At 35.7% G+C, this 144,179-nt stretch overlaps 2 long non-coding RNA genes across 5 annotated transcripts; one reads left to right on the forward strand and one right to left on the reverse strand.

Annotated features, from left to right (window-relative positions):
- Nucleotides 1–43,975: 43,975 nt before the first annotated feature.
- On the reverse strand, nt 43,976–55,352 carry LOC143652082 (uncharacterized). Of its 2 annotated transcripts, XR_013160398.1 has the most exons (4): nt 55,024–55,352; nt 47,992–48,055; nt 45,169–45,331; nt 43,976–44,428 (listed from the first exon to the last, which is right to left on the reverse strand). It is a non-coding gene; the product is annotated as an uncharacterized LOC143652082 (long non-coding RNA). The 2 variants fall into 2 exon arrangements; XR_013160399.1 differs by lacking the exon at nt 45,169–45,331.
- Nucleotides 55,353–55,387: 35 nt separating this feature from the next.
- LOC143651488 (uncharacterized) lies at nt 55,388–89,264 on the forward strand. 3 transcript variants are annotated; one of them, XR_013159972.1, is made up of 4 exons: nt 55,388–55,411; nt 71,198–71,923; nt 72,667–72,727; nt 89,015–89,264. It is a non-coding gene; the product is annotated as an uncharacterized LOC143651488 (long non-coding RNA). The 3 variants fall into 3 exon arrangements; XR_013159973.1 differs by lacking the exon at nt 89,015–89,264 and adding an exon at nt 74,727–74,815; XR_013159974.1 differs by lacking the exon at nt 71,198–71,923.
- Nucleotides 89,265–144,179: the final 54,915 nt, after the last annotated feature.

Raw genomic sequence — 144,179 nt, forward strand, 5'->3', positions numbered from 1 at the left:
GCACACTATATACTAATAAAAGGAACAATTAAATAAGAAGACATAACAATCATAAATATTTACGCACCGAACCAGAATGCCCCAAAATACATGAGGAATACACTGCAAACACTGAAAAGGGAAATAGACTCATATACCATAATAGTTGGAGACTTCAATTCACCACTCTCATCAATGGACAGAACATCTAGACAGAGGATCAATAAAGAAATAGAGAATCTGAATATTACTATAAATGAGCTAGACTTAACAGACATTTATAGGACATTACATCCCACAACAGCAGGATACACCTTTTTCTCAAGTGCTCATGGATCATTCTCAAAGATAGACCATATGCTGGGTCACAAAGCAAGTCTTAACAAATTTAAAAAGATTGAAATCATACACAACACTTTCTTGGATCATAAAGGAATGAAGTTGGAAATCAATAATAGGCGGAGTGCCAGAAAATTCACAAATACGTGAAGGCTCAACAACACACTCCTAAACAACGAGTGGGTCAAAGAAGAAATTGCTGGAGAAATTAGCAAATACCTCGAGGTGAATGAAAATGAAAACACAACATATCAAAACTTATGGGACGCAGCAAAGGCAGTGCTAAGAGGGAAATTTATTGCCCTAAATGCCTATATCAGAAAAGAAGAAAAGGCAAAAATGCAGGAATTAACTGTCCACTTGGAAGAACTGGAGAAGGAACAGCAAACTAATCCCAAAGCAAGCAAAAGGAAAGAAATAACAAAGATTAGAGCGGAAATAAATGAAATTGAAAACATGAAAACAATAGAGAAAATCAATAAGGCCAGAAGTTGGCTCTATGAGAAAATCAATAAGATTGATGGGCCCTTAGCAAGATTGACAAAAAGAAGAAGAGAGAGGATGCAAATAAATAAGATCAGAAATGGAAGAGGAGACATAACTACTGACCTCACAGAAATAAAGGAGGTAATAACAGGATACTATGAACAACTTTATGCTAATAAACACAACAATTTAGAGGAAATGGACGGGTTCCTGGAAAGACGTGAACAACCAACCCTGACTCAAGAAGACATAGATGACCTCAACAAACCAATCACAAGTAAAGAAATTGAATTAGTCATTCAAAAGCTTCCTAAAAAGAAAAGTTCAGGACCAGATGGCTTCACATGTGAATTCTATCAAACATTCCAGAAAGAATTAGTACCAACTCTCCTCAAACTCTTCAAAAAAATCGAAGCAGAGGGAAAACTACCTAATTCATTCTATGAAGCCAACATCACCCTCATACCAAAACCAGGCAAAGATATTACAAAAAACGAAAACTACAGGCCAATCTCTCTAATGAATATAGATGCAAAAATCCTCAGTAAAATTCTAGCAAATCATATCCAACAACACATTAAAAGAATTATACATCATGACCAAGTAGGATTCATCCCAGGTATGCAAGGATGGTTCAACATATGAAAATCAATTAATGTAATACACCATATCAACAAATCAAAGCAGAAAAATCACATGATCATCTCAATTGATGCAGAGAAGGGATTCGACAAGATTCAACATCCTTTCCTGTTGAAAACACTTCAAAGGATAGGAATACAAGGGAACTTCCTTAAAATGATAGAGGGAATATATGAAAAACCCACAGCTAATATCATCCTCGATGGGGAAAAATTGAAAACTTTCCCCCTAAGATCAGGAACAAGACAAGGATGTCCACTATCACCACTATTATTCAACATTGTGTTGGAGGTTCTAGCCAGAGCAATTAGACAAGAAAAAGAAATACAAGGCATCAAAATTGGAAAGGAAGAAGTAAAACTATCACTGTTTGCAGACAATATGATACTATACGTCGAAAACCCGGAAAAATCCACAACAAAACTATTAGAGCTAATAAATGAGTACAGCAAAGTAGCAGGTTACAAGATCAACATTCAAAAATCTGTAGCATTTCTATACACTAGCAATGAACAAGCGGAGGGGGAAATCAAGAAACGAATTCCATTTACAATTGCAACTAAAAAAATAAAATACCTAGGAATAAATTTAACTAAAGAGACAAAAAACCTATATAAAGAAAACTACAAAAAACTGCTAAAAGAAATCACAGAAGACCTAAATAGATGGAAGGGCATACCGTGTTCATGGATTGGAAGACTAAATATAGTTAAGATGTCAATCCTACCTAAATTGATTTACAGATTCAATGCAATACCAATCAAAATCCCAACAACTTATTTTTCAGAAATAGAAAAACCAATAAGCAAATTTATCTAGAAGGGCAGGGTGCCCTGAATTGCTAAAAACATCTTGAGGAAATAAAACAAAGCTGGAGGTCTTGCACTGCCTGACTTTAAGGCATATTATGAAGCCACAGTGGTCAAAACAGCATGGTATTGGCATAAAGATAGATATATCGACCAATGGAATCGAATAGAGTACTCAGATATAGACGCTCTCATCTATGGACATTTGATCTTTGATAAGGCAGTCAAGCCAACTCACCTGGGACAGAACAGTCTCTTCAATAAATGGTGCCTAGAGAACTGGATATCCATATGCAAAAGAATGAAAGAAGACTCATATCTCACACCCTACACAAAAGTTAACTCAAAATGGATCAAAGATCTAAACATTAGGTCTAAGACCATAAAACAGTTAGAGGAAAATGTAGGGAGATATCTTATGAATCTTACAATTGGAGGCAGTTTTATGGACCTTAAACCTAAAGCAAGAGCACTGAAGAAGGAAATAAATAAATGGGAACTCCTCAAAATTAAACACTTTTGTGCATCAAAGAACTTCATCAAGAAAGTAGAAAGACAGCCTACACAATGGGAGACAATATTTGGAAACGACATATCAGATAAAGGTCTAGTATCCAGACTTTATAAAGAGATTGTTGAACTCAACAACAAAAAGACAGTCAACCCAATTACAAAATGGGAAAAAGACTTGAATAGACACCTCTCAGAGGAGGAAATACAAATGGCCAAAAGGCACATGAAGAGATGCTCAATGTCCTTGGCCATTAGAGAAATGCAAATCAAAACCACAATGAGATATCATCTCACACCCACCAGAATGGCCATTATCAACAAAACAGAAAATGACAAGTGCTGGAGAGGATGCGGTGAAAGAGGCACACTTATCCACTGTTGGTGGGAATGTCAAATGGTGCAACCACTGTGGAAGGCAGTTTGGCGGTTCCTCAAAAAGCTGAATATAGAATTGCTGTATGACCCAGCAATACCATTGCTGGGAATCTACTCAAAGGACTTAAGGGCAAAGACACAAACGGACATTTGCACACCAATGTGTATAGCAGCATTATTTACAATTGCAAAGAGATGGAAACAGCCAAAATATCTATCAACAGACGAGTGGCTAACCAAACTGTGGTATATACATGCGATGGAATATTATGCAGCTTTAAGACAGGATAAACTTATGAAGCATGTAATAACATGGATGGACCTAGAGAACATTATGCTGAGTGAGTCTAGCCAAAAACTAAAAGACAAATACTGTATGGTCCCAATGATGTGAATCAACATTCGAGAATAAACTTGGAATATGTCATTGGTAACAGATTTCAGCAGGAGTTAGAAACAGGGTAAGATAATGGGTAATTTGAGCTGATGGGATACAGACTGTGCAACAGGACTAGATACAAAAACTCAAAAATGGACAGCACAATAATACCTAATTGTAAAGTAATCATGTTAAAACACTGAATGAAGCTGCATCTGAGCTATAGGTTTTTGTTTTGTTTTGTTTTGTTCTTACTATTATTACTTTTATTTTTTTTCTCTATATTAACATTCTATATCTTTTTCGGTTGTGTTGCTTGTTCTTCTAAACTGATGCAAATGTACTAAGAAACGATGATCATGCATCTATGTGATGATGTTAAGAATTACTGATTGCATATGTAAAATGGTATGATTTCTAAATGTTGGGTTAATTTCTTTTTTTCCATTTATTAATTAAAAAAAAAACTTGTTAAAAAATTCCTAAATGTTTAACTCTTGGCTATCATGAGTTGAAAGTTTCTAGAATCAACTCATCATTAATAAGAAAACCTGTGCTACACCAATAATTAGGTTTTAAAAAATAAACATTACTCATGCCAGGACTGAGATTAGTTAAACTGACCAGGAGCAGTTTAAAACTCCTAGTGATCATGGCTGAGTTTGAGGCACCAGAAAGTCTTTCAAAAATAATTAAACTTTTTGTTCCCTGTTTTTGATATCTTTGAAGGGAGAAAAGTGGGAACAAATTTGTGGTCACTTGAATAGTTACTTGGATGGTCATGTGTAATCACTGGGATTGTTCTTGTCAAAATGCATAACTCTAATAATTTGGTATGACAACCTGGTTTTAAGCATTAAGGAAGATCTTATCTGACTAAATGGATCTTCTACTGGAAAAATATATACAAATATAAAAATAAAAATTATATGCAAATTATATATAAATATTAAAGTTATATTTATCACCTCCTCTTCCACAACATACACACACATTCAAAAATTTGCTTAGGAAGCAGATGTTATCATTTCCTATAGTACTGACAAAATCCTCAACCCTTTGTCCTTGGGAATTGCAATGTTTACAGCAAAATCACTGTTACCTTTCTGGCAACACAACATATTCTCCAGTGAAAGCATGTTTAAGGGAGCTGTAATTAGACTGGACAGGAGTTTAATGTATTGAAGACCTGACATTGATTTAGTTTTATATTTGCATTGATGATATATGCTTATGCTTGATTTCTCTAACTGGGCTTGACATCTTTATTGGAATATTTGCAAAATAGAAGGGAATGGCTTACATGCAATATGACAGCATGGTTTGTACCAGATGGACTGTATCTGAACTAATGTGATAAGATACCAGAGGAGTTGGCTCTTGCTAGACTCAGTATAGCCATCAACTAAAAGGTGGTTCTTAAACATCAAGCCATATTTTCAATCACAATTTAGAGATTACCACTCAGACCTGAGCCATCCTTACTATACAAAGTATTCCTTTTACATCTCTTTCCAATGTGCTCATCTCTGTAACTGTTAGATCTATATACACATGGAATTATTTTTTTCTAGGCATAAGCTATTCTCCATGGAGGAAAGGAAAAAGGTATTCTAGGATGCCCATATGATGACTACAGGAACAGGAAAATTCAATAATATTGATAAACAAAACCAACAATTAAAAAATGGAAGTCTTGAAATTGCATAAGGAAGTCTAATATATATTTAATTTTATGTACATATACGTAAGTGTGTTATGATGTTTAATATGGATGGGTCTTGTAAAACAGACTTGAGAGTTATGTTCTTCTGTATTTTTAGATATTAACTACGTAATGATATCCATAGAAGAGAGGCTAAAGGTCCTTGAGGGATCCAGAAAAGTGATTGAAAGTGAGAATTAGAATGGGTGCTAGAGAATGGGGTGATACTATTTAGGATTTGGATATCTAAATTGGAAGACACAGGTGTTAATTTTTTTTAAATGTTAAAGAAGAGTTTCATGTATTTCAATATTTGTATGTTTAGAAAAGTTTTTTAAAGGCAGTTCTAAAACATGATCCCAATTTGAGTTTCCCATATGTTTCACTCCCATGTCCAGATATTCTCATGCTGTGGATTACTTTTGTGCCACATGATACTTTTATTTAAATGCTTCAAAAGATCTTATGGGGATGGTGCAAGAGTATTTGTGATATTTGTATATAGAAGGGCATTTTACATTATCATGTTAATCTGGTATTTTATTATATGCATTACCTCACTGGAGCTGTCATGCTGCTTTTATTTGTGGAAGAAAGCATCCTCTGAAGAAGAGCTTAAGCCCTTGCATTGGCATTTTCTCTTGACACTTAGATAGGATGACAGGCTTTTCCTAACCAAATAGAACTCGGGAATCTTTTGTGTAACTATTGTTTAAAATTCATATATTATAAGGCTATTAGTGAGAGAATGGAATTTAGGCACCTGGTACTATGCAAGAAAAATGGAGCACTATTATGGGTCCAACAACATGGAACACCCTGTTTTGGATTAAGTGTTTATTATCCAAAATAGAAGTTATGTTGGGTAAGACACTACTGGTGAGAGCACAAATAATTTATTAAAGAGAATCTCAAGACTCTCTCAACTACCTATATAAATTTTTCCTATTATTGTAGTTCGTAAGGGGTAGATAGAATCCACAGTAGAAGGAATAATTTAGATTCATGAAGACCTGAGTTAAAATCCTTATTCCTCTTCAGATGATCTGTAATATTTGGTTAATAATTGAAACCTTTTCTTATCTCTATTTCTCTTCTATGAATGAGAATAATCACAATTACATAGAAGACAAAGTTAAATGAGTTGTGGTATGTGACAGAGAAGAAGGTCATTCATAAATGAATGTCTTTTGATTTGGTAAATTACCTTATTTGATTTTCATATGTTGAAACAAACTTGCATTCCTGGAATAAAATTTTTTATCAAGTTGCATTATTCCTTTCATATCTTATTTGATTCAATTTGCTAACATTTTGTTAAGGTTTCTTGAATCTAGGTTCATAAAGAGTGTGAGGTTTACATGCCAACTTGGCTAGATTTTGGTATCCAGTCATTTGGTCAAAGAAGTAGGGACCTGATTTTACTGTGTTGATATTTTGTGGATTTAAGTCAGTTAGTTGATTGCATCTAATGGCTGATTACATTTACAAACAGTAAAGGAGATTGCCTTTAGCAATGAGAGCAGTTTCATCAAATTAGTTGTAGGCCCTAACAGGAGAATTGATGATTTTGGCAGTGTGAAAAGAATTTATCTCCCTCTATTTCAGTTGGCCATTTTCTCCTGGGAAATTCCCATTGAAGTCTTCATTGGATTTCCCAACTTGTGGCTGGCTGTAGGGAATCCAGCTTGCCAGTTCCCATAGTTTAATGAGCCAATTCCTACAATGAATCTATTTATCGGTGTTGGTTTGAATCTGTTATGTACCCCAGAAAAGACTATGTTCTTTTAATCCATTCTTGTGGGAGCAGACCTGCTGCTGGTGGTATCTTTTGATTAGGTTATTTCATAGATATGTGACCCACCCTATTTAAGGTGGGCCTTAATCCTTTACTGGAGTCCTTTGAGTGAGCTCACAGAGAGAGAGAGAGAGAGATAGCTCAGACAGAAATGCCTCAGGAGAATCAGGCAGGGACTCACAGAAGCCCAAAGACATTTTGGAGAGAAGGACCAGCAGAAGTTGTCATGTGACAGAGAAACTCCAAATGTCATCAGCCTTTCTTCAGTGAAAGACCTCTGCTTGGTGCCTTAATTTGGACATTTCTATGGCCTTAGGCTTGTAACTTATAACAATATATCCCCATTGTTAAAAGCCAACTCTTTTCTGGTATATTGCATTTTGGTAAATTTAGCAAACCAAAATACTGTCAAACTGTCTAATTTCTTTTGAGTTCTGTTTCTCTGGAGAACTCTTCTAATACAAAGGGCATTGGTCTGCAGTTTTATTTTCTATGTGTTGTCTTTCACTTGATTATCAGTGTGATGATTGGCCTCATGACTTGAATTGGGAAATAATTCTTCCATATATTTGTGAATGTTTGGTTGGGGCTAGCATCATTTCTTTCTAAATGTTAAATAGAATTCACCAGTGAAGCCATCTGGATCTACATTTGTCAAGGGAAAGGTTTTCAATAATATTATTTTTAATTATTTAATTAAAATAGTAGCACTGCAATATCTATTTCTTCTTGAGTACATATTGATAATTTACATCTATGAAGTTTGTTATTTTCATTTAGGTTGAATGATTTGGGGGAGGGCATGAAGTTGTCTATAATGTTCCCTTATAGTTTCAAGGTTTGTAGGCTCTGTACTAATGTCTCTCTTTTATTTGTAATATTGCTAATATGTACTTCACTTCTTTAATCTTGTACTAGCTAAAGATTTAGCTAGATAAAGATTGAGACTAGCTAATTCTTTTCAATTTTATTTCAATTTATTAATTTTATTCAATCTTTACAAGATTCAGCTTTCATGTTAGATGATTTTCTTTATTGTTAGTTTATTTCTAATTTGTTAATTTCTGCACAGATGTTTATTATATTCTTTATTCTTAGTTTGGGTTTAATTTGCTCTTCTTTTTCTATTTCTTAAAATGGAAGCTTGAATAAGTTATTTTGGACTTTTATTCATTCTAAGAAAAATATTTTAAGTTAAAAATTTCTTCATAAGCCTTGCTGTAGCTGCATGCCACAAATTTTTATTTGCTGTACTATTATTTTCTTTCAGTTCAAGATATTTTCTAAATTTAATTGTGAGGACTATACTGGTGATTTTTCCAAACACATTTGAAAGGATTATTTATTTTGCTCTTGTTTGTGGAGTGCTCTATAGATATAAAACAGGTGAAGATAATTGGTATTTTTGCTCAGTTCTTCTATATCCTTACTGATTATATCTTCTCCATCAAGAAATTATTGAGAACCAATCTCCTTCTATAATTATTGGTTTCCTTATTTCTTCATTTAGTTTGGAATGCTTTGCTTCAACTAGTTTGAAATGTTGTTATTAGGCACATATACATTTGTAATTGCTATGACTTTATTTTCTTTTGGTCTATGTATTTTTAGGAAATATCCCCCTTTCATGTTTAGTAATACTTCTTTAAGTCTATTTCATGTGATGCAAATACAGTGATTTTAGCTTTTTGTGCTTTTTTATTTGCATAAGACATCTCTTTCCAATTTTCTACTTTTAATCTCTTTACTTCTCTGAATTTAAAGTGTGTCTTTTTCTGCAGGAAAGAAATAACACAGCAGACTCTTTGCTCTTTAAAAGGGTGTTCTTGTGGAGGAACTTGCCCTTGGCTGGCACCTCAAAGCTAGTCTTTTTGAAAGTCTCCTATATTCTTATCTGACAAAAGCTCTTATATATCAGCTTTTCTAGACTGTTCAAGTAATATGATTTAAATTAACATTAATTTTCCTTCTGGTAACAAGAAATGGTTGGTAATTGTGGCTGGTCATGTAGGCAGAAAATGTCTATGTGACAAGCTTCCAATAAAATCCCTGTACCTAATCTCAAGTGAGTTTTTTGGCAAAAATGTGTGCACATGTTGCTTCATTTTATTACTGGAGGGAATGAGTGTGTTGCGTACAGTATTCCCCTCCTCCACCAGGAAGGAGAACTTTGGAGGCCTAAATTCCACCAGACTCTGCCTGATCCTGATTTGTCTTTTTTTCCTTGTTGATACTACTATGTATCTTTTCACTATAGTAAAATTGAGCTATGAATTTAACTGCCTCTGAGTCCCATGAGTCTTCCTAGCAAGTCACTAAGTATGACTGTTCTTTTTTTACCTTATACGATTAGATCTTGTTGTTTTTTTTTTTTCTTTTTAAAATCTAGTCTGACAGAATCTGCCTTCTGATTGGAGTATTTGATCTGTTCAAAATTAATGTAATTATTGCCCTGGTTGGATTTAGTTCTTTTATTTTATTATTTTCTATTTAGGTGATTTATATTTTGTTCCTCTTTTTCTCCTTTATTAACTCCTTTTGTGATAAATAAATATTTTAAGTATATAATCTTAATGCTTTATTCTTTTATTGACTTTTTGTTATATCTCTTTGCATTTTTAGTGATTTCTCAATTTATAACAATATATATAATAAACCTATCACAATCTACTTCTAATTATTATTGGCTTAGCTCAGGTAACTATAGAACTCTATTCTAGCAATCTCTACATCTCTTCTATTGTGCTATTATTTTTATATAATTTCATTTATATATGTTATGTCTAAGAGTACAGTAATATTATATTTTGCTTTATATAGTCACAGTCTTTTTTTTTTTGTATGCTGTTTAGTGGGGTCACGTTTCATTATTTTTCCATGTGAGTATCCCAATAGTACAGCACCATTTGTTGAATTTTCATTTGTCTGGTTTGCTTGTTTTTGTTTGTTTTTTGGGGGAAGTGCATGGACCAGGAATCCAACCTGGTCTCCCGCACGGCAGGTGAGAAATCTACCACTGAACTACTCTTGTACCTTCTTCAGTCATAGTCTCTTAAATAAATTAAGACAGGATTAAAAAATATATTTATGCTTGCAAACATTAGCCTTTATATTTATATCTTTACATTTATCCACATATTTATTTTTTTGGTGGCATTCATCTTTTTTCATAAGAATCCAAATCATCAACTTTTATCATTTGCTTTTAGCCTTGAGCATGCACTTTTTGGCATGCAGGACTTCTAGCAATAAATTATCTCAGTTTTTGCTTATCTAGAAATGTTTTTATTTTACCTTCGTTCACAAAAGTTTGTTTTTGTGGTTGGATATGTTTTGCTTTCATCTTCAATACTTTGAATAAGTTATTTCAGTACCCTTTTGGTCTCCATTGAATCTGAGGAGGTGTTAGCTATTAATAGAATCATTATTCTCCTGCATATATGTTTTGTTTTTCTTTTGCTAATTTGAAGACTTTCTGTTTTTAACTTTCAACAGTTTGATCATGATGTTTCTAGGTGTATTTTCTCTTGTTTTTATCCCACTTGGGGTTTGTTGAAATACCTGGATCTATAAGGTAAAGTTTATTTTCATTTTTTACCAAGTTTGGGAAGATTTTGGCCATGATGCCGTCAAATACTTTAAATGTCTTTCTCTCATGTATATCTGGAACTCCAGTTATGTGTATGACAGAAATTTTGATATTGTTCCTTACTCTCTGAGGCTCAGTTTTTTACTCTTCAAAAATTTTCCCTTTCTACTTCAAATTGGATAATTTCTTTTGACAAGTTGACAGATTATATTTTCTGTTATCTCAGTTGCTGTTGAACTCATCTAGTGAATGTTTCCTTTTAGTTATTGCATTTTTCAAAACTAGAATTTCTATTTTGTTCCTTTTTATTATTTTAATTTGTCTCTTTATATCCTTATTTCGTCATTCATTATAATGTTTTCGTCTAAATTTTGAATATATTTTTAATAGTTTCTTTGAAGTCATTGCCTGCTTTATTCAATATATAGACCTGTTTGGACCAGCTTTTAGTGACTCATTTCTTATTATGAGTCATATTTATCTGTTTCTTTGCTTATTTAGTAAGTTTTGGTTAAAAAAATGGACATTATATATAATACATTGTAGCGCCTCTTATTTCTGCTTTATTGTTCTGTGAGATTTTTTTTAAGTACGCAATTAATTTTCCTGATTGTAAATGTGAAGTCTCTGTCCCCTGTAACATTCAACCAGTGATGTTTCTGTGAACTTTTAATGTAATCTGTGTTTCTAGGTATCTACTTTGTGCCTAAGTCATCAAACTTTTTAGATAGAGATTGTTCTCAGAGACCAGAAACAGCAAGTCTTCAACCCTTTACTTTTTGAGCTCTGGATTTAGGAACACATTGAAATACACAGAAAACCTTTAAGTATCTCCAAACCTTTGTCATTGGGTCTCTGGTTGTCCTGTGTGCGTGCACAGTTTAAAAGTCCTCCAAAGATATGCAGAGTGCTTCTTATCTCAGCCTTTCTACAACTCTCTCTTTCTTCATTTTCTAGTTGCTGTGCTTTTTAGATCTTGAGTCATCTGTCACTTTTCACCAGGGAAGCTTTTTTTTTTTTTTTTGCCTCCTCCTGACTTGGGGAATAATACAGAGTGAAAGGCTACAAACTCCTATTATTTATTTATTGAAATAGAATTTTCATAAATAAATACTTCCTAAGTTGTTGCTTACCTTTGGTCATTTTTAAGTTCTTGAAATGATTATCTTGAATAATTTTCATCTGTTTTATACTTGTTTTCTGCTGAAGAGAATCACCTGATTTCTTCATAATACCATTGCCAGAAGTAAAGTCCTGGTTTATTGGGTCTAATTTTATACCATATTTAATGGGTCTAATTTTATACCATATTTAATTAGTTTAGGACCTCTAGCAACTATCTAAAATAGGGATTTAATAACACTAACTTTCTTCATTATATGAAGCATCGAATAAGAATATATGTTTAAAAACAAGGCAGCTTTCAGGTAAGCAATTAAGATACAGGGGCATTATCTCCACTTTAGAGATAAATAATGCAAAGCAGCCGTCTTAAAACCATTGCATTATGTCATAAGGAGACTGAAAAACAGTTGACTAGTATCTTCAAAATGATTGACAAAATTATTTGAAGAGGCATTATTGGGACAAAAGTTCTAGTCAAACATAATAGTTTAATATGTGCTACTCATTGACCAACTGTACAGAATTTTTAAAGTGGAGCTTAGTCAACTTCTTCAAAATAGTATATATTTTTTTCTGGGAATGAGTCTAAGTTAAATTTCAATAAATCTTCATATGTCTAAGCAAGCTTTAGGGAAGGCTTTATTTCAGAAGGTTCTGAGTCTGTAAGACATTTTGATTTACAGTTATGAAATATTAGTCAAGTAGACAACAAGCAAATTATAATCAGAGGGAACAAATGAGCTACCCAAAGGAGCTGAAGATCCTTAAAATAGAAATGTCATTTAAAGAAATATAACTTGGTTGCATAAATTGACAAAAGTTAATAAAAATTAAAAAAAGAAGAAATCTTCTATAATTGCTTGGAGTGGCTGCTGAGGGAAACCCTAATTACAAGAGTTCAGGGATTTTCTCAGTTTAAAAGTTTCTTTCTTCACAATCATTTGACCTTCAGAGCTTTTACAGTATTAGAGAGTGAAATCAATATACAACTGGACCTATATAATGGTTAAATTTCAGAATGATGTAAGAATTGGTTAAAGATCTCATTTTGAATAATTGATCCATACATGGCCATCTTATATCTTTTGGCCTGGCCATCTGTTTTTCTCTTGGATAGTGTTTACATCACTCTTGATATAGGGCTATTGGCCATTAAAATGTTTTTGTGCTCATCTTTTGCATGACTAACTTAATTTATTAGAAATCCCCACTTTAAATAAATTTTGAAATCAAGCTGACTAGTATTGAAGGAAGAGAGTGACTAACAAAGTGGCAGGAAACGAAAAGAAGTTAGTATTTTTTTTTAAAGATTTTTTCCTTTTAAAAGTTGTAATATAATCAAATTCCTTTCTATGAAAAGCGACATTTTATTTTTTAAAATTTTGTAATAGTGTAAATGGTAAGGAAAGATCAAGTGGATAGCATATTAAGAAAAACAACTGCCTCAATAATCTGATAATAATGCTATAATTAAGGAAATTCCTATCAACTTCACACAATTCTGATTATTGTATTTCTGGACTTGATCTCTACATAATTTTCCTACCACATTTTTAGTATAATTTCATGCATTTGCTATGTTGTTCTTAGTATGGTTTCTAATTAATATTTCTTGAGTGGCAAAATTATTGATGAGAAATTTTATAATTCAGTGAAATCTAAGGTTTATTGTTTTAGTTTTTCATCCTCATTTTCTCAATGCCAAATCAATGGTTTATTCTAACATCTGTGTATGTGTTGATCCAATTTAAGGCTGGAAATTTGAGAAAGAATTAACCTACATGGATTAATTCTTCAAAATGAAATTGGTTTGCTTAACTTTCTGTTTGTTCCACTCAAGAAGCAGGCAATAATTTCTGAAAGCAAAATAATGTGTATATATCCTGTCATTTAGTCTATTTGCTAAGAGGTTAATTTTTTGAAAAACAAATCATGAAACTAGTTTTAAGAAAACAAAATTCTGTATCAACATGAGGTTATACACGAATACCTCTTTTGAATATGGATGCAATTTTCTAGTGAGGAGCATGTTATAAACCTCAAGTAACAAAGGCAGATGCAGGAAAATAAAGAAAATGAGGAGCTCTTCATTTCTACTCATTTTCTGGCATTTTTTCAAGTGAAATCAGAATTCAGAAACATGAAAATAAGACAGAATATGTGTCTTGAATGTTTCAAGAACTATTTAAATTAGCCTCTTCTGCAGCTCTTATACTGAATGATTCATTGTTCTCACTTGAATCTGACATTTGAGGGTTACACAATTAGGAATCAGAAAATGGGCATTTTGAGGTGTAAGGTAATAGGGGTAAATAAGTGAGATAAAAATATGCTTTAGAATCTGAATAACTCGAACCCCAATCTCTTTTTTTTCCCCGAGCCCCAAACTTGAATATAAATAATTTTTATCCTATATGCACATCAAGGACCATCTTAAAATGTATCTTATCCATGCCAAAAATTTGCCTTTGGTGGAAAAATTACACTAATTAGATGCCATTACTTATATATTTAATTTGTCTGTTCCCTCACTATCTACTAAATGAAATTGAAATTATACTGGCCAATGTTGGCATATTAAATAAATATAGCTTTAAAACATTTACAATGTACCATGAGGGTCTTAAAATTTCTGGGTACTCACTTGGTCATTAAAATGTAAATCACGAACTCAATTAGAGTACCACTCAATGAAACATTTTCTGATGTACATTCTTAAGTGTTTGGGGGATAATTAAAATCATCAATTATATTTGTGTTCCAGTTTCTGGTGGCATGGAAAATACCTTGTAAATTCTGTCCCTTCTCCCCAACATCCCCTCTTTCTCCCAATCCTGTAAAAGCGAAACAAAGAGGGATAAATGTCAAAGATAAGATCAAATATTCATGGTGCTTAAGGTATAAAAATCAACAAGAACTATTGATGGCTTTGTCTGTAATATTCAGAGTGGGAATTCAATTAAGCAGTGTTATACTGTTTGATTAAAGTAGTAATGATCAAACTAAAATGGGTTGTATCTTTTTGTAAATTCCTCAATTTAGAATGATCTGTCAACTCTGACTCACTCAGGAAATGCTTTTAATTCCTGGCGTGAATTCAAATTCAGTTCTAGGAAATTTCTTATTTATTCTTGCTCCCTCGTCCCTACAAATTCCTAGTTCTTCACCAGCAATATTGACACTGGCTTCCTTGGGTTTGTTTGGGTACATTTCTATCCAATCTCACCCTGAGCTGGTCATCCTCACTCAGTAGAGTAGCAGAAATGTCTTAATTTCTTCTTTATGTTTCATGACAGTTAATAATAATTGAGCACTTACATGTGCCAGACACTGAACTAAGGACCACACAAGCTTTATTCCAGTTAATCTTCATCATTACTCCATGAGGTAGCTACTGTTACTACTGATGAGGAAAATGGGGATACTTGCTGGAAAATCATCCAAATGGGATTAGCCATGAACAAACAAAGTGAACAACATTTCACTTTGCTAATGTTGCCAGAATGTGATATGCCAGAAATGGAGCAGCTTTTACAAAGGTGATTTGTTAGGTTACAAATTTACAGTTCCAAGACTATGAAAATGTCCAGATTAAGGCATGGATAAAAGTGTGTTTTCACTCTAGAAAAGCTGATCAGTTCCAGGATTTTCTGTCACATGGAAAGACACATGGTGCCATCTGATGGTCTTTGGATCCTGGCATTCGTTGCTTTCAGTTCCTGGTTCCAGCGGCCTCTTCTCTGAACCTTCACTTAGCATCTGTGGAGCAAACTCTGGATTTCATCTCTTGGCTTAGCATTTCCAAATGTCTGTGTTTTGGCTTCTGCTCTCTGTGTCAGCTCTTTGAAAGACTCCAGTAAATTAACAAAAGACCACCTTGAATAGGCAAGGTCACATCTCCATCTAATCAAAGGATGCTAACCGCAATTGGGTGTGTCACATCTCCATAGAAGCAACCTAATCAGAACATCCTACCTTACAGTAGGGCTGTCCTACAAAACTGAATTAGAATTAAAAGAACATGGTTTATTCCTGCAAAGGAGAAACTAAGACTATTTATAAATATGCCTAAGAGTCATCCCCAGAGAACCTCTTTTGTTCCTGAAAGGGGGCTTCTTTCTATAAGCCAACTCCACAGGTAAACTCGCTGCCCTCCCCACAATATGGGACTTGACTCCCTGGGTGTAAATCTCCCTGGCAACATGGGACATGACTCCTGGGAGTGAGCCTGGTCCTGGCATCATGGAAATGGGAAAGCCTTCTTGACAAAAGGGGGAGGTGAAATGAAACAACATGAAGTTTCAGTGGCTGAGAGATTTCAAATAGAGTCAAGAGGTCATTCTGGAGGTTATTTTATGCAGTATTTAGATATCCCTTTTCAGTTTTTGGTGTATTGAGCAGCTAGAGGAAATACCTGAAACTGCTGAACTGTAATCCAGTAGCCTTGATTCTTAAGATGATTGAATAACTATAGTGCTTTTAAGGTGCGAACGTGTGAGTATGAAAACCTCGTGACTAACACTCCCTTCATCCGATGTATGGACAGATGAGTAAGAAAAAATAAGACAAATAAATAAATAAATAATAAGGGGTTATAGTGGATATGGGATGTTTTGGGCCTTCTGCTTTACTTTTATGTTTATGGCTTTTGGATTAATAAAAAGTTTCAAAATTTCTTGTAATGATGAATGCAAGGCTTTAAGATGACTGTGAACCACTGACTGCACATTTCAAATTATTATATCTCAGTTAAAAATTCATTGAAGAAGAATAAAAAAGAACATGGTTTTTCTGGGGTACATAGCAGTTTCAAACTAACACAAGCCTCCTGGCTTTCAATTAAATGCTCTATTATGACACACTGCTTATTTGTTTTATTTCCAATGATTTGAGACCATTTATCAATCCGTCTATTCATCCACCCATCCAACCTGTGATTCTATTTCATAACATGTTTATCAAGGATGTGCTCTGTGCAAGCTCATTTACTAGGAGCTTATGAACGATGTAAATAAGAATACAGCATATAACATTGTTTCGTGTTAATGACCTGGCAACTATATGGGATCCAAGAAATACACATACAAGTGACCATATTGAAGTTTTACTATATTAATTCACTGTGTAGTTCAATAAATAACTTCATTGATATGATAGGAAAATAAAGCACTTATTTGCATCATACATTTTTTATCTAAGCATCTAAGTTTGTTAGTCTGCTATCACACAGTGTGTTGCTTTAATAATTGGAATTTATTGTCTCACCATTTTGGAAGCTAGAAGTCCAAATCTGAGCATCTGCAAAACCATACTTTCTCCCAGTCTACTGGTCTGGTTTGGCTTGCTGCAATCCTTAGGTTCCTTGGCGTGCATCTCAGACTTCCATCACCTCTGGAAATCTCTCTGTTCTTGTGCCTGCTCTTCCAGTCTTCACTTATTTTTGGTTCTTTTCTCTGATATTTTCTGAATTCTCCCTATAAGACCTCAAGCAATACAGGTTAAGAATCACTCTGATTCAGTTGGGTGATACCACAAAAGGATCTTAGAAGCTACTATTTACAAATGAATCTATATCTTTACTGATAAAGATCTTTAAAAGGCCCTATTTACACAAGGGTTCATTACCACAAAAACTAAGAACTTGTCTTATTGGGGTACATAATTCAATCAAACACACTAAATAACTATTCACTATTCACCTTCAGTCTAGAGAAAGGGAAAGCTAGAGGAAAAATGACAGGGTCCTGGGAAAGAGACACAGAGTAAAGATTCTTGAGAGAGATTCCTCTAGTCAAAGTGCTTATTTGAGGAAGGGCCTGATTCTAGGCTAGCCATCAAGGACTTGAGAGAAGGTTGAATCCAGAAGAGTATAGCAGAGATTGGCAGAGTTGAGCCATTGCTTGGATAAGTCTTAAAATTTATTATTAATTCATTTAGAGGTCAGTGTAATTGAACCAATTGCTTAGGAAATAAATGTTTTTCTTTCATATACCATGCCATGGTTAGGAACTAAAATAGGAAAGGAAAAAAAAAAGATTAAAATAAACTAGAATATTCCTTGGGAGTAACTTCAACATAAGACAATTCAAGACTCCTTGGCACCATTGCTTTTAAGTAGATAATGGCAGAATTATTATTTATAAAGCTTTTTCAAATGTAGAATAAGAGCTGTTGTTTACTAAACACATTGGCATCCTATCAGTAGCAGTATGCTTATTAGAAACAGTTGAAATGGATTAGCACTGGATTTGAATAGGAACCTACAGGGATATGGGGGAGTATCAATTTTTTAATAGTTATACATTAAGATAATAATTTATTCTCACAGATTTAATTGAGGTCAAAACATGTTAAGTTTGAAGCAGTCAGTATTTCAGATATCATTTCTACTTGAAACTAAACTTTGGAGGGTGTGAGGAAATATCTGATTAGTTCAGTTAACTATTTTATGTATTTATGGTAGAAGATTAACTAAGATCACTTAGCCTCCTTTGAAGTTTGTCAGTTGTTATATATATGTGTGTGTATATATATGTATAAACATATATATATGTAGATAGATAGATAGATGCACACACACACTATTTCACATTCCTGCTCTCTAGACATTCTAGGTTACACCTAATATAGAAGTTCTTTTTTTTAATTTTTTACATGGACAGGCACCGGGAATCGAACCCTGGTCCTCTGGCATCGCAGGCAAGCATTCCTGCCTGCTGAGCCACCGTGGCCCAATCGAATATACAAGTTCTTGTTTGTGATTATGGAAACTTAAATCTGTGATAGAAGACCAAGGACTTCTTACTCCGTCAAAATAAATGGATGTAGAAAGCCATCCTCCCCCCAGACAAAACAGTATTCAAGACTCAAGGCCTCTAAATGGTTACTTGATTCCTGTTTAAAAACCTCTGTTAGTGCTTTTCAAAGAACCCTCCTACCCAGGACAAATAAATGGACACACCTATACTGAGTATTAGTTTGCCAAGCTGTGATGACAATGCCTTACAATGAATTGTCTTAATCAATATGTGTTGATGCACTGTTTCAGAAGCTAGATGTCAAAATCAAGATATCTGTAAGGCTTGTTTCCTCCCTGGAGATTGTGACGTTTTGTGGTTAGCTGCTGGTGGCACTTGTGGTTCCTTGGCTTTCCCACCACATGGCGATGTTCTCACCTTTATTTTCCAGGTTCTGGCCAAAATCTGGCTTCTGCTCTTTCCTGTGGCTTTTTCTTTATTAGGCCTGCAATAATCCAGATTAAGATCCACCTATATTCATTTAGGCCACACCTTCACTATAAAGAAAAAGCCAACAAAGAACCATCTTTAAGATGTCCTATTTACAACTGCTTCACATCTACAAGGAGATAGATTAAGAATAAGCATATGTTGAGGTACATAATTCAAAGTACAACACTGAGGGAAATAGACAAATATACTGGGCTGATGCCACTGAAGAGAAGAGCTCAAAATGACAGACACTGAGTAATTAAGGCTGGCTTAATTAAAAGCCAATTAATTAATATAAAATCAAAACTTATCACATACATGGTTGTATTAATAAGGATAATTTATGCTTATGTTAATAAAACAAACAACTCCAAATGTCAGTGGCTTAAAAGGACAGAGATTTTCCTCATACTCATGCTAAACAGGGTAAGGAGATTTTTTTGCAGAGAGCCATAGGATCTCTCTTGTAGCTACAAAGGCATCTGAGTACACATCTCCATAATCAACACAATAAGGAAAGAGAAAAGGAGGAATTTGCACGTGGAGTTTTTACTGTCAAAGCCCAGAAATGGCAAATGTCATTTCCACTAACATTTGGTTGACTGAATATCCATATGAGCAACCATAACTATGAGGTAAATGTAATCCTCCAGAGTGCCCTAAAGGAGAGGAGAACTGGCCTTGGGTATGTGCTAGAAGTTTCTATTAGGGTGAGTTGCAAAATGAGGTACTGTTTCAACTATCAAAGTATTTACCTGGAAAAATAACATAAGTATCCTTAAAAGGACACCACCAATATAATACAGTTTAGGATTACCAAAAAGTAATCCTAAAAGTAACATGGAGACTTTGTGTTATAGGTGAAGTCACAGAAGGAAACTATTTTGAGGATTGCTTGGGAATATTGAGCTTTCTAAATGTGGTTGGCAGTTTCTGGTTGATATATAAATCTGATACTGATGGATCCTGGCATTTCACCTCAGAAGAAGCTCCCTTTTGAGGCCATCTTTGAATCGGTGCTATTCAAATTCAAGTTTTCCTTGTAAGTATGCTAAAGATGTCAGGATTTGATGAAGTCAAGAATTGCAATGCCCAAGATGGCAAACTCTTTCTGTTCTTATTCTTTTTCTGGTGTTAATTTATGAAAATGATGTTGTGACATAATACATGATGCTTGAAAGAAGTATCACTGCTTCAAACTTCAGCAATATGCTATAAATTGGCAATTTGTGCTATTCCAAATGTTTTTGTATCAAACTTCCTAATGAGTCCAATAAATAACAAGTGCCAAGAAAGAATAATGCCTACCATTTAAGGAATAATTCACTATATTTATTCTAATCCCACATTGTTGCAGGAAGAGAGCACTCCACAGACCACACATACATGTATGCTTGCCAGGATCAACAAGTACAATTACTTCCAATTTACCTAACAATCAAATGTCCAGCAGTTTCAGTCTTCTTGAACATATATATATGGAGTGTGCAGAAATGAGCTTCAAGTGGTGAGAATATCAGCTATTACAAGGTCTACATACTATTCCATGGGATATTAAAAAACAATTTTTAGTCTTTCTCTTCTGATTCTGTAAGTTTGATTTAACCTTAATTTACGAGTTTGGCTTATCTTTTCATAATTTTCAGCAAACAGAAAACTAGAATTTGAAACAATAGGCAGGAAGAAAATTTTGTTAAACTAACACAGTGACAGGTATGACAGAAGGAACAAGATACAGTTGTGAGAAATGTCTGAGTTGTGGACTAATAATCCAACTCAAGGCAGCTAAAATAATTTATTAAACCATGTGTGCCAGTTTGAAATTGTTGTGTACCGCACAAAAGCCATGTCCTTTTTTGTTGATCCAGCTTTGTTGAGAGCAGCCATGTTTCTTTTAACCTTGTTTCAATATTAGGGTGGTAGAAATTTGACTGGATTATTCCCGTGGAATTCCCAGCTGTGGGTGGGACCCTTTGATTAGATTTTTCCATGGAGATATAATCCACTTAATTGTGGTTATGGCCTTTTGATTAGATGCTGATGTGACTCCACCCATTCAAGGTGAGTCTTGATTAGTTTACTGGAATCCTTTAACAGGGAAACATTTTGGAGAAAACATAGTTGCTTCAGAGCTGACATAGACACAGACATTTGGAAATACTTGGAGTGCTGACAGAGAAAGCAGATGCCTAGAAACAGATGTTTGGAGATGCAGAGCCCTGCAGAGTTTGCCATGTGCCTTCCCGTGAGATGCTAAGCAAGCCAGAAACCAGAGCTATGTCCCAGAGGAACTAAGTGAGGACCCACAGATGCTTAAAGAGGAAATGATTGGCATCAGGATCTGGAAGCAACAAATCCAGGAACAAGAACCAGCAGGTGCCAACCATGTGCCTTCCCAAGTGACAGATATTGGCCTTTCTTGAGTCAAGGTATCTTTATGTGGGTGCTTTAGATGGACATTTTTATGGACTTAGCACTGTAAACTTGTAACTTAATAAACTCCCTTTTTAAAAGCCATTCCATTTCTGGTATACTGCATTTTGGCCACTTTAGCAAACTAAAATGCTATGTAACAGAGAACACCAGTGGTAGGGTGGCCTCCAGGCATGGTTCAATCAGGGCATCAGTTTTATAATTCTCAGCTTCATGACACTGTGTTTGTTTTCCTCTTCAAACGGTCTTGCATAATCCAGAAACATAATACCAATGGCATGCTTCCTCATTCACGTTTGGTACAGATGGAGAGAATGTTCTTGATTTTTCAACCCCTGAAGCATTTTCTTTGGTCAGGATGGTTTTAAGCCATGGCATTATTAGGCCTGAATTACTAGTTTCTCTGTGAAAAAAAAATTGACTGTTTCTAAAGGAATGGACATTCCCTTGGAATTGGGAGAAAGGTTAGTCCCCTCCCTCTAAGCTGCATGGCTCCTAGTCAAAAGAGGGTGTTGGAATAAAATGGGAGAGAAAACCATGATATCAATAATCAAGGACAGTGAGCAAGTATAAAAAGCAGATATATGATATGGTAAAATATGACAGTTGTGCAATTTATTCCCGAGGAAAGTTTTTTCATTTTAAGAGCTTCTTATTTACTACAATAGCGGTAATTCATACTTATAGTGATGGCTTGAGACAGTGATGGAATGTGAAATTATGTTCTGTATATTATTTTTAGAGACTATGTTTTCTCATGTCATAGTGTTTGGTATATAGTTGACAAGATATGGGAATGATTAACTGATCTTTTCTTCACTTTTCAACTACGTGTTTGACCTCATTTATATGGAATAGAAAACATGAACAATTTTTGAGAGGAGTCTTTACATTCTTATGGAGACAGTATGCTGCATTTTCAGAAACTATGACATTTGGACTTATTTTGAGAGTGCTCTTACTGAGATGGCAGACAGGAGAGCTGCGATGATGATACATTATGTTTCTGTACATCCATATGGTCCTCTCATCACTGCAGAGCAGCCTTCTTAATAGGACAAAAGCTCCAATACATTCTTCACTGTAATCTTAATTTAATTCTTTTAAAAAGAAGACATTAATTACAAATCTTTTTGCTTCAAGTAATACAAGGTCAGGTTAGTGTGGCCTTGGGTTAACACTCCTTTGGACTTGGAAAGATGTCCAGAATCCCATGGGTGACAATATCAGTCAGGGTCCTTGCAGAAAACAGATAGTACTTTCCAATTGATTAATTTGCTGTGTGCTTAATACAAGTACTATTCATAAAGCTATGGTCAGCATACAGGAAACCAACGGGTATGATGCACCAGAGTTGGCAAGTATAGGGACTATTAACACCTTTAAGCTTGAAAGAACAATAGAAAGAGCAGTAGAGTGGTTATTGTGTAGAGAACCACCTGATAGGACCATGGACTTTGCTCCAGGGATCTTCACAGCCCTTTATAATCCCCTAGACAGGGAGTCAGGGAATTAAAGATCCAACTTCATTCTCCTTTCTCCTGCATATCTCCTGATTCTGAACAACTCCTGAGGGGTAGGAAAGTAAACAGGTGAGCTTCCTGAATGCAGCATGGTGGAGGATGGATTAATGGTCCAAACAATAATTATGGTGCAGTAATATTCCTTGATTTTCCACTTGAAAAATGCAGTCAGTAGTTAGCGCTAGCAGTTTGATTGAGATCATTCCTCCAAATAATAAGAAGCACATAAATTTTGTTTAAATAACTCGAAGATTATTATTTAATATCATTGCTCTTCACTCATCTCTAAACCATTCTAAGTAATGTCATGGGTTGGTCTGGTATGTTTTTGCCTGGATATATGATTTCCATAAAAATAAAAATCATCAGATTTCTAATCTGATTTCGTTGTAAAAGTAGAAAAAAGTTCTGCAATAGAGTCTAGCTGATGGCAGACAAGCAACAAGAAAACCAACAACTTTCAAATGATTCAATATAATAAGGAGTAGGGCAAAGGAATGGGGTGGAAACTGACACTGTAAGTGCTTTTTCATAATGTTGTCATTTCTGTCCAACTTTGAAGAAAACCTGGACAGTTTGAGAGGCAAATCTCACATATATGTGATCAAAACATATAATATTTAATAACGGCACTGTAAGGAAAGGTAGTAGCATGTACCTTATAAATGATTAATATCTTTTTTGAAATATTTTAATGTGAAAAATAACATATATACAGAAAACCAATACATTTCAACACATACTTTAACAACTGGTTGTGGAACAGATTTCAGTGTTTCATATGGGTTACAATTCCACATTTTTTTCCTTTTAGCTGCTCCAAGTAACTGGAGACTAAAAGAAATATCAATATAGTGATTCAGTAGTAATACTCATTTGTTAAATCCTGTCTTCTCTGTCATAATTCCACATTCTCCTTAGATCTTTCACTCAACCTTTAGGAGTATTTGGGATATGCAATTTCTAATATTTTTATGTTGGGAACGCTGTCGATAATATGGGATACGGAGATGGAACTAGTTGATGTTCTTGAGGGGAGGATGATTTCAGGACTCATCTGGCCTAGGAAACCATCTGGAGGTTGTAGGTTTCTGGAAAATAATCACAGTGCATGGAACCCTTGTAAAATCTCAGATAATATCCTAGTTGTTCTTTAGGGTTGGCAGGAATGGTTTCGGTTAAGGTTTGGCAAACCATGATAAATCACAATATCTAGGTGAAGCTTGCATAAAAGTAGCCTCCAGAGTAGGCTCTTGATTCTATTTGAACTCACTCAGCCATTGATACTTCATTTGTTACAATCCTTTTCCTCCCTTTTGGTCAGGAAGGCATTGTCAATTCCACAGTGCCATGGCCAAGCTCATCCCTGGAAGTCATATCCTATGTTACCAGGGAGACTTTCACCCCTGGATGTCATCGTCTCACATAGAGAGTTGAGTAATAATTTCACTCTCAGGGATAGGCTTAGAGAGAGAGAGAGACCACATACGAGCAACAAAAGAAGTCCCCTGGAAGGAATTCTCAGACATAACTATAGGTAGGCTAAGCTTCTCCACTACATAAATAAGCTGCACAAGAGAAAGCCTCAAGATCAAGGGCTTGGCCAATTGACTTGGGAGTCCCTAATGTTTGAGACAGTATCAGGTGTTTCCCTGGTGGTAAATGTTAATAGTTTCATATTTTTTTCTCCCATCCTTCAAGGGACTTTTCCAATACTTTTTAATTATCTGCTCAACATACTCTGGGGTGTATCTAGACATTACAATAAGTGATGCTATTACATTACAAACCCTCATTCCCATTCTGGGCTCCCTGTGTTTGGACTGTTTTAAGTGATCTACACAGACAGGTTACATTAAATTAAGGTTCTGAACAAAATAAACATCTCTTCCTTTGGTCTCATTGAGTAGGTGAAATTCTAAAATATAGGCAATGTCTTCATTACCCCTTTGTTTTAGTTTGTAGGAGCTGCTGGAATGCAATATACCAGAAATGGAATGGCTTTTCAAAAGAAGAATTTATTAGGTTGTAAGTTTACAGTTCCCAGGCCATGAAAATGTCCAAGTTAAGGCAAGGCTATAAAAGTGTCCAAACTAAGGCATCCAGGAAAAGATACCTTGGTTCAAGAAGGCCAATGACACTCAGGGTTTCTCTCTCAGCTAGAAAGGCACACGGTAATCTCTGCTAGATTTCTCTCCAGGTTTCTTCAAGGGCTTCCCTGGGGCCTTTTTCTTTATGCATCTCCAAAGTTTTCTGGCTTTGGAATGTTCTGTTGGCTCTAAAAATTTTCCAAAAGCTTTCTTCCTAAAAGGCTCAAATAAGCTATCCCACCTTGAATGAGTGAAGACATATCTAATCAAAAGTTACTACCCACAATTGGGTGGGTCACATACTCTTGTGGTTTTTTCTTCTTCTTCAGGGTTTTTTATTTCTTCACAGTAAATGGTAAGAACTCCCCTCTCATTTTTCATTTTATTTGCATCCTCTCTCTTTTTTAATTTGTCAGCCTAGCTAGGCTTCCATTGATTTTATTGAGTTTCTCAAACAACCAGCCTTTGGTTTCATTGATTCTTTTATTTTCTTTTGTTCTCAAATCCATGTAATTTTGCTTTAATCTTCATTTTTCTCTATTCTGTTTGCTTTAGGGTTAATTTGTTGTTCTTTCTCTAGTTCCTCCAGGTGAGCAATTCAGTTCTTGATTTTTGCTCTTCTTTTTTAGTACAATAATGTAGAGCAATAAATTTCTGTCTCAGCACTGCCTATGCCACAATGCATAAGTTCTGACATGCTGTGGTCTCATTTTCATTTGTCTCCAGATAGTTACTCATTTCTCTAGCAATTTCTTCTTTGAACCACTGGTTGTTTAAGAGTATGTTATTTAATCTCCATATATTTGTGCAAGTTCTGGTTTTCTGATAGTTATTGATTTCTAGCCTCATTCCACTGTGATCAGAGAAAGTGCTTTGAACAATTTTGATCTTTCTAATTTATAAAGACCTATTTTGTACCCCAGTATATGCTCTATCCTGGAGAGCATTCCATGAGTACTAGAGAAGAATGCATATCCTGGTGTTTTGGGGTGTAACAATTCCTCTCTCTATATATCTGTTAGGTCTAATTCATTTATCAAATTGTATAAATTCTCTATTTCCTTGTTTGTCCTCTGCTTTGTTGTTTTGTCTATAGAGGAGAGTGATGTATTGAAGTCTCCCACTATTATTGGTGAAATGTCTCTTGCTCCCTTAAGTTTTGCCAATGTTTGCCTCATGTATTTTGGAGTTCCTTGATTGGGGGCATAACTATTTATGATTGCTATTTCTTCTTCGTGAATTGTCCCTTTTATTAATATGTAACGTCCTTCTTTGTCTTTTATGATGTATTTACATTTAAAGTCTATTTTGTCTGATATTAGTATAGCTACTCCTGCTTTCTTTTTGTTATAGCTTGCATGGAACATCTTTTTCCATCCTGTCACTTTCAATCTATTTGTACCCTTGTGTGTAAGATGAGTCTCTTTTAAGGAACATATAGTTGGATCATTTTTCTTAATTCATTCTGCCAATCTTTATCTCTTAATTGGTGAGTTTAGTCCGTTAACATTCAAAGTTATTACTGTAAAAGCATTTCTTGAATCTAGCATCTTATTATTTGGATTTTATTTGTCAGATCTATATATTCTTTCCCCCCTTTCTTTTTTTGTCTTTTAAGTTATCCTTATTGGTACTCTTCAATTCTGTGCCCTCCTCCAGACCTCCCTTTCCTGACTTTATTTTTTTTTTCAGCTAATGGAAGTCCCTTTAGTGTTTCTTATAGAGCCAGTCTTTTGTGGACATTTTCTCTCAGCATTTGATTGTCTGCGAAAATTTTAATCTCTCCCTGACTTTTGAAGGGACAATTTGGCTAGTAGAATTCTTGTATGGAATTTTCTCTCTCAGGATCTTAAATATATCATATCACTACCTTCTCATCTCCATTATGCCTGTTGAGTAGTTTGAACTCAGTCTTATATAGTTTCCCTTGAATGTAGCAGATCATTTTTCTCTTGCACCTTCAGGATTTTCAGCTTCTCTTCAACATTTGACAAACTGATTTATTATATATCTTGGTGTAGGCCTATTTGGATTTATTCTATTTGGGGTTATTTGGCTTCTTTGGTTTGCATATTTATGTCTTTTGTAAGGGTTGGCAAGTTTTCCCCCATTATTCCTCAATTAATCTTCCTAGCCCTTTCCTCTTCTTTTCTTCTTTTGGGACACTGATGATTTTTATATTTGTGTATTTCATTTTGTCCATTTTCCTGAGCTCCAGTACAAAATTTTCCATCTTTTTTTGCCATTTGTTCTTTTGTACATTTGAATTCAATTGTCCTGTCCTCTGGTTTGCTTCTTCTTTCTTCTGCTTCTTTAAATCTGCTGTTGTGTGTTTCTGGTATATTTTTAATTTGTTCTACAGCATCTCTAATCTCTGTGATACCAGCTGTTTTTTTATTTACTGTTTTAAATTTTTCTTTATGCTCTTCTAATATCTTCTTGATCTCCTTTATGTCATTAACCAATCAATTGAATTGAGTTAGTAGAGTTGTATGAACATCCCTGATCAGTTGTTCCGAAGTCTGCGTCTCCTCTGGTGTTTTAATTTGATCATTAGGCTGGGCTATATCTCTCTGCATCCTCATATTCTTCACAATTTTATGTTGTCTTTGAGGCATGTTATTATCTTGATAGGGTTGCTTTGGAAGTTAATTTCCTTCAGTAATAATAAAGTTTTGTTTTTGCAGGATGGGCATTGAGGAGGACATGAGGCATGGGATGGAGCGCAGCAGTGCAGTGGTTGGTTGTGGTGTAGAGCTAAGCAGGGGATGGGGTGCTATATTGGTGCCTGGGAGCCTGGGGAGTGGGACATGAGGTTGTGGGAGGGTGGCATGGGAGCAGGGTGCATCTCTGGCAGGCCTAAGAGCTCAGAGACAGGGCATGGCAGGGGGACACAGAGGCAAAGTGCAGTGGGAATTGGATTTGGGGGGCTGTGTGGATGCATGGGAGGGTGCATGAGCAGGAGCGGATGCATACATGAAGTGAAAGTGTCGTGTGTATGTGGACATGGAGTTTGAAGTGTGGAGGTCGGGTTGCAGGGGTGTTGGTGTGAGGTGTAAGCATGTGTAGGGGTTGGGGGTCAGGGATACTGGGGTGGTGTGGGTGGGGCATAAGTAGGGGAGGCAGGGTGCAGTTGTACACTTTCATGGGATGGTAGGAGTTCAGCAGGGGGACTGGGATGTGGATGCATACCGGTGCACAAGGGCACAGATAGCAGGGGTTTGGAAGCGGGGCATGGGTCAGGGGATCTGGATGCCTGACATGGGTGCATGGTGCCAGATGAGTGGGATGTAGGTACGTATATGTGCTGGGTATAGAGGAGGGCCAGGGCAGCGGTGCACAGGTGCATGGGGTAGGTGGGGGTTTGTGGCACTGATATGCATATGAGCACCTGCAGGGGTGTGGGGTAGGAGCGCCAGCAGGTGCTGGACAAGGGTGTGTGCATGCATGGGGCAGGGGGATGGAGCAAGGGCAGGGGTGTGTGCATGCAGGGAGTGGAGGGGTGGGGTGCAGGGGTTGAAGGTGCACGGCACAGGTCTGTGGGTGCAGGGGCAAGCAGGATGCATGTGTGCATGTGCATGTGCATGGGGCTGGGGGTGGGGTGCTGTTGTATGCATGTGTGGAGATTGGGGGGAGTGTGCGGTTGGGTTGTGCATGTGAGCAGGGTGTGTGTGTGTGTGTGTATGTGGGTTTGTGTGGCACATATGGGTAGGTGAGCACCTGGGGGGGGGCGTTTAGGGGTAGGGGCATAGGGTGTGGGGTGTGGAGCTCCTGTGTGTGGGATGTGTAAGGCTTGGGGGTGAATTGCAGATCTCAGGGTTAGGGCAGCCAGCATGTGTGTGTGTGTGTGTGTGTGTGTGTGTGTGGATATGTGTGGCACATATGGGTAGGTGAGCACCTGGGGGGTGTTTTGGGGGTAGGGACATAGGGTGTGGGGTGTGGAGCTCCTGTGTGTGGGATGTGTAAGGCTTGGGGGTGAATTGCAGATCCCAGGGTTGGGGCAGCCAGCATGTGTGTGTGCGTGGCATGTTCAAAGAATGTGACTTTGCTTAATTCCCAGTCCCTGTTTCCCTGTCCACGCACTCCTGAGGGCTTCGGGTCTCTCTTCGGAAAGGGGCGCGTTAGGCTCTTTGCACTAGCTGGATGGTCTTCTGTTCTCTGCATCTCAGTTCCCTGGCTTTTTCAACCTGGACCTCCTTCTGTGTGGTAGAAGATCCTCTCAGGTACCTTGCATGCTGGAATTGCTGGTCCAGTTGTGTTTCTGTCACTTCTCTAGCTATTCCTTGGAAGAGGAGTGAACTTGGCCTATCTTATTTCATCATATTCCCTGAAGTTGATTAAAACCTTAAATGAATAAGGAAATGGGCTGAGGTTGCCGTGTATGTAATCTTCCACCAGATCATATAAGCAGAAAGAAATCTAATTTTTAGGAAACTGATCACAGCAATGTGTTGCTACCTTCGAAGTGCTCAGATGATTGAGGGAGACATTGGTACGTTTTCAGTGATTCTCCAGGGATCCTGGCACTTACTGCAGCATGCTTTATCACTGTGCATGGAAGAATTGTTTCTCAATGGACAATGGAATTTGTGTGAGGTGAGGAGAGGGTGAATGGCTTTCTCCAGATGGTCCAGTGATCAGAGTGGTATTGTATTCTCTGGGCACTGTGAGAATCAGAGGTAATATCTCGACACATGCTCCAGTACCAGTGGGATTAGAACTCCACTGAAGCCAAATTAAGAAATCTAGAGCAGAGATTGAAGAAGTATGTTTTTAGAAAAAGTCAGGGTCAGTCTTTTAGGTTACATATGCAAAAAGAATTAAACTTGGCCTTTAAATAATATGAGAAGATTTTCATCTTCACTGATAATAAGTGAAATATGAATTAAAACTATGCCAAGATAATAATTTTCACGTAACTGATAGGTAAAAATACTAAAACTTGGCAATATACTTTGGTGATGAGGCTGCCAAGAAATGATACATACATTGCTGGTAGGAATATAAAATGGTACAACACCTATGAAAGGGAATTTAGCTATTTACAGAAATTATGAATGAATTGACCTTGATTCCCATTCCCACTTCTAAGAATTTACTTTGAAGTTGTACTTCTAAAAATACACACACAGTAAGTCACTTTGAAGTTATTTGAAAGAGAAAAAATATTATTAACAATTTAAATGCCCAACCAGAGGAGTCTTTTTAAATAACCTATTGTACATTCATACAATTGAGTAATCAATCTGCCACTGAAAAATGTTAGGAAGTCTGTATAAATTAATATGGAGTGTTTTGATTTTAGATATACTGTTAAGTTAAAGAAAATTCCTAGAGTATAAAATGTATGCTACTTTTCCATGAGAAAGGTGAAATATCACTATTACTTATTTTGCAACAAGAAGCAAAAGAAGGATAAATAGATTAATGAATAGAGAACTACAATAGAGAACTAGAGTAGAAATAGGTAGAAGGCATAGGGATGGAGGTGAGATTTCCTTGATTATAAATTTGCATCTAGTTTTGACCCTTGAGCTATGTAAATGTTTTATACATTTACAAATAAATGAAAAAGAATGAAAAATCACACTCTAAAATAGAATACAAATAAGCCTAAATCTTTATCAAATTAATAATATAACCACTCGACAAAAAGTTAAACAACTTTTCGTTTTCAATTTTTATTATAAAACTTCCAAAATTTACAAATACTTTATACCCACCAAACAGCAGATCCCACTTTTCCCTTCCTCCACCCACTGGGTAAACTTAAATCTACCTTCTGTTTCAATGAATTTGCTATTTCTGGGTATTTCATACAAATGAAATCATCCAGTTGTTTACTCAGTCAGCATAATGTTTTCAAGATTCATCTATATTGCAATGTCTCAGGACTTCATTCATTCTTACAGCCAAAAATATCTCAATATTGCTTATTCATTCATCTGTTGGTGGACACTAGGGCTGTTTTCATCTTTTTTTGGGTATTGTGAATAATACTGCTATGAACATTTGTAGAAGTATCTATTTGAGTCTCTGTTTTCAGTTTCCTTGGTTCTATACCTACGAGTTGGGTTCCCAGGTCAAATAGTAATAAATTATATTGACTTTTTCAGGAACCAACATTGTGCTTTCTACCTTTGCTGCACCACTTGCATTCCCACATTCAAGTAACTAATGATGACAGCATTTGATCACAATTAATCAACTACATTATTTTAAATATTTAAAATGAATCTTAAGCCTTCTTTATTAGGCTTGCTTTTTTTTTAGACTGACGATTTTTAAATTTTTTAAAAAATTATTATTTTCTTTATTAAGGAAAGTGCTGGTTTACAGAAGAATCATGTATAAGATACCAGATCTTCATATACCACCCCACCACCAACACCCTGAGGTGTTGTGAAATATTTGTTACAATTGATGATGGCGCATTTTAATCATTGCATTATTAATTAAAGTCCATGGTTTTACTTGGGATTCACTGCTTGTGTAATATAGTTCCATGGATATTTTTTAAAAATTTTATTCTGTTACCGTGTACACATTCCAACATTTACCCTTTTAATCATATTCAGATATATATTTCAGTGTTGTTAATTGTGTTCACAATGTGGTGCTACCATAACCATTATCCATTGCCCAAATATTTCCATCATTCCAAATAGGTGTCGTATATATTTTAAGCCTTAACTTCCTGTTTTCTATCTCCACCATGGCCCCTAGTAACCTGTATTCTACATTCTGACTCTATGAGTTTGCTTATTCAAATTATTTTAAATCAGTGATATTTGGTAATTAGTTTGATATTTTACTATGGAACTATTTTATGTGTATTAGGATAGAGGAAATAAAGATATGTATCGATCTTTGGAATTGGGTAAAGGAAGATAGAGTTGTACAATGGGGGAAAGAAGAAGAATTCTGTGGTCTTAAATTTGGATTGGTGGTATTTGTGTGAAATCATTATATTTTCATTATATTCTCTCCATACGTGAATTTATCTCTCTCCCTACATATATTGGGTATATATATGAGAATATATATATGTAATGCATATATCTCTATATTCATATATATATGTATGTATATATGTATTGTGCTGGTTTGAATCTGCCATGTACCCCAGAAAACACTATGTTCTTTTAAACAATTCTTCAGACCTACTGTAGGTAGGAACTTTTGATAAGGACGTTTCCATGGAGAGGTGACCTACCCGATTCAAGGAGGGTCTTCAACCTCTTCACTGAAGTATTTTGTGAGAGAATTAAAAAGAGTAAAAATGAAGAGAGCCCAGAAACATTTAGAGAAAGGCAGAAACACCCTGGGAGAAACAAGCAACTACTTATAGAAACAGAGACGTTTTGGAGAGAAGGACCAGCAGGCATTGCCATGTCCTTCCCATGTGACAGAGCAACCCTGGATGCCAGCAGCCTTTCCACAGAGAAGATATCTTCCTCTTGAGTCCTTAATTTGTTGTTTTCATGGTCTTAGGATTGTGAATTTGTAACCTAGTAAATCCCCATTGAAAAACCAACCCATTTCTGGTATGTTGCATTCCAGCAGCTTTTGCAAACCAAAGCATGTATATATAAATTTTACTCTAGATCTGTTCATTGAAAATGGGAAGAAGTAATGACACCCCAATACTAGTGAACACACCTAGGAATCAGGGATACTTTGAGAAATGGCTGTTTATATGTTTGGGGCAGGACATGGACAGAAAGCAAGGAAGTGCTCAAGGAGTAATAAGAATAAAGAGACAGCACATAACTTGAAGGAGCACCTTTTGGCCAAATCTGTGACAATCTGAGCATCAGAAAAATAATGAAAGCACTAGATCATAGGTGGATTGTAGCTCACTGAATAAAAAAAGAATTCACATATCCTGGCAATACTAAAAAGGGAGGGTATAGTTGTCTTCTTTACTAAAGAATACCAGCTAATAAACGTAGAAAAAAATTATAGAATTAAATAATCATCATTTCAAAAACACCGTTGTAATAATCATTTCAGGCAATGATCATGAATGGATATTATAACTATTGGGTAAAGGCTAGTCATAGAACAGGGTAAACACATGGTCTCAATTAGATTAATTCAATTTCTTATTAATACAGGGCTCTGACAGACCCCATTTTATCCAAGTGATCAAACTCAGCATCAAACAATCATTCTTCAAAACATTAAATGCTCTTTGAAGTGGTGCAGGCACTTTTGTACTATTGCCACCAAAATGGTTTACTCCCAATCTTTTCAGGGGAAATAAAATTAGATAAATCTCAAGTATAGGCCATTATGCAGAAAAAAACTGGTCTTAGTTGTTCAAAATTGGCAGCATCACATAAAAGAAAAACTAGAAAAGTTAAAGAAGGCTAAGGAAAAATGGCAATTTAATGTTATGAATGATTCTTGTTTGAATCCTAGAATTTTTTTTAAACTAAAAGCTATAAAAGACATTTGGGGGACAATTACAGAAATATGTACACGGTCCGTATATTATATAGCATTGTGTATCCATGTTATATTCCTTAGGTGTGACAAATTGTTTAAGTTATACAAAATAATGATCTCTTCTATTTTCAGGAAATATATTTTCAACTATTTAAAAATAAAGTGCTATGATCATATCTCAACTCATTTTCAAACACAAAAAATTGTAGTTAAGTAAACAGAAAGGAAGAAAAAAGGAAGGAAGGTAGGAAAGAAAAAGTGTGAACCATTGTTAACTGTTGGTGAACTTGGTGTTGAGAATGTAACATTTATGGCATGATCCTTTTAATTTTTCTCCATTAGAAATTTATTAAAATAACTTTTTAAAATTTTTTTTGTAAAAAGAATGCATGTACATCATCTGGGAGTCTTTGTTAAAGACTGCCTTTCTCCTGAGGGAGCTTTTACCTCTGTGTAAGAATTTATTTTTAATGTTTGAATGAAAGGAAAAGTGTGTTGGAGCCCATGGGCAAAGGAGGGTAGAGCTAGTGTGCTAGTGTATGAAGTAAGACTGATTTGGGATTGCAACTGAGGCTCAAGATGTGGTATGGTCAAAAGGACATTTAAGTTTCTTCACTGTTTCTGGTACTTTCATCAGAGCATGTTCCAAGCCTCTTTGTTGAGATGGGATGATTTTACTCATCCATTTTCTTACACTGAAGAACATTTGTTTTATATTTATGCAGTTTACAAAGGTTTGTGTCCACAGGATCTTCTATTGTAGAAGGATAGATAAAAGAACCATAAATAATTTATTATATCGTGAACTCTATAGATGCCTTAAGAAAGGCACTATTTAAAAATAGTTTTGCTAGATTCAAAGTTATGAATTGATTGTTTTCATGTCTTTGATTATATAATTGCACTGTTCTCAAACTTCAGTCATCCCTATGGAAAGCTTAGTGGTCTTTGTAAATGATTTTTCTTTTCTTTCTAGTTATTTTAAGAACTTTCTCCCTTTCTTTAATGCTTTGTAGTTGTATTTCAACGAAACTACTTATGGACTTCTCCTTACTGATACAGCTTTGTATATGTTAAATTGCTTTTATTGGTAGATGAAGATCTTTTATTAGTTCTAGAACATTCTCAGCTATTAATCTATTAAAATATGGACTAACTCCTATTCTTTGTTTTATGATTCTGATTAGGTATGATTTATATTTTTTCTTATTCTCAGTGTTTCTCAACCTCTCCTATTTACCATCTCCTTGTCTCTCTGTGCTGAAATATGGATAGCTCTTTCTTGCAGCTTACTAATTCTTACTTTAGATGTGTCTCTTCTGCTCTAGAAAGAAAATGTTTGTTTTACTTACAATGGTTTTATTTCTAATTTCTAAAACTTAGAGGGTTTTAAAAAAATAACTCATATATGCCTGTCCCTTTTGATAGCTTCTCATTGATCACTAAAAGAAAAGAAAACATCTTTTGGGGGGGGAGGGGGCGTGGTCCGGGAATTGGACGCTGGTCTCCGGCATGGAAGGTGAGCATTCTACCACTGACCCACCCATGCACACAGAAAACATCTTTTATTTCATTAAACATGTCAAAATAATCAATCAAGATAGGTTATATTTCATAATTTCAGGTCTGAATCTGTTTTTGTTTTCATTGACTTTCAGTCATGGTGTGCCGTTTCCTTGTGCACTGAGAAGTATTTGTGAGCTCATATTTAGCTGGTTTTAAAAGCATAAGTGCTTAGGGCCTTTTTGAGGAAGCTCTCCTTCAGATAGGAAATGCATTTGCTTTTGCTGGAAACCAGAGGACACTAATGACTTGTGATCACTGTAGCCCCTGTCAATGGTCATAAATTATTACAAGAATTCCAGCATCTCTTATTAATGCTGGGCTAGGGAAGTCTACACTCAGGATCCATATCCAAAGGAAATTCCCATTGGCCTATGTGCCTAATGGCTTGTGGTCAAATTGGCATCACCTCCCTCTGGTCTGCAGTCTCCTAAATCAGAATTTCCCTCCATGAATAGTTATGAGTAAGCTCCTGCCCACGAGAGGCTTTTGAATGACAATCAAGAAGAAGTGTTTATTCTCCAGAGGATGGGGCAGATGGCATTGTAGGTGAAGAGGAGGTTTGAGTTAAATTTCAGGTAAGCCCACGAGAACCATTCACCTCACTGTGGCAAACTGAAGCTGATGGGAGCTTATCAGAGCATTTTGAGATTTGCAGCATTTCCTGAGTATACTATTGAGATTTGCAGCATTTCCTGAGGAGTATACTATTGAAACCACCTGCTTTGATGCTGTGAACATTAATGGCTATTTTCCTACTCTTCTAAAAGTTGTAGTGGTCTCTAATTTCCTATATTAAATTCCTTCATACTTGTAGCACAGAGAGTGCGATGGTAGGTTGAATTATGTACCGCAACAAACACATGTTCTTAATATTAGCTTGCATCCCTATGGATGCAAACCCACAGTCAAAAGGACCCTTTAAAAGTGTTATTTTTAGTTAAAGAGTGGCAAGTAAATAAGGATGAATTTTAATTGAAATTACTGGAGGCCTTATAAAGACAGGAAACCGAAACCAGAGGTAGGAGGAGGTCACACAGGAGGAAGTTGGAAGTCAGAGGAAACCAGAAGAGCCCATGAAAGGAGGGGACATCACCACCTGATGGGAGGTAGAGATATAAGCTATGGAACTCCAAGGACCACTGGTGATCAGGACTGGAACACTACAATTTCAAGAAGAAACGAGGTCTTGCTGATATTTTGATTGTGGATAGCTTCTAGCCTCAAAAGTATAAGCCAATAAATACCCATAATTCAAGCCAACCCATTGTGTAGTGTTTGTCATAGCAGACCGGCAAACTAAGACAGGTGCCTTCAATTTCTTTTTTGTAATTCCAGTCATTGTATGACATAACTAACCCAGGTTTGTGGAATTACCCCTGTCCCCCCAACCCTGCACCAAGCAAGACATTATTTCACTGAACTCAAGAAAACGTATGAGAAAGGGTGACATATTTAGCAAATAAAAATAAAGGACACTATGTTAAATTAGAATTTCACTTGGCCGTCTTCTGAAAGGCTGCACAATTGCTTCAAAAGACAGGCTTTTGGCAGGATGATGGGCAAGGAATTTATACACAGGCTCCCATCTCCCATTGGTCAAAGATTCTTCCTAGAGATGGTTAGCTACTCCCACATGTCCTGATAGCTCACGTGATTCAAAATCAACAGAAAACCCATGGGGCAGAAGGTGAGAGGTGGTCAGTGTTGGTAAGAGATGTGGCCTTGTCAGAATGCCCCACGTGAATTTCAGTTTGTGTACAGAGCTGCTCGTAGCTTTGGTGGTTGAAGTGGAAAAGCGGCCAAGTCCTCAGAAACAGGTGTAGCAGAGAGGATCTGAAGTTAAGCATAGGAAGATTTTGCTCAACTAGGTTTGTAACCCAGTTGGTCTTGGGTTCAAACTTTGCTTTTTTTTACTAATCATATAACTAGCAAATTTTTCTTATCCTCTCTGTATTCCTTAATTCTTTCAACCATAAAGCAGTAGTTATGACACTAACTTGGTAGGTGATAATTTAATGAGGTAACGTATATAATGTGTTTAATGTGGTGCTTGACACATAGTAAATGCTGAATAGATGTTCTGCTTGTAACAACTCTTATTTGTGCTTTTCCAGGGGATTATTTGTTGAAGGAGGAAAGGTGGGTCATCCAATGTGTCTGTGGCTCTTGCATACATGACTTAGGATCATCAGGTTCTCTTATGCTCCCTCTACCCCTCTTCAGAACCTTGGAAAGATATTGAAAATGATTTTTCTCCTCTTTCCCTTTTTCAGGATTGCTTTATAAAGGATGTAATTTCTGGAAAAGGAAATTTACACTTCTAAAGGCATGGAACAGGTGTGAAAGTATAATTGTCCAAGCCTTGAAAAATCATGATTTTATGGGCTCTTTTTTGATTTAAATAAAATTGAAAACAAGGACTAAAAGACCAGATGCCCTGAGCAAATGCTAATAGTGTTGGCTACACAGCTTTTAATTCTAAAAGTCCACACAATAAAAGAATCATATAATGGAAAAAACAAGGTAGGGAGAATGAAATGTGATAAGAGACTATTAAGATCTACATAATAAGATATTACAATTGAGAGAGACACACACGTTAATGATCTCCTCCTCCTCATCTGTAAAATTAAATTTGGGAGTTGGTGATACTTGCAATGACCTCAGTTTAACCTACATTAGTCATGAAATATGGATATTTCACACCAGAGATTTGGTATATTAAAGTACATTGCAATTGCATTTATCAATTAATTCTATTATACATCACCTCTACATAGAGTGCTGAACTGCAATGGGAACCTGTAAGTTTAAAAGAAAGCTATTTACTGATAAAATAATGGTATATTTTTGTTAAAATAAAGGATATAAATATGGAATAGTCAAGATTTGTACTTTCTGTATTTTTTAAGTTTCTAAAAGAAAAATTCAATTTCCTTCTCTATGTGCAGGTAAAACACATTTGCCATCATTTTCTCTTTACTAAACTCCTTCTAGAAAAAGAAAGCAAATCTCAAAGTTTGCGTTGTTCTGCCCACTTGAGGGCCTGGTAATCATCCATCAAAATCTCATCACCAAAACAAAGTCTTCTCAGAACAGATGAAAAGTCTCTTTTCACTAAATTTTACTAGAATTTTCCTTTCAGAGAATGTTGATTTAAGTTGGTTCTCTTGGCATACCTAACCTAGCACTATATTTGTTTTTGAAACATCTGATATATCTGTAAAGTCTGAGTAAATTTCTTAGGGTAAGATGATAGATAATTTTCTCTCCTCACACTTAATCTTCCTGGTCATTGGATTATGTTTGAGTCACAGGTTGCAACTGATTCCTGTCAGCCTGGAGCATATTCAATACTACACTCTGGCTGGCACAGTTCTGACTTGCACATCCTGTAATTTTGGAGAAAATCATACAAAGTAGTTTATTTTATTTTTTTAGCTGCTAATGTCATGCAATGAGTTGACTTAACAACTCATTTCTTAGGCTCATGGTCTCAGAGGCTAGAATTTATAGAATTTTATATTGCCTATAGAATTTATAGGCTAGTGGTTTCAGAGGCTCAAAGGCTTGTTTCTTCCTGGGTTTGATATTTTCTGGATGGTCAACAATCTTTGGGGTTCTTTGGCTTTTCTAGCATATGACAATGTACAATGCAGTGTCTTCTCTTTTTTCTTCCAGGTTCCCCTGGCTTCTGGCTTTGGACTGCTCCCCATGGCTTCTCTTTCTGTGACCTACCCTGTAGGACTTTCAGTAATAAAATTAAGATTCATCCTGATTTAGTTGGGTCACACCTTCACTGAAGTAACCTCATCAAAAGATTCTATTCACAATGGGTTCATATCTGCAGGAATGGATTAAGATTAAGAACATGTTTTCCTGGGACATATTCTGAGCCAACACAGCAGTCATTTGGTATCACCAAGTAAAAGCAAATTATTGATTGCCTAATTTCTCATTTTTCAGCTGATTGCTTTGACTGCATTTATCTACAGTGTCATCCACTCAGGTCTCCAACTTTCCTTGACACTGAAGGGTTATGGTCAGATTGCAGATGGAGGCTGCATGAAATAAGATCTTCATTTGAACTATTTTTTCAGTTGAAATTTTCTGCCTCCTCCTACAATTTCCACATTTAGGAAGTAAGATAAATGTTGCCATATTTCATTAATTAAGAATGTAGAGACTAAGAAATTGTAGTGTAAAATAGTGTTCTGGATCGAATCATATCCCTAACAAAGACATGTTCAAATCCTTACTCTGGGTCCTGCATATGTGTACTCATTTGTAAATAGGTTCTTTGAAAATCCTGTTTGGATGAGGCTAAACTGAATCAGGGTGGGTTTTAATCCAATATGATTGGAGTCCTTATGTAGAGAGGAGATCTGGACAGAGACACAATTAACTAAGCAGGAGAAATAAAAGCCAGAGGAGGAAACAGGAGACGTCATGTGATGGAGACAGAAGTTGAACTACCAACAGAACACTATAGACTACAGAAAGCATGGACTGCAGATTCCTTGATTTTGGTCTCCTAGACTCCAAAACTATGAGACAATAAATTCCTGTTTTTGAAATCAATCAGCTGTTGTATTTACTACAGCAGCCTTGGCAAAAACCTAGGGTGGGGTGGGCCATGGTGGTTCAGCAGGCAGATTTCTTGCCTCCTATGTCAGAGACGCAAGTTCAATTCATGGTGCCTGCCTATGCAAACAAAACAAAACAAAACAAAACAAAACATAAGGTGCTTGAGAACTTAGATTCTTTCACTTTTCTTATACTTGAATACAGAAGTGATTCACTATTGATGCAAACACAAACTCCAAGTCAATAATTTCTCTTTTTGACCGCTGGTCTAACAGTGATAAATTCAGCTAACTTCTGAGCCTCCTCTTACTTTATGTATCCTTATACTGTTTTATCTTAATGCTTCCATCTTTGTGTTTAATTATGTGCAATCATAACCTCGTGCCCCATGACCTCTGCAAATTGGCAGGTGAAGGTCATTACTAGACATTCATTACCAAATGTACTTACTGCTAACATATCATGAGCACAAAATACATTTTCTCATTGCTTGCCTTCCATTCCAAGTATTGTCAATCCTTGAATGTGCTTCCTGGAGTTTGTTTTGTGTTAGGAACTTTTTATTTTATATATTTTTTCCCTTTTTTTTTGTCCTCTTCTCTAAGATCAGTGATTTATCCTGCTGGTATACACATGCTCATGTATTTGTGTGTGAAAGACAAAAACTCCTGGTTCTACCTTAGAATGGTTCAATGGCACCACATAGATTCTTCAAAGGGGAGAAACTACAAATTCAACAGATATTTAAAACTGTGAGGTGATTTTGTGGGATTTCTAGAGAGTCCCCTTTCTTGTCTTTCATTGCTGGGGATCTTCCAAATTTATTTTCCTTGACTGGGTTATTGCATCTTTTCTGGCTGATGATTAACTAGTTCTTCTTCAAACCCAAGAATTCTTTTGGGTAAGGAATCCTCCTTGGAGATTTCTCCTCCAAGGCAGATTTCTTGGGCAGAAGTTAGGTCACCCCTTCCAGTTCTCTCTAACTATATCATGCAAAATTCTAGGAGTTGAAGCTTTCCCCAAATTTGTAACTTCTTTTACAAAGGAGTTTGGCAGCTAAATACAGTCCTTTTTTCTTTATATTGGTAGTCATTTACATCCATGATCTTAGAATCTCAGTTGAAATTGATTTTAGCGTAGGTCCATACTCACATCTGCTAGAACTTAAAACAGAAAAGACCTATTCAAATAAAATTACACCAAAGACATATCTAATAAAAAGACTTTAATCTACTTCTACTCGATGGGCATTGGAAATAAATATAGCAGTCCCTTTTTATTATTTATATTTTTTCATATAACAAAGCTTAAGTCAATGGGGATTATAAACTAATTTTGCTTTATTCTGTTATGTGAGTGCAACCAACCTCATCTAATGCTATAATTTTCTTTAGAAATCTCCAAATAAGTCATGTGGTTTGACTAAGACCTAATGAACTAGAATGCAAGCTCATCAAGGGCAGGGACTGAATAGAAAATCTCATGTGCTCCATCTCACAGTTTTTTTTTTTAAGTTTATTAAAAAATGCAATACAGGAAGCCAAACCAAATGCATGTCTAAATCCTACAACCACTTCTCTTCCTAAAAAAGGCCAAAATAGCAGACTAATCTTAATCTAAGGTCTTTTGCCAATTTAATTCTGCTGCCATAGTGCCTTTTTGATTGATAAATGGAAACAACTACATGATATGATTCATGATTTGTAAAACATTTACAAAGCTCCTTCATTTTGTCAGCAGAATAACATATTTGAGAGAGATTTATAAAAACAAAGCAAGCTTGGAGCTGAGATCCTAGGCTGAGGTCTCCCATGAGCATCTTTTGGTGTTGGTCAGGCACCATTTCCCAAGATAGGCTATTGTCTCCCCATTTCCATCTGCCCTTCAGAACTCATGGTAGTGCAGCCGGGGTTTAGGTCCTGCTTAGTGGGTAGAGGGATCTCATGCAGTTTAGAGGAACTCTTTATTTCTCAAGAGAAAAGAAAACTGCAGTGAGAATTGTTGCTGTGGCATGTCTGAGTCGCTTTAAGAAAATTGCTTTCAAGCTACTGACACTGGAAATGTAATTCTCCTCACCCTGTAGCTGAGAAGTTAGGATTTTAGGGATGATTATGATTACTGTACCACTACGTAGACATTCCTTTTTACTTTTTGGTATTTATTAGAGTAGACAGAGGGAAATACCTGAAATCTTTGAATTGTAATTTAGCTGCCTTGAGCTCTGAAAATGCTTGTATAGATTTTATCTTGTATTCTTGTGATTGTGAAAACCTTGTGACTAACCTTCGCTTGTACCCATTTATACAGTTTTTTGACTTTAGAGTATTGTGGTCACTAAAACCAGTGACGAAGGGTCTTGGGCCAGCCTGAAACTAACCCACCCCAAGTCAAAAGTTACCTTGCTAACCAAAACTGGATCTAACCAGTGGGACTTGCAACCTCCTGGCAAGTGCAGTCTTTTAGACTTTAACCTATAAGTGGCATATACTTCATTATAGTACTAAAAATCATGCCCATCATCATATTAAGGCTGACTTTTTTTTACAATATGTTTTGTGACTAAACATGTAATCAATCTGCACAGATGCAATAATTAAATCACTTCTAATTACATCATCTGGGGCCATTGTGCTCATTATCCTAAAAACTGCCCATCTTTTAATGCTATAAACTATTAAAATTCCTGCAGTTTAGGAAGACAGATTTCTGGGTCAATAGGCCATTTGATCTCCTGTTTTGCACCTGGTAATAAACTTTTTCTCTTTGAAGCCTAGTGTCTTAGGAATTAGTCATTTGCATGCATGGGCAAAAGAATCCACCCCCTTTTTCTAGTAACCCCCTTCCTTAACCATTTCCACCTGAATAGCGCCTGCGTTTCTTCACACACACACTCACACACACTAGATAACTGCAGGAAGAAGATCCATACAGCAGCCAAACTCCAAGACCTGTTGCCAGAGATGGAAGAAAGGGTAAGAGGCAGGAAGGACATTAGCTTCTGTTCTACTTGTCAGACAAGGAAGTAGACTGAGAGAGAAGTACAGTGAGTTAGTGACAGAGCTGAGAAAAAGTTAAGTTCCTGACTCGTGATTCTGTAACACACTGATCAGGATGGTACAGAATATTCTATATGCCAAAAATTTAAATGGACATATTTGTGCTCTCCTTCTTTTCCACATACTCTTCATTTCACAAGTTTCAGTTTTGTGAGCCCCAGTAACTCAGAAGGACAGCTGACCATTGGTACACACCTCTTAGGAAGAGAGCTCACATTACATGCTTGTTTGACATGAACTGCATTTCTAAGCTAGCTACCACTCCTGGCAACAAAGCTCAGACCTAGGAACTACCCAGAAAGCCCGATTATTTCATATTCCATGCCTACAGCATTTAAATCTATTCCCAAGATAGGATAACCTCTTTTCCTCCAAGCCTATCAGAAATCTCCTCTGTGCCCTCATCTTCCCTCTCCAGAGAGAGCTGCTTGTTGATTAGCAGCAGTCTCACATAAGAAATAACAAAAAATGCATACACCTGAAATCAGTTCTAACCAGTTAAAATGTCCCAGCAAAACTCAACCATTAGAGACTTTGGATATATCCCACTGATTTCCACTTTTCAGAACAGGTTTTAGGTTTCTCTCTTTTGCTTACTGCCCTGGAGCCCCCAGAAACAGCATGAAAATCTACTGTCTATCTCTTCTAGCCTAGACCCATCTCACAGAGTTTTGGCCCTTGTTTTTACTACAGTCATTGTATGGAAAACAGTTACATGCAGATATAATCTGACAGCATCTTGCCTCAGCTTTACTGCAAATCTCTCGCTTTTGGCCCAGGGTTTTCTCTGCAGTTACCATCTAGGATGACTTTAGGAACCTGATCAGGTATTCTGATACATGCAAGTGAGAGTTAAATTTCCATGAGACAAATTTCAAAAATGCAGTAACAATTTCTGTCCCAGATGGACAATTTTGAGGTGCCCATACATAGCTCATCAGAAGATCTGCCCTGGAACTTTGCCCTTGTTGCTCAATGATGAAACCTTAAATCTTTCCCTGCTTATTTGCATTGCTTTTCCACTACAGTTACTTGGATCCATTTTGCCAAATTAAACTTCATGCATTCAAGTCCTTTTTACAGACTCTTTTTAGGAGGAACCTAGGTCAAGCCCATAATTTTTTTCCTTTAAACTATAGAATTCCAGTCACTTAGAACAATGCCTGGAACATGGCAAGTACTCCTAAAAAAACTGTTGAATAAATGACTAAATTATGACAGCATGGTTATAACACACAGAGTGGTTATGATACTAGAGGATGGACAAGATAAGTGGCATTCCTTGCAGAATGCAGCTTTAAGAAAGTTTATTCCTCTGTGGGTTGTGCTACATTTTAGGATTGATCATTAATAATGGGTACAGTCAGGATCTTTTTGATGTATTATCTGAAACATGCTGCATGGCTCTTCTTAAAAAAGGGGAGTTACTTCTATGCAGCATCAGGATCTCCAGGCAAATGATGTTTTTACCAGGTGACTTATAGCAGTTACCAGGTGACTTATAGCAGTCCAACAGAGTCCAGCATGGTGCTTTGTTCTTCACCCATAAATAATGCAAAGAAGATCCTAAGAAGATAAGGGCCAGTAATTTATTGCACATAACCTTTATGTAGACTTTATAAATTGCTCACAATATCTGTGAATGTGACTGTAGCTATGGTACTGGATTGTGTTGACAATGGCAACCACTTCATGCAATGAGAATATGAGCAGAAGAGAATACTCCTTCTCACTGCCCTTGTGTTCCATCACTGGGGGAAAATTGGAGAAAACAATATTTTAAGAGTGAAGCACAATACTCCAGAATTAATAACAATAAAATCAATGCAAAGTAAAACAATAACCACCAAAACTCATTCTGTGAGGTTTCATCATGTGATAAATCCATTTATACAAAGTTCTATTGATTGTTTTCCATTTGCAAAGTAATAAAAATTAACCCTCTCTCCCTCTCTTTCTCTCTGTATATATATATATTAATTTGTATGTATATATACATACATATATATATATATATATGAATAACGCATGCACACACAAACATATATATTTGGGTTGGCTGAGGGTTATACAGTCTCCTGATGACATATGAAAGCTTTATTTACTTCTGTTGAAATGTGAGATAGTTTGCTTTGAACTTTCCAAGTGTGGGATTTTGAAGTTAGTATTTATTTTCCATTGTCTTTACTGGTAAAGATGTACACATCAGCAAGGAGTTTTGGTTCAGGACCTGGATTATAATAATTCAGACTTTACTCTGCTCCACATTCACCATGGGAAGTCAAAGTATACAATAAAAATGAGGCCTAGAAAAATCATAAATGATTTGTCATATTAGGAGGAGATGAAATCTTAAAAATATCACAGTGTCAAATAATTTAATAAGAAAAGCTGGATGAGCAATAGAGCATGAACAGCTAATTCTAAAAGGCAGAGAAACAAGGAGGCAAAATCAACTGCTCAAACAAGTAAGGGAACAAACAAAAATTACCTGCCTGGCTTCTGGTAAAATGGTGGAGTAGGAGAGGCTGAGGTTGCCTCATCTCCATGCAACAATGAGACACATGATAGAAAAAGGACTGGAACAGAGGTTCCAGGGTACATGTGATCACAGAGGGTCTTCTATCCTGCATAGGGAGGCTATCGGCAAAAAACTGAGAGAATGGGATAAATGTGCTTAGTTATGACTCCTCCTACCCCTGAAGCTGGTTTGTGATGATTTTCCCTTTGGCTTCACAGCTGGAAATATGCATGGTGAACTTGGAAGATAACAGACTGTGCACAGACTCCATTTAGTCAAGGTCAAGTGCTTACTCCCTACCCTTGGGGCACGCTGCTGTGGGTACCTGTGTTTTTTGTTTGTTTGTTTTGTTTTTTAGTTTCATATGAACAATCTGCAAGATTAGGGGCTCAGCCTATTGCTTTGGTTGTCCCCATTGCTTGTGAGATTATCAAGAATTCTCCACTTGGGAAGTTGAATTTTCCCCCTTTCTCACCATTCCTCCAAGGGGACTTTGCAAATACTTTTTTATTCACTGGATTTATAGGGGCATCATTCTGGACAAACCTACAAAATCTTTTTTTTTTTTTTTTTTTGTAGATTTGGGGAGGGGTCCTTCCTCTGGGAGGAGGGGCAGACATGATATCTAACTGGTGAAAGAGATCTGCTCGGATCCTGGAGCTGCACCACTCCTTCCATGGAGGCCTGAAGACCACAGTCGTGTGAAGCTGAAATACCCAATCCCACAACCTGGCATCATCCTGGGGTGGGGTCGGGGGGTCACTAGATGCATTGACCACACAGGAGAAGTCTTTGTAGGGCTGTCTGCTGCTCATTCCTCAGTTCCAGAGTTGGCTGATTTCCTCTGTGCCAGGGTGAGCAGCCCTGGTTGGCATCCCGATTCCAAATTGGATGGAAATAAATTGGCAAAATAACCTTGTTAAGACTGAAAATTTCCCTTCTACAAAAGAAGATCATGACTCATGTGAAGGACCAGGCAAACATAGCTCAGCCAAATGACCAAATTAAATCACCCAAGGGGACACAGAATTTAGAATGGCTGCTTAAGTTTGTTCAGAATGAAGAAAGAGACAGCAAAAAGATACTGAGGAGCATAAAGGAAAGGCAAATACGGTTCAACCAAGTGACCAAATTAAATCATCCAAGTGGGCTAAGAATTCAGAACTAATAAACGCTATTCATAATGATATAAAGGATATCAAGAAGTCATTAGAGGAGCATAAAGAAGAATTTGAAAGAATAAATAGAAAATTATAAGACATCACAGACATAAAAGATACTATAGACCAAATTAAAAACATTTCAGAGACTCACAAGATTTTAAGAGATAGAAGAAAGAATAAGCAAATTAGAAGACATGACAAATTAACTTGAATGTTCAAAAGAATGAATGGCGAGAAAGATGGAAAAAATGCAACCTGATTTCAGGGAAATGATAGACAACCTGAGCATACAACTATAAGAATTATTGGTGTTCCAGAGGGAGAAGAGAGGAGCTAGGAAGGCCAGGTGAAGATGTAATGGGGGAAATTTTCCCAACCCTTGTTAAAGACATAAAAATCCAAACCAAACAAGCCCAATGAATCTCAAATAGAATAAATCTAAATAGGCTTACTCAAAGACATATACTTATCAGAATATCAAAATTTGAAGAGAAGTGAAAAGTCATGAAAGCAGCAAGAAAAAAGAGATTTATTACGTACAAGGAAACTACAGAAGACTGAGCTCAGACTATTCAATGGATATCATGAAGGCTGTGGCATGATGTATTTAAAATTCTGAATGAGAAAGACTTCCCAGTCAAGAATTCTTTATCCTGTCAAGTTGTCCTGCAAAATTGAGGGAGAGATTAAAGTCCTCACAGATAAACAATGACTTCAAGAAATATTAAAGGGACTTCTGTTGACTGTAAAATACTAGAGAGGGAGATCTGGAGGAGGGTACAGAATTGAAGAGTATTAGCAAAGGTAACTTCAAGAACATATAGATCTGATAAATAAAAACTATAGGTTAAGATGCTAGACACAAGAACTGCCTTCACAGTAGTAAATTTGAATGTTAATGGATGAAACTCACCAATTAAAAGACGCAGATTGATGGAAGAGATTAAATAATATGATCTGTCTTTATGCTGCTTGTTAGAGACTTATCTTAGACCCAAGGATACAAACGAATTGAAAATGAAAGGATGGAAATAGATGCTCTAATTAAGCTATAACCAAAAGAAAGCACAAGTAGCTATAGTAAGATTAGGTAAAATAGACTTTAAATGCTATGATATCATGAGATTAGATTTTCAAATCAATTGTAAAAATATTTGTATCTTTATGTTTATCTGAAATAAAAAATTGGAAAATGTTCAGTAACATAGGTCATTACTACAGCAAAGTTGATGTTTTTAATAACTTTCTACTTGATGTTTTGAGAATGTATACAGTTTTACTAGCTAATCAAATGGTATGTAAGTTAAGGTTTAATATTTAGAATTCAAGAAATGCTGATATCTGTATCTCTAGATTTTTTTCCTGGTTTGCCTTAATTTGAAATTGGTTTATGAAACGCACTGTACAAACACAGGCATTACAATGATTGTATTTTACTTAAAAAGCCCCCCTCCCGCAAAGTGTACCATTCAATTGCAAAAAAAAAAAAAAAATACCTGCCTCAACGTTTGACTCAGAATAGTGGCATTTACTACATTATTAAGGTGTCATGTTATCACAACACATAAATAACAGGCTAGTAAAATTTACAGAACTTATTCCACTAGAGCCATTCAACCTTTCATCTCACCTCTACTTTGTAACATCCTTACAGGAAAATTTCTCTTTTTTCTTTTTCTGGGGTTGCAAATTCCCTGCAGGAATCAAAGGGGATCACAGAGAGGCAGCACAAGCTTAATTAGCTAAAATGACTAAGGTAATATTGTTAATTATAGCTATAGTCATTTGGCAAAGGTTAACTTTTAAACTTAAATAAGAGATGTTCTCATTTGCTTCTAAATGCAAGTACTGATTCAATTAAGAAAAACTAAAATAAAAACAATTCTGTTTGATCTGTTGCATTGATCTTAAAAGAGATATTGTTTATGCTCATAATGAACATTGATTCCTTCTTTGCTCCCTTTGATCACTACCTGGATTCCAGTTTTGCTTTAGGCATTTTTCATAACAAACACTATTTTACTGATTAATTAAAAGAAAACATGGCTGCAACATTAAAGTGGGAAGCATCAATATTGAAAATTCAGTAAGCAGCAATGGTCCTGTGCAATTATAAAGCAGCTAACACAGTTTAGCTACAATTGATATAAAAAAATACAAGTTGCTAAATGAAAGTGCAGCTTCCATGTCCCTGAAAAAAGTGAAAGCATTGCTGCACACTTGAAACTTGACCATTTTGCATGTGGCTTTTTGGAGGTGTGTGCCAAAAAAGCCGAGATGTGGCTCTTTTCATTTTATTTTTTATTAGAGAAGTTGTGAGTTTACAGAAAAATCATGCAGAAAATACGGAGTTCCCAAATATCCCCAATATCCCCTTCTCACACAGTTTTCCCTATCATTAATATTTTGAATTAGTGTGGTACCTTTGTTACTATTAATGAAGCAATATTATTATAATCATACTATTAATTATAGCTTATAGTTTACATTAGGTTCACTGTTAGCTTTGGACAGCCATATGGGTTTTTTAAACTTTTTTTCCTATTAATATATATATAATTACCACCTAAAATAAAATATACAACCTAAAATTTCTCATATTAACCACATTCAAATGTATAATACAGGGGCATTGATTACATTTACAATGTTGTGGTTCAATTACAATGATCTACTATCAAAATTTTTAAATTTTCAACATTGTGCTTCAATTATAATTATCTATTATCAAGATGTTTCCATTACCCTACCAGAAGCTCTGTAGCAATAAGCCTTAACTCCTCACCTAGTCCTGCCCTGGTCCCTGTTAGATGTAAAATAGATTCTAACTCTGCAAATTTGCTTATTCTAAATATTTCATATAAGTGAATTCATATGATATTTTTATTTTTGTATCCTTGTCAAAAATGACTTGGTCATAAATGTGAGGGTTGATTTCTGAAACCTCAATTTGATTATATTGGTCTATATGTCTTACATTGTATCAGTACTGTGCTGCTTTGGTTACTGTGGCTTTGTTATAAGTTTTAAGATTAAGAAGTTTGAGACTTCCAATTCCATTCTTCTTTTATGAGATGGCTTTACCTATTTGGGGTCTTTTACCTTTCCATATAAAATTGATGACTGGTTTCTCTATTTCTGCAAAGATGGCTGCTAGAATTTTGATTGGGATTGCACTGAATTTGTAAATTCCTTTGGGTAGAATTGACATTGTAATAGTATTTAGTCTTCCAATCCATGAATATGGGACATCTTTTCATTTATTTAGATCACTGATTTCTTTTAGCAAAGCTTTATAATCTTCTATGTATAAGTTCTTTAGATCCTGGGTTAGATTTATTCCTAGACATTTGATTCTTGTAGTTGCTTCAGCAGAAATGGAAATAAGGAAAAATGGAATGTTTTAAAAAATTTCTTTTCCAGATTATTCATTATTAATGTACAGAAACACTACAGATTTTGGGGTGTTGATCTTGTACCCTACTATTTTGATGGATTCATTTTATAAGCTCTAGAAGCTTTTTTGTGGATTTTTCAGGATTTTCTGTATATAGGATCATGTCATTTGCAAATAGGGAAATTTTTAGTTCTTTCTTTCCAATCTGGATCCATTTTATTTCTTTCTCTCACATAATTGCTCTTACTAGAACATCTAGTACAGTGTTGAATAATAGTGGTGAGATTGGGCATCTTTGTCTTATTCCTAATCTTAGAAAGAAAGCTTTCAGCCTCTTACCATTGAGTATGATATCCACTGTGGGTTTTTCTTATATGCCCTCTCTCTTGATGAGGAAGTTTTTTTTATTTCTAATTGTTTAAGTGTTTTTATAATGAAACTGCTACTGATCTTGTCAAATGCCTTTTCTGCATCAATTGAGTTGATCAGCTCAATTGGGGAAGAATAGACTCTTCAAAAAATGATGCTTGCAAAAATGAATTTCCACATACAAAAGAATGAAGGTAGACCCCTATACTGCAGCCTATGCAAAAATCAACTCAAAATGGATCAAAGGCCTAAATATAAGAACCAACATTATAAAACTTCAAGAAGAGAACATGAGGAATATTTTCAGGGTCTTGATTTAGACAATGGCTTCTTTTTCCTTACATCCAAAGCATGAGCAAAGCAAGGAGAAAACAATTAAATAAATGGGACTTAAAGTTAAAACTTTTGCACCTCAAAGTACTTTATCTTGAAAGTAAAGTGACAGCCTACACAATGGGAGAAAATATTTATTAGCCACATATCTAATAAAGGTTTACTATCCAGAAAATATAAAGAAACCCTTCCACTCAACAACAGAAAGGCAAACAACCCAATTAAAAAATGGGCAAAAAGACCTGAACAGACGTCTCTCCAAAGAAGTTATACAAATGGCCAGAAAACACATGAAAAGATGCCCCACATCATTGGCTATTAAGGAAATGCAAATTAAAGCCACAACGAGATACCATTTCATACCCAATAGAATGGTTGCTATTAAAAAAATGGGAAATTATAAGTAGTGGAGAGGATATGGAGAAATAGGAATACTCATTCATTGTAGTGGGTTTGTACAATGGTGAAGCATCTGAGGAAGACAGTTTTGCAGTTTTTCAGAAAGCTGAATATGGAATTAACATGTGACCTGGCAATTCCACTTTCAGGTACATTGATTGATGAACTGAAAGGTGAACTATGGTGCATATATACAACGGAATACTGAGCAACTTCAAGAAGGAATGAATTTGTGAGGCATGCAACTAGGTGAATGAAACTTGAAGAGAGCATGTTGAGTGAAATAAACTGGAAACAAAAATATAAACATTATAATGCATCACTAAAAAGGGACTAACTATAAAATATGAATGCTAAGATTGAATATGAGAGCATAGGCTATCAGGGGAAGGCCTGTTGTAAAGGTTCCTAGATTGTAAGCTCTTACAGCAGCCATATCTTTTCCTGATTTGTAGCGGTTATTGCTACATTCTGAGATGCTTAGTTTTTGTGTATAAATGTAACAATATGTCAGTTATATCCCTGTTTAAATTTATCCCTAGAATTTTGATTCTTTTCATTGATAGTAAAATGGATTTTTTTTTTCTGATTTTCCCCTTCAGAATGTTTATTTGTGCTATATGGATCCATCACTGATTTCACAAGTTGATTTTGTTCCTCAGCACTTTGTTAAATTCATTTTTTTAAGCTCTAGTAGCTTTGTTATATATTTTTCAGGATTTTCTCTATATAGGATCATAACATCTGCTACTAAAGAAATTTTACAACTTCCTTTATAATTTACATCACTTTATTCCTTTTATTTCCCAATTAATCTGGCTAGAATTTCCAGGTCGTTGTTGAATGACAAGTGTGTGTGTAGGCAACCTTCTTTTGTTTCTGATCTTTCTTTATCCCAGAGGGGAGGCGTTTCGCCTTCCTTCATTAAATCTGATAGTAATTGCATTTTTCATCTATACTTTTATCATGTTAAGGAAGTTTCTTTCTTTTCTTAGTCTTCTGATTGTTTTTATTAAAGATGAGTGCCAGATTTTGTCAAATTCCTTTACAGCATCAGATGAAGTGATGGTGTGTTTTTTTTTCTCCTTTGTTCTAGTAACGTGGTATATTACATTAATTAATTTTTTTTTTATATTGAACTAGCCTTGAATTCCTGGGACAAATCTGTCTTGTCCATGGCGTATAACTCTTTTAATGTGCTGTTTGATTCAGTTTGCTAATATTTTGTTGAGGATTTTTGAGTTTATATTCATAGCAGACATGGTAATTTTCTTCTTGTGCTAATTTTACCTAGTTTGGCATTAGTGGGATGTAGGCCTCAAAGAAAGAGTTAGGAAATAATTCTTCCTTTTCAGTATTTTGGAAGAGTTTAAGCAGGATTGGTTGTAATTCTTCTTGGAATCTTTGGTAAACTTGACTAATGAAGCCATCTGGTCCTGGGATTTTCTTTGTTAGGTTGTTTTTGAATACTGATTCAACCTCTTTACTTGTGTGTGGTCTGTTGAGATCTTTTTCTTATTGAGTCAGTGTAGGTAGTTCATGTGTTTCTAGGAATTTGTCTTTTTCATTTGGTTATCTAATTTGTTGGCATAGTGTTGATCATAGGATCTTCTTATACTCCTTATGATTTGTGGGGTCAGGAGTAAGGACCCTCTTTTTATTTCTGATTTTAGTTACTTGTTTTCTCTCTTTTTTTCTTTGTCATTTTAAGAAAAGATTTGTTGTTTTTTTTGTAGCAACAACTTTGTTTCATTTTTTCACTCTATATTTTAATTTTTTATTTAAATCTGCTCTAATCCTTGTTATTTTATTACTTCTGCTTGCTTTCAGTTTACTTAACTCTTATTTTTCCACATCTCCCAGTTGCAAGGTGAGGTGTCTGATTTCATATCTTTTTTCCTTCTTAATGTAAGCATATTTCCCTCTCAGCATGGCCTTTACTGCATCCCCTAAATGTTGGTATGTTTTGTTTTTGTTTTGATTTTAGCTTAAGATATTTCCTAATTTCCCTTATAATTTCTTCTTTGAACCACTAGTTGTTTAATATTGTGTTGTTAATTTCCATGTATTTGTGATTTTTCCAGTTTCCATCTATTGATTTATAGCTGCATTCCATTGCAGTCAGAAAATAAACATTGCATTAGTTCAATTTTTTAAAAAGTATTGAGAATTGTTTGTGACCTAGCAAATGTTTTATCCTGGAGAATGACCCATGCGTACTAGAGAAGAATGTGTATTCTACTGCTGTTGGTTGGAGTGCGCCCTATATATCTGTTAGGTCTACTTGGTTTATACTGACATTCAAGTCTTATTTTTCCTTATTGCTCTTTCATGTAGATGTCCCACATGTGGTGTGTTGCAGTCTCCTACTATTAATATAGAACCGTTTATTTTTCTCTTCAAATGTGTCAATGTTTGCTTCATATAGTTTAGGCTTTGCCATTAAGTGTACATATATTTACAACTGTTATGTCTCCTTGTTGAATTGGATAATTATTTAGTGCATAGTGACCTTATTTATCCAGTTTAAGTAACAGTTTTTTACTTAAAGTCCATTTTATTTTATATTAGTGTAGCTACCTCAGGTCTCTTTTGGTTATTGTGTATAGCGTAGTTTTTCCCATCCTTTCACTTTCTAACTACTTGCTTGTTTGAATTTAAGGCTCTTGTAAAAAGCACATAGATGAGTCATGCTTTTTATCCATTCTGCCAATCCGTCTTTTGACTGAGTAGTTTTAAGTAACTATTGATAATACAGTAATTTCTTCTGCCATTTGGCTATTTGTCTTTGTGAATCATGCATTTTTCTTCTATGTTCTTCAGTTAATGTTTAGTTTTATATTATTTTTTGATAATGTAACATTTTGAATCTCTTCTGATTTTCTTCTGTTTATCTTTTTCGAATAGTTTCTTTCTGGTTACACTGGAGTTTAAAGTTACATCTATAGACTTTCATTTGATTTGAATCCAATTTAACTTTAACAGCATGCACAAACAATATTGCTATAGCCCTCTGTCCTCACAACTTTTTTTCTACTTCTTAAAAATGATGTATATTGTATCCAAAACCACATGTTTATTATTATGCTTTATGCATTTTAGTTTTAGGACTTGTGAGAAGTAAAAAGTGGAGTTACATACCAAAAAGTACAATGCAAAAGCACTGGCCTTTAAGTTACCCATATACTAAACTTTGCCAAGAGATTTTTTCCTTTATGCTGCTTTGATTCATGACCTAAGTGCCCTTTCGTTTCAATCTGAAGAACTCCCTTTAGCATTTATTGCAGAGTATATCTATTGGTGATGAATAGCCTCTATTTTTGTTTATCTGGGGATTTCCTAATCTCCTTCATTCCTGAAAGACATTCTTGCTATATATAGACTTCTGGGTTTCTTATTGTCTTCTTTTAGAACTTTAAATATTTTGCCCTACTGTCTTCTTGCCTCTAGGTTTCCTGATTGTTTATAGGCACTTTATCTTTTTTGTGCTCCTCTCTACATAATTCATTGCTTTACTCTTGTGGCTTTCAGAAGTCTGTTCCTGTGTTTGACATTCAGAAGCTTGACTAGCATGTGTCTGCATGTGGTTCTCTTTGAGTTTCTTCTGCTCCATGTTTATTGACCTTCTTGAATATGTATATTAATGCCTTTCATTAAATTTACTGTTGAAATCCTCTTAGAATTTTTCATTTCAGATATTGTAACTTCAACTCCAGTATTTTGAATGTCTGTTTGGTTCCTTTTAAAAGTTTTCTCTATTTATTGAGACTCTCATATTGTTCTTGCACAATTTTCTTGATATTCTTTAGTTTTTTCTGTGTGTTTTCTTTTTATCTTTTAAGCATATTGAAGATCATTAAAAAATAATCTTTGTTCATTATGTCCAAAGTCTGGTTAATCTTTGTTGAGAATATCTGTATTTTTTCTCTCATCCATTTGGATGAGCTACTATTTCCTCATTTCCTGGTTTTGTTTTTTGGTTTGTATTATAATCTTTATTGCACACTTTACATTTTAATATTTTAATTTATTCACTTTGGAATTTAGTGCTTGAGATGTTTGCTTCTTATTTTGTATCCTGCTGGTGATATAATGGCAATTTCCTTGTGTGCCAGGAACTAAAAATAATAAACAGATACAAAAACCACTTTTCACCATCTTTACCATTTGGCTTTGTGTTCGTTAATGCTTTCCTTCAGTATTAAGGCCTCCTATCAAGATCAGTCTGATGAATAAATGAAATGCAGGGTCATCTCCATCTTTTATGAACTTGTTTCTTTTCTGCTTCTTGGCTGCTCTATTGAATGTCTTAAAGCATATAATCCTATGGCCCATTCAGTTTTTACTTAATTGTTTCTTTCATTGTTGTAGTTGTCTGCCAGATGCTTCAGTCTGCAGGTCAAGTTCTGGGAGGGTGAGCCAGGGTTGAGTTTCTTGTTTTAGTCATCTTGTCTGATACCCAGTATAATCACATGGATATGCAGGCATCCCAGTAAGTGCATAGAAGGGTGACATCACAATGGGAGAACAGGCTGACTCCACACCATATTAGGTAGGGGGAGAAGGAGGGGCTAGCTCCTCCTACCATTTTTAAAGCTGTGTTTTCTAGATTTAGCAGTTGCTCTGTTTCTGTAAATATGTATTTTCCAGAGATCTGAGGAATATGGCATTGCCAGGTTTTGCTAGTTGTTCAATGATTCTGTGAGGGAATGGCACTCTGGAGCACGGTATGCTGCCACTTTAGTCGACCAGAAGTCAACTACCCCCAGATGTTGCTTTTTATAACCACAATATAACTTGACTATGAAGAGAATTCACAAAAAGGAGTAGCATTAAGTAAATGATTATTTTCCTTTGGGAACAAAATATGTAATGAAGCACTTTCAAGTCTTTCTATGCTATGCTTCTGGAGACCATTATTGTAGGCACTATTTACTCTTCTCAATAACTTCCAGATTCATATAAATGAATCATTCTGTCATCAAGGGTATTTGTTATATGCCTTATATACCCTGAAACCTGTGTTAGACATGTGGGAAATATCTAGCATAATATATGATCCAGATTCCAATGAGAACAGAATCTAGTTGTGGAGTTAAGAAAATAGTACATCACATGACAAATATTAGCTGAATATTACCTCTCACCTGGATTGATGAAATGCTCACTTTTTCTCTACTCACTTTTTCAACCAATTTTTATACTTCAGTGACATTATTCTTTATGCTTTTCAAAAATAACTTTGCTTATCAAATTTTAAAAGTAATTCTCCACTGTTGATAAGATAAATAATAAACTCCATCATATGTGCTGAGATAAAAATAATTAATTGGGAGACAGTATTACAGCCTTTTGTTGGGAGACAATTCTCCATGGGGTTCTCATTTTTCTGCATATCTTTGAGTTGTAGTACTGACTGTCTTTGTTTCAAACTATCTTTCCAAGAATGTGTGCATTGAGAATTGCATTGGAAGATAAAGATAGTATCTCCCTGTGGTGATAAAGACAGGTGTGCTTACTGTCTAATATAATAAAGATAACTTCTTTTAAGGCAAAGGGTAGGCTTGCTTATTCTCTAATATAAAATATTTAGGCTCCCTAAGATTGGAGCTCCTCTACTCTAATGCAACTCACTGTGAGAATGGGTATAAACTGGATGTCTTCTTATTGCCCTGTGAGAATTGGGGGAGAACAAGCAACAATACTGACCTCTGCCTACAGTTATTGCTGTAATAAAATCCATATCCTTTACTACATGACCATCCCACTGTAGGGTCCCTTTGCCACAACTCTGGCTGTGCCTAGGCATGGGATGACACACAAACCTTGTGCTAATGACTAAAGTTAGTCTTAGCTGGCCCGATAATTCCAAGCATCTCATTTGATGACTCAGACTATCCAGAAAAGTGCTTAGTCTTTCAGATTTTTGCTGCCTCTCCTTTCCTTACATGTGGCTGCTTCAGGTTTTGCAGGGGTTTACTGCATTCTTGTTCTGGTGAGGGAGGTGATGAATCCAAACATTGTTGCTATCCATGCAATGCCCCCTAAATCTCACTGTTTAGTGGCTAGTTTCCCTAGACTACTGACTACTGAGTTGAACTGGTCCTATCTGACCTTTTGTAGGTGTTATGCTGGCACACATCTCTGACATCTGTGTCCTAGCCATTAGCTGTCAGTCTCCATGAAATTGCTAAATATTCATATCCCTAACAACTTCCAGTTTATTTGGGGTTCTCTATACACAGACCATGAGGTGCAAGCAATTTAATTTCAGGTTTGTCTACTTGGCTGTTCTTGTCCGATAACTTTATTTTGTGACCTGAGCTGAAGTTAGGAGCTTAGCCTCTCCCATGTTATACGCAGTGAACAGCTTCCACCTCTGATAATTTTTGGTCTTCCAAAACTTTTCTAGACATTTTGTTATGTTTTTCTACCCCATTGCAGAAAACCTTTTGGTATTCCCAACATAGAGAAAAAGTACAGATCTCTAAGCTAAGGGGGATAAATTTATATATATGTTGTAAGCATGACTTAATATGCTAATGATTGTTAACATAACTTAAAAATTTTCCACAAAGTTTGTTTTATTTCATAAATTATATTCTAGTATTTGAAAGCCTGAAGGACTTTTTCTTTTTTTTTATACATGGCAGGCACCGGGAATCAAGCCCGGGTCCTCTGGCATGGCAGGCAAGCATTCTTGCCTGCTGAGCCACCATGGCTTGCCCTCTTTTTGTATTTCTATTCTGAAAGTTTTAATTCCCTATCTCCATGTCCCTCTGTCTTCACTGAACAACCCAAGGTAATGAAATACCACTGAGTAACTAGAGGCAAAGTCATGTTCATTGAATGAAAAGATAAAAATATTCATGTATTTCCAAAATATTACTCTTATTTTTATTGTTATAAAGTTTCCCAGTCTCCTTATAACTGCATCCCTCAAAGCTTTTCTGATGTTCTTTCCAACAGCTTCTGAGCCTTCCACAGTTTTCTTTATCAATCTCACTACTTCTAGGAAGGCATTCCTTAATATTCCAGCTTGTCTTTCTTTTATTTATTAAATATCAAACCCCTGTAGTACTGTGGTCTTAGAATAATTTTCCTTAAAGTGCTACGTGGATAGCAATATGCTTCAGGGACTACTGAGAGAGAGAGGACTGAGCTTCCTCTCATTCTTACTCAAACCACAGAAGTTTTGATTTTCTTCAGGGGTTAAAAAAAAACATGAAATATTTGAAAATTCCTGGACTGTTTATTATTCATCTTATAGTTAACTAGAAGCAACTTTACAATGATTCAGTAATTTTTAGGTCTTATATATTCCTGTAAGCTATATATGCCTATGTCTTATGCTGACTATATTAGAAATTTTTCAAAAGCAGTGGCTCTGTTTTACCTTCCTGTCCCCTCCACACCTTCTAATTTGTACACAGGTATACAAATTGATAAATATTTGTGTTTCTGATTGGCATTGCTATGATCAAATTCTATAGTGGCTAAGCAAAAAATTGTACTATTCATACAGAGCCTCATTGGGTGTATGGGATTCCATCTAGGCTTTCAAGGACAAATAAGGTTTAGAAGGAAAACTAGGAAGGAGAGAAAACTTTACGAAGTGGGACACCCTGTAAACAGTTTTGGCACTAGGAAAAAAAATCAATGACCTGAGCTTTTCACATTTTGAAACCAGTGTCTGGTTAGGATTCATCTCAGACTTTGGCATAGGTGAATCTTTTACAGAGAAAAAAAAGGGCTATGTAATAAGTAAATTAAAAGAAAAGCCTCCCATCATTATAGAATGACCCCTTTGTTTAATGATCATATCCATTATTTTGTTCAGAATGGATTGCAAGACTATACCAGTGTTCCCATTGCTGGCAAAACCATTTTTTCATTGCCTAAATAATGACAATGTATATATGTACTAGTGTCAAGCACCCACGTGGTAAAGCATAATGACAACTACCAGCACTTCAGAACAAAAAGATTCATTTGAAAATACAGTCCAATCCCTTTTTTCAGTAAATGCTGGAAGTTCAGGCCCAGAGAGGGTAAGGAAATTCTCTAAGGTTACAGAACTAGTAAACAGCAGAGCAAGGACTCAACCTGAGTTCCTTGATTCTCCAACGCTTTACTCTTGTCCTTCTAAAGGAAAACCACCATTCCTAGTGTGATGAATTACGAAATTAGATAAGAGGGTTCAGCATTTTGAAACACATAATACATAATACACTCCAACAATTCTGTTGTCCTCAGGAAATTAGAAAGCAATTTAGAGAAATGAAATGGTTCAAATGAACTGTCACTAAAACAAAGACTGCAGAACAACCAGTAAATCAGTAATTGTTTCCTGTGCATGAGATTTTCAACCCCTCAGGGTGGGAGGTAAACCACCATATACATTTAAAAGGATTCCCATTGAGTGTTTCTTGAGAAACTCTGAAGACATTTATATTAGACTCTCCTCACCCTTAATTTCCTCTGCAAAAACAGAGTGGTTTTTAGAGATTTCATGTTTTAAGGTTACTTTCTATCATATTAAAAAAAAAATACCATAAAGCCTTTAGCAGGCAAGCTAACTCTCTCAGCAGAATTGAGGAACTCAGACATTTTCCTAATGAAGTCTAAAATTTCCTTGTTCTGCCTCATCTTACTGATGATTGGCATCCCTTTCTTTCCTCTCAGGATTCCAGGGAAGAAAATCAGCCAACAAGCTACAGAAGCTTCATTTTAACTTGTGCTTCATATGCAATTTTAATGACAGTTTTACATACATTACCCAGGCCTAAACATCCTCAGAGGTCAAATCAGTACTTAAAAAGACATTCTAAATGAAAATGAGTATTCAGTCATTTATTCAAGATCAGTTTGATAGAACAGCAGCTTTCCAAACCATCTCTGTTTAGTAGGGACCAGGAAAATCAACAGTAACAATTGATTTCTTCACCCACTTGATTCTAACAATTGGACTTCAATTATATAAAAATTCAGGGAACAGTAGCCGTTTGTGCTATTTTAGTGAAAGTATCATCTGAATTGTTCAGATCAATATGAATTGTTCATGTTCAAAGATATCATTTTGACATTGGCTGGCTGTTTCCATTTCAGTTGTGGGTTCCCAGAAAGGTTGTTCTAGGTCTTCCACTGGATCTATTTAGCTGCTGTGAACCTTAAATTTGAAAACAATAAACCTTGAATTCCAAATAGGTTGCCGATGGTGATGGTGGTGACTCTATGCTTCCTGGTTTCCACAGTTACTTTGGGTAATATCCAAATAAATGAGAGTTTCGCTATTACCCCCTACAATATTGAGCAGACCTTACCTTATGCTGATAAATCAGAGTAGACTAAAGCATCAATTACTAAGGGTATATGGTAAACAGAATTATGGTCTCCAAAGATGTGCATGTCCTAAATCCTGGAAGCTTTGAATATATTATGCTACATGACAAGAAGAAATTAAGATTGCAGATGTAGTTAAGGTTACTAATCAGCTGACCTTAAAATAGGAAAATTATCCTGGATTAGTCAAGCAGGCTTGATGTAATCATAAAGTTTCTTAAAAGATGGGAAAAGGTGGCAGAAAAGCCAGTGTCAGAGTGGTGCAATGTGAGAATGACTGGGTCGGCATTGCTGGCTTTGAAGATAGAAGGGGGCTATAGAAGGGGGAATGTGGGCAGTTTCTAGCAACTGGAAAAGGGAAGGAACTGGATTCTCTCCAAGAGCTCTAGAAGGAACATAGCCCTGTTGAAGCCTTGATCTTAGGCCAATAAGACCCACATCAGATTTCTGACACCCATAACTATAAGATAATAAGTTCGTATCACTTTAAGCCAATAATTTTGTGGTAATTTGTTACAGAAATTGTAGGACATTAATATAGGATATTTGGACTCTACTTACCAGGAATGATTTGATTATGGCTTTTTCTTTTTTTTTTTGCATGTGCTATAATGTAACTTTTATTCATTTTAACTTCTGAACTGTATATATTCTATAATGTGTGTATCAACATTTGATTTGTGGAGACTTGGGCCCTTTCCAATGTTTGCTATGATAAACAATGCTGCTATGACATCCTGGCATGCTTCCTTGTACTTTTATGGGAGTGTTTTCTTCTGTGTATAAACTTGGATGTAGAATTGCTGGGATGCAGGAAATGGCCATTTTAAAATTAAATAGATTGTCAAATTGCTATGCAAAGTGGTTAGACCAATTCACACTCTCACCAGTGGGTATAAAGTTCAAATTTCTTCACTTTCTTGCCAAAACTAGGTATTCATGGAGTTTTAAAATTAGCTGCTTTAGGGGTTTTACATTACAAGTTATTGCAGGTGGTATTAATTCAATTTTTTTAAAGTCCGCTAACATCTGTGTGAAATGACTTTTTTTTTTTTGAAAGGTCCACTTAGAACTCAGTAGTGGCTTCTTAATGCTTTCAGAATGAGGTGGAAGAGACCTAAAGCAGTGTATTCACCTGGCCTGTTTTTTCCACCTCACCTCTGTCTGTATTCTATCTCATCCTTTATGGTTCAGTTATATTAAATAGCTGGTACACCTCTATGAACATAAAATGCTGTTCACATAAGACTGCTTTTTTCTTTGCCTTCTACCTGGAGACCCACTCTCCTATTCCCCCTAGTTAATCCCTTCTCCTAGTCTAAAACTCCTATAAGAACACATGTTCACCAAGAAATCTCATAACAACTTCCTTTTGAGATCTGTTCCCTTCTTTTTTTTCTCATCACAATATGATGTCATGTTAAAACTTTTTAAAAGTAGATAAAACAGGTATATGGCTCAAATATCCAAAAGTATAAAAAGGTATCAAATGAAAATTCTTCCTCCCTTCACTGTCCCTCATTTACTCAGTTCCCTTCAAAGGCAGCAAGTAAAGTCCTTTTATTAAAAACTTAGTTCAATGATTAAGTTTAACCTTCTTGCAAGTGTTTCACATATATAAGCCAGCACAGTTATGTTGTTTTCTTCTCTGCCACTTATTTGTCTCTGAACTTTAACTGATGAAGTCTCTTTGGAAACAGGAAATTTGAGGAAGGAACTAAAAAGTAAAAGGTTATTGGCTATGTGAAAGTCCCAGAAAAGGCAAAGGAAACAGCAATTAAAGAGGTCCTGTGGCAGTCGCTGGTCTGGCATGTTCCAAAAGAGCAGGGAGATCAGAGAGAGTGGAGTGAGTGAGAGAAGCATAATAAAAAGGAGGCCAATGAATTAATAGATTTCTATTACTATTCTTAGATATATTGAGTCCACATTGCAAAGCTTTGAGTTTGTTCTGGAATAATTCAACATTGTTTTTACTTTAATAGATGAGTGCAGCCTTCTAGCATTTATAGATACAATATGGTTTGCTCTTACTTCTGTCAAAATACTTTGATTTTTTATGCAAGCTTTCCTTGCATATGTATTTTACTATTAGCTCCATTTTATTCATTTTTCTGTGTATTTATGCATGTAGTTCTGATGTTTGTGAAGGATTGCATTCCTTTAAAATAATATTGTGTAAAAATTAACCCTGTTTTTTAGATGAATCTCTGTTCTATAAGAGTTTATAAAATCAGCCTATTTCCTTTTTCTCCCCCCCACTTCTATTTCTCAATTTTAGTCAATTTTTAAATCTTTTTTGATAAATATCATTGTAGACTTAAATGCTCTTATGCATCTATTATTTGAACTGTCAGCTTTCAATGATATCATTTGATTCCTAGTTATTAACTATTCAGTGCTCCCTACCAGGCCTGTTGCTATGGTTTCCCCTTCATTCTTGAAGGCTGAACTTTGCCTTCTAGTAATTTCCTCAAAAACAGATTCAAGGAACAAGTTTTCCTCAGTCTTTACATAGTCAACTTTGGTTGCCTATAGCCTTTACAATGAAGTCTCATTTGACTTGATATAAATTTGTTGGTTTATATTTTCAAGTTCATTTTAGATGCTGTTCAACAAACATCTGGGTTTGTGTGTCCCTGTAGATTTTCCCATCAGTCATGTTTTGGAAACTTGCTATATTTCCATCCTCTCTGCCCTTAATACTCTTAGTGCTTTTTCACTCTTGTATTCTTCATCTTAACTACCACATTGCTTCAATTTTTCAATTTCTTTCTTGGGATCTGTCAGCTTATATATATGACCTCCACATTTTTAACCATTTCTTTCCTTGAGGACTTTCATTTTTGCTTTGTGATGCTGTTTCAGAGATGTAATAGTCGTTCAGTTTCTAAAAGTTAATGACAAAATATCTACTCATAATTTTCACCTGGTACATGCCAATGTATGTGGATTCTTTGTCCAATTTTGCTGCACTTTGCTTTCATCATTACAGGTTTTCTGACATATGCTACTGCTGAAATATGTCTTCTCCGTCTTTTGTGCAAGCAGTTGATTTTTAAATCTAAATATATCCATTTCATTTTTAATTTTTGGCTTAACTTTTGGCTTTAGTCTGTTAACATCTGCTCCCTTAAACTTGATTTCACCCTCGTATTTGAAAAGCATGTTATATATGTTATATACAATGAGACAGAGGACAGAGTTCTATGACAGTCATGGGTTTACCCTCTGAGGTGATCCATGTCCATTCAGGTTCCATGTTACGCATGTTTTAAGTTCTTTAATTGTCCTTTATACATCTCGATCTCTTCAGTTCTCCCGAGAGGATTTCAGACCTTGCCCTACCTATAATTCATTTAGCTCTTTCAGTAGACTTAGCTTTTAAACTAAACTCTCATTTGATGGCAGTTAACTTTGACTCTGAAAGGGTTGATGAGTATCAGAGGGCACAGTCTTAGACCCCTAGACCAATTCCTGTCCTTCTATTTAATAATAATGGTCAAGTCATCATCATTGTCATCACCATATTATCATCGTTATTATGAATAATTAGCTTTCAATGATCATTTGTCATAGCCTCACAACTGAACAAACCACATTGTATGAATTATTTACGGTAATCTCAATGTAGGCTCCCATTTATATTTAGGAAAGCTGACATGTAGAAGATTTAAGTAATTCACTCAAAGTTACATGGCCAGTAATTAGTGGAGCCAGTCTTACTAAACGATTCAAGACCATTCTTATTAGGTCTGTAATCTTGGTTCTGTTCTCTAACCTTTCTGGAACTTTGCTTTTCTATAGAACAAGAAGGTAGAAATAGATGACCTCTAGAATTTTGTGATTCTGGGAGAAAATTTCACATATCTTTTCTGTGTTTTATATAAAATACATTTTTTTTTTCCATGTAAGGTGGCCAGAAATCCACTCCCAGCATCATGCCAGAATTAGGGCTGTTTTCCACTTCTCAATTGACTACATCTGAGTTGCTGTTGAGAAGTTGCCAGGTCATCTGGCTGTTATCCAGTTAGTGACAAATAGGCCCAGCCTGAGAGCAGAAGTCCTGATGGCAAGTGAATTAGCATTGCAAGCATATTTCCTGGAACTTCTGCCCTTGGGGCTTCTTTACTTAAAATGGAATCTACTTCAGTGGAGAATCCACTGACCTTTTATCAGTTTTACTTCAGTCCTTCATTCCCTTGTGTGCTAAATTTATGGGGTAATTCCACAGAACCAGTTACAACTATAAACTAGTCCAAGGCCACTTTGCAATCCCAGCCAGTCCTCCCTACACCACTGACCCAAGAGTTGAAAGAGACAGACAGGCCCAAATTAATTCTATTTAGACTGATTCTCTATTGCTATAGATTTCTATGCCTCTAGCTTGCTGCTTAGCAGCATCAACTCTGGCTACTAATGCAGATACCCCCTTGGTGTGTCATTGTCAGATTCACTTCAAATCAAACATGCAAAGCATTTGGTCTCATTTAACCCAGCTCTTTTCCCCAAAGAACAACTCAGAAAGTGATTTCTGTAGAGGAAAAGACTTTGACTTATCTTCCTGTGCTTGTGAGTTCTGTACTTCATGGAAATTTATAAGGGGATGGTGATTAAAACCAAATTCAGTCCTAGTTTATATTTTAAATTCCTGGATAGTATTCTCTTTGCTATGGTTTTCTGCCTCTTTTGTTTCTCTCCTTAAATTAGTCAGTCAGTTTATTTAGGAAAAATATATATTACTCATTCCAGAATAGATGCCAGATTCTGGAAGAGATGTCGTATTCTTTTATCTATCTGACCCAAGAAAGTGGCCTTTTTAGGCAGTTTAAGGTATGAAAAGGTGTCTCTTTCCTCTACCTGTTTTTCTTACTGTTATTTCTTGCTTGTATTTTAAATCTTCCAAGTAAATCTGGAAATACTTTCCTATTCTATAGTCAAAATCCTATAGTCAAAACTTTATTACAGAGAAAAGCCCCTTACTTGGAAGTGAGACCTGGTGTTTTGATTTAGTGAAACTGATGAAGTGCAATATACCAGAAATGGGTTGGCTTCTACAATGCGTATTTACTAACTTACAATGTACTGTTCTTACCCTGTGAAAATGTCCAAATCAGAACATCAACAGTTGATGATTTGTCCCTTACGATCAGCTACCAGTAATCTTCAGCTTCTCTGTCACAGGGCAACCTCTGCTGGTTTCTCACTTCTCTCCAGGGTTTTGTTGTTTCCAGCTTCTGGTTTTAGTGGCTTCCTCTCTCAGCTTCTCTGGTGCTTTTTACTGTCTTCATTCTGTCATTATCTTCTTATAAAGGACTCCAATAAGAGGATTAAGACCCACTCTGTATGAGGTGGGTCACAAGTATTCTTAAGTTAAGATCCTGTTTACCAAAAAATTCTACTTATAATGAGTCCACACCCGTGGGAATGGATACACCTTAAAAAACCTGCTTTTCTGGGATAAATACAGCTTTAAACCATCACACTTGTGTTGCAATCCAATCTCTAACTCTTTGACCTTGAACAGCTTACTTAATCACTTGACTTTTTAGTCTTTTGAAAGATGTCACTACCCCTTGATGATTTTAAAATTCCCTACTAGCTTTAAATTCATCCAATTATGCTCGTTATTAAGAACTACCATCTTAATCTTAGTGGTATGATAATCTGAATAATGAAAATCTCAGTTTCTAAGTAGTTGCATGTCATTCAGAATTCTGTTTCAAATGTAGCAATTCTGGACAGATAGCTAATTTCCCATCCTTGGTTTGGAAAGCTCTCTTAGGTGAGAAATAGGGAAAAAAAAAGACACGATTTTAGAAGTTTTAAATTTTTATTTTAAAGCTATAGAATCTTGTTTTTAATAGAATCTTTTATTGTCTTTTGGAGATGGAGTTTTGGTCAGAGCGTCTTATGTGGCTGTATCATTTGTAAGAGCAATTCAAGGCTTTTCACATAAAGATATTGATTGATTCCCCAAATAAAAGCTGCATGTAAAATTTTCTATTTAAAAGACTTGAAGAACAAATAATCTATTCTGCTAACTGACTCCAAACACCAATTCCATACAACAAAACAATCATAGAGGCAGGAAAAGAGAAAGAAAGAAGAAAACAAAGGTAAAAAGAGATTAGAAAATTTCCCAAATGCAAAGTTCCTCTAAACTATTGTCATAGCCCATCAGCAATGCTTGTCAGATATATTCTTGGCCATAGCTCATTCTGCTTCACAGTCTAAAGCTCTTTCTCTTGTGTTCAGGTGTGATGTTCTCTTCTATTAAGAAAACCATCCCTTAAGCATCTTGTACTTAGATTGGGCAAGAAGAACTCTTGTCCGATTTCCAGGGGTTTCAGGGGTGCTGTCGTAGCTCTCCTCTGGCTGAAACTATAAGACCTCAGGCAAGGGGGTCTCCTCAGTAGTGACAATACCTTACTTTTCCAGACCATACTCTGAGTACCTGGTATCTCATCCCATATTCTTCCACTTGATGCTGAGTAAATTTCATAGCCCTTCCACTGGAAGGAGTCCAACCACCAATTTTATCACTTTCATGCCCATGAGTTGTTAAGGGGCTCCTTTTTTTTTTTTTTATTAATTAATGGAAAAAAAGAAATTAATCAAACATTTAGAAATCATACCATTCTACATATGCAATCAGTAATTCTTAACATCATCACATAGATGCATGATCATCGTTTCTTAGTACATTTGCATCGGTTTAGAAGAACTAGCAACACAACAGAAAAAGATATAGAATGTTAATATAGAGAAAAGAAATAAAAGTAATAGTAAAAAAAAAAAACCTATAGCTCAGATGCAGCTTCATTCAGTGTTTTAACATAATTACTTTACAATTAGGTATTATTGTGCTGTCCATTTTTGAGTTTTTGTATCTAGTCCTGTTGCACAGTCTGTATCCCTTCAGCTCGAATTACCCATTATCTTACCGTTTCTAACTCCTGCTGGACTCTGTTACCAATGACATATTCCAAGTTTATTCTCGAATGTCCGTTCACATCAGTGGGACCATACAGTATTTGTCCTTTAGTTTTTGGCTAGACTCACTCAGCATAATGTTCTCTAGGTCCATCCATGTTATTACATGCTTCATAAGTTTATCCTGTCTTAAAGCTGCGTATTATTCCATCATATGTATATACCACAGTTTGTTTAGCCACTCTTCTGTTGATGGACATTTTGGCTGTTTCCATCTCTTTGCAATTGTAAAAAACACTGCTATAAACATTGGTGTGCAAATGTCCGTTTCTGTCTTTGCCCTTAAGTCCTTTGAGTAGATACCCAGCAATGGTATTGCTGGGTCGTATGGCAATTCTATATTCAGCTCTTTGAGGAACCGCCAAACTGCCTTCCACAGTGGTTGCACCTTTTGACATTCCCACCAACAGTGGATAAGTGTGCCTCTTTCTCCGCATCCTCTCCAGCACTTGTCATTTTCTGTTTTGTTGATAATGGCCATTCTGGTGGGTGTGAGATGATATCTCATTGTGGTTTTGATTTGCATTTCTCTAATGGCCAGGGACATTGAGCATCTCTTCATGTGCCTTTTGGCCATTTGTATTTCCTCTTCTGGTAGGTGTCTGTTCAAGTCTTTTTCCCATTTTGTAATTGTGTTGGCTGTCTTTTTGTTGTTGAGTGGAACAATCTCTTTATAAATTCTGGATACTAGACCTTTATCTGATATGTCATTTCCAAATATTGTCTCCCATTGTGTAGGCTGTCTTTCTACTTTTTTGATGAAGTTCTTTGATGCACAAAAGTGTTTAATTTTAGGAGCTCCCATTTATTTATTTCCTTCTTCAGTGCTCTTGCTTTAGGTTTAAGGTCCATAAAACCGCCTCCGATTGTAAGTTTCATAAGATATCTCCCTACATTTTCCTCTAACTCTTTTATGGTCTTAGACCTAATGTTTAGATCTTTGATCCATTTTGAGTTAACTTTTGTATAGGGTGTGAGATATGGGTCTTCTTTCCTTCTTTTGCATATGGATATCCAGTTCTCTAGGCACCATTTATTGAAGAGACTGTTCTGTCCCAGGTGAGTTGGCTTGACTGCCTTATCAAAGATCAAATGCCCATAGATGAGAGGGTCTATATCTGAGCACTCTATTCGATTCCATTGGTCGATATATCTATCTTTATGCCAATACCATGCTGTTTTGACCACTGTGACTTCATAATATGCCTTAAAGTCAGGCAGCGCGAGACCTCCAGCTTCGTTTTTTTTTCCTCAAGATGTTTTTAGCAATTCGTGGCACCCTGCCCTTTCAGATAAATTTGCTTATTGGTTTTTCTATTTCTGAAAAATAAGTTGTTGGGATTTTGATTGGTATTGCATTGAATCTGTAAATCAATTTAGGTAGGATTGACATCTTAACTATATTTAGTCTTCTAATCCATGAACACGGTATGCCCTTCCATCTATTTAGGTCTTCTGTGATTTCTTTTAACAGTTTTTTGTAGTTTTCTTTATATAGGTTTTTTGTCTCTTTAGTTAAATTTATTCCTCAGTATTTTATTCTTTTAGTTGCAATTGTAAATGGAATTCGTTTCTTGATTTCCCCCTCAGCTTGTTCATTACTAGTGTATAGAAATGCTACAGATTTTTGAATGTTGATCTTGTAATCTGCTACTTTGCTGTACTCATTTATTAGCTCTAGTAGTTTTGTTGTGGATTTTTTCGGGTTTTCGACGTATGGTATCATATTGTCTGCAAACAGTGATAGTTTTACTTCTTCCTTTCCAATTTTGATGCCTTGTATTTCTTTTTCTTGTCTAATTGCTCTGGCTAGGACCTCCAACACAATGTTGAATAATAGTGGTGATAGTGGACATCCTTGTCTTGTTCCTGATCTTAGGGGGAAAGTTTCCAATTTTTCCCCATTGAGGATGATATTAGCTGTGGGTTTTTCATATATTCCCTCTATCATTTTAAGGAAGTTCCCTTGTATTCCTATCTTTTGAAGTGTTTTCAACAGGAAAGGATGTTGAATCTTGTCGAATGCCTTCTCTGCATCAATTGAGATGATCATGTGATTTTTCTGCTTTGATTTGTTGATATGGTGTATTACATTAATTGATTTTCTTATGTTGCACCATCCTTGCATACCTGGGATGAATCCTACTTGGTCATGATGTATAATTCTTTTAATGTGTTGTTGGATACGATTTGCTAGAATTTTATTGAGGATTTTTGCATCTGTATTCATTAGAGAGATTGGTCTGTAGTTTTCTTTTTTTGTAATATCTTTGCCTGGTTTTGGTATGAGGGTGATGTTGGCTTCATAGAATGAATTAGGTAGTTTTCCCTCCACTTTGATTTTTTTGAAGAGTTTGAGGAGAGTTGGTACTAATTCTTTCTGGAATGTTTGACAGAATTCACATGTGAAGCCATCTGGTCCTGGACTTTTCTTTTTAGGAAGCTTTTGAATGACTAATTCAATTTCTTTACTTGTGATTGGTTTGTTGAGGTCATCTATTTCTTCTTGAGTAAAAGTTGGTTGTTCATGTCTTTCCAGGAACCCATCTATTTCATCTAAATTGTTGTATTTATTAGCGTAAAGTTGTTCATAGTATCCTGTTATTACCTCCTTTATTCTCTGAGGTCAGTAGTTATGTCTCCTCTTCCATTTCTGATCTTATTTATTTGCATCCTCTCTCTTCTTCTTTTTGTCAATCTTGATAAGGGCCCATCAATCTTATTGATTTTCTCATAGAACCAACTTCTGGTCTTATTGATTTTCTCTATTGTTTTCATGTTTTCAATTTCATTTATTTCTGCTCTAATCTTTGTTATTTCTTTCCTTTTGCTTGCTTTGGGATTAGTTTGCTGTTCTTTCTCCAGTTCTTCCAAGTGGACAGTTAATTCCTGCATTTTTGCCTTTTCTTCTTTTCTGATATAGGCATTTAGGGCAATAAATTTCCCTCTTAGCACTGCCTTTGCTGCGTCCCATAAGTTTTGATATGTTGTGTTTTCATTTTCATTTGCCTCGAGGTATTTACTAATTTCTCTTGCAATTTCTTCTTTGACCCACTTGTTGTTTAAGAGTGTATTGTTGAGCCTCCACATATTTGTTAATTTTCTGGCACTCCGCCTATTATTGATTTCCAACTTCATTCCTTTATGGTCCGAGAAAGTGTTGTGTATGATTTCAATCTTTTTAAATTTGTTAAGACTTGCTTTGTGACCCAGCATATGGTCTATCTTTGAGAATGATCCATGAGCACTTGAGAAAAAGGTGTATCCTGCTGTTGTAGGATGCAATGTCCTATAAATGTCTAAGGGGTTCCTTTTGAAGAAGGTGAATGGAGCAAGACCTTCACCATAAAGACCTAAGCAGGAATAGACTGGGGTCCTGGAGACAGATCTCCTTGCACCATCACAACTCCCGTTACAACACAATGTTCTAGTAGGAAACTTCAAAGTGTCCATGAATTGTAAATTCAAATCTGGCTTTCCCAGTTATGTGAAGGTATGCTTGCACATCAAAGGATAGGTCATATTTTATTTAATAACCTGATAGCTTGATTTTACAACTTTTAAATGCTTAGGCATAAATTACATGGACCTCCTTTTGTATTATTATCCTTAGTTCCACAAATGAAGGGCCAGACCTGCCTTTAAGTGCTGCTTTCACCATGTGCATAGTATTTGCCTTAGAGCACTGGTGTGGCACAAGGCATGGGTCTGTGAATATCAACACAGAACTCAGTTTATTAGGGTTAAGCACCACTGGGGGTTGTCTTTCCACTCTACACCTTAACTTAGGGCCATTTAAAGTGGAGCTAATTAAATCTTTCTAGCAATTTCTTGGATCTTCAATCTCTTTCAACACTAGGGCCACTTCTCCGATTTTTTTTTTCATGTGGGTAGGCACCAGGAACTGAACCCAAGTCTCTGGCATGGAGGCGAGAACCCTGTCTGCTGAGCCACTGGGTCTGCCTGATCTGTTTTTGTTAACTGCAGTCTTATTTTCTTATAGGGAAAGAAGAAATGGAATATAGCTAACATTTATTGAACACTGAGAAACCAGTCACTATACTAGGCTTTTTCCGCCTTCAGCACTTAAACCTTACAATAAGGCAGTTATTATTTCTATTGAACTACAGAAGAAACTGAAACTTAAAAAAATTAAGAAGAAATTGGCAGAGCTAAGGAACCCAGTTGAATGTGATTGTCCTGATCTTGGAATTTACACAGAAAGGTGTTTTCAACCTGCAATTCTGCCACTAGTCTCCCACCTTTTGAAGACACATCCAGAAATCATACCCAACTGCTGATAAAGTCTCAAACCAGCCATGTATTATCCAAGATCCTAATACCTTGGTTTAACCCCTGAATGGTGGCTGCTGCCTGTTGAAGGAGTAGTGGGAACTTTTCCACAGCTTTAGACACAGCACAAATGGTGGGGATAGGTTAAGATTTTGTATGAAAATAAGAGCTGGTATCAGCAACTGAAGTTTCTGGAGAGTATCATTAATTGAATTCATGATTAGGCTTGGATTTTGGCAGAAAGCATTGGCAGGGAGCTAGTCCAGAAAACAAAGTCTCCTCAATTAACCCAGTAGTTTATCAGGCCAGACCCAATGTCTCACAGGAGACTAATATGCTAACTAAGGAACAGCGTGGAAGAGGACTCATGAGATCTGCACAGATTTGGCAGAGAGCAGGAGAAGCTGCATGTTGACAAATATCCTGGCACTTGCAGGTATTGCTAGACTATGCCCACTCATTAGAAGGAGACTTTACACATATCCTGTCTCAGCAGGACCTGAGTGGGGTTTAGGTTTAAGGCAATTTACTTACAATTGAAAGGATTTAGGGAAGTCATGTATGGGCAAATTAATTTTTTCCTCTGTGGTCATCTATACATCACTTCAATATAATTCAATAAGATTTTATTGAGCATATACTACCTGTAAGGAACTATTTCAGCATTGTGGAAAACAGGGTTAAATAAGAGATAATGACCACTGCTTTCCAGGCCACACTACCTCTAATAAAGGGGAAAACAATGTACACAGGAATCTCTAGCAAATTATAATACTATGAAAAATGCCATGATAGAAGTACAAATTGTAATGGAAGAAAGAGAGATAAGGATCAATTTTGATGTGGGTTGGAAGAGTTGCTACAAATTTATTAAATTCATTGTTCTAGAGATTATTTACTTTTCTTCTTAAGGGCTATTTACTAAAATGTCTAGAATGAAAATATTAGCTATACAATACATTTTGGGTTTTTCAATTAGAGAATGATCAATTGCCTCTTCCCTTTTTCAAGTCTAAAGCAATCTAAGAAGAAGAGTTGATTTGTAGATATGTTTCTTCTTTTTGTTTTTAGACATAATTTTAACCATAAGTTGGGATGGTTTCTAGCTTAAAGAGTCACTTCTTAAACATTATAAACCTGATCATGAATCCTATCAACCTTTTAAATTATGCTTTCCAGCTCCAGCATGAGACAGACAGACGTCCAAAGAATGAAATTTCTGAATAATTATCACATTTATGTAAGTATGACTATTGTGGTCAGGGAACAAACTTTACAATAAATTTGTAGCAAGATAAAGTGATGCATGGAAAATCATGCTTTTTTTTTTTCTGGAACATCAACTTCCTGAAGTTTTTGCAGTAAGCTGGTTAGAAAACAGTTTATTGAAAAATGGTATGGTGACTGTCATTTGCGAGCTCCCTACATCTATCAAGTAAAGTGATTAAACCCATATTTATCATTCAGCATAATTAATCAGTAAGACACAGTAGCCCATGTTCATGTGCTGATTAATCTGTAGTTCAGATATGTACGTCTCAGGTGTCAAATTCATATGAGAAATACATTCATCAATATTTCCACATGCATTGCATACCCTTACAATTATATTCTTTAAATAAGGGTTATAAAAGGCTTTTAAATAACTGGTTCTGAAAATAAAGTTCTTCAAATACTGCTAAACAGAAAACAAAAATTCAGCAAAATAGATATGTTTGCTGTTTATTTATATTAATTTTTCCAAAAATGATGCCGAATACTGATTTGATATTCCCCACTGCATGAACTAGATCTCTGAGTATAAAAGATGTATATTTAAGGATTTGTTCAGCCATTTATCAAATATTTATCAGGCACCTACTATTGCCTGGTGTTCAAAGGTCAATAGGGTTAAAACGGGCAACTCCAGTCACCTTGGGTTTCATCAGTGTCATTATGAGTATATTGTTTGCCAAAAAAGACAAATTCTTTGTAAAATTAGTTAATATCACGTCTTAACAATGATTTAAACAGCTGAAATAACTTTGAATGCCCCTGTATAATTGTTTTGGCTTGCTGGAGCCTTCAGAATGCAATTCGCCAGAAATGGGTTGGCTTTTTCAATGGGATTTTATTAGGTTAGAAATTTACAGAACAAAGCCCATGAAAATGTCCAATGTAAGGCATCAAGAGGAAGATACCTTCTCTTGGAAAAGGCTGCTGGCATCCAGGGTTCTTCTGTCACATGGGAAGACACATGGCAACATCTGCTGGTTGTTCTCTTCAAAATATCTCTGAGCTTCTGTGGACATTTTCCTCTCTTAGCTTCTCGGAGCGCTCTCCAAAATGTCTCTGCCTTTTATCCTTTCATAAAGGACTCCAGCAAGGGGTTGAGACCCACCTTCAATGGGCTGGGTCACATCTCCATGGAAACAACCTAAGCAAAAGTTCCCACCTCTTGTATGTCAGCACCCACAGGGATGGATTAAAGGAACATCTTGTTCAACACAACAGATTCAAACCAGCAGAATGTTTAACTTTGCTTATGTAAAACCAGATTATGTTTTTAGATCAGGGAGAGACCATAGCAGGTACCTGATTCAGTTCTTTTGGTTCACAGACGAGGAATGTCAAAGGCAAATTATCAACAGCCAAATATAAACTTATGGTTGGCACATCCAGCTTTCTGCTCTCACTCTATCATGTTACCTTTAGGGAAAATATTTTAAAAGTGGCTGCAGACATGACATGATATAGCTTCAGGACTGATTTAAAAATAGAAATTTTCACATTTTTTAAGCACCTAATTTTTTTTCTTTTAATATAATGATAGTTTTAGCAATTCAAATTATATAGAAGTTTGTTTCTTTCCATGTTCTTTTCACATGTATACAAATATAAACATATATATATATATATATATATATATATATATATATATATATATATATATATATATATATATATATATATATATATATAAATGTGGGACTATGGTTTTCAAAATAAGTGATAATGCCTTATGAATGATTTAGCTTTTAAGAATTTCCTTACAGATTCTGCTCTGATCACTTCACTCATATCTAACTTTAATCCTCATTAGCACACACTGGTCCTGAGTTCCAACTATTCTTATCAAGGTCTGATTAACCTGTCAGTTTTCTATTAAGCAAAAAGAAGCTCCTTTCACTTGGTTGCCATTATATCTGCTGTCTAAAGAGCTTGAATGAGCTTTTCAGACTCTCCCTTACTTTCCTCAGAGATTGGGCTGGAGGAGGAAGGAAAAGAGACTAGAGGGAGAAAAAAGTGGATGAGTGAGAAACCGACTTTTTCTGACAAACTCACAAAGGATTTTTCTAAGCAATTTAGAATGTGAGTACATTTCAGACAATGGATATTGGCAGTAGTGGAAAACCCTCAGAGGAGTGGCCTGCCTTGGCCACCATCCAGAAAAGTGGAAGCAACTATGACTGAGCTCAGAAATGACAGATGGCTTTGTCTACAACACAAGGTCAGGCATTTCAAATATTTGGTCTCGCTTTCCAATCAAAATTTCACAGTCCTACACTCTAGCTAACAACCAGATAAGGTTGAAAAGAGGTTGTTTATCTGGATGAGAATTGAAATGACACATGTTATTTGAGTATCCCCCATTGTACGTAACAAAAAAATCGGTGATTTTAGCTGCTTAAATGTTTCAGGGTGTCTGGCTACTTTACATAAGGTCGATTGCTGACTAACGGATATTTGTGATGAAACTAGGTTTCCTTTTAACTTTTGCATTCATAAACCTGATAGTCACTGCCCCCCAAATTGTCCACTTTCTGCATAGCTTCTCTTGATAATCACATAAATTAAACTGCAAAGTCTTTACCTTTGAAAAATTACAGAATCTATATAATGAATTAAAATAAACAGAATACAAAGACACCCACACACAAAAGAAAGGGTCTCTAATGCTTACTTTCTTTCTGACATTTTTTTTGTACTTATACAAAGTCTTAATCCAATAACTCCACTCTTTTTTGCTAAGTATATCAATCTAATATACAGAATATCTCACTTTAGGATAGCACCAATTCTCTGATCCCATAAGTTCACACTGCACTGTCTGGGTTAATGAAGTCTTCTTTCTCCTTTACATCTATTTTAAAGCAGTAAAGCATTTTAATAATTATTCTTAAGGAAAAATAGAGTTATCCAAAACTATTGGCAACATTATAGCTTTATAATCAATGAACCTGATAGGAAGAAACCCAAGGAAGTCTTTTGTTTGCATAGCACTTCCCTGTTTACAAGCAGTCTTTATGAATTTTATTTCACTTGCATATATATTTGCATTTATGATGATTGATTATTAAACAAGGGTTCTCTCACCCCCCCTCTGGCATTTGATACATTGTATTTTGCTGTATAATTGAACAAATGGGATTTATAGTTCATACTTAAAAGGTTGATATTTCTTTTATAAAAAAATGGCAGCCTGTATTTTGTGGTAACATAATCTGGAAAAAAACATCTGGCTACCTGAATTGAAGTACTCCTGTAGTACTAAAGTTCCTTTATATGGGGATAGGAGAGATCACGAGATATTTTGCATCTGGGTTTCCCCTTTCTTTTGGAGCCTTGGGTGTTTCTGAGAGAAGAAAATATATTGCAACCATAAGGCAGCTTCTGTGAAAGAAGCAAAGTGTTGTGGTCCTTAGAGAGTGTCCCAAAGACAAAAGGTACGTGTGACAATGAGAACTAGTGCAGCTCTGTTAGTCAGTTCTGGAATAGGCAAACCTTGATTAGACTTTAGTCAACAGAATGCAATTTGAAGTTACTTGACTTTGAGAAATAATTTATGACTTTCTGAGTGCTGAGAGGTTTGTCCATTAATTGTAATATCACCCTGAAAAATCTGTCAACCTTTTACTATATATACAGTATATATATATAGTGTATATATATATATATATGAAAAGCAATAATAATCACCTGAGTTCTAGTTTTATGGAGACTAGATTTCAAGGCGAATTTTAACTAAAGTGAATAGCATATTTACTGGTGCGTTTAGCTGCAATGTGGGCTTATATCACTGTGACAACGACCTATAGCAGGTCCATTAAATGTAACACACACTGGGGGTGAATATAAACTCAGCCACTTATTCTGTGCTGTGTTATAATAGTTATTTATTGCATGATCATCTCTTCCTTTCTTTTCCTCTTTTCATTTCTTTCCTCTTTTGTCACATTTACTTATAGTTTATGCATTTATTTTAACATATATATATACATATATATATATTTTTTGCAGTAGCTAAGTCTCAAAATATTTTAAAGCTACATTAGTTACTTCAAAACATCTACGATCGAAGCCCCAGTTCAAAATCATGCTTAGGGGCTTTCTTGAGTTCAGTGGAGTCACTACTGTGACTATAAATCACTTTACTGGTATCCTGAAAGTCATGGGCACTAGATTCCATCACAGCTATGTTTAATCCATCTTCTCTACTGAATAGTTTGGTTCCCATTTCTGTGTATTGGATAAAGAGCCAGTTCAGGAATCTAGCACCAATATGCCATGATAAGATCGTGGAATAACAAAGGAACTCTAATGATTATGCTGGAATTTATTTCCAGGATTAAAAGAATGGACTATATAATGGGAATCTTTCAAGAATACAAGAGATATCTGTAAACCTGCTAAAATTGTCTATGCTTTAATATTGACTGTTCTACTTCAATAAATCAAAATCCATTACCTTCTTTAATACTTTATATAAAATAGCTATAGGCGGCTGGACTTTTTGAATGCTTCAAAATTGTTTTGGCAAATCTTGGCCCTTTGCCTTACATGTTAATTTTAGAATGGGTTTGTCAGTGATAAAAATAACCTAAAATTTTGATTGGGAATGCATTCAATCTATAGATCAATTTGGAGAGAAATGATATCATACAAATCCTTGATGTGTCAATCTATGAACATAATATATCTAGATTGATTTCTGTGGTATGGTAAATGTATTTAATTTTTTTCATTATGTAATTGCTCATTTCCAGTATGCAAATATATTGATTTCTGTATATTGATCTTGTATTCAGCAAGCTTGTTAAATTCCCTTGTTTGTTTTAGTAGATTTTTGGGTAGGTTGCTTAGAATTTCTATGTACGCAGTTATGTCACCTGAATATATAGGCAACTTTACTTGTTTCTTTGTAATATGCATGGCTTTTAGTTCTCTTTATTGCCTTATTGTGCTGTCTAAAATTGTTAGTAGAATGTTGAATAGAAAAGGTGCTATATAATATCCTTACATTTTGATTTTATGCAAAAAATTCAATATTTTACAACAGAATATGGTGTTGGTTGTAAATTTTATGAAAAATGGCCTTTATCAGGGTGAAGAAATTTTGTACTGCTACTGGTTTGCTGAAAATGTCTATTTTACATGTGTATTGAATTTTGAATTTTATTATACACCTGCTTCTAGAGAAATGATTATATGGTGCTCTTCTCCTTTCTGTACTGAGGTGATGAATTGTATTGACTTTGTTAAGCTACCTGGATAAACTCCACTTTATTTTGATATTTTATCATTTTTATATGTTGTTGCATTTGACTGGCTAAGATTTGGTGAAAGAAATTCATATGTGTATTCATGAGGAATTTTGTTCTCTAATTCTTTATTCTTGTAATGTCTTTGTCAGGTCTTAGACTTATAAAATGAGTTGGAAAGTGTTCCCTTCTCTCTAAAAGTGTTTGTGTAAGATTAGTGTTATTTCTCCGTTTCATGCTTAGGTTTACCAGTGAAACCATATGGGTGTGTTTTATTTGTGGGATGATTTTAGATACAAATTTGATTTTTCAATTGATTTAAGGCTATTCAAGTTGTTATTTCTTCTTGAATTCATTTTGGTAGTTTCTGTCTTCCCAGAAATTTTTTACATTATTTTTAAATTTTCAAATTTACCTGCATAAAGCTGTTCACAATATTTCCTTATTTGTTTAATGTCTGTAAATTATGTCCCATTTTTTTATTCCTGATATTGTTCATTTATGTCTTCTTCCTCCAACTTTTCCTTCTCTCTCTCGACTTCCATCATCCCAGCTGGGCATTTATCAATTTCTTTGATCATTTCAAATAATTCAAAGCAAGTTTAGGTTTCATTGATTTTCTCTTATCATTTTTTTCATTTTCCATTTCATTGATTATTGCTCTTTATTTAATTATTTTTTCTTTCCTTCTATTTTAACATGATCTGGCTTGCCTAGTTTCTTAAGGCAGAAACTTAAATTATTGAGTTACATCATTTTTATTTTCTAATATATAGATTGAGAGCTATAAATTTCCTTTTCTGTACTTCCTTTTCAGTACTACTTTCCTTTTCAATATTTAGGATGGAAAGTTTGAGTATGTTGTGATTTTAAACAGGTTTATTGAGCTGTACACAATAAATTGCACACACTTAAACTGTATAATTGAAAAGTTGTGACATAGGGTTGTGTGTGTGTGTATGCCTATGAAACCATTAACACTGTCAAGGTACCGAAGATATCCATTACCTCCATCACCTCCAAGAGTCTCCTTATGACCTTTGTCACTTTGTGATACCTCCATTCTTCTCTCTTCTTTGCACCCAAGCAACCACTCATCTGCTTTCTCATACTGTAGATTAGTTCATGTATTCTAGAGTTTTATGTAAATAGAATCATACTAAATGCACTCTTATTGAAACCTGGTTTCTTAATTCAGCATAATCATTTTGAAATATTTCCATGTAGTATAGATGAATATTTCACTCCGATTTTGCCTTTTTAATTATAAGTAGTAATCCATATATATAGATAGAGGCCAATTTATTTATTTATCTATTCACATTTGAATGTACAATTAAGTTGTTTAAATATTTTGACTATTACAAATAAAATTGCTATGAACATTCATGTACATGTTTTGAATTATTTTTTCTTGGGTAAATACCTAGACTTGAATGTAGGTATAGTTTAGGTGTATGTTTAACCCTTTAAGAAGCTGACAAAATGTTTTACAAAGTTGTTGTAGCATTTGATATTTCCACCATCAATGCCTGAATATTCCAGCTCTTGCAGATTCTTGCCAACACATGGCTTTGTCAGTGTTTTAATTTTACCCATTCTTATTTATGTGTACTGGTATTGCATCATGGTTTTAATTACATTCCCTGATGGCTAATCATTTCAGGCTTTTTCTCACATGTTTATTTCCCATTGGCATCTTTGTGGGACGTCTGCTATTTTAGATCTATAATCAATTCTGAGTAAATATTTCTATATGGTAAAAGGTGTAATCAAAGTTCATTAATTTACATGTGATTATTCAAATATTCAAGCAAAATTTCTTTAAAAGACCATCATACCTCACCTGAATTGCCTTTGAACATTTGTCAAAAATCAGTTGACAGTGTGCTTTTATCTCTAAGCCTTCTAGTCTATTCTTCATGCCAGTATCACATTAGCTTAATTATTGGAACTTTATAGTCCACATGAAAATTGGACAGTATTAGCCCTCCAATTTTGGTTTTCTTTTTCAAGGTTTTGGCAGTTCTAGATCCTAGAATTTCTGTTTGACTTAAGAATCAGCTTGTCAGTTTCTGAGAAGAAGAGTCGTAATGGAATTTTAATTGGGTTTGCATTGAATCTGTAGCAAAATTTGTGGAAAATTTGATATTTTAATAATATTAAGTCCTCTAGCCCAAGAACAAGACGAATCTCTCCATTTATAGCATTTTCTTTGATTTCTTTCAGCAACGTTTTATAGTGTTCAGTGCATAGGTCTTGAGCATGTTTTATCAGCTTAATTCCTAGATACTTCACATTTCTATGCTATGAGATAGGGTTGTGGAGGATTGTACATGGTTCTTGATCTTGGTTGGCATTCTGGTGGGTGTGGACTTGTAAATACGATCACTTCAAGATGGTACTTCAGTTACAGTGAGACCCCACTGAGTCAGGTTCAGTTTTGATCTAAATAACTCAGTTCTTTTTAGGCAGAGTGAAAATCAGATGGAGAAATAAGCCACATGGAGTACAAAAGCTGAAAGTCAACAGAAGGTGGAGGAGAAAGGAGAAAGCATGACCATTTGATGGAAAAACCAATGAACCACAAAGATTGCCAGCCAGCCAAGAGACACCTGCCCTAGGTGAAAGCAAACCTTCAGGCCTCTGAGATTGTGAACCAAGAAATTCCTATTCTTAAAACTACCCATTTTATGGTGTGTTTTTTAACAGCTGAGAAATGAAAACCATGGCATTGCTTCTTTTTTTTAAGTGTTATGTTGCCTTTATTCTTTCTTAAAACCTCCTGAGACGTATGGGCAAAGATACTTGTATAAGAAATACCAATGGTTTTACTATCCTCCCAATCTTTCTTTTTAATTTTTACAGCTTTTAAATGTATAATTGACAGACAGCAAACTGCATATATTTAAAAAGTACAATTGACACCTGTATAACCATGAAACTACCCCCAAAATCAAGAAAATGAACAAATCCATCTCCAAATGTTTCCTTGAACCATTTTAAAATTCTTTCCATGAGCCACTTCCATCCCCTACCAATCTGATCTGCTTCTTGTCACCTTAGCTTAGTTTGCATTTGATTCTCTATATAAATGGAATAATTCAGTATGTATTTTTTTTTAAACCAGGTTTCTTTCACTCTGCATCATTATTTTGAGGTTCATGTTATTGCATTTAACAAATATTTATTTACTTTACATTTCTGAGTATCATTCCATTTTAGGATACATTGACATTTCTTTATTCATTCACCAATGATGGACATTTGTGTAAAAAAACTATTACAGATAAAAAAATGAATATGAATATTTTTGTACAAGTTGTTATATGGACAGATGCTTTCAGTTCTCTTGGGTAAATAACTAAGGATAGAATGATTGGGTGATAAGATGGCATTGCTTCTTAAAGTTTCTAATTGTTGTTTTAGAATATAGAAATAAAATTGATTTTGTATCCTGTAACCTTGTTGGATCACTTATTATTTCTAGAAGCTTCTTTGAAGATTTCATCGGACTTTCTACATAGATGATTATATCATCTGCAAATAAAAACAGCATTATTTCTTCCTTTTTTGAGCTTAAAACCTTCTATTTCTTTTTTTTGTCTTATTGCACTGTCATGAAAAGTTGAATAAACATGGTGAGGGCAGAAATGCCGAGGTATGATGTTAGCTGTATGTTTTTATCTGGTTGAAGATGTTATTCTTTATTCCTAGTTTGCTGAACTTTTAATCAGGAATACATGGATTTTGTCAGTTGCTTTTTCTGCATCTATTGTCATGATCATGTTTGGATTTTTTGGTCTCATATATTAAATACATGCTTAGTAATATATTTTATATATAATATATAACTAATAATTTCATACTTTTCATCTCTGTTCATGCAGGATTTGGATTTATGGGTTTCTTTCTTTCTAATGTCTTTATGTTGTTTTAGTATCAAGATAATGGTGGCTTCATTGAATGAGCTGGAAAGTATTCTCTCTTCTTGAAATTTCTGTAAGATTTCGAATAGAATTGATATTATTTTAGGTTTTGTTTCAGCAGGCAATTGACTGAGCCATTTAGTGCAGATTTCTTTGGTGGCACCTTTGGTTTTACTTCAGATCTTTCATTTTAGGAGCTGCTTTCAGTCTCTTCCTCAAATGTCTGCTCTGGAGACATCTAGAGAAATAAGTAGACAGAATTTGGAATCTTTTTTGTTTCTTTCCCTTCTAAATTTCTTCTATGACCAGTGGCTATGGTAGTCCCAGATTAAATTTTCTGTTTTACACAGGCCAAAAAGATTGCTATTTCCTACTGGTGCCCCAGTAGATATTTTAATGGCTTCAGATATTTTAATGGCTGAGACTGGCTGTAGGAGAAAAAAGTCATGAAAATAGTAACTTCATTCTTACAATTATACTCCTGAAGGTATAGACTCTTCACTAGACTAAGCTTGCTTCTCTTCACTGTCCCATTCCTCCAGGCAACTATTTTCTGTATCATGTCCAGAATTTATAGATATCATCAGCATGAGGGTCAGTCCAATAGAATCTTATTCAGCTAAGAAAAGCTAGAAAAAGTAGAATCTTCTACTGAATCTTAGTTCAGCCAACTAATGGTAGTAGGTCTTCTATACTTGGTTTATATAAATTCTCTGCCTTTTTCTCAATTTCAGATTCTCAGATTTTAGCTATTGTTTCATTTAGTGTGTCTGCCCCTAAAAAACTCCTTGCCATTTCAATGCATTACATCTAATTCTTTTGAAACTAAAACTCCTGACATGGTAGAATTTTGTCTAAATTAAGAGTAGATGGGCTCAGAGATTCTTATGTACATAAAGATTATAAATTTATTGCATGAATTGTGAGTAACAAATTTTTGCTGCTTGAAGGTTTTATCTAATCATTTCCCATTTTTTATTTTTGCTGCATTTCTAAGTTTGAAACTCTAATTATATGAAATTTGAAAAAGTGAGATGTTTTGCTTATACATGTACACAGACTCTCACACAGACCTACGGGCATGCTTTTAAAAATTCGAGTTGAAAGAACTATCAAAATATGTACAAATAAATCTATGAGGATTTATTAATTAAAACAGAACAGGACGTTAGGTTGAGTATGTCGGATCAAAACTAAAATTCATTTTAAACTATTAACTAAGAGCAGGTTTTTGAATAAGGATTTATTTCTATTCTTGTAATACTTTTTTTTTTTATAAAGTGAAGCACTTGCTATTTCCTTTCTTAAAGGTGTCCTTCGGATGCTTTTGTAACTGAAAAGGCTTAATAGGTTTTACAGTTGGGAATCATTTTCACCAATACTTCAGAACCTAACATATTACATATTAGAAATGCTGAGTCTTTTATTTGAATCACTGCAAGTTCACGTAGCTTATTAAAAAGTGTTTAGTTTCCCAATTTTTCTGCTCATATTTGATTTCAGAACATACTACATTTTTATGTACTTGAGCTAAACTTGAAGCCTATGGATTTACCAATACCTTGTGTACTCTTGAACTTCGTCATGTGATCCTGAGAAATACATGTCCGTTTTGTTCCAATTCATAAGAATACAGTATTTGGCATTTTGACATCAGTTTCATCTAGATGACAAATTCATATGGATGGATGGAGCTAACATTTCCATTCAACCACATACATTATACCTCTTGAGCTACTAGTGTTCCACTCAGTCCAATAAGGCTGAATTCTAAAAGTGTTTGAGAAGCAGAACTTTATTTCTACTCTTTGAATTTGCAGTTGCTATTTGTAGGTGACTCAAATAAGAAATATCCTTTTACTGATTTCAAAAGTCAGTGTCTCCTGGGTGGGCCACAGTGGCTTGCCTGCCATGCTAGAGACCCGGGTTTCATTCCTGGTGCATGCCCATGCAAAAGAAAAAGAAAACCCTCTAAATACCAAACAGAGGAAACATATTTGGAATGTGAAAATGCCTGCAAGCATATTTTTATTATCTTAAAGGGAGACTCTTTCACTCATTAGGACATAACATTGCTATGAAAGAAATAGCTAACAGAGCTAAGGAAAATTATATCCTAGAAGGGAACAAAATCCATTTCTAATGGATTAGAAATATTATAGTGGAAGAAAAATTATTTGGCAATGACCTAAAAGGGTCTATAGTCATAAAGTGATATTAGCTCAAGGAAAATGTAGACAGATTATCAGGAAAGATCTCTAAATGACGCTCTCTAGCGGAAAATAATGGGAATCTTAGGGGAAAAGAATGCAAATACATTCTCATGCAGACACTAGACAGAATGCTCTAATGGAGCTATCTTTATTGTATTTCTGAGTAATTACAATGGCAAGAACATGCTAAAATGATGACTGTGGATATCCACACAGGGGACAGTGTGTTTACCTTTAATTCAGGTACCATCTCGTGGCCTCTGATCTATTTATGTTGTGGCAAATCTGTTAAATAGTCATAAACTGTAATCACTAGTTATAGTCATTTGATGTGAAAAATCAAACTTGTGATTTACATTGTGCTAATTCCTTCCATTTGTATCAAGATTTCTAAGTCATCCATTTTGATTTATTTATTTTTTGGCATAGCTGTTTTTGGCAGACATTAGGCAAAATCAAAGCACACTTCAGACACATAACATGCCAATTATACAAAAATATCCTAGAGGGAGGAAAGGATTGGGAACGCTGAGTGAACAGAGCAACTTTTGTATGACTAAATGGTAACTAAAACCCACAAAGGGAAGATGAAATGCCTTTGGGTCAGTTTAGGGAAACAATAGTAAAAGTGGTAAAATAGTAGTGACTAAAAAATCACAAATTAATTTTTTCTTCCTGGTATTGAAGCATCAAGGACAGCCGACTGAGCTGCACTGGAAATGTGGGAGGTGTTGTTCTTAGCTGATTGCACCAGAAGCAGCCCAGAGCCTGACTGGTGATAAAAAATTAGGAGAGAAAGAAATTTTTTAGAAGGGTGTTCTATCTACTTTTACGATTCTAGGATGCCTCAGTGTAACGGGAAGTTGGGAGCGACATATCGTAATGAGGATCATTAGATGTGGGTGATTGATACGACTGAAGTTCACATATTCCATGGAATTCTATGATAGGAAACAGAAACACACTCTCTTGTGGGTAGTGGTGTAAATGTTTTTTCTTTTTTGTATGCTGTATGGTGGGGGTCACATTTCATTCTTTTCCCTTGTGATTATCCCATTATTGCAGCACCCTTTGTTGATTTTTTTTTTTTCTTGGCAAGTGCATAGGCTGGGAATTGAACCTTGTCTCCTGCATGGCAGGTGAGAATTCTACCACTGAACTACACTTGCACTCCCTTGTAAATGGATTTTATAGGTTGAGATCATCTCAAAATTCCTGGTGTCTTTAAGCAACCTATATATTTAATGTCAAATATATATACGTATGGATTCAGCGTTCAGCTAAAATTCTTAATATTATTGCATGAGAAGATAGGTTTTCCCAATATTTTAAGACCTTTATGCTTTTGGAAAGAGGCTCAGATTGTCAAAAAGTCCATAAATTAATTTACCTGGAGGAATTCTTTAAATATTTTATGGATCACGGTACTATCTATACACATATTTTTCACAGGAAAAGCAAGTATAGTTTTATGACTTGGGTGTCATTTAAAAAAATAGCTTGAAAAGAAAAGAAGGAAGGATTTGAGATTGGTTGATGATAGTTGTTGCGAGCTGGCCACGGCAATGTCAGGCACAAGTCTGGAGAGCAGAGCAGTTGATCATGATTTCAAATGAGGACCAGAATTCTGAGTAGACAGAATTCCGAGTAGTCTCAGGAGAGCCCTGGATAGTGGATAGCATACATACAAGGGAGGCAGGTATGTGGTCACACAGAATCAGGAGTGGAGGTGATTATAGGGGTCAATTATTTTCACATGCGACTGCTTTCCAGACTCTGGATCAGGGCACTATGTTATCCTCAGAAACATTTTCATGGTGACTAGAATAGACTTAATTTAGAGACAAAATAGAGTAGTATCAGTGTCTTAGGTCAGGGGATGCTATGTTGTTAAATATCACCTACTTCGCATCAAAGATTGTTGAGAAAACTGGAGGGAGACCAGCAGGTCCAGCTCTGCAGAATTGTAGATATGGATGTGGGTGGCTGAGGAGTTAGACAGAATTTGACAGAAAAGTCTAGGTTTGTTTTCTGTGGTAGGCAATGTTCTTCTGTTCTACTTTGTATATATATATATATGTACATCAAAGCAATTATGCTCTTACATTGCAAAATATCATTGAACTCTGATGCAATTATAATCTCTATATATCCAAATCACCTTTGCCTAACCATACTGCATTTACATAATTCATCACCGCTGTTTACCATCTTTTGTTTTTTTTTGTCCATATACAATGTTTGCTGTTGTCATTGTCATTGGTTTGGTTTGGTTGCTGTGCCTTTAGGAAGAGGTGCCAGCTTTAGAGGTAGCAACAGAAGGCCTCTTGGAGGTCTTCTTTGTCCTAGAACAGTCTTGCAGCCCTTTTAGTTAAGTGCTTGTAGAGTGAGTAAGCATCCACTGCCCTAGGAAATGGATTGATAAGACCTTATAGGTCTTATTCAAGGTAGTCACAATTGTCTTAGACTTTCACAGGGTAACTTCCTCTGCCTTATGAATGAAGTGCCTAGACTCTCACCTCTTTCTCACGCATGTTCTATGGGTAATTCACCTAGGATTATCTGCCACTCCCCAGACACAATGGCCACTTTTGTCCCTCTAAGTCCTTGCTTGAACTATACCATCCTCCCCACCCACTGGAATTCTACTCATTCCTCCAGGACCAACACAGATTGTATCTCTTTACCCCATGCTCATTTAGTCATTCATCTAACAGATAGGAGCTAAGTGGGCACTTACCATGTTAGGCACACTTCTAGAAACTATTGTTACAGTAATAAACAAGATAGAAAGCTTCTCCCGCATGCATTTTACGGTCTCATGGGGACTTGAGAAATGATATACAGAATTACAATAAAGTGTCATTAATACTAAGTTAGTGGAAGTATGAGATCTTAACGCAGAGTCTAGATGATTGGAAAAGGCTTCTCTTCTCTGCACTTTGCTTGCATTCTAACCTCTCTCATTGCACTTGTCTTTTATAATACAGTTACTTCTTTTCTCTATCACCCCCCTGGCAAAATGCTAAAATGTGATCTTCTTGAGTAAAGAGAAAAATCTGTAACTCTGATACTCTAATGAGCAAATAGCTTATGTGAGCTGAGCAGTCTCTCCTCATTTCATCTGCTCAGAGGTTTATTAAAGATAAAAACATCTATAACTTTACATTCCCAAGATCTTTGTATTTCTTTGTACTATGGGTTTTAATGGATGCTATGTTGGATTCAGAATTAAAAAATATAATTTATTCACAAGGAAAAATTGGGTACTTCTAATGTTTATCCCTTATTTATGAGCTATTTTGTGCTGAAGATACAAATTTTTATACAAATTAATACAGTAATGTGAAAAAAAAACTGTTCTCCTAAAAGAATAGCAACTATTTTATGATTTTATAAGCAGGTACTCTATTTTGCTATAACTGTCTCTGCAGTTGTACACTGTAGACATTATTACTGTAAGATAAAGGAAATTATTATTAGAGAGGAAATGAAATTTGTACAAAGTCAAACAGCTGCCTTGCAAGAGTGCAGCTAAGGTTTAAAACCATCTCTACTCTGTGTCAATGCCTACACTCTTTTCATTACACTTGGCTGAGATTCTTCCCACAAGGACTTCCCAAGAGCCATGGACAATGGCTTTAACAAGTGACAGCACTCCTCCCTTCCAGATCTTACTCTGAGAACCTGACAATACATAATTCTCCATCTGCATGGCCCTGGGTTGGAAAAGCCTATTCCTTGGGTCCTTCCACTAGAAGGCAGTTGGAATCACCAATTTGTTCAACCTTAGGCTGAAGAGGTTGTTGCATTTTGACATCTGAACATACACACATTTACAATGGTCAATTCACGAATCACTGGGATTGAAAATTCATAGTAAAAAGAACTAGGGAACATTGTGGTTTTCCAACTTGTCAAGGCAGCTGCTATGAAGATAGAAGAGAAAGGAGATGTGGCAGGTTCAAGAGGCTTGGAATAGACAATTATCTGCATTAAAAATTAGGTCACCACAGGCTGACATTTCTTGGAACTTGGTAAGACTGAAGTATCTTGGCTTTCCTCCAGGAAGACTTCTGAAAGTAAAGTTACAGAAACACAAACTAAATATCGCTGAGTTAAGGAGAGGAGCTATCCCTCAATGACTTGACCAAAAGTTACAGATACTGGCTACTGCATATTATGTAAGTTAGTTTTTTCAATCAGCTCTGAAATTCTAAAAATATTCTCTTAAGAGATCATCCAGCATGAAATATATTTCACACTCAAATTTCAAGTTTGGCGGTGATCAGTATCTTTCTTTCTCTATTTTTTCCTTCCTTCTTTCAATCTTTCTTACTTTTCATCTCTTCTTATCTTTCCAATTGATTCAATTAGTAATGAATGACATGTCCCTAAAACTCCCAAGGCCTCGATAATTGAATACTGAACATACTATAAGATGAAAATTTGTCCATGTGCTTATAGCTGTTTGGGAAAGAAAAATGCACACAAGGTTTAAAACATTTATATTTTAGTGTCTTTTTATGCTAAGAAAAATTCAAAATATGGATGTCCACTCTCTTATTAAATGCATTTTTATGTCTATAAGGTAAGTAAAAGTCTAACAATGACCTCAGTGCCCCCCAATGTCCTGCACTCTATATAATTTTCTACCCTTTGAATGTAGGTAGAATCTGTGAAAATTATGAGATATCCTTCCTTTGATTATGTTATAGTACATGGCAAAAATGATACTATATGCTTGGGTCTAATCTAAATGGGCCCTTTAAAAGGGAAGAATTTTCTCTGCTTAATGGTAGAAAAGGAAGTTAAAGGGATTCAAAGCATGAAGGAACTGACACACCATCTTTGGTTTGAATAGGTAAATATTACAGCCCCTGATTGACAGCAAGCAAAGAAAAGAGACCTCAGTCATGTCTTACAACTATAATAAACTGAATTCTGCAACATCATGAAGAAGTTCGGAAGTGTACACTTCCCCAGAGACTCCACGTAAGAGTGTGGAGCCTGGGCGACTTGATTTTGACCAATGAGACCATAAGCAGAGAATCTAGCTGAAGCAGCCTGGATTTCTGGCCCATGGAAAGGGTGAGATAATAAATGCTGATACTTTAAACCACTAAGTTTGTATGACTTGAAAAGCAGCAATGGAAAACCCACAGAGTCTAGTATATTCTCTGCATGAAATGCTGAAAACAAAAAAGTGAACAGAATATTGTTCTTTCTCTTGAAATGTTTACAGCATAACAGACAAGTTAGATCTAGAAACATCAAATATAGTTATAATGTAGTAAATGCAATTATGAAAGAGGTTTATAAAATGCTATGGGAATGCAGATATGTGATGGTGAATTCTGCCTGTAAAAATCAGGTAAGTAACAGCGATAAATGGTACATGGAGCAAAAGAGATGCAAATCCTTAATGCATGAATATTCACAACTTCAGAAATCAGACTGAAGACAAAAAAAAACAGGCCTCAATTTTGTAAGAAATCAGCTGGTATAAATGTGGGTGCATCTTAGTGTGTGAAAAAATTGTTCAGTCCCAGAATGTTTATTTTATCATGTTTCTGGGAAATTTCCTCCAAGCATATACTGACTGAGCTGGACTGATCATTAATGAATAATTTAATTGAATTTCTACATTGTACTTAGGAGATTCACTATGTCAACAAAATAAATTTTAAACCTTGAAAAATACTGGACCAGGTAAGAATATATTCATTTGGGAGTGATTGATAACTGCAATAAGTAGTTTAAATGAAATTTATTAACCATTTGTTTCTTTATTACCTAACAATCTGGGGGTTGGTGGTTGTGTGGGAGTGCTCATAGAGGTTCCCAAGTATCAGGAACTTTGGATTTTGTGTTTCTGAAACACAAATGTAAGGTTTATATTTCCAATGACATTTCATGATCCAATTGTATATTAGAACTCCAAGATTACATCTACATTCCATCCTGGGGGAGGGAGTAAGGATGGGTTATGCTAACTTTCTCTTAATGTCCACGCTTTAAATATTACTTCTACTTATATGACAGTGGTTATATCTTGCTCATGTAGTCACTACCTTCAACGGAGGTCAAAAAGTGTACTTCTATTTCACATGGCCAGGTGCACTACTAAAAGTTACAGATTCTATTACTGTACACTGTGGAAGTTATGTCCCTTGTATAAGTATCAGCTAAGTAAGCACACATATATTTAGTTGAGGTTGTAAATTTAAGTTTACTTTGAGAAAGGTTGAGTTATTCAGTAACATCATATTGGTTATTTTAAATACTATTGAAACACTATTTCCTAAAGTTATTCAGAAAGTATAAGTACGCTAAGGAGTACACTTACACACAGACTAAATATAATTGTCCAATTTTAAAAGGAGAACATATGCACTATTTTTGAGGTGTCTTAGTTTGACAGGCTGCTGTGACAAATATATACAGTGGATTGAATCAAGCAACAAACATTTATTGTCTCAATTTTGGAGACTATAAGTCCAAAATCAAGGCCTCAACAAGGCTATGGTTTCTTTCAGAGTTGGCAGAATTCTGCTGATGACTTACTGCTATCCTTGGAGTTCCTTGGCTTGCATCCTTGCCTCCTGTCACATGACAATCTCTCTCTCCTTATGTCTGCTTTTCTGGTTTCTGCTGACTTCTTGCATCCGGCTCCTTTCCCTATGGCTTTCTGTCTGTAACATCTCCAGTAATAATGATTAAGTTCTATCCTGGCTCAGTCACACTATACCTAAATAGGATCTCAGAAGACCCTATTCACAGATGAGACCATACTCTAACTCACCGAACATATTCAAAGATGCTAATTACAAATAATTACACACCCACAGTAATGTGGATTAAAATTAAGAGCATGTCCTTTCTGGGCTACATAATTTCATCTACCACACTAGGATATAGTGTTGCTACTTTGCCTTTAAGCACTGGACATTCAAGAAATCTAGTTTAAAGTCTGAAAGTGCATTATTCTCCCCATAATTAGAGTACACATTATGCAAGACTGTGGACAAGAATTTCTAAAATTTCTTATGAAGCATGCAAAAAATTGAACTTAGCAAGTTTAACTTGACTAGAGATGGCAGAAACTTTTTTAATGGAAATTGAGTGAGTATAATAAATAAAGGTGGTAGATTTTTTCAGGTAAACGTTCTTTATTTAGACCTTGAAAGCTGGTTTATAAGAGTGTATACCATTGAAAATCCAAGTGGATACGTGTTGATCGAGCCCATTGACAAAGAAGGGAGCTGGAAGAAAAATATTAAGATTTTTGGGATATGAGCCTGGTTTACCACAATTGGAATTGCATAATCCAATCAAACCAAAACCCCAGAATTTTCCAGAGCTCTTCAGAGATACCCTGTAACTTTACCTCAATCATCTTGATGTGGTAGGCTGAAAAATGTCCCCTCCTTCAAAGACATACAAGTCAAATCCTTGTAAACTGAGAATGTTGCCCCATGTGTCAAAAGATATTAAGTTAAAGATCTTGGGATGAGCAATTTATCCTGAATTATCTATGTAGGCCTTAAACCCTAATGAAGGTTTCCTTCCAAAGGACAGGCAGAGTGAGATGACACACACACACAAATGACATGAAGATGGAGGCAAGAAAAGTCCAAGATGGAGGCAGAGACTAGCATAATATAGCCATAAGCCAAAGAATGCCTGCAGCAACCAGAAACTGGAGAAGCACAGGAATGGATTCTCCCCTAAATGCGCTGCAAAGAGTGTGGTCCTGCTAATATCTTGACATCAGCTCAGTGAAACTGATATTCTACTTCAGACTTCTAGAACTTGGAGAGAATAAATTTATGTGCTTTTAGGCTACTAGGTCTGTGATAATTTGTTCTAGAACCCAAGGGAAATTAATAAACATGTTCAAAGTTTTCTAAAATTTTGGCTTTCAATTTGGTCACATATCCTATTCCTCAGATTTCAGGATCCTTTACAGAATGAATCTTATTTAATTTTACCTAATAAACCGTACTTGCTACACGTTATTCTACCTAATTCTGCCTAACTGGTCTCAGACAAAGCTTAACGTCTGGTGGCATCCTTCTGCTACTGAGATTTTTATGACTTAGTCTCTTTATTTTCTGAATCTGGTCATGTCAGTTACCAGTGCTTATGGTATGATACAAGATTTATAAACAGTGTCATCAAAGTGAGAAAGCTCTTCTGGAATATCACGTGTTAAAGGCTTCTGAAAATCTGTTCATCCAAAAGAATTATGTACCAGTAAAATTATCAATAGGAATTTTAAAGAACTCTCCAAATTAATCAAAGATTGCAACAATTTAAGTAGAAGTTGTGTATTTTAAGAAAAAATAACTGAATCTCTAAAAAGGACGAACTTTGTGGTAATTTAACTTGCCCTATTCTTATATACCTCTCTTCAGCTCTATGAGAACCTAAAAATCCAGCAGCCTTAGTACAATGGTAGATATGAAAGCCAGCAACTTAGAGCCACTGGAAGGAATAAAATGAGTTGTGTGCTCCTTGAAAAGTGCACTCCAAGAGAATTGTTATTATTTAAATTATTTGGAAGCTCTCTTGGCTTGCCTCATTTTCAGGCCTTGCCTTTATTTGACTTAATTCAGATCTCACTCAGTGAACAAAGCCCTATCCGTAGGTTATTTGTTGAAAAAATAGCCTCAATTCTTTAGCATTACAGCCAGAGTTATCAATGCCAGTTTGGGCAAACAAGAAGCTGAACAAAAGTGTAAAAGGAGAATCTCAGGAATGAAATGGCCATAGGGGGCTTAAAAAGCTCAGACATCTCCCTGAAGACGAGAAAGTCAAATGCACGTGCAGGGCTGGGTACATGCCTAAGAAAGACCTGAGAAAACCCTTATGCCTCACTTATAACTGAACTTAAGCCTCTGTTAAGCAGCTAATGAGGTCTAAAGCAGAATTGTACCCTGTTGAAGAATTGAAGGGAATACCCCAAGACACACACAGAACAAAGTGCATGAGACTTGTGAGCACAAAGAGAAAAATAATTCATCACATGGAAAAGATACTTAGTAAGACTAGCGTACAGCTGACAACACATAGGATAGTAAGAGGCAATGGAATGACTTGTTCACATTGCTTAAAGAAAAGGACAGTCAACCAAGAATTCCATGTTCAACAAAGCTATCCATCAAAAAAAGAATTAAGGCACTTTCAGATTTAAAAAAAAGTATGGAGAGAGTTCAATATTAGCAGACCTGCTGCCTTAGTTTCCTACAGCTGTTGCAAAGGAGTACAACAAATCAGGTAATTTAAAATAACAGAAATGCATTGACTCTCAGTTCTGGAGGCTAGAAGTCAAAAAAATAAAAATGTTGGCAGTGTTATCCTTCTTCTTAAATCTGTAGAGAAAAATCTGTTCCATGTCTTTCTCTCTTAACTTTTGTGCTATCTTTCCAGCAATATATAACATTCTTTGTTTCAGTAATCATATGAAGTTCTCTACCCTATCTCCTAATGATTATGTCCAAATTTCCTCTTCTTTTAAGGATTCCAGTAATATTGTATTAAAGACTCACCCTACATCAGTGTGACTAAATTTTAACTTACCTAATTCCATCTGTGCTGACCCTATTTTCAAATAAAATCACATTCTGAGATACTGGAGAATAGAACTACAATATATTGATTCTGGGAATATAGTTCAATTCATGCCCTCTGCCCTACAAGAAATACTAAAGAGAGTCCTTTATGTTTAAATGAAAGTACATTAGATAACAATTTGAATCCATGTGAAGAAAGAAAGAGTACTACTTGAGGTAACTACAAATAACAAAAAATATATTTTTTGATAATCCTTAGTTCCCCTATCTGATTTAAAATATAACTGCATAAATCAATAATTAAAAATGGTATTTGTATAATTAGGTGGTATAAAGTATAACTTTATGATGCAACAGTACTAACAGGAAGGAAGGAAAGAACTATTTAAGATAAAATTTTTTGTATAATGTTGAAATTTAGTTGGTAATAATTCAAACTAGATTGTTTTAAGATATTAATTATAATCTGAGGGAAGTCACTAAGTAAAAAACACTCAACTGTGTGACTGTGTGATTGTGAAAACCTTGTGTCTGATGCTCCTTTTATCTATCTTGTCAACAAAGGAGTAGAACATATGGAATAAAAATAAATAATAGGGGGAACAAATGCTAATATAAATTTAGTTTAAAAGCTAGTGATCAATGAAAGCAAGGGGTAAGGGGTATGGTAGGTATAATCTTTTTTTTTTTTTTCCTGTGTTCGTTTTATTTCTTTTTCTGAATTAATGCAAGTGTTCTAAGAAATGATGAATATGCAACTAAGTGATGATATTGTGAATTACTGATTATGTATGTTGTTTTATTTTGTTTATTTTTTTAATTAATAAATTAAAAAAAAAGAAAAAAGTGCACAAGGAATATTATCCAGGATAGACCATTTAGACTGAATTTTTAAAGATTGCAACCATGCAAATTATATTCTCCAACCATGATCAAGTTAACATAGAAATAAAAACCAGAAATAAATTTCTGAAATTCACAAGTGTGTGGAAGTTAAACAATACATTCATAAATAGCAAACTGGGTAAAAGAGAAACGAAAATGGTACTTAGGAAATACTTTAAATTGGATGAAAACTAAGACATAAGATAAAACTTAGGGGTACAAGAAAAGTAGGTTCAGAGGGATTTTTTTTTTTTTGCTGCAAATACCTATATTAGAAAAGAAGAAAGACCTCAAATGAATAACCTAAACTTCCAATTTAAGAAACTAGAAAAAGGACAAACAACCCAAAGAAAACCAAAGGAGGGAAACAATAATCAATAGTGTGAACATAAATGAAATGGAGAATAAGAAAACAAAGTAAAATTCAATGAAACCCAAAGTTAATTATCTGAAAAGTTCAGCAAAGTTGAGAAACATTTATTTAGATTGACTATTAAAAGATGACAACTCAAATTACTAAACTCAGGAAAGAAAGAAGGGACACTTCTAACAATCTTATATAAATAAAAAAATGATTATAAAAAAATGCTATGAATAACTGAATGCCAACAACTTAGATCTTAGATGAAATGGAAAAAAATTCTGGAAAGATGCAAACTACCAAAATTGCCTCAAGAAGAAATGGAAAATCTGAATATATTCAAAACAAGCAAAGAAAGTGCATTAAAACATTAAAACTTTCCCACAAAGATAATCGTAGGCTTCACTGGTGAATTCTACCAAACATGACAAGAATAAATAACACCACTCCTTCAAAATCTCTTCTGAAATATAGAACAGGAGGGAACATACTTAAAATTTATTCTATGAGACCAGTATTACTCTTATAATGAAATCAAGAAAAGAAAACTGCAGCCCAACATCCCATGTAAATATGAGTACCAAAGATGCAACAAAATACTGGTGAACTGAATTCAATGACACATAAAAAGCATGCACTGTGAAACTGAGATTACCCAGGGAATCAAGGTTGTTTTAATACCCCCCCCCAAAAAAAATGATGTACTATACCATATTAATAGAATAAAGGAAAGAAAATGCTCGGATCACTTCAATGGACATAGAAAGCATACTTGAAAGAATCCATACCGTTTCTTCACAAAACATGCAATGAACAAGAAATAGATGAAAAGTTTCTCAACCTATACAAGCCTTACTTAATGTGAAAGAATTAATGCTTTCTCCCTAAGATCAAGAAGAAGACAAGGATATTCTCTCCCATCACTTATATTCAAACTGCACTGCATATTCTAGGTAGGTAAATGGACAAGAAAAAGAATTAAAAGTCATCGAGATTAGAAATGAAGAAATAAATCAATTTCTATTTACAGATGACATGATCTTGTACATAGAAAATTCTAAAGAATTCACAGAAAATATTGGAAGCATTAAATGAATTCAGCAAGGTTTCAGGATGCAGTATGATAATACAAAAGTTATTTTATTTTTATACACTAGCAATGAGCATCCTGATAATGAAATTAAGAAGATAATTCTATTTGATAATATGTACCTTTGATATGATATGAATAAGAAGGGCATTTTGACTTTACTTCCTCCCCAAAACCTATAACCCCAGCCTAAGCATAAGATAAAAACATCAGGCACATTCTAATTGAGGAATATTTTACCAAACATATGACAGGAATTCTGAACACTATAAAGATCACTCAAAATAAGCAAAGTCCAAGAAACTGTCATACCAAGGAGACACCATAACTAAATATAATGTGGTATCTTGGATGAGGACCTGGAAAAGAAAAAAGGCATTATATTAAAACTAAGGAATTTTGAATAAAACATGAATTTAGTTGATAGTAATATATCAATATTGATTCATCAATTTAATAAAAGTACTATACTAACAGAAGATTTTAACTATAGAGGAAATAGGGCACAGGGTATATGGGAATTTTCTGTATAACCCTCATAATTTTTCTGTGAACCTAAAACTCTTCTAAAATGAAATGTTATTAAAAATAAAAATGGGGAAAGCTTTTGAAAATATATCTTTTCCAAAAAAGATATAGAAATGGCCTATAAACACATGAAAGGTGCTCAACATCATTAGTCATTATGGAAATGCAAATCAAAACCTCAATAAAATACTATGTCACACCCTTTAGGATAGTTAAAATAAAAAGAAAAATGAATATTGAAGTGCTGGTGAGAATGTGGAGTAATAGCTGTTGGGATTGCAAAATGTTCAGTCACACTGGAAAACAACTTGGCATTTCTTCAAATGTTGAACAGAGGGTTAGCAAATGACCCAGCAGTTCCACATCTAGATATATACCCAAGAGAAATGAAAACATGTCCATACAAAACTTGTGCAAATATGTTCATAGCAACATTATTCACAATATTCAAAAGTGGAAAGAATACAAATGTTTATCAGTGGACAAACAAAATGTAGTAATTCCATACAGTGGAATATTTTTCTGTAACAAAAGGAAATAAAGCACTGATGCATGCTACAACTCTGTAACATGGATGGAGCTAGAAATATTATCCAAAGGGCAAGAATCAAATTACAAAATGCAACATAGTGTATGATTCCATGACCAAAAGAAGCCAATCCAGAGAGTTAGAGAGTAGATTAATGGTTGCCAGGGACTGAGTGGAGGGTGATATGGGGGAGTAACTGATAATGGGTATAGTTTTTCTTTTGGAGGTAAGGAAAATATTCTAAAATCAGATAGTGGTGATGGTTGCATAACTCTGTAAATAAAATAAAAATGGCTGAACTGTATAATTTAAAAGGGTGAATCTTTATTATGTAAATTATGTATCAATAAATCTATAATAGGAAACAAGAATTCTTTCAAGGGAAATAAATAAAGGAATTTGTTTTTTCCCTCTGCCTGCTTACCAATGGCCCGTTCTTTGACATCTAATGAACAAGGCATGCTGAGTGTGCATTCACATATATCAGAAGCAAGAACTTAGCTACTGGCAGACTTAAAGACAACAAAAGGGTTATATAATGCTATGAAATCATGGCATTTGTATGGAGGGTGGGCAAGACTTTTATACTGATTTTAGAATACTAGAAATATCGTGAAAGAGTCAAACTCAAAACAAAGGACAATTATTTGAAATAGTGGGAAGGGGATTTAGAAAATGTGTATCTAAGAGGCAGTACACATTGGATTAAAAAAAGTTTAGGTAAATCAGTGGATGACAAAACAATGGTTTATAAAAGTGGATCGGAGAATTCTCTATCCTGATCCTTCTCCAAATTTGGGAGAATTTTCTATCCTGACTGTTCAAGGAAGAACATATGTGATATAGCCTTCCCTTGTCTCTCTACTGAATACAGACGGTAGGTTTGGTTCAGGGAAAGAAAATCTCTGCTCATGTAAAATTGAGCAGAGATATTTTAGATTAGGACACGGGGACCACTGGAGTGTGTTTACAAAACTTCTGCCCCACGAGGTCTCCCAGAGATGAATTCATATGCCCTTCTCGAATGAGAGAATTGAGCACACTATTTTGATCACTAAAATGTCCCCTCAGTCTCTGCAATACCTCTTAGCAGCCCAGTGGGAGAAATATAGGTTACTGCCTCTGAATTTAACTGAGAGAAATGAATAATGTCCATTCAGAGCGACAGCCTGCATTTTGTCAGATGCTGTACTTGGCACAGCCTTCTCACAATGGGGCAGCCAGACAGCGTGCAGTGCCACAGGGCACAAGGTTAGCAGCTGGAGAAGAAACCACGGTAAACTGACTCTGTGCCACAATCTATCGAGGAGAAATGCACCTGCAAGTTCAGAGTCCTGGTGAAACATAAGAGATGCTATGTTTGTGCCCAGCTGACACTGAGTGCATACTCTTCATCACCTGTTTCCTGTAGAAGGCCTGTCTCTCCCTGTACTGCTGCTGTGTAAAGCCTGGCCTGGTTTAGACACAGATGAGAGAAACTGTTCTGGTTGAGAGCATGGGCTTTGAAGGAAACAAAGGTTTGAGTCCCAGCTCTGGAATTTGAAGAGACAAAGTAATATCTCCAAGGTCTCACAGCTGCTATGATTCAGTTTCCTGAAGTATAAAACACTGGTAATAATATAATTTAGGGTTTTTTTGTTTGTTTGTTTTATCTCAGTGTTTTATTATTAGTTAATGGTAGTAATATAATTTTATGTGTAAGGTTGCTGTAAGGATTGAATTATCTAAACATGTAAAGTATTTGTACTTTAAGTGACTTTCCTTAATATTCATTTTTATTAAGTCTGAAGCTGATTTTACTTTATATCATTATTGTAGACTATGTTCTTAGATTCCTAGAATCTTGAGCCCAATTCCCTTACCCAGAGTTGAGATTGGTCTGGTAGAACTGCAAAGAAATATTCCCCAGAAGTTATCCTAGACCAATACTAACATTCCAGCTTCATCACTTTGATGATGTATAGATTATAATGGTAATACAAGAGGAAAGAGCAAGGATTACATATTCCTTGCATAGTTGTCAAATGCAAGGAATATATAATCCTTGAACCAGAAATCAGATTCAGAATGGTGCTGTGAACTATTCTGACATGCTAATATTTTTTTTATTAATTAAAGAAAAAAAAGAAATTAACACAACATTTAGAAATCATTCCATTCTACATATGCATGCTAATATTGTAAAGCGGTGAGATAACCATGAGTGTGTTTGTGCCTGTGTGTATGTCTATGTGACTGTGTATCTCTATGGTTATATATTACCAATCGGGTTGACCGTTATCATTTTATAATATTCACCCATTTTAAAGATGATGAAAGTAAAATCAATGAGGTTATGCTACTCACCAAATAACAAATAATCTTCCAGTAATCTATTTGAAACAAGATCTTCTGATTTTTACCTTATTGAGTTTGTCTTGATGCTGGTTGCCTTATAGTAAGGAGCAAGTAAAGCAAGTTTGAACATTGACTTTGTTATCTTCCCTCCTTCCGCAAAGTAGAACCTTAAGGAATCTCATGATAATAAGATAATAATAATCTCACGATAATGACAGTTTCTTTTCAACTACTCAAGAAAGACAAGCGTTCTCTTTCTTCAGTCTTACTATCTGACAATGTGCATGTTGTATAGCTGAACAAGGTCAAGCTAGAGAGAAACTTTCTCCTCCTTTGTTCCAAGGAAAATATAAACTGAACCACTGAGGGAGAAATGAAGCCTTCAAGCACAACTGTGGTCACTTTTTAATGAGATTGTTTGTACTAGGCCAGCAAGCAACCTTGGTGCTTAGTCAAACTCAAGAGAGGGAGAGAGAGAGAGAGAGAGAGAGAGAGAGAGAGTGAGAAATCAAGGGAGGAGGGAAGGGAAGAGAGGGAGTAGGAGCTGAAAGCTGATAGCTGGCCAATAAGGCACAAAGAATGAGCTAAATTGTACATTTTATTTGTTATATTTATTAAGATAATATTTTGAGGCAAACATCCCCAAACAAGTGTGACTATCAATTAGGCACCTGACAGTCTTGAACAGATTTAGCGCTCGGCATTTTTTTTCATAGTGGTTTTATGGTATTTGCTGAGTTTCATCTCTTCATAGCATTTTATGAATTGTCATTCCATGTGAGTTTTGAAAAGGCTGCATTTGACCTTCATTTGTGGTTATTCAACAAATTCAGAAAGAATAAATGTAGAAAAGCAATGACACAAGAATAGTAAGAAGATGTTTGTTCAATTATATCTGACTTAAATTCTTGGTTTGCATTTGCCAACAAATAAGATCACTACCCTTCTCTAATGCTCATTAATTTGTTTAACACATTTTGTAGCATCTATTTTGTGCCAGGGTCTGAACTCCAGTTTTTTTTGAGCACAAAGGTTATTGACCAAAGTTCCTGATATCAAGAAGTGCAATTTTAGGAAGGAGAGAAAAATGTGAAAGGAGAAGGCAGGTATACATTGATAGAAGTATCAAAAGGTGTGAGGCATGAACGGGTGTGTGGTTATTTCACCCAGAAAGTGTAGGGAAGAACAGGAAAGCTTTCAGAGAGAAAATGATGATGGATTGAACCTTGCCCTAAGCAGATAATGGGGAGAAAATGAGGATATCCCTGAAAGGCATAGAGTGACCCAAAGAAGTAGGCAAGGCATGATCCAGCCTGGCTATTTGGGCAACTGGAAGCAGCTTGGAAATGTGGGCAACTGGAAACAACTTAGAATGACTGAGCATAAAATGAAGGAGAGAGATGTGGGTATGAGGTAAGACGGGTAAGAGAGGGGCCAGATGAGGGATTGCCTTATACACCACATTTGGGATTTTGACATTTTCAGTACAATGGAAACCACTGAAAAGTTTTTAAACAGAAAACTACTGCAAGCATTGGTGACTAAAAATGATCATTTTAGAAGCAAGGTGAAAATGGGTAAAATATGAAACCAAAAGTAGAGGTAGAAATTAGAATACTAGTTTCTCACACCAGGTGAGAGGATGGTAGCATTGAGGCTAGAGAGAAAAACATTTGAGATATAATAGATGAGAAGATGATAGAATTCATAGCCTTTGATGACTTATTGGAAGCTGGTAGTTTGTGAGGAAAAGTAAGGAATTGATAGTGGGTCATATATTGAATTCAGTAACTGCTGCCACCAACTGCAAATGACTGCAGTAACTTCAAATATTTCCAGCAGCAACTCAATTCTGACTCCAACTACCCAGATTTCAGCCAGACTCCTCAGGCTAAGGGCCATCTTCTACAAGATTGCCCTGCAAGCACCAATTGCAAGTCCTGGGGCCTGGCTACCCACACTTCTGACCAACTGTCTGTAAATTCAGGGGTTTCCATCAGCTCTTCCAGTTGGATAATTCACTGAAATGACTCACAGAACTCACTTAAAGTACCATATTTGGTATACCAGCTTTATTATAGTGGAAGGATACAAAAAGAAATAGCCTAAAGAAGAGAGATGTAGGGCAAGGTATTGGAGTGTCCCCAGTTCAAATTTATGTGTCCTCCACATGGAGTCAGAACATGTCACCTCATAACATAGTAATGTATCTTCTCAATCATGAATGCTTGCCCAAGCTTTCAGTGCCCAGAGTTTATGTGGTATTTCAATACATAGGCGTGACTGCTGCAATCATTGCCAACATGGCTGAGTTAAATCTCCAGGCCCCTGCAGCCATATGTCCCCTCTAGAGCTTATATGACTTGGCTCAGAGTTCCAATACCCAAATCACAAGGTTGTTCTTTTTGGCCAGCCACCTCCTCCTCCTTAATCCTAAGAATATAGTGTTAGCATATGGAATGTCAGGTGTGATCTTGGGCCAATGATGAATTTCTATGGAATTTCTGTCACTGGATATCTCCCAGGATATCCAGGGATATGTAAGAAAGATCAACCTGTTTTTTTTTTTTTTTAAACTGTTTTAGCTTTTTTTTAAAAACTCTTTTATTGTAAAATATAACATATATACAAACCAAAGAAAGAAAAAAGCAATAGTTTTAAAAGTAGTTACAGGATAAATCTCAGAGTTTGTCCTGGATTCCATCATCTCTGATTTTTCTTCTAGCTGCACCAGAATGCAGGAGGCTAGAAGGAATATTCTTTCGTCATCACAATAAACTTTTTTCCTTTTTTTGTGTGAAAAACAACATATATCCATAAAAGCAATAAATTTCAAAGTGCAGAACCACAATTAGCTGTAGAACAGATTTTGTATGGGTTATAATTCCACAATTTTTGGTTTTTACTTCTAGCTGCTTTAAGATACTTGAGACTAAAAGAAACATCAATTTAATGATTCAGCAATCATATTCATTTGTCAAACCCTATCTTCTTTGTATAACTGTATCATCACCTTTGATCTTTCCATTCCACTCTTTAGGGATATTTGGGCTATGGCCATTTCAACTTTTTCGTATTGAAGGGGGCTGTCAATAATACGGGGTAGGGAGATGATACAAGCTGATGTTCTAGAGAGGCTGGGCCCTCTAGGTTTCAGGACTTATCTGGTCCAGAGATCCATCTGGAGGTTTTAGGTTTCTGGAAAGTCACTCTAGAGCATGGAACCTTTGAAGAATCTTATATATTGCCTAGGTGTTCTTTAGGATTGGCTGGAATGGTTTTGGTTGGGGTTTGGCAAGTCATGATAGGTAGCAATGTCTAATTAAAACTTGCATAAGAGTGACCACTAGAGTAGCCTCTCAACTCTATTTGAACTCTCTCTGCCACTGATACTTTATTAGTTACACTTCTTTTCCTTCTTTGGTCAGGATGGAATTGTTCATTCCATGGTGTTAGGCCTGGACTCATCCTTGGGAGTCATCCAGGTAGATTTTTTTTTTTTTTAAGTGCATGGTCCAGAAATTGAACCCGGGTCTCCTGCATGGAAAGTGAGCATTCTACCACTGACCTACCTGTGCACCCCCGCCCGGGAGCTTTTCACCCCTGAATGTCATATCCCACTTAGGAGGGAGGGCAGTGATTTCACTTACAGAGTTGGGCTTAGAGAGAATGAGGCCAAACCTGAGCAATAAAAGAGGTCCTACAGAAGTAACTTTCAGGCTTACCTATAGGTAGACTAAGCGCCTCAGCTACCTACATAAACTTCACAAAAGTAAGCCTCAAGATCAAGGGCTTGGCCTGTTGATCTGGGTGTCCCTAATGTTTGACACAGTATCAGGGGATTCCCTGATGGTAAAGTTTAATAGTTCCATATTTTTTCTCCTAGTCCTCAAGGGACTTTGCCAATACTTTTTGATTATCTGGTTAATATATTCTAGGATGAATCCAGGCATTACATTAAGCTGTACAGTATTAATGTATTATTAATACATTATAGTATTATTCTGGGCTTCCTGTATTTCAGTTGTTCAAATGAGCTATCCAGACAGGTTGTGTAAGATTATGTGCTGTAGAAAATTTAGGTTCCAGACAAAATAATCTTTTCTTCCTTTGGTTTCAAAGAGTAGGTGTGGTGCTAAAATATCAACGATGTCTTCCTTACCCCTGTGTTCTGAATTATCTTAATCCCAACCTGGTCTGCTTCATTCTTATCTCTAAATACCTGATCATAAATATATAAAATGTCCTCTCAAAATCTAGAAATAATAATTGCCACTCCAGACTAATTGTGCCTGGTATAAAAGCTTACAATCTAGGCCTCCTGTTTCCTTATAAGCATTTTCCAAAGTAGACCATACAATAACTGTTCTTTCATTTCTGGTTTATTTTGCCTCACTAAATGTCCCACAGGTTCATTCACATTATTGCATGCCTCGCAACTTCGTTCCTTTTTGTAGCAGCCCAGTATTCAATCTTATGTACACATGATCATTTGCCAATCTATTCTCAGCTGGTGCACCCTTCAGCCATCTGCATTCATTAGGCATCATGTATAATGTCCAAAATCCACAATACATCAACAATCTCAATTTTAGATAATTTCATTGCTTCCAAGAGAAAGATAACCAATAAGCACACTCTCACCAAATAGGAAATCTAAACCTCCCCTGAACTCTTGTCCCTCCCTCCATGATTTACCCCTGCTGTTGCTGACGTTTTCCTGTTAAACAGCCCATAGCATGCAATAGCAGTTTCTTCCCTGTACTCAGGACTTAAAATTCTTTATACATAAATTATATCTTTGAAGTAGTTCTTGCAAGAACGTATTTATATTTGTAGTGTTAATCAGTGGGACACATAGGTCTATACAACCCCTTTCAATCATGTTCACCTTCAATATGTTACTATTACTTATTAACAGACTAGAGAACCACCTTCACTTCTATCTATTCCCTTACACTTGAGTTCAACCTCATTAGTTAATCATTTACCCATCTTTAGCTTGCATGTATCTCTAAGCCCTATACTCTGTATTATAAGGCTCTGATATTACCTTTTCCGTGGTCATAAAAGTGGAATCATACAGTATCTATCCTTTTGTGTCTGGCTTATTTTAGTCAGCATTATGTCCTCAAGGCTCATCCATCTTGTCATGTGCTACAGGACGTCATTTCATCTTACTGCTGCATAATAGTCTATCATTTGCATATACCACATTTTGTTAATCCACTCATCTGTTGATCGGCCTTTGGATTGTTTCCATTTTTTGGTGATTGTGAATAAAACTGTTATGAACATCAGTACACAGATGTCTGTTTGTGTCATTGCTTTTAGCTCTTCTGGGCATATACCAAGTAGTACTATTGCTGGGTCATAGGGCAACTAGATATTTAGTTTCCTATGGAATCGCAAGACTGTCTTCCGTAGTGGCTCTACCATTATAAATTCCCACCAGCAGTGCATGTGTCCCAATTTCTCTACATCCTCTCAAACATTTGTAGTTTCTTTTGTTTAATAGCAGCTATTCTGTTTTTTAATTTTTGTATAGGATGTAAGGAAAGGGTCCTCTTTCATTCTTTTGGCCATTAATATTCTGTTCTCCCATGCCCATTTATTGAAAAGACTATTTTGTCCTAGTTCAGTGGATTTGCAGCCCTGTCAAAAATCAGTTGACCATGGATTTGTTGGTCTATTTCTGCACTTCTATTGGATTCTATTGGCCAATACTTCTATCTTTTTGCCAGTACCATGCTGTTTTGACCACTGTGACTTTATAATAAGTTTTAAGTCAGGAAATGTTAATCCTATCACTTTTTTATCCCTTTTTTAAGGATGCTTGTTAGCTGTTTGAAGTCTCATTTCCTTCAAGATGAAATTGGTAACTAGATTTTCCAAGTCTTTGATAATGCTGTTGGAATTTTGATTGGAACTGCATTGAATCTGTAGATCAATTAAGGTAGAATTCACATCTTAACTATATTTAACCTTCTTATCCATGAGTGAGGGATGTCTTTCCACCTATTTAAACATCTTTGATTTCTTTTAGCAACGTTATGTAGTTTTCCCTACATAACATAACTTTACTTTACATGCCTAGTTTAGTCCATTCCTATGTACCTGCTTCTTTTTGTTCCTATTTTGAATGGAATTTTCTCCTTAACTGACTCCTTAGTTAGGTCATTGCTTGTGTACAGAAATGTTACTGATTTTTGCACAATAATTTATATCCCACCAACTTGCTGAAGTTGCTTGCTAGCTCAAGTAACTTTGGCATAGTTTTCTCAGGATTTTCCAAGTGTAATATCATGTCATCTGCAAATAATGGAAGTTTTATGTCTTCTTTTTCAGTTTGGATGCCTTTTATTTATTTGTCCTACCTGATTGCTCTAGCTGGAACTTCTAGTACAATGATGAATAATAGTGGTGACAGAGGGCATCCTTATCTTGTTTCTGATCTTAGGGGAAAGCTTTCAGTCTTCATTGAGGATGATGCAAATTATTGTTTTTTTTCATATATGCTCTTTAATATAATGAGGAAATTACCCTTGATTTCTATCTTTTGAAGTGCTTTTATCAGAAAAGGATGTTGAATTTCTTCGAATGATTTTTCAGCATCAATTGAGATGATTGTTTTATTTTTCCCTTTCGATTTGTTTATGTGCTGTATTACATTAATTGATTTTCTTGTGTCAAACCATCCTTGCATTTTTGGTATAAATCACACTTGGCTGTGGTGTATAATTCTTTTAATGTCCTGTTGGATTCGATTTGCTAGTACTTTGTTGAGAATTTTTGCATCTATGCTCATGAGAGAAATTGGCTTGTAGTTTTTCTTTCTTGTAGCATCTTTACCCGGTTTGGGTATTAAAATGGTATTAGCTTCATAAAATGAATTAGATTGTGTTCCTTTTTCCTCAATTGTTTGCAAAAGTTTGAGCAGGATTGGTGTTAATTCTTTTTTGGAATGTTTGATAAAATTCTCCTGTGAAGCCATCTGGCCCTGGGCTTTTCTTTGTAGGAAGATTTTTGATGGCTGATTGAATCTCTTATCTTGTGGTTGGCTTGTTGAGATCTTCTATTTCTTCCTGAGTCAGTGTAGCTTTTTTTTGTGTTTCCAGGAATTTGTCCATTTCATTTAAGTTGTCTAGTTTGTTTGGATATAATTGTTCATAGTATCATCTTACGATTTCTTTTATTTCTTCAGGGTCTGTGGTAATGCAGCCCTTCTCATTTTTTTTATTTTTTTATTTTGTTTATTTGCATCCCCTCGCTTTTTTTCTTTATCAGTCTTGCTAGTGGCCTATCAATTTTATTGATTTTCTCAAAGAATTAACTTTTGGCTTTTTTATTCTTTCTATTGCTCTTTTGTTCTCCCATTCATTTATCTTTGCTTTAATCTTCATTATTTCTCTTCTTCCATTTGATTTGAGCTTAATTTGCTATTCTTTCTCAAGTTCCTCCAGGTGAGCAGTTAAGTCCTCAATTTTTTCCCTTTCTTGTTTTTTTAATATAGGCATTTAGGGGAATAAATTTCTCTTTCAGCACAGCCTTTTCCATTTCCCATAAGTTCTGATATGTTGCATTCTTATTTTCATTTGCCTCCAGATAGCTACTGATTTCTCTAGCAATTTTGTCTTTGCTTCAGTGATTGTTTAAGAATGTGTTATTTAATCTCCGTGTCATTTGTGAACGTTCTCATTCTTTGGTGGCTATTAATATCCAGCTTCATTCCATTGTGATAAGAGAAAGTGCTTTGAATAATTTCAATGCTTTTAAATTTATAAAGACTTGTTTTGTGCTGCAGCATATGATCTATCTTGGAGAATGTTCCATGAGCACTAGAGAAGAATGTATAAGCTGGTGTTTTGTGGTGCAATGATCTATGTATGTCTTTTATGTCTAATCCATTTATCAAATTATTTAACTTCTCTATTTCCTTGTTGATTTTCTGTCTGGTTGTTTTATCTATAGAGGGCACTGGTATATTAAAATCTCCTACTATTATTGTTGAAACATCTGTCACTCCCTTCAGTTTTGCTCATGTCTGTCTCATGTACTTTGAAGCTCCTTGATTGGAACCATAAACATTTATGATTGCTATTTCTTCTTGATGAATTGTCCCTTTGATTAATATATAGTGTCCATTTTTGTCTCTCATGATGTCTTTACATTTAAAGTCTATTTTGTCTGATATTAGTATGATCACTCACTTTATTTTGGTTACAACTTGTATGGAACATCTTTTTCCATCCTTTAACTTTAAATCTATTTGTATTTTCTTGTCTCTAAGATGAGTTTCTTGTAAGCAGCCTATAGCTGGATTATATTTCTTAAGCCATTCTGCCAATCTGTGTCTTTTATTTTGTAAGTTTAGTCCATTAACATTCAAAGTTATTATTGAAAAGTCATTTCTTCAATCCATCACCTTATCTTTTGTATTTTATTTTTCAGAGTTGCATATTCTTTTCCCAATTTCCCTTTTTATCCTTTCAGTTACTCTTCCTGGAAGTCTTCAATTCTGTGCCCTTCTCCAGAGCTCCCTCTCCTGTCTTTTTTTTTAACTGCCAAAACTCTCTTTAGTATTTCTTGTAAGGTCTATCTCTTGTTGACAAATTCTTTCAGGATTTGTTAGTCTGTGAAATTTTTAATCTCTCCCTCAGTTTTGAAAGACAATTTTGCTGGGCATAGAATTCTTGGTTGGGAGTCTTTCTCTTTCCAGATCTTAAATATATCATACCACTGTCTTCTCACCTCCATAGTGCTGGTTGAATAGTCTGAACTCAGTCTTATGTTGTGACCCTTGCGTGTAGTAGATTTTCTATTGCTGCTTCCAAGATTTTCTGCTTCTCTTCAACATTTGACAGACCGATTAATATGTGCCTTGAGTAAGGACTACTTGGATTTATTCTCTTTGGAGTTAGTTGAGCTTCTTAAAAGACTTGGGACGTTTCCCCACATTATATCCTCAACCAATCTTCCTAGCCCTTTACTCTTCTCTTTTCCTTCTTGGACACTAATGATACTTATATTTTTGTGTGTTGTTTTGTCTATCATTTACCTGGGATCCAATTCAAATTTTTCCATCTTTTTCGCCATTTGCTGTTTTGAGTGTTCAAAATCAGTTGTCCTGCCTCTAGTTCCCAAATTCGTTCTTCTGTTTCTTCAAATCTGCTATTGTGTGTCTCTAGTATGTTTTTTATTTGATCTACAGCACCTTTAATCTCTGTGGTATCTGCTATTTTTCTATTTATTCTTTCAAATTCCTTTTATGCTCTTCTAATGTCTTCCTGATTTCCTTTATGTCATTAGCCATCTCATTTACTTAATTTAGCAAATTTAGTATTTGTATGACTGCTTTGGTTAGTTCTTCCAATGTCTGTGTCTTCTCTGGTGTTTTAATTTGGTTATTAGGCTGGGCTATAGTTGTCTGCATCATGATAAGCTTAGTGATCTCTGGCTATTTTTATGGCATGTAAATATCTTGATCAATTTACTTTGGAAATTGATTTCCTTCAGTAGTCTAAAACCTTGTATTTGTGGGGTGGATGTGGATCAGGATGCAGGGCATGGGGAGGGGCACAACAGTGTAGTGATGCATTGCAGTGGAGGTATAGGTTCATGTTGGGGATGCTATGCTGGTGCCTGTGAGCATGGGCACTCAGCAGCGGGGAGGATATGGCTGTGTGGGTCTATGGGTCTGGGAGGTAGGGCCCCAGTGAACTCTGGTCTAGGGCTTGGGACCCTTTGTGCACATGCACAGAACTCAGGACAGTGGGTCGGCATTGTGCCTGCATGGGCTGGTGTCAGGTGTGGCCCAGCTATGCAAGTCAGAGAGCATGAGCACAGTTGGTGGAGATGTTTGGGGACCATGTGCATGCACATATCTGGGAGGGTCATAAACGGATCTACAGGTGGGCAGAGCTCGGGGGTGGTGGTGGGTTCAGCTTTCATGACTTTATGGGCTGGGGGAAGGCATAACCTGGGTATGGAAGTGATGCTTGCACCTGCAGCCTTTATGCACTGGTGACCATCTGCAGGAGGTGGGGGCAGGGACAGGAGGCAGGGCTTGGGAGGGGCCAGGCAAGATTGCCCTTCTGCAGGAGCAGTGGGTTGGGCTGGGGCAGGCATGTGTAGGATTGGGGTGGGGTTGTGAGGCAGGCATGCATGAGGGGGTTGGAGGCATGGGGGCACTTGCACTGTGGGGAGGGGAGGAGGGTGAAGAGCTTCAGGTGCATGGGGTGTGAGGTGGGTACGGGTCATGGTACTGCTCTGGTGAGGTTAGCATGTTCAAGGAATGTGGCTTGGCTTACTTTCTAGTCCCTGTCTCCCAGTTTGTGTACTCCTGAGAGCTCTGGGCTTCTGCATTAGACTGTTTGCACCAGCTGAGTGGTATCTGTTTCTCTACCTCTCACTTCCTCAGCTTTTGCAACCAGTGCCTCTCTATGTAGTGTAGAAGACCCTCCCAGGTCACTCACACCCTGGAATTGCTCATCTCAGTCACCCTCCCATCCCTTCTCTATCTGTTCCTTGGAGTAGGGGTGAACTTGACCTATCCTATTTTACCATTTTCCCAGAACTCCAATCTAGTTCTTTTGTATATTACAGGTCACAAATCTCTGATAATGTGACCATTTTGGAAGGATTTTGAACATCATTTGATATACTAAGTGGTGAAGCAGAATACACTAATTAAATACATACTCAAAAACATATACTGGAAGGATATGTATAAAATATTAATAGTGGTAATCAATGAGTGATGCAATTACATCATATATTTTTTCTTTATATTGTTCATTATTTTTCAGATAAAAAACCAATCAGTTTTAGAAAAATATGGCAAATATTCCTTTAATAATAGCAAGTGGAAAAAAACACACTTAAACATTTTTTCCTTTGAGTTTGACTTTTATAATACATTCCTAGCAATTAGAAAAACAGAATTCAGTGCATATATTGAAGTACAATGACTGCATTTTGGGTAGGAATGCAGTTTCTTCTTTTGTCTAAATTTTACACTTGTACTTTTCAAACTATATGCACATAGAAAGCAAATAACATTGGGGATCAGATGGGAACCACTTGGTTTACCATATTTTAAAAGCTAGGGCTTTGTAAGAAGGGACACTGGAGTGGAGAAAGGATTCTGCTCATTTTTTTGGCCCACTGTCCTCAGGTGGGCGTGTGGATTAGAGCAAATGACACTTTTTTCGTAGCTTTTTGAATCACCATTCACTGAAAGTTTCAAGAATGCTTTCAGGACGGGGGTATTGTTAAATGAGTCTGTATTCACAAGTTTTGTTAGATATCAATAGTCATTCATCGTTCATGTTCATACTGTATATATGTATATGAATAAGCTGGACGCACTTTGCCAACTTTAGTGCTCTCTAATCTTGAGAATGGTTGTTATTTATTAATATCTTAAGTGTGATTTGCCAATAGATGTCTCCAAACACCTTAAAACTCAGGGCACTTGTCATTGTCCCATGGATGTGGGTTAAACTTTTATCTTCCAATATCCTGGTAGTTAATAAAAACCCTTAGCACTGGAGGCTGAAGAACATTTACTGCTGTCTGAAGACACCTCTAAGCAGGAAGAAAAAATGTCAAAAGCTGACCTTATTATATTCTTATTTCAAAAAGACCATTGAATTTTTTTCCACAAAAAAATTATTTGTGAACCTATATCCATATCTGAGAGTCTTTGCTTTAATTATAACTTCACCTTATGTGTTTTGTTCATCCTTTGTCTTGAGCAAACACTTTCATTCCTAAGTATAGTAATTCATTCTAGAGACGCAATCCATATTTGAATTACTAAAAACTGAAAGTAGGACTGAATATTTGACTAGATCATGCTGTTGTATCTCCTCTCTGATGCCTATTTCCTTTTCAATTTTAACACCAGTTGCCTTTAGTGATGAGAGACACAACCCTCCCTATATTTTATCATCCTAGAAAATAAGCAGGGGCTTTGATGGACTTAGACTCCCATTGGGAAACCAAGGATTTAAGATATCAGGTTCATGTTATAAAGTGACCCTTCCTATCTTATCTTCTTTTCCTCTTAACTCAGCTGCATTTTTTTTTTTTTTTTTTGGTTTGGCTCAGTGCCTATTTCACTGTTGAGATTCTTAGGTTCTCTTGGGACTCAGAGATTGTAGGATATGATCATACTCTAGTGGTAAGCTGTCAGATAAAACTACCTACTCACACTTTTGCTAGGAAGAATTAGAAGGTAAGATACATTTTGAAAATGGATTTTCCCCAGAGGAATCATAATGATAAGCCATAGCTAGCAACAGATGACTGCTGGATAGTCCATCCATCTCTGTAAAAGGCATTTAAATGAGGAAAGGCCAGTAGCTAAGAAGTCAACTGAAATTTTGAGATGATGATCAGCACATATTTAGGCATTATAGTCCAAGTTCTTATATTTTTACCTTTCTCCCAAATACATGTTTAAAGTGAGGGACTAATATTTTATTTTACTTCAAATATGAGATTTAGACTTGGGTCTGAGGATTTTCTTTTGTGTTTTATAAGAAAATGGGTGGAGAAGAGAAAAAGTGAACTAATAACTCCTTCCATATTAAATTCCCTTCCATTAGCATATTCCAGTAACATCAGGAAGATTCACAAAATTCTGCTTTGTCTGTAATTGTGTTGAGCTTATATCTAGATCGATGGTTTGACATCTCCAAAATGTTGAGTGGGAAGGTACACACTTTGACACAGTGGATAAAGAGCCTATCCAGAGAAAATGGGTAGATGAGGAGAACTGACTTTGAATTTTGTCCCTGCATTTACTGGCTATGTGATTCTAGCCAAGTCACTTAGCCTAAGCAACATTATAAAATAAAAATAATGTAAGGAACCGTGTCTTCAAGAGGTTTAAACAAAGTGCTTAAAAATATGTGTCAAAATTGAAGATAAAGTTTCATAGTTTGGAACTTAAAATATGACATGTTTACAAAACATTAGTCAATATAATAAATCTCATCATAACTATGGTTATAACTTTGTAATGAAACATATTTTATATTTAATGTATCAAGTTCAGTAAACTTCAATTTTCCAACTTCAACCAATCTGAGGATGTATTATCTCCATTTTCTTAGATGACTTGTCTTGGAAATTTTAACAAAGCTTCAGAAAAAGCTTGAAATTCCTGGGGAATATCTAGTCCCTAGATATTATCAGCACGGATTGTGACTCTAAATCTATTTTATTATGGCTAAAATAAAATACTGGTAGAACTCTTGCTACTGAAAATCGATGCCCATTCAAAACAGTATCAATGTCCACATGTGTCATCTAAAGGTACTTTTCTTAAAACTTCTCCAAAGAGCAGTCATTTCAATTGAGATGTGGAAATAGTAAAGTAGTGAGTGCTCAGCTCTTGGGGGAGGGGGAGTGAGCACTGTTGAGTAACAGTGAAATTGCACACCTTTTCTTGCTCTCCTGGCCTAATTCCATTGAGTCATGGAAGGAGAAGATGGAAGATGGTTTGCTCTATGAACAGATAAATCATCTCATAAATGAGAAATGGATAATGTAGTTAAAAATAATTATAAACATATCAAAGAATACACTAAGAATGGCTGAATTTTCAGGGCAAAATTAAAAATTAGCATTCTGAAGCGCTGTGAACGCACCTTGACTTGGTCATAATTGTATAGCATTTCTTCTGCTTGGTGACTTACTGGGGTTATCCCCTATTTCCCATATTTTTTTCTTTCCCAAACTGTCCCATCTCACACATTGCAACTTGCAATTCAACAGGCTATTGTAACCCTTTCACTTCTGGTCACAGTTTTCCTTTTAAATAACTCTCCAGAGTGCTCTTAAGAGAGTATTTGTGCATAATGAATGTGATTTCTGTTAAATATCCTTCGAAGATTATGGATCACTATGTGCATAATCTTTCATTAATTCTTTCATGCATGATTGCGGTTACACTTGAGAAAAGTGAAGACTTGCTTTTCCTGTTTCAAAAAAGTAAAGTAGGATAAAGCACACAATTCTAGGACCAGGTAAAGAGAATACTTCAAAATTTCACTTCTGGCTTACACAGGGCACACCTGTCCTCATGAAACTTATCTAGGTTCTAACAGCTTCTATGATTTTGGGCCTTGATTAAAACAATTATTCAGCTTTTCAAAGAGTAGTTTTTCAAGGCTTTCCAAATCTGTTTTCTTCTCCTGTGGGCAGAGTGTTTCTTTTTCTCTTCTCTCTGAGAAACATACTTCTGGAACGTAGCAGGAAATAGATGAATATGGCTCAAATTGGGTATTTTGAGGAAAGTTTATTAAAGGGGACATCTATGATGGTGTGGGCAGAATATAGGAAACTACTTGCTTCTGAAGAAAATAATGGGGGTGGGAAGAAATAAGGTGAGAGAGAAGAAGAGAGAGAGAGGGATAGAAAGAGAGAGACTCTATGAAGTGGATACAGAAGAGAGAGTGAAGCCAGGGTAGTACAGGGATTGACTTTTGTGCTGGTTTGAAAGGATATATGAACCCTAGAAAAGCCATGTTTTAATCAAAATCCCATTTTGCAAAGGCAGAATAATCCCTATTCAATACTGTATGTTTGAAACTGTAATCAGATCATCTCCCTGGAGATGTGATTTAATCAAGAGTTGTTGTTAAGCTGCATTAGGTGACGACATGTCTCCACCCATTTGGGTGGGTCTTGAGAAGTTTTTGAAGTCCTATAAAAGAGTAAACATTTTGGAGAATGGGAGATTTCAGAGAAAGCAGAGCAGAATGACAGAGCCAAGAGAAGCAGAGTCCATCAGCCAGTGACCTTTGGATATGAAGAAGGAAAACACCTCCCGGGGAGCTTCATGAAACTGGAAGCCAGAAGAGAAAGTTAGCAGATGATTCTGTGTTTGCCATGTGCCCTTCCAGCTGAGAGAGAAGCCCTGACTATGTTTGCCATGTGCCTTCTCACTTGAGAGAGAAACCCTGAACTTCATCGACCTTCTTGAACCAAGGTATCTTTCCCTAGATGCCTTTGATTGGACATATCTATAGATTTGTTTTAATTGGGACATCTTCTCAGCCTTAGGACTGTAAACTAGCAACTTATTAAATTCCCCTTATTTAAAGCCATTCCATTTCTTGTATATTGCAGTCCAGCAACTAGTAAACTAGAACAACTTTGCTCCCTCTCATCCTCCAAACTTTTGTGGTTGTTGACCCTCAGCAGAGAACAAGGGAGTCTGTTGATACAGCCCATGCAGATCAGCCTCTCAAGGCAGAGTGGGATGGAGGAGTGTAGAGGGTGGAGGTGAAGAAGCAAATTGAATATATTCAGCACATTTGGTGAAAGTATTTTATTCTCCGCAACCAATACTGGCAGTATCTTGATTATTGGACTGAGGAGGTCTCTAATTATGAACTCATTACACATCCATCCGAACTTCAAAAATCAAATTTGACTTCATTTAGTTATTATGGGAAATACAAAAAGAGGAACCTTGAACTAGAGATCTTTATTCATTGCCCAGTGAATATTTCATGGTCATGTGCTGGTTATTCCTGAATGCCCTTCCCTTCCTTGATCCATTCTTAGCAAAGTTCTGTCCTGCTCTGTGTTTTGGGAGGTTGACATCTACTGATTGCGTCTCAGGGCTCCCTGGCCCTTTCACTTCTGGTTGGGATTCAGAAATGGGAAGTTCTCCTTATGTGTATAGGCCTACTTTTTCCTACAAACTGGTAGCCCTTAAGAGGTTAAGGATCATATTTCCACTTCTTTCTTTCTTTCACAAAGTCCAGAAGAATAAGCCTACATACATTGTAGTGAATAAGTACTGAATAATTAATAGCTGGAGGTTGATAAATATGCCTGAGCTGGCATCCCAAAGCAAATTTCAAGGTCAATTATGAACGGTGCTGCAGGGAGAATTTTATTTTCCACTGTTACACATTTATTTAACAAATATTGACACTCCAACTACATGTCATTCAAAGTGTTAAGAATGGTAGGTACAGCAGAGATGATGCAGATAAGCAGTTGCCTTGATGACACTTAGAGAATGATTCAGTGACAAGTGCTCAGGTAAAAAAGTCCAGCAAGTGTAGAGCTCTGTTTCAAGGCCTGATTTGGGGTGATTTTGGAGAACTTATATAACTTTCTAAGTCTTAGTTTTCTCAACTGTAAAAATGAAGATATTAACATTTCATTAATTTTTCTGAGTGTTGAATGTAATAAACCAAATAATTACTTAGTACAGTGCAAGGCATATAGGAAGAACTCAATAAATATTAACAACTATGATATTATAGTGAGCCACATGAGGAGACAAAAGAGCACAAAAAGTATTAGTGATGCTAATATAGTAACCTTGGTCTCAGAGTTAGAAGATACCAAAGTTCCAACAGGCCATTTGGAAGAGGACTTATAATCAAAGAGAAGGGGCAAGCAGAAAAGCTTGGTACAATACAAAACCTCATTTCTCAGAATAGGGAAACACTATTGAGAATGCCATTGTGTTTGTGATTGGATTGTACCTCTCAGATTTGCTCCCATGGCCTCACATCTAAATCCTATGGTAGTTGCATGGGTGGGGTTGGGAAACCCTTGTTATCTCTCTAACAGAATAAAACTCAAAGGAGAAAGAGAGAGAATCTTCCTAATTCTGTCCTCACACGCTTTCTAACTTGGGTACTCAAGAGCCACATTAGGTTCTAAGGGAAAATGTGGGATGCAGCAAATTGCAGGCAGATCTGTGTGTGTCTGATAAACATTCTAGTGGAAGTGTTAGTAGTGCTTGGAAGAAGCACTTGTCATGCCCTGAAGATGGAATGGTGCCCAGCAGAAAGGAGGAGAGAATAAAACCTAGTCATGTTTATGTATTGTCATACCCCATTGAAGTCCTAACTTTCTAGTTCTGCAGGTGAGAACATACTTGTAAATGGTTTCTTCAAAGATCCTATTAAGATCAGGCCAAACTGAATCAGGATAAGCCATAATCCAATATGATTGGAATCCTTATAAGCAGTGAGAGTGAGGAGGAAACAGAAGGAGACAGCCATTTGACAATGACTGAGACAGAGGTTGCGTAATGGATTGCAAAGAATGTTATAGGTTTCCGTGAAAGCATGGCTTGCTGATACCTTGATTTTGGGCATCTAGGTTGCAAAACTATGAGGCAAAAAAATTCCTGTTACATAAGCCAACCAGTCTTTGATATTTGTTACAGTCACTCTGGCAATCTAAGACAGTGATGGTATGGAATTAGTGAACTGGTCCATAAATTTAGAACAGCCACTGGGGTTGCACAGAAAAACAGGATTAGAGTCAGAGCTTTTCAAAAGCAAGAGAATCCCATTCCATTTCCCTTTTTGGTGATTCTTGGTAGTCTAAAAAACATTTTTCTTTTAAAATGTCAAAATAGTTCCAAAAGTTGTAGACTGCGTATCAATATATTTATCATACTAATGAAAATGCAAAACAATGCTGCTATCCACACGTTAATTATAGGATTTCTAAAATGCAATAATTTGTAGTACACAAAAATAACAGGTCCAGTATTAAGATAAAATGATGAGATGAGTTCTAAAGTTAAGTGATGGATAGTCCTTTCTTTCAGTCCTAACAAGGTTTCTCCCTGAGGGCAGTATGACTGCACTTGGAGATAGGATCAAGTTCAACTTGAAAGTACTTTACAAATGTGTAACACAGACTAAACACCTGCTTCTACCCTTTGCCCTCACCTTCTCCTCATGCCAGGAATGGGCCTTGATGATGTAATAGATGATTCAGGCAAGTGCTGCAAAAGGTGGGTACAGTGATCCTGACCCTGATTTTACCTACAGAACAGCTCAGCCTGTGCCATCTCATGTCACACATGTGTTAGCCTATAATATAGTAAGTATTTAGTACTTTTATTCTCTTGACTACTATTTACTTCTTAGCCTAGCAATGGCTTCTTTCCCATCATCTCCTGAAATTCTTTCTATTAATGTCATGAAATATCTATTAATTAGCAAACTAATGACATAATACTACTTGCCCAATTTGATCCACTTTTTTAATCTCCTCTTTCCTTTGGCTTACTGGTTGACCATCTATAATTGTAACCACTGGTCTTTCTTTTAAATTTGTCCCATCTCTCCAAACCTCTCCTATGGTCTCCAATGCCTGGAAATCTTCCCTTAGTTCTATATTTTTCCAAATCTCTATTATTTCCCTACTAAATATCATTTACACTAATGGTAAAACTCTGTTTCATGTGACTCACAAATCCACATTACATCTCCAAATTCAAATTTTCTCTTGAGCCCCACACTCATATATCCAACTATCCTTGCCTACTGGGTGTTTTATTTTAGTATTGTTTAACAAATATCTGGCCTAAAAAAATGAACTTCTTATATTTTTACTCTTCTCCAACATGTTCTGAAGTTTTATTTATTCTAAAATAAAAGAAAACTGTCCACACACATAAGCACTTTGATCTCTTGCTCTCACTCTTCTCAGGAAATTACAATCAGAGTAACTTTATTTCACAATACCTTTCAAATATGGCATCGCTATTGCTATGGTCTAAATTCTGAAAATATTCAGTGGCTTCTTTTTGGTTCCACCCAAGATCAGCCCTACTGCCACCAGAATGATATTTTAATAAATAAATTTGATCATGTAACTTTCCACTTTAAAAACCAGTGTTGACTCCCAATGGATTCCAAAATTATATCCCAACTGCTTATTTAGGGATCTAAGGAATCTGGCACGTATTTCCCTCTAGCTACTATGTCCTTATCACTTTTGTTCATCTAAGAAAACATCCATTTGCTCTTCAGTAGGAAGGTCAACTTCCAGTTTTTGCTGAGAATTTCCTAGACTCCCTCAGGAAGAATCATTTTATCTCTCTTCTATTCTCTCACACACATTTTTATAATATTACTTTACAATTTACCAGAGTGTAATTTTCTGTTTTTATTTTTAAATCTTCCATCAACCTGAGCCTAACTCAATGCCTGGCTCATTGAAAGGGCTCAGGACACAGTCAGAAGAATGGATAGATAAATGATAGAAATTTGCTGCTCCTATGACAGTTTTATAGACTGATGGACTTGGCATGTGATACCCCATAGTTTCAGTTTCCCTTAATGGAAAATGTAAAACCCAAGGATTTATAAGAAAATGATATGCTTTTTTTGGGGGAGGAGCAATAGATGGAGAAAGCAATGGCATTTATCAGGGAGTCGGCATGATGTGGTAAATTTTTATGTGATGGAGTGAAGGGTTCCAATTCAGGCAGTTAGTGATGGTTTAGCCAAGATTCCTACAGTTAGGGTCATTGCCTGCTATTGTCCTTATTACCCTTGGACCAATGGGCTTCTGACCATCTTTATGGTATTTGCAATTTAGTTAAACTATAAAAACAAAAAATCAAACAATTATTAACTTAATAATCACTTTACTGTGTCTTCTGTTTAAGATAACAAACTAAGACAGTTGACATGAACTATAAATTGTCATCTTTTTATGATCTTCTACTTGTCCTCCAAAGACAATATTCTATTAAAAAGAAAAGCATTCCTGTATACATACTGGCATCCTAGGCTAATTAGTTTTTTTGTGGATGGATGATAAATAGTTACAAACAAAGGCAGATTCCTCCACTCTAACCTTGACTTATGAAGGCTAAGAAATGTATTGGTCATTTAAATGAAATTCATTTCACTGTCATATTAGTTATGCTTGAAAATTTTATATTCAGCAGAGATTTTCAGGGACATACTGTTCCTGGAACAGTGAAATGCTAATGCAGACAGATATTAGAGGTTGAAGAGAGAGAGAGAGAATATGGTTTAAGCTATCTTCTTATGAACTAACAATTTATACTATCACAGGATCATTGATATGACAGAAGACACAAAATTCCTGGATCAGAGACAGAGGTATTTATTACTCATAGCAATTAGACAGTATGAGTTTCATGTTTTTCTCCCTCTGCCCTTTCAAGGTCCACAGGGGCAATGTTGAGGTGGGCCCAGATGGATGCACACGAACAGTGAATTTGTACCCCAGCTGAAAAACCCGGAGCTTAGAGAACCCTCTATCTTATGAGGTATTGTTAGCAAACCACCAGGCTTGCTCAACTGCTGTCTAACCTTTGCCCTGGAAGGAGCCATTATTTTCCTGGACAGCAAATAAATCTACCCTCTATGCTGGTATCTATATCTTCTAAGGCTGTTTCCTAAGCAAATATCCATGAAAAGCTATTTCTTCCCTACACAAGAGTTTTCATAATTATTTTTTCCAGAGCTTTAAAGGGTCAAAACTGAGAAGCTTTGCTCAAGCAATAAAATTTTAATGCACACTAACAAAAGATAATAGTAATATATATCATGCAATGCCTTCCAGTTTACAAAATGCTTTCCTGTGAATTACTGTGCTCAATCATGTGTAAGGTCAGTTGTAATAAAACTAAATTCACTCCAGGTTTGTAGGTAATGATCCATGTTGGTGGAAAGGGGGTCAAAATTTTTATGACAACCATATATATTAAGGTGAAATGACTGACAATTGAGGTTGTGGGAATTGTAATAAATTGTGTCTGTGTATAAGTGTGTGTTAGTGTTCCTTACCAGGTCATTGTAAAAGAAATGTTATAAATTATCCACATGTGTGCACTGTTGACTTTCTGGCATAGTTATTAATCAGCATTATTAAAATGTATCACTACAAAGTGAGAATGTGAGTGCAACTTAGAAATTAAAAATGGAGGATCTGGATTCACAAATCCATAGAAAATAAGATTAAAAAATACTAAAATTCTATTTCCATAGATAAGGGTATTTCACAGAGATACAACTAAATGCCTCATAGTTATACTGAGAGTTTTCTTTTCTCTTTCCTTGCAATAGAATAAAAGTCCGTCATAAATCAAAGATGTATTGACCATTCATTTTGGAATGGCCTAAAAGAATCCTGCAGCCTAGTGTTTCTCAAACATCAGTACAAGTCCATGGAATCAAGTGAAGCGCCTAATAAAAATACAAAAGCCCAGGTCATCACTGCTCAAGGGTCTGATTTCCAAGATCTGGTAATATGGTGTAAACCAAAGTTCTGAGAACCACTGTTCTAACATGATTTTATAGATGAAGGAAACATTCACTTATAAAATCCATAGTTGATATTCTTTCCCACCCATTTCCATGACTGCATTCCTAATCCCAGCTGTTATCACCTCAGTAGCCAGATCTATGCTTATCAATAGGAAGTACTGAGTAAGTATTGATTAAATGAATGGATATTTATTTTTTGCTTTGAGACAATTTTCAATGCCTATACTTATTCTACCCATAACCAGTCTAGGCTTGGCCATTTTTGGTGGGTTGGAACTGTATGTACCCATAGAAAAATCATTTTCTTAAAGCTAATCCATTCTTATAGATGTGAACCCATTATATAAAGGATCTTTTGATGAGGCTACTTTAGTTAAGATGTGACTCATCTCATTTGAAATGGGACTTAACCCTATTTCCATAGTCCTTTATAATAGGAATGAAGAGAGAGAGAGAGAGAGAGAGAGAGAGAGAGAGAAGAAGATGAGAGCAATGAAGCCCAGAAAAGAAGGGAGAGACAAGCAGACACTGCCATGTACCTTGCCAGCAGCCAGTCTTCAGGAAGAAAACATTGCCTTGATGATGCCTTGATTTGAATGTTTTCTCAGCCATAAACTGTAAGCTAATAAATTCCCGTCGTTTAATGCCAACCCATTTCATGGCATCTGCTTTGAGTATCCTAGGAAACTGAAACACTATTATTAATACTGCTTTAAAAAGAAGAAAAATCTTAAGTGGGAGAGGAATTATTTATTCATTTGACAATAGATAAACATGACTTTCCTTTCTTTCATAGCGAATAGTGAAGAGCTCAGATTTGAATTAAGAAATAACATGCTCATGAAGACATAATTATTATATCTTTTATATGATTTAGATGTGACACAACTATTGTGCTTCAAGAAATATATGACAGAGAAGGAATAGGAGTTAGAGGGAATGGGTAGTAGAATATTGTAGTGATTAAGCAAGCAGAGATCAGCGTTAAACTCATGGGCTCAAATTTCATCTCTACCATTTACTAACTGTAAGACTTCAGTATGCTTCTTAATTTCTCTAAAGCACATTATTTTATCCATAAAATGATGATATGATGAAGACAGAGTTTTCTTTGGGGGTTATTTTCAGAATTAAGTGTATATCACCTATTATATAGTAAACAATCAATTTTACTTATTGCTCTTAATTTTATCATTAGCATCACCATCAGCATCATTATTATTGTCATTAACATGGGAATGTGTTAGAAGATTGGTATTCTCCAAGCTCAAAGTCAAGGATGGACACTGCATTTATTAATAGGACTGTGAGATCGTAAAAGGGTCATAATTTTAACTCAAAATCAGGAAAAAAGGGTTAGTATCGAGGTATATAAGAAAAGTACAGGGGAACAAATTCAAGTTGCCTAGAAATATTTGAACAAATGGTTATCTTTCTGCTAAGGTTGGTTGCTCTAGGCCTAGATTTGGCTGTCTTGCCCAAGAGCATCTTCAAGTTATAAAGTGCCTGACAGTAGTAGTTCATACATCCATACATTTCAATACCTGTTCATTTTTTAAAATGCATATGTGTGATCATTTGTGAACAGAGGCTCTGAGATTCTTAGATTTGGAAATAAGTGTACATCTCTTTTGCATATGAGCGTAACTGCATATGAGTTTTAAAATTTAAGAAAATGTTATATTCATAAACTCCTTATTGTATTAGCCTGGTGGCAATGCGAACTGTTTCTCATGCCCTTCCCTGTCATTGTGAGGCATTCCTTTGATGCAAATACACAAATTAAGAAGCATCAGTAGAATTGTAAACTGGTTTACTGAGGCTGTAAATAGGCATAATCACTGTCCATAAACTTCATTGACATTCGAAGAATCTCACTATCTATCTAGTGCATTGCATGGCTAACCAGGTGAGGTCTCAGCAGCTTTACGGTCTGGCACTGACAGAGAGACTCGGTTCAGAAAAAGAAATATCACTGTCTTGTTCACATAACTGCACATTTCTGTTAACCTCTATAGAGACTGTTGTAAAAGCTATCAAAGGACCTTAGTCCACTATATTAACGGTAACTTATATTTTAAAAACATGTTCTTTCAGAACCATATATGTATTATATCAAATATAACAACAGCAATTACAAATATTGTCATTAGCTCTTCCTATGTGATAGAAACTCTTGTAGGGTCTTCATAGGAATTCCATCATTTAGTCCTTATGACAATCTGTGAAGTAGATAGTATTAATATTCCCATTTTATGGTTAAGGAAAATGAGGCACAAGAATGTTAAGAAATTATTCCAAAATTACCTAGTTAATAAGAGATAAAGCCACAATTTGAATCCAGGCAGTTTGTTCCAGAGCCTGAGATTTTAAATAATAACTCTGTATAGCATCTTCATCAAAATTAAGTGTGTCCGACTGATAGGGAATCAATCAATAATTCTTGATGTTATTTTTTCATTTCACTTAGGAGAAAAATGTTATTATTGGTCAAATTGTTTGTTTAGTGTTGTGTTTGTCGGGAAAGGGTAAGCTATGTAGTGATAAATAAATCTCCAAATCTGAGTGGCTTAAGATAAAAATGATTTCTCACTCACACTGTGGGTCAGGTGGTCCTCACTGACTATTTTGAAATTGTGACTTATGGTCTGAGCTGCTTCTAATCCTATGACTCCACCATAGAGATCTTTGCTTCCAGTAGCACAGATGGGAGAGGGAGTAATGAAGGACTCAACTCCTCAGATACTGAAAGCTATATGTGCTTATTTGCTCATATTCCCAACGATGAAAACTCACTCACATGGTATCAATTTAACTCCAAAGGAGACTGAGAAATGTAGCTTTCCTGTGTGAGGAGGAAGAGGAAACAGTGAGGTGAACACATAATGTGTCTCTTGACCAGCATTAGACCATAGCACTTTCTTACTACTTTAATTCTCTTCCTTCAAGACAGCCTCATTGCACCAAAGAAAGTTACTGAAGAATGTGAGATTTCTTGATGCTAATACTTGTTGAAATTTTGAAATCAATAAATTTCTTGATCTTTCTAGGACCATAAATGAATTGCATGAATCAATAATAGAATACTAAGGATTTCAATAGCATTATATACATTAAAAATTCTGTATATATTTAAATATGAAGATGGAAAATCATCCAGTTAAATAAAGAACATGCAAAGAAAGAAATGCCTTGGTTTTAATTACTAGTTTCTATTTAACTGCCCAGTAATATAGCCTAGCACTTAATTTGCACACTGTATACCCTTTATATGGTGTGGTTAATGAAGCAGAAAAGTGTACTCTACTTTCATTTATACAAAACAGCTTTCTCTTTTATTAAGGTAGGAGTGGCTTTTGGGGTATGGGACATGGGTACACTGTTTAGTGAAAAGGCCTTTTCTTAGCTCTCATTCCCCCCTCACTATCCCCATTCCCACCTAGATATAATTTACCACTCTTTTCTTCTTGTCTACATTATACCCTAAACATTTTTCTATCAGGGGATTTCTAATACTTTATTGAATTTATTTTCATTTATTATTTCTGGAGGATAAACCCTCCAATACTCAAACATTAGAGTTATTTTTCAATACCCAGTACTCCAACACACAACTATTGTGTGGTTCCTGTACTATAGAAAGCAATTAATAAATAGCTTCTGGAGGAATGATGGATCCATCCAATAAAGCATAAAAAGAAGAGCTGTTTTGTAGGGTAGCTGTATATTTAGTGCTAGGGTCATAGTTTTAGGGGTCATAGATATATCTGTGATGGTTGAAGTCATGTGTGTGGGTGCAATTAGGCAAAGGGAATGTATGGATGGCAAATATGTTTAGGGTGAAGGGAGAAGGGTCTGGTTTAGATTTCTACTGAGAAGGAAGCAATTGTAATAAAGAACTAGTGCAAAATAAAAATGAAAATTTGAAGCAAGTGTAACTTTCATGAATACAAAGTAAAACAAGAAAACAAAACAAAAAATGGCTGGTTAAATAAAAAAATGTATCTGTTTTGAAGAAAAACAGTCTTAGGAAATTATTGAGATCGGTTTTTCTTCCACAGTAATACTGAACTATTGAGACAGATTCCATGAATTCTATTTTCTTTGAGAATCTGTCTTCCTTAAAAATGTAACAAATTAAAGAGTCTTTCCTTGCCTGAAATTCATCTTATTGTTTTCCACTATAACTTTTTTCTTCTTTCACTTTTTGCCAGAAATACAGATACTTGAATGTATTGCTTCTGCCTAGTAGAGCTAATTTTTCAATTTACATAAATAAATAACCTGCCAAAACTAATTACTTCTCTTCAAAATCTAAATACATTATTTCTCTTTTTTTTCCAGTCTGTCTTGGTTTAATTATTTTCACATCAGTTGTCATTTTAGAAGCTGATTTAGACTAAAAAGGGATAATCGGATGTGTCTTACTGTTTTAATTTGGCTAATTAAGATTGCTGCTTTTGTCTGGTGTCTGGAGGCATATATTTGAGGCCTGTTTGTACTTTGGGGTGACAAAGAGAGAGGTGCAATCAAGAAATATTTTAAAAATAACCATATATATATTCATTTATATTTACAATTAAAGTATGCTTTGTCTGTATAATTTTTGCCTCCCCAACCTTGTCTTCCACTATCCTCAAGAACTTTACTAGCATGTCAAGGAAGACAGTCAAAATTTCTTTATCTTTATGGTTTATTTTTCCAGAATGAAAAATGGCCTCAAATATTGGACATGAGGTTTCTGCTTCTTCCTCATGGTTTGAATCAAGAAAATTGCAAACACAAGCACATGATTCTCTTGGAAAGCAGATGGTTAGCTGACTAACCACGCAATTCACAGTGCATAATTGCTTGGTTATGAGAAGGATTATACAGCAGGACCTGGAAAGTGGATAAGAAAGAAAGAACAGGTGGGAAAGTAGAGTCATCTTTGCATCAACAATCTAGCTCCTGAATCTGAAGTGCTTAAATTTATGTTCTTCAGAATAATGCCAGATTGGACTTATATAGCATATTGTCTTCCAAATTGATTTCAGCTTGTTTTCTCATACTTCTTCTCGTTTATCTTTATTACATGATTGTATAAGAATAATTGACTACCTAAAATTCTTAATACCAATGGTGCACCTAAAATAAAGTAGATTTATCACTAACTGCAAATCATGACGTTAATGGGACCCTAAGTCCTGTCCTTGAGAGCAAGCTATTCCTTCAATTTCCTAATGATAGAAAGAAGCAGATATTCTGCTTCCAATGGTGGTAGCGTTTTTTTTTTTCTCCCTCTCCATTTACGTGCAATGGAGATTTAGGTCAATAGAGGAGACATGCTCTTTTTTGCAAACAAGGTTTTGAAAGTGGAAGTTATATTTAGCCTGATTTCCAATTAACACAAGTAAAGTCTACCGTATAGATGAGATCTCTTTAATTATAAGAGGAGTAACCACTCTAGAAGACCACCATAATGGTAAGTTTTCATGTTTACCAGAAGTCCAATTTGTGAAACAGTATATTTTATTTTTCTTAGATGCCCTATTTCTTGAGTTCATGTTTGTACCAAATATCCTTTTATTCTTTACAAATATATCATGGGACATTCTTTACTTTAGGTCATTATTGAATCTAGATGGCAATGCTGGTGTTTAGGTAAAAATTAAAGTGACTCTTTAGTAGCACATTAAAAAGGAATAATAATAATAATAGTGTTTCTTGTGTGACTACCATATGACAGGCCCCGTTTTTGATGCTTTGAAGGCGTTTTCCCATTTAAACCTCAAATAAATCTGCAAAGCAGTAACATTACTATTACTATCCTAGTACATCAGTCAGGGTTCTCCTGAGACACAGAACAAACAGAATATATATAACTATGTGCATATATAAATAAAAATATGTAAACTAATATATAAAATATATGAACAGGATATATATATAAATATAAAATATATATATAAAATAAGGGATTGGCTCAGGCAACTGTGGGGGCCAGCAGGTGCAAATCCATAGGACAGGAAATTCTGATGACAGTAATGTTGAATTCTTGATTTCCTTAGATTAGGAAGGAATTTAGGAAGGGTTGGAAGTGCATCTTGGGTCAGAATTCCTTCTAATCCCTGGAATTCTCAATTCTTACTGTTAAGTCCTCTAACTGATTAGATGAAACCAACCCACATTATGGAGGACAATCTCTTTTACTTAGTCAACTAGTTGTATATGCTAATTCCGTCTATATAATTAACTCCACAGTTATAACCAGGACAGTGTTTGACTAAGCAACTGGACACCATAAACTAACCAGGTTGGCATATACAATTAACCATTACACTTAGTTTTTTTTGTTTTTTGCATGGGTAGGCATCTGGAATCGAACCCGGGTCTCTGGCATGGCAGGCAAGAACCCTGTCTGCTGAGCCACTGTGGCCCACCCTACCTTTAGTTTCATATATGACTTACTTGAAGTGGAGAGGAGTGCCATGACTTGAACAGACTTATACATTTAGTAAATTTTGGAGCCAGAATTCAAACTCACACTATCAAGACTGGAGACCCCACCCTCTGCCACTGGTCCTCAGGATATTATAGAGCGCAGGATCCCTGGATGGAAACGCTGTTTGGCATGCACAGCCTAGGCTCAGCAAGGAGACACTAAATAGAATACTCTTCTGTGAAAAGCTGTAGATTCCAAGAAATAATCTTACCTAGCATTTCTTTCTAAACCTAAAAAGCAGGGAAATTTTTTTTTGGCCATTTTTTTTTTTTACCTTTCTATTATTATTACTATTATTTTATTTTTGCAGGTCACGGAATATAAAAGGAAAAATAATAAAAGGAGAGAAAGAATTAAATATTTCATTTTCATTGTTTTAGTGTCTCAATTTTTTCCATTTTGACAACATCTTGAATTACTTGCACTCCTGAAGACTTTGTAGGTTATATATATAATTTTAAAAAAGCTTTCATGTATTTCATATATATAGATAAAATTCATACATTTTAGATAAGTGTGCACATAGCTTCATAGTCCATGATCTCAAATCGCATAGTGTTGGATTGTAAAGTCTGAGGCCTGGTATTAAAATATAAGTAAAAAAAAAATGAAAAGGTGAAATCTTGAGTCTCATACTGATATAAAATGAACAAATGTTAAAGAGTTTATTGAACTCACTATTAATAAGGGAACTGGACAAATATTATAACCAGTTCAAACAAGTCAATGACGCACAGTTTATTTGCATGTCCATAGAAAAGGATTATTTTGCATTGCTATCAGTTATCTACAATTTACAGATTTGTAGATGAGCTCAAAAACAGGGAATAGTTAGGATTAGATGCCTCCGAAGGTGTGCTCTAAACAATTCATAGTTTCCCTCACTAGGTGAACAGGAATAAACACACAAGGCTTTCTACATGCAAATGGCCGAGATGAAATTGCTAATACAGGAACTATAAATCAAATATATACATTTTTGGGTTTTGTTTTATCATTCTATACAAACACAGTTTAAAATGCTTGGCATGGTTTATCAGTTGTTATCGTTAAAGTCTGGAAATGATCCTAGGAAGGGAAAGATTTAAAGAATTAGAGATTTATAAGGAGTATTTCCAGAGAGAGAAAAGAAAGATTAAGACAAACAGTTGGCTGGAAAATAAGGAAGTTCTCAGCGTAGAGAATTTAAGATGAATATGAACACTACAAAAGGAAGAAAATATCAACATGTAATTTGGTTGACAAAGTAAGAAAAGTTGAGGCCTAGATGAAAACTAATTGCATCCACAGGCTTTTGAAGATATTCATGCAAGCCCAAAAGCATTTTATCAGAATTAGAAAGTTGATCTTTAGGCTTTTTTGATATACTGGAAAGTTTGGTATCTGTTGGAAGATCTTCCAGTAGATTGGACATTGCAGAGTGTCTGGTGAATAGGAAGGATGAGGGGGTAATTTATGAGGGGATGTCTTGCTTTGCCAATGCCCGTGAAATATGACATTAATAGGTAGCAATCTAGTTGTTTCATTTAATATGATATTAAATACCAAGACAGTGATTTCTGTGATGCGTTGTACTGGTTTTTGTCTGAACATGTCATTGAAGCAGAAAAATGGCAAAGCTTGAAATCTTTGTACTTGTCTACAGGCAGCTTCCCCCTTAATGTGCAGAGGTCAGGATGGAAACTGCTCTATCTGAGGAGCCAACATGAATGACATTTGATTTTCCAGCTGTGTCACACCACGGACAGGCTTGTAGTTCTTCACTCATGGACACAAAATCGGTTTTCTAGAGAAAGGAGGCAGAATTCTGGTCTTCTACCTCCTTTTACTAAGAAGGAAATTTAATGACCTTTCTTTGAAGCATAAGAGTATAAAAGTAAGATCTATATATACATAAATATAACCCACTCAGTTGACAGTTAGAAAATGGCATTTATTAATAATTTTACTTAAAACAGCTACTAATAAATATTTTGGCTAAATGGATTGATGAACAGTTAGATCACCATAAGCACATTCTGAGAAGCAATTGACATTTGCTATTTAGGTTGAGGCTTATAAGACCAAGTAATTTTGTTCGAGAACAAAACATGACAATTGGTTTTATTTATGACATTTTAATTTTGGTTTTTGCTGATGGGATAAATGTAACAAAGACATCTTCCTGTCTCAAGGTTTCTTTTCTACGGGGTTCGGGAAAAGGAGAGATGACTTTTCATCTCACTTCTCACTTAGCATTACCTGCAAGGGTAGTCTTTGGAAGTTGAAATTAACCAAATTGGTATGCTTTCAGCATATTCTCCTCTTCACTGGGGACAGTGGTAAGGGAGAAATTCTGTGTCAATGCACTTAGTGTTGTAAATAGTTTAGCAATTCTGTAATTTGCAAACACCACCTTAGTTAAAAAGTAGAAGCTCTCACATTCTCTTTCTAAGTTTTCAACATTAGTTTTTAATTCCATCTCCAGATTGCTTCTTACTTCCACACTCTCCCACCTCAGAGTGTCCCTCAGCATATAAATGTCCCATAGAGGCATCACACTTATTCTGCTCTGTACTTCTGCACCTGTCCTGCCACACTCAAAGAATGGAATGAGATGGGGAGAGGGTGCTAGAGTGGAAAATTCCAGAGTTGGCAAGGCTAGAGGCTAAGATAGCTAAATTGGGCAGCCTCAGATTATTCAAGCTGTAGGCTATGCATCCTTTCTTGGATTTTGCTTCAAATAAACTTTTTTTTTTACCTTTCACTAGCTATGCAAGTCAACTTTGAATCACATCTGAAGCCAGTTTTGCTCAGGTTTGCTTTTTTTTTCCTTCCTAATGAATTTTATTGTGCTTGTCATGTTTGAAAATGTATCGTTATTGTTCAGTGCTTTGAGACTAGGTGCGAAAAACAGTTTGCGAAGTGAAGGTGTAGCTGTTTTGGAGGTATTCAATCTTCAGGATTTCATATTGGCTTTTAGAAATCTGGTTATTGACTGGCCTTCTAAGATAAAATATTCACCTTAACTCACTTACAAAACGTAATTCCCACAATAGAAGCATGGCTGCTGAGGCTTGAGAATATATCTTTAGTTTTCATGAAATCCCTAGTAATGGCATGATATTTTTAAAGTTGTATATCATTTCTGGTTTGTGAGGGATAAATTCTATAGATAATGATGTCAGTCTTGGAAAATATGTGTTAATTATAGTCATAAGCAAAGCCATTACATATTGTCCATTTTTTGCTATGTCAAAGATATTTTAGCCATTTTCCATATAGTTAATTTTAGTTAAAATTGTAGTTTACTAAATAGAAACTTTTCTGAAGTATTCAGAAAATATTAAAATAAAAAAGCATTATGTATTTTACCTATTTTCTCCCTTGTAGGGTGGCAGTGTGATTGCAGAGTGGCAAGGAAATAACAGTCAGACTAAGGAATATGTGGATTAGAATTCTTCTTTTATAACTTTTATTGATAAAATTGCTTTAACTTTAACTTAATTCACTCTATAGCTTTATTTTTAAATATCTGTTTTCTTCTGCAGAAAATGGCAATAATTGTGCAGTTTGCTGTGTTCTTCAGGTTTTAAGAATATAGTGATCTTGTACATTATAAGCTTAGTACTTGGGATGGAGCAAACATTCAATATGAGACAATCTTCCAGCCTGAGCCTTATTAAATTATAGAAGGCAGATGGTGGTGGGGTATGGAGATGGCTGCAAGATCTCTTGTAGTACCGTGTTAAGCTTTACATATTTCTAATTGCAACAAAATTTTCCCTAGCATTATTCTGAGAAAGAACTTTTCATGTATGTTACAGGATGGCTTTACTATTTATGGTTGCCATGATTTTAAAAATATGGATTTTATTCTATGTTTTACCTAAAAATTATTTTATAACACCGCCCATAGAAAGATCCAATGAATACCTTCATGCCATGAAGTAGTAGATCTGTTTGGTATTTGAAGACTTATTCATTAAAAATTTGAAACCTCTAAATATAGTCAGGTCTTACACATAATATAATAAGAAGGGGTGAGCTGGAAAGTGCTGACTGAGCTGAAGCTCAGACTATCTTAGCATTTATCGTTGGGAGGTGGGCTTGGGAGAGTGGGTAAGGGCCTGAAGAGAGAGATGTCACCTCACATTGGATAACCTGTGGCAGAAACTATTGGCTCCCAATATCTATACCTACTTCTTCATCTTTGTCATTAAGCTCTTATTTCTGGATAAATTGGATATGTGCCCAGATTCAGGCAATGGATGCTTGATTTTTCCCCTCTTCCTAGCAGATGAATCTAACAAAGAGATCTAATCCAGCATCTATAAGAGGGATTACTAGGAAGTCTTCTGGTTTCCTGATAGAACAGTTAAAAGTGGCTGGTACTGTCGATAGTTTCTTTCTTTCCTTTTTTTTTTGCATGGGCAGGCATTGGGCTCCTGGGCATGGGAGGTGAGAACTCTGCCTGTTGAGCCATTGTGGACCGCCCCCCATAGTTTCTTTGGCTCAAGCCTTGAGGGGTGGTATGCTTTTTGAAGTCATAGCAATTATTTTCAGCCTTCCCTCGTAAGCATGAGACTGAAAGCCAGACTACAGAAGATGGCAGGATATAGATAAGCAATCTGAGTTCCATGTGGCATCATAGAGCTGTTGAAACAGCACGAGCAGCTGCCTACTTAATGGGCCAATGATATATGAGGAAAAAGAAACCCACTTTCAAAGCCACTTTCAGTTGGGTTGTCTGTTATGTGTATGTAAAAATCTTCTCTGACATAGTCTGTCTAATGATTTTCTGATTTTATAATCAAAGTAGAGTGGAAAAAGCTATAAAGATACTTAAAATTAAATGAAACTGAATTAGCGGAAAGATGGCCAAATAGAGTAACTCTTGTTCAGCCTTGCTCAAAGGAAGAATTAGAGAAGGGACAGGAGGGTGACTGAGACAGTGATTAAAGAGTGCAACTGACCTAGGAGAGCTTTTTGCGCCACATAGAGCAGCCCTGGTTGCAAAGGCTGAAGAACTGAGAAGCAGAAAACTGGAGCCTGGAGGCGCAGAGCCCGCAGGAGTGCAGGGACAGGAGCTGGGGATTAAGAAGTAAGTGAGGCCGCATTCCTTGGGCATACTACCCTCACCAGTGCAGCCTTGTGACCGGTGACTCACCTCCACACCCCACACAAGTGAACCCTGTCACCTGCTCCCATTCCCCATGCTCCAAGCACCCCCACCTCACCAGCCCCCAGCATGCATACGCTCCCCACATCCCCACCCGAAATGCAGCCCAACCCACCTCTCCTGCATTCCTCATGAGCACTACCTCCCCTAATCTGTTCCCTGTAGGCTGTTGCCAGTGCATAAAGGCTACTTCCATACTGAGGTTACCCCCGCCGCCTGCCCATAGTATCCCACAGCCTCACCCCGTCACTCTGAGCTCTGCACATCAATTTACGGCACCCTACTCCCATGCATGCTCATGGCCCCCAGTCACATCATTCAGTTCAGAGAACATCAGTTTACGGCATTCCTAGGATCATGCATGCCCACAACCCTCAGTGACACTTCCCAGCTCTCAGAAAGTGCTGACCTGTGCAGCCAGATCACATGTGCCCCCACAAACAAAGGTATAACACTGACCTGCTACCATGGCTCTGCATGTGCACACAAAGGGTCCCACACCCTAGACCAGCACACACCAAGGTTACACCACTCAGACTGATGCACCTGCACAGCTATATCCTCCCTGACCTCTGGGCACCCACATTCACAAACATCCACATAACATTCCCAACCTGTGCCTATACCTGCTCTAAAACTAATCACTGCACTGTTGTGCCTCATCCTGTACTGTGCCCCTTGCTGCACATCCATCCTTCAAACACAAGGTCTTAGACTACTGAAAGAAATCAATTCCCAAAGTAAATCAATCAAGATACTTACATGGGACAAAAACAACAGAAGATCATTAAACATATCACAGTGCAGACAGATATATCCCTGCCTAATGACCAAATTGAAACACCAGAGGAGACACAGACATTGGAAAAACTAAACAAAGATGCTACTACAACTCTATTTAATAAAACAAGTGGGATGGCAAATGACATAAAGGAGACCAAGAAGACAGTAGAAGAACATAAAAAGGAATTTGAAAGAATCAATAGAAAAATAGCAGAAGTCACAGAGATTAAAGACTCTGTTGATGAAATGGAAAGCATACTAGAGGCACACAACAACAAATCTGAAGAGACAGAAGAAAGAATAAGTGATATAGAGGGCAGGATAACTGACTTTGAAGACTCAAAACAGCAAATGGCAAAAAAGATGGAAAAAATGAATTGGATCTCAGGGAAATGATAGACAAAATGAAGTGCACCAATATAAGAATCATTGGCATCCCAGAAGGAGAAGAGAGGAGTAAAGGGCTAGGAAGAGTAGATGGGGAAATAATGGGGGAAAACTTCCCATCCTTCATAAAGGACATAAATATACAAGTCAAAGAAGCCCGATGAACTTCAAACAGAATAAATCCAAATAGACCTTCCCCAAGACACTGATTAGTCTGTCAAATGTTGAAGAGAATATTCTGAAAATGGCAAGAGAAAAACAATCAAATACATACAAAGGAAACCACATAAGGCTGAGTTCAGAGTACTCAACTAGCACCATGGTGGTGAGAAGGCAGTGGTATGATATATTTAAGATCCTGAAAGAGAAAGACTTCCAGCCAAGAATTCTGTATCCAGCTAAATTGTCCTTCAAAACTAAGGGAGAGATTAAAAATTTCACCGACAAATAAATACTGAAAAAATTTGTTAACAAGAGACTGGCCCTACAAAGAAAACTAAAGGAAGCCCTTCCAGTTGAAAAAGAAAGACAGTAGATGAAGGTCAGAAATGAGAATGGGTGCATTATCACAGACCCTGAAGAAATAAAAGGAATCATAAGAGGATACTATGAACAACTATATGCCAACAAACTAGACAACTTAGATGAAATAGACAAATTCCTGAAAACACACAAACAAGCTACACTTTCTCAGGAAGAAATGGAAGATCTCAACCAACCAATCACAAGTAAAGAGATTCAATCAGTCATCAAAAATCTTCCTAAAAGAAAAGCCCAGAGCCATATGGCTTCACAGGGAAACTTTATCAAACATTTCAAAAAGAACTAAGACCAATTCTTTCAAACTTTTCCAAACAATTGAGGAAAAGAGATCCTATCTAAATCATTTTATGAAGCTAATATCATTTTAATACCAAAACTGGGTAAAGATGCTACAAGAAAGGAAAACTACAGGCCAATCTCCTTAATGAACATAGATGCAAAAATTCTCAACAAAATATTGGCAAACTGAATCCAACAACACATTAAAAGAATTATACATCATGACCAAGAGGGGTTTATACCAGGAATGAAAGGATGGTTCAACACAAAAAAATCCATTAATGTAATACAACACATTAACAAATAGAAATGGAAAAACCACATGATCATCTCAATTGATGTTGAAAAAGCATTCGACAAAAGTCTATATCCTTTTCTGATTAAAAAAAAAACTCCAAAAAATAGGAATGAAATGTAATTACCTCACTATGATAAAGAGAATATATGAAAAACCAATAGCCAGCATCTTACTCAATGCAGAGAGACTGAAAGCCTTTGCCTTAAGATCCGGAATGAGACAAGGATGCCCACTGTCACCTCTATTATTCAACAGTGTTATAGAAGTTCTAGCTAGAGCAATCAGGCAGGACAAAGAAATAAAAGGCTTTCAAATTGGAAGGGAAGAAGTAAAACCTTCATTATCTGCAGATGATATGATACTATACTTGGAAGATCCTGAGAAATCTACAACAAAGTTACTTGAAATAAACAAATTCAGCAAGGTGGCAGGATAAAAATTAATGTGCAAAAATCATTAATGTTTCTATACACAAGCAAAGTAATGTTTCTATATACAAGCAATGTCCTTGCTGAGGAGTCAGTTAAGAAAAAAATTCCATTCAAAATAGCAAGAAAAAAATCAATTACTTAGGAATGAACTTAACTAGGGATGTAAAGGACTTGTATACAGAAAACTACATAACATGGTTAAAAGAAATCAAAGGAGCTCTAAACAGATGGAAAGACATTCATGAATAGGAAGGTTAAATATAGTTAAGATGTGAATTCTACCCAAATTGACCTACAGATTCAACACAGCACCAATCAAAATCCCAATAACCTACTTTAAAGGCTTGAAATAACTAATTACCAAGTTTGTCTGGCAGAGAAAGAGACTCTGAACAGCTAAAAGCATCCTAAAAAAGAAGAATTATGTGGGAGGATTAATACTCCCTGACTTTAAAACCTATTATAAAGCCTCAGTGTTCAAAACAGCATGGTCCAGGCACACAGACAGAAGCACTGACCAATGGAGCACAGAAATAGACCAACAAATCTATGGTCAACTGATTTTTGACAAGGCCCCTAAATCCTCCTAACTCGGACAAAATAGTCTTTCAATAATTGGGCATCAAAAAACTGAATATCAATAACCAAAAGAATTAAAGAGGACCCCTATCTTACACCCTACTCAAAAATGAACTCAAAGTGAATCAAAAACCTAAATATAAGAACTAGCACCATAAAGCTTCTAGAAGCAAATATAGGGAAACATGTTCAAGACCTAATAATGGGAGGTAGCTTCCTAAACTTAATATCCAAAGAACATGCAACAAAAGAAAAAATAGATAAATGGGGACTTCTCAAAATCAAACCGTTCTGCATCTCAAAACACTGTCAAAAAAGTGAAGAGGCAGCCAAGTCAATGGGAGAAAATATTTGGAAATCACATATTGGATAAAGATTTGATTTCCTGTATATACGACGAAATTATACAACTCAACAAGAAAAGAACGAACATCTCAATTATAAAATGAGCTAAAGACATGAATAGACATTGTTCTGAAGAGCAAATACAGATGGCTCAAAAGCATATGAAGAGATGCTTATTTTCATTGGCTATATAGGAAATGCAGATCAAGACTACAATGAGATACCACCTCACTTGTATAAGAAAGGCTGTTATTAAACAAACAGGAAACTATAAATGTTGGAGTAGATGTGGAAAAATTGGGACACTGTATTCGTTAGTGTTCTATAAAAAAACAGAATCAACAGGGAACAGAATCAAAATTCATCAAAGTGTCTCACGTGACTGTGGGAATGCAAAAACCAAAATCCTCAGGTCAGACTGGGAAGCCAACGATTCTGATGGAGGGTCTGGACGAACTCCACGTAATTCTGTGAAGTCGATCAAGTTGGGGTTATAGTAACTCAGAACACAGGGGGAAGGAAGACTGTCTGTATTTTAGAATCACACATAGTGTTTGAGAACAAAGGCAGAAAGGTTTATTTGGTCTGGAACTGAAATTTTCTGTAGCACATAATCTAACTCAACCTATCTGTATAGCTCATTTGAACAGCTGAAACAAAGAGCCTGGAATAAGAAAGAGGTTCACCAGCTGAAGCAGGAAGAGAGGATGTCTCTTCTGAATCCTCCATAAAAGGTTTCCAGTGATTAGATTGAGCGTCACTCATTACGAGAAGACATTCCCCTTGGCTGATTACAAATGGAATCAGCTGTGGATGCAGCTGACATGATCATGACCTAATTCTATGAAATGTCCTCATTGTAACAGACAGGCCAGTACTTGCCCAACCAGACAAACAGGTACCTGGACTTATACAGTTTTGTACATGAATCATATCTTTGAAGTAATTCTTTCAAGAACTAATTCTTATTTCTAGTGTTAATCAGTGGGACATATAGGTCTATACAATCCTTTTCAATCTTGTTCATCTTCAATATGGTAATGTAATATACAGACTCACTAGAGAAACACCTTCACTTGGCTTGGCCAAGTTGGCCAAGTTGACACATAAACCTGACCATGACAGACACTTACACACTGCTAGTGGGAATGTATAATAATGCAACCTGTTTGGTGTTTCCTTAGGAAACTAAATATTGAGTTGCCCTATGACCCAACAATAGCACTACTTGATATATACCCAGAAGAGCTGAAAGCAGTGACCCAAACAGACATCTGCACACTGATGTTCATAGCAGCATTATTCACAATTGAGAAAAGATGGAAACAAATGTCCATCAACAGGTGAGTGGATCAAAAAAATGTGGTATATACATATGATGGAATATTAGGCAGCAATAAAATGAAATGATGTCCTGAAGCACATGACAAGATGGATGAGCCTTGAGGACATAATGGTGAGTGAAATAAGTCAGACACAAAAGAATAGATATTGCATTATTCCACTTTTATAACCATGGTAAAGGTAAAATGGGAGGCTTATAAAACAGAATATAGGGGACTTAGAGATATATAGATGCTAGATATGGGTGAAGAGTTAGCTAATGAGGTTGAACTCAAGTATAAGGAAATAGATAAAAGTGAATGTGTTTCTCTAGTGAGTCTGTATATTACATTACCTTATTGAAGATGAACAAGATTGAAAAGGATTGTATAGACCTATATGTCCCATTGATTAACACTAGAAATAAGAATTAGTTCTTGCAAAAATTACTTCAAAGATATGATTCATGTACAGAAGTGTATAAGTCCAGGGTACAGGGGAAAACTGCTATTGCATGCTATGGGCTATGTTCAAAAGGAAAACATCATCACTATCACAGCAACAGCAACGGTAAATAATAGGAGGGAGGGACAACAATTAAGAGGAGGTTTAGATTCCCTGTTTGGCATAGGTGTGTTTATTGATCATATTTCTCTTGCGAACAATGAAATTATCTAAAATTGAGAATGTTGATGGACTGTGGACTTTGGGCATTGTACATGATGACTTATGAATGCAGGTGGCTGAAGGATGCGCTGACTTAGAAGTAGTTTGACTAACAATGGTGTATACTTATGAACAAATGTTGTGCTGCTACAAAAAGGAACAAAGTCATGAGGCATGCAACCATGTGAATGAACATGTGGGATATTTGGTGAGGCAAAAAGAAGCCAGAAATAAAAGAACAACAATAGTATGTTCACCTTTAGAAAGTGCTTATAAGAGAACAGGGGCCAATATTTCAGGCTTTTAGAGCAGACACATTAAGACCGGAGTGATGATTATTATTTCTGGATTTCAAGAGGCTGTTTTAAATCTAATATTTAGAGATAAGACTGAAGCCAGTCAGGTTGGGGTTATGGTAACTCAGAACACAGGGGGAAGGAAGACTGTCTGTATTTTAGAATCACACATATTGTTTGAGAACAAAGGCAGAAAGGTTTATTTGGTCTGGAACTGAAATTTTCTGTAGCACATAATCTAACTCAACCTATCTGTATAGCTCATTTGAACAACTGAAACAAAGAGCTTGGAATAAGACACAGGTCCTTTAACCCTGTACAGATTATTGTAATGCCTAGATACATCCTAGAGTATATCAAACAGATGAACAAAATATTGGCAAAGTCCCTTGAGGGATGGGAGAAAGAATATGGAAGTATTAAACCTTACCATCAGGGAATCCCATGATAGTCTGTCAAATATTAGGGACACCAAAATCAATAGGCCATGCCCTAAATCCTGAGGTTTACTCATGGGAAGCTTATGTAGGTGGCGAGAAGCTTAGACTACCTATAGGCATGCCTAATAGTTACTTCTGGAGGACCTCTTTTGTTGCTCAGTTGTGGTCTCAGTCTCTCTAAGCCCAACTCTGCAAGTGAAATCACTGTTCTCCCACCTACATGGGACACGACATCCAGGGGTGAAAGTTTCCCTGGCAACGTGGGATCAATAATTCCATTCTGACCAAAAGGGGGAAAAGAAGTATAATTCATAAAGTATCAGTGGCAGAGAGAGTTCAAATAGAGTTGAGAGGCTACTCTGAAGGTTTCTCTTACATAAGCTTCAGTTAGACCTTTTTACTGATCATAACCTGTAAAAACCCAACCAGCACCATTCCAGCCAATCCTAAATAATACCTAGAGCAATATATAAGATTCCACAAGGGCTCTATGCACTAGGGTTACTTTCCAGAAACCTCCAACCTCCAGTTGGGTCCTTGGCCCAGATAAATACTGAAACCTAGAAGGCCCAGCCCCTCCAGAACATCAGATAGTTCCATCTCCCTACCCCATATTAGAGACAGACCTGTTCAATATGAAAAATTTAGAATGGCCATAGCCCAAACACTCTTAAAGAGAGGGATGAAAAGATCAAAGGTGATGGAGGAGTTATGTAGTGAAGATAGAATTTAACAAATGAATATGAAAACTGAATCATTAAATTGATATCTCTTTTATTCTCCAGTATCTTAGAGCAGCTAAAAGTAAAAACCTAAAATTTTGGAATTGTAACCCATGTCAAACTCTGAAATATGTCTACAACTAATTGTGGTGTTGGGTTTTGAAATGTATTGCTTTTATATGTATATAAATGTATACATGTTATTTGTCACAAAAAAAGAAGGAAAAAAGTTGATTTTGATAATAAAAAATATTTAAGCCCTCTAACCTCTTATATTTTGCAGCAGCTACAAGGAAAAATCTGAGAGGATCTTATGGTAGCCCACAACAAACTCTGGGATCTGCCCTGTAACTATTTGTTGAAGAGTGCTTCAAAAATCATTGCTTTTTTATTTCATTGCTTTGTATATATGTTATACTATACAATAAAAGAGTTTTAAAAAATTAGATTTGTGCCTGGCAACAAACTTTTAAATGGGGTATCTATTTCACTCATATTTAATGTAATTATTGATGTTCAAACTTAAAAATAGCATCTGGCCATTTTTTTTTTAATTTCCCTTGTATTTTTGATCTTTTGTTGCTTCTTTCCTGTTGTCGAAGTTATATAATTTTTTTTACTATACCATATATTTTGTCTATGGGTTTCTTAACCATACTTCTTTTGATTTTGCCCATGATTGCTCTAGGGAAGAAATTCTCACACTGAGGTGATTTTTGACATCCCAGGGACATTTGGTAATGTCTGGATACATTTTCTTTGTTATAAGATATTTTTTTGTAAACCCTTCCAAAGCAAATAAAAAATGGAAATCTACCCATGTACTTTTATAATGGTAATATTATCCTGTGTCTCAGCCTGAATTCTCTAGAAATAACTGCCTAAATCAAAGCATATGTGCTAATGTTTTATGGGAGATATAATCCCAGGGAAGCAAGAATAAAGCAAAAAGGGTAGCAAAGCAGGAAAAAGAGAAAGCTAAGTTTATGGTACACTTATCATAAAAGAGACAGCAATAATAACAACACTGCTTGTTGTTGGTCAGATTGGATAGCCCTAAACTGGCTGTATGAAACTACTAGGTCTAGGAGCAGTTCTTTATGGGGAAGAAGGGTAACTAATATATCTTCCAGGTCTTTCCCAACTCCTGTGTCTTATTACACTAAAGTCATCTCCATAGACATTTAAGTCCTTCACACTACTGGTCTCTTCTGTCAGCCACTGGGATACTTGGAGCTTCTGGGAGTCTGGAGAGGTCAGACCTGAGTGCTGGAGCTGCCGCAGCTTTCTCCCTCTTGGTAGTGATGAAGGCCATTTCAAAGCACAGTCCTTGCTCTTGGAGGGAAGGAGATGACTGACGTTGTTAGGAAATGAGACAACTTCTGTGGCAGCCTGGATTTCATGATTTTGGGATCATTTTGACCTGCTACTGGGTCCTTAAGCATTTCTGATGGTCATAAAGCTTCAAGGCAAGTAGCTGAAGTACTATTATCACACAGAAAGTTGTACCTTGTTACAGCAACCCTGGAAAAATGAATGCAATAATGACCAGAAAATATGGTCCTTTAAAATATAAATGCATAGTTTTTGATACTCCTCCCATCTTGAGGTAGACTTTGCATTCACTCTCTTTGCTCGGAAGAGGCTTGTGACTGTTTTGATAACAAAGTATGGTGAAAGTAAAGCTATATTCCTTCTGTGCCAGTTTGAAGGTATGTACCCTCGAAAAGCCATGTTTTAATCCTAATTCCATTTTGCAAAGGCTGCCATTTCTTCTAATCCCTATTTAGTATTGTATGCTTGAAAGTGTAATTAGATCATCTCCCTGGAGGTGTGACTCAATCAAGAGTGGTTGTTAAACTGGATTAGGTGGAGACACATCTCTACCCATGCCAGGTGGGTCCTGGTTACTTTACTGGAATCCTATAAAAGAGAACAACAAGAGAGAAAGCTAGGAGATTCTGAGATGCTCGAGCAATGTAGCCATGAGAAGTAGAGAATCCATCAACCAGCAACCTTTGGAGATAAAGAAGGAAAATGGCTCCCAGGGAGCTTCATGAAAAGAGAGCCAAGAGAGGAAGGTAGCAGATGACACCGTGTTTGCCATGTGCCCTTCCAGCCAAGAGAGAAACCCCAACCTTGTTTGCCAGGTGCCTTTCTACTTGAGAGAGAAACCCTGAACTTCATCGGACTTCTTGAATCAAGGTATCTTTTCCTGGATGCCTTAGATTGGACATTTCTATAGCATTGTTTTAGTTGGTACATTTTCTGGGCCTTAGAACTATAAACTTGTAACTTATTAAATTCCCCTTTTAAAAAGCCATTCCATTTCTGGTATATTGCATTCTGGCAGCTAACAAACTAGAATACCTTCTAAGACAGAGTCATAAAAGCTACATGACTTTGCCTGCTCTTGTGGAGCATCTCCTAGTGGAAGCTGTTGCCAGATAAGAAGTTCTAACAACTTTGATACTATCATGATGGAAAGAGCACGTATATGTGTACCAGTTAACAGTCCCAACCAATTTCAGTCTTCCTCCATTCTCACTGCTGAAAACTGATTCATGACCCCTAAAAGACATGTTTAGGTCCCAAATCCTGGTGTTATTGGTATGGACCTATTGTAAACGTTACTTCAATTAAAGTGTGGACTAATTGAATCAGGTTTGGGCTTTAATCTAGATTCCTGGAGTAGAATAACATGTAGACAGAGAACGAATGTCTACAAGGGACAATTCCAACCTGGAAGTCAGTGGAACTCCAATGAGAAAGAAGAATACACACCATTACATTTCCATGTAATGGAGAAGCCAAGGAATCTAAAATATTGCCAGCCAGCTGGAAGATACCAACCCCAGGAGGATGCAAGCCTCCCAGCCTCTGAAACCATGAACCAAGAATTTCTGTTGTTAAGTTAACTCTTTGTATGGTGTTTCAAGAACTGAGAAATCAAAACACCCACCAAGGCACCAGACCTGGAGTGAAATAGTTTTGGACCCTCCTAATCAGTGTCTCTGCCAGCGGGTACCACTTAGTAATCTCAGTTGATGCCACAAAGTGTAAACGAATTACCCTGCCAAGTTCTCTGTGTTCTCTGCCCTAGATTTCATGAGAGTGACAGAATTCATGAGAATAATAAAATGGTTGTTGGCTTTTGCATTATGTTTTGTGTGGTTTGCTGGTTCTACCTCAGGAAAGTAAGGATAGTTTAATAATAACAGATTAAATAAGAAAATCCATATGATTTGAGGATGTTTAAAAAACATTTGATGAAATGCAATATGGAGTACAGATTCTTTTAAACATAGCAGCAGTCTAAAAATAGAAGGAAATAGCTTAAACAAATATTTTAAGATAATGCAGAACTGATAAATAATTTTAACATATCAGAGACATATTTTATATGTGTACTATACTAAAATTTCTCCCAAGCAATTAAAATTATGAATACTTTTATATGAAATCACTAAAACATAGAGTAGACAATTTCCAGAAGATAAAATGAAAATTTCTCTTTTTCATTTGGAACATTTGGAAAGACACTCGACTTCATTAATAAATTTGCAAGTGCAAATTTAGTATTCAACAATATACAGTTTTTGACCCATTATATCTGGGAAATTTAAATTGATGATATTCAGTGCCCACAAGGACTAGGGCTTGAACAGTTATTTCCATTATTATTATTTTTTTGCTGGAAATGTAAACAGCTACTATCAAGTTGGACTGTAATTTGATAAATTATTTTTTTAAGAAAAAAATGCATATATCCTTTGACTTAATTCCTCTCTAGCAATTTTTCCTGCAAGGAAAACTAAATGTGCTCCTGTGTGTGTGTGTGTGTGTGTGTGTGTGTGTGAGAGAGAGAGAGAGAGAGAGAGAGAGAGAGAGAAAGAGAGAGAGAGAGAGAGAAGAAGAAACACATAAAGGAACATTCATGGTAGTATTGCCTGTACAATGGCAAAATTCAAGAAACAGCTAAATCATGTCTATCAATAGAGGAATGGTTAAATAAATTATGGTATTGTGGAATATTATACAAAGATTTAAGACAGAGAGCAGGGAAAGTACATACTATGCAGTGTCAAAAAATTAAAAGAAAATCATAGAGCAATATGTGCAATCTAAGTCCATTAAAAATCTCCTTAAATATATGTACATATATTTCACATTCGCAAATGAAAAGAAATTATCTGAAAGGGAAAACTCTACACTCATCAGTGGTTACATTGGGAGTAATAGTAGGACTGGAGGGTTTAAAGTGTGTGAATAGGGATATAAAAACTTTTCTATGACTTGGATTTTTGTGTCAATGGGCAAAAAATAAACATAGAAAATTTTTCAACTATTTATTGTGTAAGAATTGAGCAATTTAACAAAACAAAAACAAAAACAAATAAAACAAAAATAGCATGTGATGCCACCTCAATCACACACATTTTGATTACAGTGTCGTAGTATCAAACTTGTCTCTGTACATCTCTTCCAAGTTTTCCTTACTTTTCATACTGTCACGGTTACTAATAAAAATAAATGCATTATTTTTTTAGTTGGCTTGTTTTGGAATGGAAGACTGAGTACATATATGTTATTACACTAAAATAACTTCTCAAACAAAGGAAAGTAGAAATCCTTTCAATTTTGCAGAGAACTGTGGTGTTAGAGCTATTATGTACCCCAGAAAAGGCCATGCTCTTTTAATCCACTCCTGTGGGTGCAGACCTGTTGTAGGTGGGACCTTCTGATTAGGTTATTTCAATTGAGATGTGACCTACCTCATTCATGGTGGGACTTGATTCTCTTGCTGCAGTCCTTAATATAAGGTTAGAACACATATGGAAGCTAAAAGGGATGAAATTAAGAGAAACTCATAGAAAAAGTCCCAGAGAATC

This window comes from Tamandua tetradactyla, chromosome 12, assembly GCF_023851605.1.
Source record: "Tamandua tetradactyla isolate mTamTet1 chromosome 12, mTamTet1.pri, whole genome shotgun sequence".
Classification (NCBI taxonomy): domain Eukaryota; kingdom Metazoa; phylum Chordata; class Mammalia; order Pilosa; family Myrmecophagidae; genus Tamandua; species Tamandua tetradactyla.